At 46.6% G+C, this 135,344-nt stretch overlaps 2 protein-coding genes, 1 long non-coding RNA gene and 1 other non-coding gene across 18 annotated transcripts; 1 reads left to right on the top strand and 3 right to left on the bottom strand.

The window, feature by feature from the left end:
* Nucleotides 1-2,594: 2,594 nt before the first annotated feature.
* Nucleotides 2,595-43,331, bottom strand: RIC3 (RIC3 acetylcholine receptor chaperone). 9 transcript variants are annotated; one of them, XM_033119288.1, is made up of 7 exons: nt 43,185-43,323; nt 29,953-30,158; nt 27,351-27,580; nt 26,259-26,331; nt 23,577-23,670; nt 15,088-15,236; nt 2,595-3,731 (listed from the first exon to the last, which is right to left on the bottom strand). In XM_033119288.1, the coding sequence occupies exons 3-7, from the start codon at nt 27,555-27,557 to the stop codon at nt 3,298-3,300; spliced, it is 957 nt and encodes a 318-aa protein (XP_032975179.1). In that variant the 5' UTR covers nt 27,558-27,580; nt 29,953-30,158; nt 43,185-43,323; the 3' UTR covers nt 2,595-3,297. The 9 variants fall into 9 exon arrangements, with proteins under 9 accessions (XP_032975179.1, XP_032975175.1, XP_032975177.1 ...); XM_033119284.1 differs by lacking the exon at nt 29,953-30,158 and having other exon boundaries at nt 43,185-43,331; XM_033119286.1 differs by lacking the exon at nt 29,953-30,158 and having other exon boundaries at nt 2,595-3,692; nt 43,185-43,331.
* On the bottom strand, nt 31,724-31,797 carry TRNAT-GGU (transfer RNA threonine (anticodon GGU)). Its single transcript has one exon. It is a non-coding gene; the product is annotated as a tRNA-Thr (tRNA).
* Nucleotides 43,332-64,896: 21,565 nt separating the features above from the next.
* On the top strand, nt 64,897-75,396 carry LOC117030900 (uncharacterized). 3 transcript variants are annotated; one of them, XR_004424454.1, is made up of 4 exons: nt 64,897-65,020; nt 66,130-66,482; nt 70,732-70,771; nt 75,297-75,396. It is a non-coding gene; the product is annotated as an uncharacterized LOC117030900 (long non-coding RNA). The 3 variants fall into 3 exon arrangements; XR_004424452.1 differs by lacking the exon at nt 75,297-75,396 and having other exon boundaries at nt 70,732-70,791; XR_004424453.1 differs by lacking the exon at nt 75,297-75,396 and having other exon boundaries at nt 64,907-65,020; nt 66,213-66,482; nt 70,732-70,791.
* Nucleotides 75,397-82,825: 7,429 nt separating this feature from the next.
* On the bottom strand, nt 82,826-134,042 carry LMO1 (LIM domain only 1). 5 transcript variants are annotated; one of them, XM_033120632.1, is made up of 5 exons: nt 123,647-123,850; nt 118,914-119,172; nt 87,353-87,566; nt 84,631-84,756; nt 82,826-83,065 (listed from the first exon to the last, which is right to left on the bottom strand). In XM_033120632.1, the coding sequence occupies exons 2-5, from the start codon at nt 118,936-118,938 to the stop codon at nt 82,960-82,962; spliced, it is 471 nt and encodes a 156-aa protein (XP_032976523.1). In that variant the 5' UTR covers nt 118,939-119,172; nt 123,647-123,850; the 3' UTR covers nt 82,826-82,959. The 5 variants fall into 5 exon arrangements, with proteins under 5 accessions (XP_032976523.1, XP_032976525.1, XP_032976524.1 ...); XM_033120634.1 differs by lacking the exons at nt 118,914-119,172; nt 123,647-123,850 and adding an exon at nt 133,937-134,042; XM_033120633.1 differs by lacking the exon at nt 118,914-119,172 and having other exon boundaries at nt 123,647-123,852.
* Between the last annotated feature and the right edge of the window lie 1,302 nt (nt 134,043-135,344).

Genomic DNA, 135,344 nt, shown 5'->3' with positions numbered 1-135,344 from the left:
TCCTGCCTGAACCAGGCCTGTCTCCTTGAACCATGCCTGAACCCCAGCAGATGCAGGGTATGACTAAAAAGAGGTTTTTGTTGTTCAGTGAGGGGTCAGGTTAGGAAAAATCTTTTAAATAACCATATGTTCAGAATAGTTGTAGTCTATGCCCCTCATTATACTGGCACAATTATTACCAAAGCTCCCAAGTGTCCCAGTTTGGGCCATCAATTGTCTGATCGCCCACGCCATAGAAGTTGCGAGAGTAGGGGCCTCCTCGGCCACCTTTCCTAGAGGCGGAAGGCGCCCCCGACCGTCCCTGCTTCCCTGGGCCTCACTACTGGAGCCACACGTCACTAGTCCTGGAGTTACTGAGGTGCTTTCCTTGTGCCTCTTGTTATAACCAGGAAAGAGATCTGGCTAGGTCACCAGCCTGATTTACCGAGCCTGGTCCCAGGCAATGCAGCGCTTTCCTAGGCCAACTATCTGCCCCCAGAAGGATGACTGCTCTGCCACAGGGACCAAAGGCTGCTGCAGACCTAGTGCCGGGGGACCGATCAAGTTCCCAGCCCACACCAGTGCTGAGACATGAAGAGCATGAGGAAAGAGACATCAGGCATGATAATAAAAACCAATGCCATGATTTTGGTCATCCTGAGTTGTATATTCACATACAATTGTCATTTCTGGAGGATAAAATAATTCTAGACAATGCAAAAAGACTGTCTAATCTGAAATTATTGAAAAGTACAACAAAATGTCTGAAATATAAATATATTTCTGCCATATAAGTCAATGAAGAGCTCGGGCAGCAAGAGCCATGAGGTCTCAGTACTTCCGGAATGAACTATTTTCATAAGCCCCTTCCCCCCAAAGATTAACATTCAACATAGTTGCTTATGCAACACCTTACATAGCAACCTCATCAAAATATGTGAACACTCATGTACTGTCACACCCCACTGCTTTCTCCAACACCACTCTTTCTGCTAAGAATTTCTTTTCTTTCTTGCCCACATGAAGAATTTCTTATGCCTCAAGACCCAGTTCCTCTGGAAAGTTTCTTGGGAAGTACTCGGCAAAAATGATCTCTCTCTGCTCCTGTAGATTTGGGTCCATACCTCAATTACAACATAAAACTGTACAATAAAAGTAAATCAGCTACCACCTACTGAGTAGTTACCATGAGATGGGACCAATGCTGCTTTATAGGCACTGATGCTTTCATTTAATCCTCATAACCACCCTGTGAGACCTGTACTTTTACTCCCTGCTCCAGAGGTGAGAGAGCCAAGGCTCAGAAGAGCTAAGGAGTCGACGAGATTCTACTACTAGAATAGGGAGGGATGAAATCATGACCGACATTTCTCTGCCTGCAGAATTCACGATCTTGAGCCCTCTTAAAGTTTACACTTCATTAAAAAAATAAATTGGACAAGGCTCTCACATTAAACCTAGTTTTTTAAAGGTAGGAATGGAGCCTTCTGTTTCCATTGCCCAGCTCTGAGTAGTATCTGCTGAATGAATGAATGAGCTAAAAGGAAACATGTATCTCTAATAAGGGAATCTATCCTAAGGCAGAAAAGAAATTTAAAACAGGGATCCAGGACTCTCCTTGTAGAGCAGCCCCTAATGGTGAACGAAGGGAAATAACAGAAACCAATTCCTTGGAAGAGTGAAGAGCACCTATCGTAACTTTTTACCTTTACCATTACGTTACATCTAGGTTATTTTCAGTGCATTTTAAACCGCATTTGTTAAAAGTGAATCAAATGTTCTACACAAAATAGATGCAATCTCCTTTCTACAAACTCAGTCTTGGACTTTTCTCTGTAATTCATTAACTATCAAAAAATGCCTAGTAGCAGCTGACACATCTTACTACAATCCCACACTTCGGTAGCAGTCTGTAGGCTTATCTGTGTGATTTAAACTGCACTCCTGTCACCTTCCTCATGCCAGGAACAATGGAACTCTACAAGCCGTATCTAGCTACAAAATTTCTTAAATTGCAAGTCTTCCACGTTTCATGACCAGGAACGCCCTCAAGAATGTGTCCTCTTTAAACTCCAGTCTTACATGTAAACTGAATTCACGCATCCTTACTAGATAGAATGTATGGTGCCACCTTGTCCCAAGAAGACACATGACAGACACTACCTGAGAGACTAAGCCTGTAAGTTGGTCAAATTCCTCCCAGTCCTAAGCTACCTAAGACCCAGATATCTGAATATGGAAAAATAAATGTCTCTTCCCCTGGGCACTGCTGCTTTGGTTCTCTGCCACACAGTGCAACTTCCCTGTTAGGTTGGCACTTTGTCTGCAAGCTCAGGCCTCATTTCTGTTTCAATTCATGTGGTTGTGAAAACAAACTTCCCAGAGGGCACAGCATTCAGAAACAGCTTCTAGGCCAGGATTGTCCGTAAGAGCCCGTAAGAGTCCGTAAGAGCCCGTAAAAGTTCTCTCCCCGTCCTGGCTCCCTGGGCTTCTGATCACCTCATGGCAGGACCACCACTCTTGGGCAAGCTTTCCCGAGTCTCAGCAACCTCAAGCCTTGGTTCTGCGGGGCAAGGACTAAAGTCTCCGCTGAAGACCAAAGGCACACAGGTTTGGCAGTTCTGTGGAGCAGAACAGGGACAAAGGAAGCTAGAGATCCAGGCCAACATCAGAGCAGTCAGTTCCCCAACAGGTCTCCGAGCTGATTTTCAGGTCCGTGGGAATCTTCTCCTCCTCTGCAGAAAAGCGGATCTGAGGCACCAGCACTCCTAACACGGCCCTTGCTGAGAGGAAGGGCCTTAAGCTCAGACTGCAGAGTCCTACCCTGCTCTGGTGCCATCATCCCCACAAAAGTGTTCTCTTTGTGAACCTAGGGGACCACTGACCTGCTGAAGGCCCAGAGAATAAGGCAGCTTGGACTCTGAAATCTTCTCTTGCAACCTTAAGTCCTCATCATGTGTAAGCTGATGTTCGTTCACAGGTAAACCTTCTGTTACTCCTAGCAGAGTCGGACCTCTGCCCTGAGTGGTCCCACCTGGAGTTACGACAGATCAAACAACTACTAACTCATGGAGGAAAGTCAGGAAGAAAAAGAGGGAAGCTGTCTTGTATTCCTACTAATCTCTATGATGTTTTACAAGGTGACAGGTATGTGAGCACCAGGAAGAATATATGATACCCACGGTCGTGACCTGACTGGCTATGATACTTAAACACAGGGAATGAAGTGCAGGGTACAGGACCAAGGATAGAAATCTGACAGGAGACAAAGGTCACCTTGGGACCAGAGTAACGGATACGTCACCAAACTGGATGTTCTCACTCTAAGCCCTGCGGGTTCCGCCTCCTCAGTGTGTCATTTGTATCTGCTTTGTCGGCGCTGGTGCCCTGCCCCTCATCTCTGAAGTCCTGGGGCCACACTTTGGTGGTTTCCTCTTGCTCCCTGTAACTGTCGGCACTGAATCCAGCATTCTCTGCCAAGACAGCAGGATCCTCTTCTTCATGAAGACAGCAGGAACATGTTCCTGGCTCTGGGTCACGCGAGGTAACAGAATTATCTTCATGGGCTCTGGGGTCAGTAGGCGTTTCCCAACCCAAATGGTCAGATCCTTCTTCTTCTAGCACTCCCATTCTTTCAGCTATTTCTTCAGCAGAGGGCTCTTTTGGGTCCGGATAATCCACCAGGATTGTTTCTTGCCTACGCTTGATGCAATCTGAAAGGTCATAAATTGGATAAGTCTCTTCAGGGTAACCTAGAGAGAAAAGGAGCATAAAGTCTTACAAAGAATGTCTCTTCCAAATAAAGTGTCAGGCTCAAAGAAGCTTCTCAGGCAGCAGCCATCTCATCCCAACAAATCCATTCAAGAAATCTCTCAGATGACTAACAGTTCTAAAGTTTCACTTGAGTAAATTCGGAGAGGTCTGGCTAACTACCCCAGTGCTCTTTGAAATACAAACCAATTCAGTTGAAAATCCCTTAAGTGCAGGGTGCTTGGGGCAGAGTGTAAGTCTCACACTTCTGCAGTAGTGATGAAGATTAAACAGACAACATGAGCCTTCAGTTAAAAAAAGAAAAAGAAAAAAAAGTACCCAACACCAGATGGAGAGAGCATAGCTCAAGGCTAATGTTTATAATTTCTATGTGGAACCATTTCCAAATCTTCGGGGGTCGGGGATGGGCGTGGGGAGAAGAAAGCTAAGCTCTTTGAAAAATACACCACAAAGCTGTCTACTAATCAAAACAGTTGAAATGGCTTGTAAGTATGAGAAACAGCGCTTTAGCAAAACATGCCCAAGACCCCCAAGGACAAGCACTGCATTTTCAGAGACAGAATTTCCATTGTTGGCTTCTTCATCTTCATAAAATGGAACAAAAGAAAACAATACACTGGTAAACAAAGTGAGAAATACTGGTACTGAATCCCAGCTATGATAAGAGAAAACGCTGCCAAATTAAAGAATGAAATGAAATAAATCTGTGTCAGCCACGCCTCGCCTGCGCAGCAGATGGCCGCGTGGAGCTCATATGCCAGTGCTGGCAACCGTAGCCGTGCTCACTGCACAATGTGGAAAGCTGGAGAATTCCAAATCCATTTGCACATTATGATAATCGGCAAATTCAACTCTTAACGTAAACCACTTTTTGCCTACAAATTCTGAAAAGCCGTGGTCTTTTTTGGTGCAGTAGAGAATATGGAGACATATTTTTACATTTACTGTTTTTTTTCTAATTATAAAAGTCATACAGTCTCATTGTAGAAAATTTGAAAAATACAAGTTATAAAAAGAAAACAAATCATCTAAGATCCCACCACTGATAATAATTTGTTGTATTACTTCTGGCCTTTCTGTCACATATAAGTATGTATTTCTCTTTTTTTATTAAAGAAGGCTTATACTGCATATAAAATGTTGTGCCCTGACTTTTTTCACTCAACATTATATATCATGAGCATTTCTTAATGTCATCAGGCATTCTAAAGTTGGTTGTAAAATAAATATCCCATTACACAGCTACATAATTTATATGATTTACCATGCCTCTTCCATAAGATATTCTTTCCAATTTTCCCTTATTGTAAGTAACATAGCAGTTAAGATCTTTGACTATAAATCCATGTCTACTTTCCTATTTCTTTAAGATACACTTCTAGAAATATGAAAAACAGACCAAAGGAAATGAACATTTTGGAAGCCTTGTCACCCCAATAAACTTTAATTTAAAAAAAGCCCTTTTTTAAAAAAAAAATTCTACCAAATTACTTTCCAAAAGAATGGTGTAAATTTTTAGTCCTACTAGTGATGCAAAAAATTGTCCATCTTATCACATCGTCACCATCACTGACAGCAGTATGGTAAGAATCTTGGCCAAAGCAGTCTTGATTTCCGGCCTTACCTTACTGCGGACGGAATGCTAGGTAACACGGAGCTTAGCTACCTAACGTCCTCACCGCCTCCTTGGTCAACAGCAGGGGCTGCGGACGCCTACTTGCTACTTAGCTTCCAGCCACAGAACACTTCAGTCCATTTTCCGGCATGTTCCTGCCTGCTTCCCACACCAAGAACGAAGCTTACCTTTGGACTTCCATGCCTATCTGCTTTGGCTGGAGACGGGGAGGCTTGCTGAGGAAAACCACACAGTGCCTCTCACAACTGCTGAGGCAGTCCATGTCAGCTAATACTACGGGTAACTCAAGAGCGTCATGACAAATATGAGCAAGCAAAAATCCCCAGTGGTCCTATGAGGAAAACAGCAGCTTAAAACTGGGGAACCAATCTAAGCAAACTATGTAAAGAGACCCTGAAAAACAGTCAATGCAGGAAGCAAGCGCTAATGTCAGTCAACTTAAAATGGATATTACCAGTAATATTCAGAAGGCTATTGTACCAATAAAACCAGTCAGGCTTCAGTATAAAAAATGGAGCAAACAGCAAATAAGAAAGAGCTATTAGAAGTCATAATTACAAAATACATTTAAGCTTAATAGAGGAAGAAAACAGCAGATAGAAATGGACATGGCTAAAAAACAAATTACTGTATCAGAGTCCAAGTTGAGGAATTCTCCTAGGACAAAGATAAACATGACCAAGAAATATAATAGAAATTATGAGAAAAAAGATAAGCTGCGTAGAAGACTGATCCAGGATATCCAATCTTAGAATTACTGGAATTCTAGAATAAGAAGGCAGATTAAGTTAAATGGAAGCAACAACCAAAGAAATTATAAAAGAACATACCCTTGAGCTAAAGACTTCAGATGCAAAAGACTCACTAAATGCTAGGTAAAAACACTACGAAAAAATCCACGCAATCATACATACTCAGACATATGTCAATGAACCTGCCCAAATTCAAATTTTAAGTATTAAAAATAATACAAATTTCCAGACAGAAAACAAACTAGCTAACTAAAAACAAGTTGCCTATTAAGAAAAAGAATCAGACTAGGATAAAATTTCTCATTTTCAGCACCAAATGAAAGTAGAGAATGCAGTAATGTTTTCAGACTTAAAAATCATATGATCATATAATTTTATATCCAGCCAAACAATTATTTGCATAAAGATAAAAAAATGACACATATAGATATTCAAGTACTCTATATGGGGGGGAGGTAATTAAGGAAGTATTCTGACAAATACAAAAATTAATCAAATATTTAAAGTCACGAAAGATACTGTATACAAGAAAGTGGTGAACCATAAGAAGAATTATCAATGTAAAATAAGTAATTATTGATAATGTGGTTAGAAATTTAATGCCATTGTTAAACACTTATATCAGAAAAGGCTAATATCTTTAAAAGTTATTATCACTTGTAGCTAAAATTCCACAACACCTAAGAGGTAGGTAGAAAATAAATGTGATAAGGATTGTACTGTATTTGGGAACAAGGTTATATAATGAACATTTATAATTTAGAGGAAAAATGGAATTCTAATTTTCACCTTGATTACCAGTGAGATTGAAATACTTCATATATTTTGTAGCCAGCTGCATTTTTTTCTTTTGTGCACTGCTTAAACAAGAAGATAATCACTTTTCTAAATTAGTTATAGAATTTTTCATCATTAAAGATAACTTTTCAGTCATATTTGTTACAAATATTTTTCCAATATAGTGTTGGCTTTTAAACTTTGTGATAGTCTCTGATCTATACAAGGTAAAACTTTTGTGTATTCAAGCTATACTATCTTTTCCCTTATAGTTTTCTGAGTTGCTTTAAAAAAATTATTCTTATTTTGATATAATTGTCGTTGTACGAAATAATACAGAAATCCTCTGTAAACCTTTATCCAGTTTCTCCCAATGGTGACATCTTGCAAAACTCTACCACAATATCACGCCCAGGGTACGAGGTCTGACAATTAAGTTTGCGAACAATGTTGCTAATCTTTTTTAATGTCAAAGGGATTATTCATTATGAATTTGTACCAAGTGCACAGTTAACAAGTTTACTATTTGGAAGTGCTGACAAAGCTGTGTGAAAAAGTTAGACGACCTGAACTTTTCGCCAACAATTCGTGGCTCTTGCATCACCACAATGCACCAGCTCACACGGCACTGTCTGTGAGGGAGTTTTTAGCCGGGAAACAAGTAACTATGTTGGAACACCCTCCCTACTCACCTGATCTAGCCCCCAATGACTTCTTTACCTGAAGATAAAGGAAATACTGAAAGGCAGACATTTTGATGACATTCAGGACATCAAGGGTAATACGACAACAGCTCTGATGGACATTCCAGAAAAAGAGTTCCAAAATTGCTTTGAAAGGTGGACTAGGTGCTGGCGGCGGCGCGTAGCTTCCCAAGGGGAGTACTTTGAAGGTGACCATAGTGATATTCAGCAATGAGGTATGTAGCACTTTTTCTAGAATGAGTTCGCGAATGTAATTGTCAGACCTTCATTATATATTGATAAAGTCAATACACAGAATATTTCTATCACCACAAGGATCCCTTATGTAGCCCTTTTATAACTACACCTACTCCTTCCTGCCCCCATTCCCTCCTTAACCTCTGGCAACTATTCTGTTCACCATTTCTGTAATTTTACTATTTCAAGAATGTTATATAAATAGAATCATACAGTATGTAACCTTTTGGAATTAGTTTCTTTTTTCACTCAGCGTAATTATCTGTAAATCCATCCAGGTTACTGAATGTATCAACAGTCCATTGCTGTTTATTGCTAAGTAGCACACCACGATAGCTATCAATGCACCACAGTTTAACCATTCACCTGCTAAGGATGTCTGGGTTGTTTCCAGTTTTGGGCTACTACAAATAAAGCTGCTATAAACATTCAGGTACAACTTTTATGTGAACACATGTCTTCATTTTTCTGGGATAAATGCCCAGGAGTGCAACTGCTAGGTTGTATAGTAGTTGCATGTTGTTTTTCAGGAAACTACCAAAATGTTTCCCAGAGTGGGTGTACTAAATATTTTACATACAACAAGTAATGTATGAGTGAATCTAGCTTCTCCACATCCTCGGCAGCATTTGGTGTTATTATTCTTTATTTTAGCCATTCGATAGGTGTGTTGTGGTACCTCCTTGTGATTTTAATTTGCATTTCCTTAGTGGTTAATGATGTTGAACATCATTTCATGTGCTTATTTGCCTTCTCTATATCCTTTTTGGTGAAATGTATGTTCATATATTTTTCCCATTTCTTAACTGGAATGTTTAATTTTTACTGTTTTTGAGAGTTACTTACATATTCTAACATAAGTCTTTTGTTGGGTATATGGTTTGAAAATATTTTCTCCCACTGTGCAGCTTGTCTTTTCATTATCTTAACAGGATCTTTTGCAGAGTAAAAGTTTTTAATTTTGATAAGTCCAGTTTATCAATTTGTCTTTATATGAATTGAGCTTCTGATGCCAAGTTGAAGAAACTCTTTGCTTAATCCTAGATCCCAAAGATTTTCTATATTTTTCTAAAAGGTTTATAGCTTTATAATTTGCATTTATGTCTGTGATCCATTTTTAATTTTTGTGTAACATGTCGAACTTAGGTTGAGGTTTATTTATTTGCTATGGATATCCAATTGCTCCGGCACCATTTATTAAAAAGGCTATCTTCCCTCCAATGAATTGCTTTTGCACCTCTGTAAAAAATCAGTTGTGCATATTTGTGTGGGTCTACTTCTGGGTTCCCTGTTCTGTTCCTTTTATGTATGTGTCTATTCCTGTACCAATGTCAAATGGTCTTGAATACCTTAGCTATAGAATCAGGTAGATTGATTCCTCTCACTTTTTCATTTCTAAAATTATTTAGCTATTCTATTTTCTGTCTCGCCATATACATTTTAGCAATCTTGTCTGTATCTACAAAAAATCTTGCTGAGGTTATGACAGGGATTGTATTAAACCTGTTTGCCAATTTGGGAAGTGCTGACATTTGTACTAACTTGAGTCTTCCAATCTATGGACATAATATGTCTTCTCATTTAGTTAGGCCTTCTTTCATTTCTTTCATCAGTATTGTATAGTTTTCAGCCCAGAAGTCCAGCACGTGTTCTGTTAAATTTACACCTAAATCTTTTTTTTGAATGATAAAAAATTAATTTTGATGTCAAATTTTTAATTTGATGTCAATGTGTTCATTGCTAAGATACAGAAATACGATTGATTTTTGTATGTTTATCTTGTACCCTACAACCCTGCTGAACTCACTTGTTAGTTCTAGGAGTTTTTAAAATAGATTCCTCAGGGTTTTCTACGTACGCAATCATGGAATCTGTAAATAGGGGCAGTATTATTCCTTCCTTTTTAATCTGTATGCTTCCTCCCCTCCTTTATTTGCCTTACTGTACTACCTCGAACTATGCTGAATAAGAGAAGTCATCCTTGCCTGTTCTCAACCTTAGGGGAAAAGCATTCATCTTTCACCAGTAAGTGTAATGTTAGCTGTAGGTTTCTATAGATTCTTTTTTGTCAAGTTGAGGAAATTCCTATTTTTCTGAGAGTTTTTATTATGAATGGATTTTGCATTGCTTTTATGCTCAAAAAGTCCCATCCCGCTAAAGAGCCAGTACATATTTGCAACAATTTTTTCTAAATTTTTTAAGGTTCTTCTCCTCCATCCTTAACTATTTAGTGTATCTGGAATCATTATGCTGTTAAATGTGCAGGCTCATACTTCTGCTCTGGCAATTATGGAAACATGGAGACTCCTTCCATTAAACAACTAGAAAACCAAACAAAGAACATGAAGCACCAAGTTTTAAACATTACATAATAGGTAGTGTAGCCTGATCCCTGAGAAAAGGTAAACAGAGCCCAGTGGTCTCAGTTGGGAAGAGCCCAGTGAGTTGGGAAGACAGATGAGAATTGAGGGAGGCCAGGGCAGCTAGAATTTATGGGGAAGAATACTAGAAAGAAAGGAGCTTCATAGAGATAGAGATCCAGAGATCTTCAGAGGGAACTCTTCATGTTTTTAGCTGAGCTCTCATCTGTGCATATGTGGGAAAGAACTATCCAAGGCCAAGAAAATAACTACTGAAAGCATTAGACCTAAAAACTACTGGAGCTCACACATAGCTGAGAATAGCTCACGTCTGCAGGAGCCAGGTTGGAAAGACCTTGTGGAGAATTAGACAGACTCCTGAGAAGGGCACTGCCTTACTTGGGGAGCTAAATAAGCCACAGAGTAAAGGCTGCTCTGGACTCACCTTAACAAATTTTAGAAACAAGCCTTTAAGGGAACCAACTGATTTCTGGTAACTTAACTGTGTGACAGAAAGAAGTCCAATACTTGTTAAAGCACTAAAGCAAAAGCCAGCATCCAACAATTAAAATTTGCAACACCCATCATCCAATCAAAATTGACCAGGCATGCAAAAAGCACAGGAAATTAGGACTCATAACAAGGGAAAATAATGATCACCAGAAACACACCAAAAAATGACATAGATGATAAGAGCAGCAGCCAAGATTACTAAGAAGCTGTTATAAATATGCCTCATATGTTTAAGAATGTAGAAGAAAATACGAATATATGAGAGAAATAAGATATGAAAAAGATGTGGTGACGGAAGGAGACTAGGCTTTGGGTGGTGAGCACACAGTGAAATACACAAATACCATATTATAAAGCTGTATACTTGAAATTTACATAATGTTAATAGCCAATGTTACCCCAATAAACTAAACTATAAATGGCAAAAAAAATTGAAAATGAAAAAAATACAGAGCAGAAGATTAATAAATTTGGTTTCATTCAGTAACTGATAGATGTGAATAGAAAAAAATAACAGCCATAACTACTTTCCTGCAATCTATTTTATCTTATACATTTTCTCCAATGAGCATATATAATTTTTAATTAAATAATAGTTAAATTATTTATTTAATATATAGAAACTAGATCTAAATTAAGATCTTACGATAAAACATATTAAATAAAACTTATGCTGTAAGTAAGTAAATAAATAAATCTGAAAACAGAGCAAGAAAATAAATTCAAAGACAGAGCAAGAAAAATTACGCAAAATTAAGCATGGCATGAAAAAGACTGGAAAAAAGAATAGACTGTACATGACACGTGGGGCAATATCAAAGGTCTAACATATGCACAACTGGAGAAACAGGAGGACAGAAAGATATCATGGCCAAATATAATGAAATAATGGCCGAAAAAACCAGATTGAGAATCTAAGTGTCCATCTTGAGAAACTAAGGGGAAAAAAATGGCAAATTAAACCCAAAGTAAGCAAAAGGAAGAAAATAGTAAAGAACAGAAATCAATGAAATGGGAAACAAAAATAAACAATGAAACCAAAATATTGTTCTTTAAAAAGATCAACAAAGTCGATACACCTCTGGCCAGTCTGATTAGTGAAAAAATTTAGAGAAAGAACAAATTACCAGTCAGTATCAGGAATAGAACAGGGTTCATCCTTACAGATCTTATATACATTAAATAGATAAGAGAATATTATGAACTTTATATTAATAGTAAATTTGGATGAAATATGGAAATTCCTTGAAATATATAACTATCAAAGCTCAGTAAAAAAGAAACACATAACTTGAATAGCACTATATCTGCTAAAGAAATTCAATTCATAGTTATGTACGTCTTCCCACAAAGAAAACTCCAGGACCACATGGTGTCACTGAAGAATTCCATCTAACATTTAAGGAAGAAATAATAGCAATTTTATACAAATTTTTCCAGAAAACAGAAGAAGAAACACATCCCAATGCATTTTATGAGGCCAGCATTACCCTGAAATCAAAACCAAAGAGATTACAGGAAAGGAGAATCACAGACTAATACCCTTATAAACACAGAAATAAAAACTCCTTAGCAAGTTGAATCTAGCCATATATAACATCATGACAAAGTAGAATTTATCCCAGGAATGTAAAGCTGTCTAAACATTTAAAAATCAGTGTAATTCACTATATTAACAAAGTGAGACAGAAAAATTATACGATCTCAGTTGATCAACAAAAATTCGGGGCCGGCCTAGTGGCTCAGGTGGTTGAAGTGCCATGCTCCTAATGCCGAGGTTTCCCAGTTCGATTCCCACATGGGCCAGTGAGCTGCGCCCTCTACAGCTAAAATTGTGAACAACAGCTCTCCCTGGAGCTGGGCTGCCGTGAGCCGCTGCAGGCTGCTGAGTGTTGCCCTGGGCTACCAAGTGCTGCCATGAGCCCCAGTAGCTAGCATGAGTGGCTGACAGCCAGCAAGAGCTGCCGTGAGCTGCTGTGAGTGGCCGACTGACGACTGGGGACCGACAGCCTCAGCTGGGGGAGCGCAAGGCTCATAATACCAGCAAGGGCCAGGGAGCTGTGTCCTACACAACTAGACTGAGAAACAACGGCTTGAACTAGAGTGGGGTCGGGGGAAGGCGGAAGAAGGGGGAAAAAAAATCAATACCCCTTCATGTTTAAACACTCAGCAAAGCAAGACTAGAAGGAAGCTTCTTCAACCTGAAAAAGAACATCCATAAAAACCCAATAGCTCACATCACACTAATGGAGAATATGTGAGTGCTTTCCCCCTAATATCAGTAAAGTAAGGATGTCTGCTCTCACCACTTCTATTCAGCTTTGTGCTAGAATTTCTCACTGGTTCAATAAGGCAAGAAAAATAAATAAAAGATATATACATTGGAAAGGAAGACATAAAACTGTATTCATAATTTAATTGTCTATGTAGAAAATTCTATGAAATTTAATCCTAAGAAACATTTTTTTAAAAAGCTACCAGAACTAACTGTGTTTAGGAAAGTTGCAGGATGCAAGGTCAGAATACAAAAATAAGTTGTATTTCTATTTAGTAGCAATAAGCAATTAAAAATTTTGAAGTATCACGATATCAAAAGTATAAACTACTAAGGATAAATTTACAAAACAGATGCAAGACCTACACACTGAAAACTACGAAACACTGCTGAGAAATTAAAGATCTAAATAAATGGTGGGATATAAAAGGTTCATGGATTGGAAGATTCAATATTGTTATAATGCCAATTCTTCAAAATTGATTTAAAGATTCAATGTAAAGCCAATCAATCCTCTCTGGCTTTTTTGTAGAAACTGATACACTGATTCTAAATTTATATAAAAATATGAAGGGTCTATAATAAGCAAAATAATTTTGAAATAAAAGGGAAAAAAATCCAAAGTTGAAGAACTTGTGCTACCCTGATTTCAAGACTTAATATAAAGACACTGTGATATTGGCATAAGTATAGACACATAAATCAATGAAACAGAACAGAAAATCCAGAATACACCCATACATACGTGGTCAGTTGATTTAAAACCAACATGCCAAGGTAATTAAATGTGACAAAATAAGCTGGAACAATTAAATATCAATATGAAAAAAAGTTAATCTCTGCTCTGACACCTCACACCATACGTAAAAACTAATCAAAATGGATCATAAGCCTAAATGTAAGAGCTAAAACTATAACATTATCTGGAAGAAAACACAGGTGGTTAAACAAACCTTGGGTTAGGCAAAGATTTCCTAAACACACAAAAGTGTGAATCGTGAGAAAAAAAGAAACTGAACTTTATCAAAATAAAAAAACTTCTGTTCTTTGAAAGATGCTGCTAAGAAAATAAAAAGGCAAGCCACAGACTAGGAGAAAATATTTGCAAAATACATAACTTATAAAGAACTTATATCCAGAATATATAAATAACTCTTACAGCTCAATAAGAACACAACCCAATTAAAAATTTGGCAAAGAATGTGAACAGACACTTCACCAAAGATATACAGATGGCAAATAAACACATGAAAAAATGTTCAACATTATTAGTCATTGGGGAAACGCAAATTAGAGTAACAATTGAGATACTACTACTACTATACACTCACTAGATTGGCTAAAGTTAGAAAGACTGATACTACCTAATGTTACCAAGCATATGGAATAACTACAATTCCCATACATTGCTGGCAGGAAGGCAAAATGGCGGAGCCACTTTGGGAAGCCAGTTGACTGTTTCTAGTACAGTTGAACATACACTTACCGTAAAACCCAGAAATCTCATTCCTAGGTGTATAAGCCCCCCAAATACAAATATATGTCCAAAAACTTATATGCAAAAGTTCATAGTAGCTTGATTCATAACAGCTCAAAGCTGGAAACAACCCAAATGTTCCTAAATTGGCAAATGGAAAAACAAATCATGGTATATCCATACTAAAGAATATGACTCAGCAGTAAAAAAATAAAGTGCTGATATACTCAACACCTGAAACTCAAAAGCATTATGCTAACTCAAAGAAACCAGAAACAAAAAAGCATGTGCAGTATGATCTACTTATATAGAAAAGGTAAAATGACGGGGACAGACAACAGTTCAGTAGTCGCCATGGGCAGAAGGAGGGAATTAGCTGCAAAGGGGGAGGGAACGTTCTGAGATGATGGAAATCTTTTATATCACGATCGTGGTGTAATTATACAACTCTATACATCTGTCAAAACTCATCCATTTATACACTGAAAATTGGTGAATTTTACTGTATATACATTACACTTCAGTAATAAAGCTGATTTTTTAAAAGTCTGCAAGGTCCCTTTTCGGGACCGAGAGCTAACAAATGAATGAGAAGACGCTGTGTACCTTTCCAGCCCTCCATGTAAGGGGCCTGCTCAGCTTCTTTCTCTGGAGTGGAGCTGTCAATGAAGTTTCCTTCTTTCATGACTCTGGTGATTTCTCGGAGCTGATGCAGCAACTGTTTTTCTTGGTCAGAAGTCACAGTCTGTGCTCTGCTTAGAAATACCAGACAATCCATCCATTTAGTGGTAAATACTCCTAGGCAATGAACACAAACACCACTATGATCTGTCTGGATCCTGGAATAGGAAGTTCAACAGCAGCAGATTGCTCTAGGAATGGAACGTGGAACAGCACAGTTGGTAACCAGACATGTTAATTCAATGTTCTGATTTTATAAATGGGAAAACTAAGGCCCAGAATAGGTCACGTGATTGCCTAAAGGTCCCACAATGAGTTAATGTCAACACTCCGACCAATCCCACAGATCTCAGCTTTCATTCAGTTCAGTGTTCTTTCAGTATTACCTCACTGCTCTGATTCAGTAATCTCCAAGCGATTTCACTGTTACTTAATATTACTCCATTTACTACAAGCTGCTTTTCTTTGAAGCAAGGTCACCAAAAGAAAATATTCTGGGCCATTAGCTTCAACTAGCCAAAAATATACTACTAGGCTAACCCTAGAATCACAGGATGCATATACTTGTGCAGAAATAAAGATACAACCTAAAATTTCAGAGTTGGATAACGCTGACAAATTATTCAACTAGAACAGAGAAACTGTGGAAACTGAGGCCCACAGAGGAGAAATCACACATTTATTCCTATTGCTAGCTAATGTGAGCACTTTAGCTAAAACTAGAGTCCCTCCTGACTTCTGAAGGCATTCTGTGCAGTTCTTAAGGCCCAGTGCTCAAGTTCCACAATTCAGAAAACCTGGGTTTGAGTCCCAACTTAGCTAGGAGGCTCTGCGCAAATGTCTGCAAAAATAAGAGGAGACTCAGGGATAATGGTATGATTATTTCTTTTGAGAGGGGAGCACTGCATCACACTCACAGGCAGACGAGGCCCTATTTATTTCCCCCTTAAAACTCGAAAGCATTTGAAGTCAGTGTAACACTCAGAAGGAAAAATGATACATTCTGGATCAGCCTCCCAAGGAAGTGCCATCTATTTTTCTCATTAGCCAGTCCTTAGCCTGAGTTCCTTTTTATGCTTAGCCAAACAAACTTGAGCCTGAATGACCAACAGGGAAAACGAAAACAGTGTTTCTCCCTATAACATTAAGATGGGAAATGAGGAAAGTACAGGTGCACCATTTCCACAGTCCTCAGTGGGAAGAAAACACAAGCACCACGAGCTCCACTACTTCCACACTAAGCGGCCTCAAAGCCACGAACTGAAGAAGGCTGTCTGTTCCACATTTAGGTAAAATCTTACATTTCCTGGGCCTCTGATAGCTCTATTCTTCCCATTAGTACAAGAGTCCTGACTTGCTGTAACTGCTCATCTGCTCTACGTAACCCCTAATTCTTACAACCCACTTTGTGGGGGGCTCCTGGGGCAGCTAGGTCACCCCTAGCTAAAAGAGCCTATGTACTTATCACAAAGCTCTTGCCCTCGCACTGCCCACGTTATTTCTCCTGCCTACTCAGTGTTCTCTGATTTGTACTGAATGAAACAGTCTGGATTCTCTATTTCTTAACTTATAGAAAATCAGAACCTCAATTAAAAAGAAGGATGGCTAGGAGAAGCAGAAACAGACAAGAGAAACTTTCTCAGAGAATTCCACACCAAAGCATCCTCTTTTATCTCTGAACAAGTGTACTCATACTGTCCATATCATGCGTTAGGCAACCAATCACAGCCCAGCCTATGATATCTCCTGAATTTATCGCAATGAACATTTTCATAGATTCCGTATGGTCTCAACTCGGTTTGATACTCCTGGAGCGCAGTGATAAACATATCATGACTGTATCGGCAGAGTGCTATGAACATTGTAAGTGCTCAATAAATATGTGTTGGTTTGATTCGTCCCCATTTCCTCACCATCGATTTTCTCCCACCTCCCTGAAATCAGGCTTCCTTTCCATCATTTTACCAAAACTTGTGAAAATCATATATGACCACTTTACTCTCAAGTTCAAAAGTCTTTTCCTCACATTCTTCATGACTACTCTGGACTGTGGATCATCCTCTCCTTGAAACGTCCTCCTCCTTAGCTATTGAGACATTTGCATTCCTCCCTCTTCTTTAACCATTCCTCTCATCTCTGATCACGGCTCCCTTTCCTCCTCCCACCTCCTGAAACAAGGTCTTCCTGAAGGCTCAATCCTAGGACTCTTATTTCTCCATTCTTACAGTCACATCCTCAGGAAGTTGACGCAGTATCACAAAGCAAACCAATCACCTCTACAAAGATGATGCCCAAACTCTACCTCTGCTCTTTGGACTTTTCACACAAAGCCAGTCTCATTATTCCAGTTATCGCCTGCGCATTTCCACTTGGAGGCCTTGCCACTACACTGAAATTAACCTTAAATTCACCCTTCAAAACTAGATCCTAGCTGGGCCCAGAATCGTGAGCAGCTGCATGAGCAGGCAGGCTAGGACAGGTTGGGTATGGCACATTGCAAGAAGCTAGAAAAATAAAAGAAGTTGGGAGATAACCTCACCAGATTTTTGAATGCTACAAATCCAGACAAATCATCAAGTTCCGAATCCAAGAGTTAAGCACAGAGAGAATGAAACAGTGTCTAACCACACCATTCACGGTGAGAACAGAATTCAGATAAGCAGAAGACTGAAGGCTACTGCCACACAGTCCAACGTGCCTCAAGGGCTGGGTGATCTCGTCTTTCCCCGTGGCCCTTACCTCCTAAGCCCACCAAATGACCTCATTCTGACCTCGATACCCTATTTCTATTGCTATTTCTATTACCCATTTCCTATTGCTGCTGTACGTCAGACATGGATGCTCTGTGGGCACCTCAATCATATTCAAAGGTGAATTCATGATCCCTATTCCAAGCCTTATCATCTTTCTCTTCTTTTTTGTGTCTTTATCTTGGTTGATGACATAATTTTCTTTCCAGTTTGGCCTGTAAATCTCCAACTCATCTTTATCTCTTTTTTCCTCTTCATTGTTCTTATCTAGTTAGTTTTCTCCTTTAGGGAACCAACCCCTCTTCCACTCACAGTACGAAGGTTAGGGTGAAGCTATCCATCCCACCTCTCTTTCCAGGGTGGCCATGGGACCCGTGGCCAATCATCACAGTTCACCACCTTGGCTGGCTGATCGGTTCAGTGATATACACGTATATACAAGACCCAAGTTGGGCCGAGTGCACTGTTCTAAAACTGGATCCTGAATCCAGCAAAGCCTGATCTGAAAACTTTTCATATTAACTCTTCCTGGCGGCAGTCCCTGAAGAGACTGTCCATTTATTCCCATCCCGAAATCCCTAGAGCTGCTCTAGTTCCCACTCGTGCTGAAACCTGAATCTTTAGCTATTCCTTCGGTATTGTGAGCCATCCCGCACTCTTCCAATAAACTCTGCCATCCCTTCCAAATATTTGCTACCCAGATTGGCTGCTTGCAACCAAGGATAACAGGCTGGGTTTTCTTTCCTCCACGAAGTCCCCTAAATTTAGCACTTCTTTTCCACTCTCACTGGCATATTTGTTACCTTTTGCTAGAAGTTTTTCAATAAACTTCTAGCATGTAGCCACTCTACATATCACTGTAAGAGTTATTTTTCTAAAGCACAGCAGACCATGACACTTCTCAAAAGCCTTTGGTGGCACCCACTATACAGACAACGAATTCCAACCCTCTCAGCCTGCCATTCAGGGCTTTCCGGTCTGGCCCATTTATTTTTCTGTTTTTTTCCTCCCTTTACCTACCTCTATCATTTACCCTACCACTGGCCTACAACACTGTAGCTGCCTAGGACTACTTGCTGTTCCAAAAACACGCCTTGACCCGCTCACCTTGGTGCTGCTTGTGCTGCCTTTCCCTCTGAAACATTCTTTCCCCAAATTCTTCCTGAGGAAACCCTCTACCCTGTAAGATTTATTCAGGTTTCCCCTTTTCCATAAGACCTTCTGTGGTAGGCAGATTAATAGTCCCCACCCCCCAAAGATGTCCACATCCTAATCCCTGGAATTTATAATTATGTTACCCTATGTGACAGGAGATTTAAGGTTGCAGATAGAATTAAGGTTGTTAATCAGACAGACTTAAAATAGATTATCCTGGATTATCTGGGAGGGCACAATGTAATTACAAAAGTCCTTAAGGGGGAAGAGGTTAGAGTGATATGATGTGAGATGGTTTTAACTCACTATCGCTGGCTTTGAACATGGAGGAAAGGGTCCACGAGCCAAGGAATGTGGGCAGCTTCTAAAATCTGAAAAAGGGAAGGAAACAGATTCTCCACCAGAGCCTCCAGAAGGGCATGCAATCCTGCCAACACCTTGTTTTAGCCCAGCAGAGGACTTCTAACATACAGAACTGTAAGATAATAAATGGCTGTTTTAAGCCATTAAGTGTGTGGTAAATCATTACATCAGACATAGAAAACCAACACACATTCCTAGAGTATACACTTTCTCTGAGACGCAACTCCTTATAGAAAAATAACACCTCCATTGACAACCACATAGGACTGCACAGGGCAAATCAAAACAAGTACCAAGGAAGATATTATTATTGCTAAAAAATCCTGCTTTAAAGTACTTTCTTCAGAGCTACCTCATTCATTCTTTCAACATATACTGACACTGTCAATATGCCAGCACTAGGAATACAAGTTGAACAATGAAAAGTCCCTGTCTTCATGAAGGTTACAGGACGTTAAGGAAGACAGAAAAGTTAACAGAAGATGAGAAAGTAATATAATGCTTGTAATATCCAGCAAACCTAGGTAGCGTGGGAGCACAAGTTTTGGGCTGAGGGAAGGGCTCTCAGAGAAAATGTCTAAGTTCAGACCTATGAGAAAAGCAAAAGTTAAAATAAGTGTGTGAGAATTGGGGTGCGTGGGGACACCCAAACAAAGGAGAATAGTATATGTGAAGTCCTACGAGCAAAAGTGTGTAGGTATTTTAGAGGAACAACCAGTAGTAAGTGTGGCTGGACCACAGGGCGAGTGATGGAGAAACACAAAGCAATAGTAGGGCGCAGGGCCACGTCACCCAGGGCCATGTAAGCCATGCTGAAGATCCTGCACTTTATCAAGAGCAACAGGGACTTGCTGAAGGGTTAAAACAAAAAATATAATCCATCTGTTTGAAAAGCAGAAAGTGAATTGAAAGGAGGCAAAATTAGAGAAAAAGAAACCACGTGAGACAGTTCTGACCTCCATCAAAAGTAAAAGCATTCATTCACTCACTCACTCTTTCTTCTATTTCAATTAATACTCTTTTTAGAGCCTGCTACGGGCCTGTGCTAGACTCTGGGAATAATCCCTTCCTAGGAGAGCTGAGAGTCCTTTGCAGGGAGACAGACTTATTAATTAAGAAGAAATGACAAGACATGGTGACTGATGAGCTACAGGAAGTGAAGGAAAAGATAAACCTAATGATGTCTAATTTCTGCCTTGGGCAACAGTAGATGGTGGAGCCAACTGCTGAGATGAGGGACAATAAAGGCAGAGTAGGTTCAGCTGGGAGTAGATGATGAATTCCACTTTGGACATTCATTCATTCAAGAGACATTTTGTATTTGATGGGGCTAAGGATGAGGATCTATGAGACACGTGCAGTAGGACCCTGAATAGAGAGGTCAGAATGTGAAGAGAAGAATCTCAATAGTAACGGCCATGATTTACTCTTCCACCATGATGCTACATGGGCAAATGCTTGTATCAAAAGTGAATATCTATTCTTTTTCAACTGTAAGTGTTTATTTAGTACCTACTATGTGAACACAGTGAACAAAACTGTCTAAGCCTGTCCTCAAAGAGTTCACATCCCAGAAATGGATGTTAGACATCGACAGTCCCACACACACACTCAACATGCGACCAGGTCTGTCTGCTGCCAAAGGCTGCACTCTCTCTTCTCCCCTCAGGCCACGCCACGCCTCTAGGAGGAGAATAACTACAATGGACACGCTGCTCTAGGAATGAAATTTTGCTGATCATCAGGACATAAATGAGGACACTTCCATTCCGATTCCTAGATCCTTCCCTTAATCTTTGTGTCCTTGGGCTGGATTGTGCTTAATATCAGATATAACATGGCACATTATTAACCTTTCAAGAAGCTTCATAATTTAAACACATGTTCAGATATATATTGCCCACAGGTGAAAGCTATCTGAACAGTTTTATTGGGTAACATTAAAAATCATTTGCTATTTTTACTCTTACAAATGCATTAATATGAAATTTCAGAAACTGAGTATTTCTGAAATTTTAAGCAAAATCTTGCAGTTATAAAGTACATATTATATAAAAGGACTTAGATGGCTATACATGAACACATCTTCTTTGTCTTAAATGCTCTCCTTGATCCCAGAAGCATGGAGCCGTGATCAAAGTTTGATCTGACAGAAAAAATACTTGGGTATTTTGGGCTCTTCCAATAATCACAAAAGCACAGACTTGTAGAACAAATGCCACAAAAACCGAGGGTAAAGGATATAAGTATAAAAAGGAAACAATGTAAAAACATGGCACTACCTAGCCCTGGCAGCTTTCAGGGTTGAAGTCCCATAGGGCCCATCCGTCAGGATAAAAAGTGTTGCATTAAGGAGCGTCAGACAGAAAGTCACATCTTTATGTCTGGAAAATGAGAGGTATGGGAAAGAGAACCACAAGCTGTGCTCTCTTCAGGGGAAAAGGAACTGCTCCCCAGTTCTTGAGAGGGACTGTGGAAAATGTTTTACACAACCGTCGCCATGCAGCAAGCTGGAAAGAGTCCACACTGCAGCTTCCTATGAGGAAGAAACGTTTTGAGCTAGGACCTGTGGCCCCACAAACAATGAGATGGCACAACTCCAGCTACAGGTTGGGACAACTCCTCTGCCTTTGCACATAACACAAGGAGAAGTAACCCTGGCACAAAGAGGACAGACAGTAGTTAGAGGTCACAGTACTGTGTTCCTGGCGTGGGCAATGGACAGATGGTGTACGTGTGTTGGATGGTGGGGTTCTTTGATTTGAGCTAAAGGAGTCTGAATCGGAGTGAGTAATAGTGGGAAAATATCCTCATGTGCTTTCTTATTCCAAGGCCCAGGATTGGGTCTCCCAGGTGGAAGGCCCTGCCCACAGGTATTCATTCATCTATGGCTTTCACGACCCTCAAGTGTGGCCTGGGGCTTCAAAGAGATCAAGGCCAAATATTTTTTTGAGGCATGAGGGTCAATAAAAGTCTGGCAGTTCCTCACCCAGACTGTGAGTAGTACAGAGTAAGGGCAGAAAAGTATAGCTGCACAAACTGGTTTAGTCACACTTACACAAATTCTCACACATTAGATAACATATAAAAAGCATTTTCCGCAGTAAGTGCTCAATAAATATCAAATATTATTATACACTCACACAGATATACTCATGTATTGATAAGCACACATATCTATACCACTTTGGGGAACATTCCAGATAGTCACTCTGCTTTCTGGATCAAAAGAAGGTCAAGGCTCCTGGGCCCAAATAGACAAGGTTCATCCTCAAATGTCTTTTCAGCAGCACTGTAGACATTGTAGGGAAAGCCAAGACAAGAGGCCGCAATTTGACGATGTTCATTCTTCTCCTATCCAGGCAAAGATGGACAAGGCTGGGGCCAGAGAGCAGAGAAAGGGGCATGGGGCACAAGTACTACCAAGAAGAACCTCTCAACATATTCCCCTGCAGGAGATTTTTGCCCCTCGCCTCCGTTCTTCCTCCATTCTTGTCAGAAGGCCTTGCTTAACGGAATCCCTCTTTGTTTTTGATCTCACATTCTGATTTTTCCTTCCTGGCCTTCCTACATCCATGTTGTTTTAGTTGTTGCCCACTTCCATCAACCTCCTGAAGTTACCTTTTGAGATCCATGGCCAGCCCTGTACCAAGAGGCATGAGTCTTCCCTGTAGGGCATCCTAAGGGGCTAGGTTGGCTCTTGACACCAACTTCGCACGTCTAATTCTGTTCTGGCATAGTCAACACAAAAAACAAATGCCTAATCTGATCATACTTGCTCTATTCTCTCATTTTGTCTCAAATAGAAAGCACAATATTTAATAATCTGGTTTTACTTAAAATTATGTCTTTTTTAGAGAGCCAGGAAATTTAAAAAATATGTATTTTTAAAAGCTAGTTATTTTATTCTGAAGGATTTGCTCACAAATTTACTCACAATACTGTGCATAACACTGAGCATATGCTCTTGAAAACTGAGATTGCTTGATAGCATAAAAATGGAAATGTTACGTGAGAAACAACATGCAAATGACAAATAAGGTGACAGCTATATAAAAATGAAAGTAAGTGGCCCAGAAATCAAAGAAAAGCAAATTTTTGAATTGATTCTCTAAATGGGACATAGTCTGAGTCCTGAAAACCTACCTTTCACCATTAGGCCCCACTCTGTTGATTAATTTTTCCATGGCTTCCTCTGTCTCCTTCAGTTTTTCTTGCAATTGAATAAGCTCAAAATTGGCTGAAAAACAAGCATCAATCTAAGAACCATCATACACAACTCCCTAAGCTCTTCTCTGAAACATGGCTGGCTGTGACGCTCTACAGTAATCCAGCCTAGTCCCAAGACTCAGAGAAGAGCCTGCGTCTCTCTCACTAATCCAATGAGGATACAAAGGGGGACTGTGGTCTGGGCACCGAGATCTAAAGGATACACGTTTAGTGAGTGATGAACAAATCACTCTCTTATACACAGAAATATAGCAGGACCAGCTAAGAAAATACCTAGGAACGAAAGTGTACCTCTACACAGTCACCCAAGAAGAAATGAAGAAGATAAACATACCCAAATACAATTAATAATCAATGTTATATTCATTTCAGATATACAACATAGTTATTCAATATTAATACACCTAACGAAGTGATTACCACGTTTTGTTTAGTAACATTCTGTACAAGATTATGATATTGTTAACTATATTCCTTATGTTGTACATCACATCCCTGTGACTTATTTATTTTATAACTGGAAATCTGTACCTCTTATTTACCTTCATCTATTTTGCCCTTCCCCTCTGACAACCACCAGTTTGTTCTGTGTCTATGAAACTGTTTCTGCTTTGTTCTGTTTTGTTGGTTTACTTTTTAGATTCCACATAGAAGTGAAATCATACAGTATTTGTCTTTCTCTGTCTGACTTATTTCACTTAGTATACGAGTAATACCCTCTAGGTCCATCTATGCTGTCGCAAGTGGCAAGATTGCATTCTTTTTTATGGCTGAGTAATATTCCACTGTATATATGTACCACATCTTCTTTATTCATTCATCTTTGATGGACACTAAAGTTACTTTCAGACTTGGCTATTCTAATCCAAATGATGCTCGGGGGTAAAGTACCAAACCTGTAAGGTACTTTAGAAAAGGAGTTAAGACCCTGAAATGAGCAATATTTCACCTACACCTAAGGCTGAAAACATATCTGGAAGGTAATAGTTTAAATGTTATGTTTTTTCAATAGAGGAAGTTTTGAACTAGGGCTGACACCTCCCTGCCCAAGGTTTTCTGCCCAAGTCATGTGGAGTGATGTGATGTAACCTGCCTCCCAGAAGTAGTCTCCTCAACAAGGGTCAGTACAGAGCACATCTATCTACTGAAACTAACATTAAGACCTTAAAAGGAGAACAGAAAAAATAAATCCCTAAATCCGAACATGAAATGAACTTTAAAGCAGTAGGAAAATAAAATGTGGTTCATTATGTTGGTGATTTCGTTTTTCTGTTTCATGCCCAGCTACCATTCTACCCAGGTATATTTAAAGGATCCTTGTAAATGTGATATTTCAAAGGCCTTTTACTACTTCTGGAATAAATTCGTATTCACGCAGCTAACATCTGCAACGTGTCTAGGGGACTGTGCCACATAAATGTTTCAGTTATTTTTATTTTCTGCATGATTCAGAATTGAAGGAGAAGACGCGGATATAACTGCTACTACATGATAAAACAGCTGCTCTTAGGAATTCATTTTATTTACTGCTTTCTGTTTTAAATGCATTATGTGACAGGAGACAGAATTTGCTACTCTTTAGAGAGTCCACAAATCTTTTAAAAATTATTTTACTGATGCATTTACCATACTGTTAGGCACTATCTCCACTAAGAACACAGCAGCTTTCTCAAAGAATTCCCTGAATAGGATTTCCATAAAGGATGCAGAATGGGACTGGAATGCCTCTTTCCACAGAGAATCCGGAATAAACCAAAAAGCAATTAAGGCCAAGGGCAGATGCTCCTGTGGTCCAGCCTCACTTCATTTTGCTGCTTTTTTAAAGAAGCCTCTGATGAGGCTTCATTACCCACAGGATAAAGCAGTTTGGCCTCCAAGGCCTTCAGCAACATGGCTTAACCTACCTCCTCTTCAGGCCTTCTTTCCCACAGCTGCCCTATGTCAGGCTGTGTCTCACTCAGTCCATCCCATCTATCTGACCAGGCCACCTTCACAGACACCCAGCTAGAAGTGATTTCCCATAAGGCTTTTGTCAAGTCCCTTCTTTCTAGGTAGTACACTTTTCACAAGTTATTTTTCCTGACATCCATCTTAGACTATAAATTCTTAGAGGGAAGAGCCATGCCGTATACATTTCATTTCCCCAGAGAACACAGAATATTCTAGTTGGTTAGTAAATATTTGATGATCATGTTTCAAGAGCCAGAAGTGTTAAACTCTGTCCCTAGATCTGATAACTGATTTTGGCAATGACTCCATCTTTCTGCTTCACTTTTCCTCCCTATGAAATAAAGATATTAGCTACCAATATTCTGCAGTCGAAAATGAGAAGTAACCCATTCCAAATGTGAAATGTTAATTTGCTAACATATAAAAAAGTAAACCAGCGGTTTTGCACTTTTTTAAACTATTTTTCCCTTAAAAGCCCAACATCAATATAGACACTTTTCAGAACTCCCAGAGCTAAGGTTAAAATGCCATCAGATTAACTTGGGGCAAGTTTTGAGAAATGCTTTTAAGAACACAGATCGTCCCTCTGGCTGTGTTATAGCTGTCTGACACAATAAAACTTGTGACTAAACGGAAAAGGGCACTTACTAATTTTCCTGTGGGTGTTTCCAGGGGTAGTGGTAGAGCATTTCCGATCCTCTGCAGGTTTTCCCTTTGAAAGCTGAGAATTGAAGGAGGTACAGCACATCAACAGCAGCTCAGAACCTCAAAGTCACGGAATCCCTCATATTAAATGAAAAAAATAAATAAAAAGAAGAAAAAAAGGTTGGGAGACAAAAATTAAGTCAGAAATCCAATCAAATAGCAACATTAGAGAAACATCTCAAAAAAAAAAAAAAGCCAACAGAAGGTTTCTAGGTAAAAAATTATCAAGGCACAAGGAAAAAAAAATCTCTCTATAGGTCATCTGCCTTGCCCGCGCTCAGTCTGCCTTGCCCATGCTCATCGAAGACTCAGCTCGGGCTGCCCGCAGAATTCCTGGACGAGAAGAACTTGCCCACTCTAGTTAGAAGGGCAAAGTGAAGTTCCTGCCTCCACTGCACAGGCTGAGGCCCATGGCCTGGCAAAGCCTGCCTGAAGGTGGAACTTAATTAGGAGTCTGCTTGTAAAAGACCCAAATCACGTCTCCCTGGAGGTAGGAAATATTAGGCTTAGGACGTGGCAATTCTGTTTCAGGAGAATGACTGGACACGATGTTAAAAACGGCACCTCATACTCCTGCAGGGAAAGGAAGGGCAAAGTGATGTTGATTCCAGTCATTATCTGGCCTCACAGTGGCCACCTGGGAATCATGTGCCCATCCTAACAATACGGCTCTTCTTGGAACAGCCTTTTCAGTTTGCGAAGATGCCTAATCAGAAAAAAGGGGGGGGGGAAGGGCTTTGAACTTTATCGCTCACTGGATTAGGAACTAGAAGGTCCAGGGTCAAGTCCTGGCTCTGCAGTTTAAGTTGTGAAATTCTGGGGCAAATCATTTAAGCTCCAAGTGACGACTTTCTCTTCTGTAAAACTGAGGTAACAGCTATGCTATACACCTTATGAAGAAGAGGCAAGGTTTAAAGAGATGATAGATTTAAAAGAGGGTTACGGACTGTAAAGGGTTTAAATACTGAAAATGACTTGCATGACAATGCTAGCAGATTGTCGTTCATGTAACATGATCAAGATGATTCCACTTACCTTAAATAGAATGTACAGTATATACAAAAAAATCCCCAAACCATAGATTGGAATAATCTGCCCCATCAGGCCGCGCCCACTACTTCCTCCTCCTCCAGTGCCTCCGCCTGATCCTTTGGCCTTTGCAAAGGCCTCTGCAAGGTGAGACCTCTGGAAACGAGCCCCAGGGGTCTGTCCATCTGAGGGCGCCTGGTGATGATGCATCATAGGTGGAAATCGACCCAACTTGCCTGAGAAAATAAATTAATCCGAGTTTATTTCTTCTACTCTTTTAAACATGACTATTACGAAAACACCTCCTGCATTGATGTACAAAATAACAAAGTCAAGTCAAAGAAGTTTAAGAAAAAACAGGAACTTGATTATAAGAATACAGAGGTATCACACAGATAACATGATGTGGCAATTTCTAGCTGTTCACCAAACCCATTTTTTCTCTTCCTTTTGGGTCCACAGCTAGACCACATTTTCCAGCTTCCCATCCAGTTAAATGTGGCCATGTGACTGAGTTCCAACTAAAGGAATGTGGGGGCAATATGCTAGTTCAAGGCCTGGCCTATAAAACTTCCCATGTATTAAACTCCATGTTCATTTCCTGTCTGCAGGCTGGATGCTGACACCTAGGAAGACCCTGAATGTCAAGTGATAAAAATGGCAGAGCCTCCAGCAACCTGGGTTCCTGAATAACTGTATGGCACAGAGCCCTCTACTGCTGCCACCCCACCAACTCAGAACCATCTGGATGTGTTTATGTGAGGAGAAATAAACTTCTATTGTGTTAGGGCCATTATATACTTTGGAGTCTGTTATAGCAGGTAGCCACCCCTAACTAATACAGACAAGGAAATGCAATCGGGTCTCAGTGGAGAACAGAGCTGGAAACTGGAAAGCCATCAGAATCCAGGACAGCTACTCTCACATTCTACCTCATCTTTCTCCCTCTCTATGGAGCCATAAGGCTTTTTTCTGTTTCTCTGTGCGTATCTTCTTCATTCTCCTTTCTCTGCAGACCATTTCTTTAGTTTCTTTGCAAAATGGGAGAAGATGGTCATCCCCAAACTCCTCCTTTGCATGTCCTTCAAGAGGTCAGCAGAGACTGGTCATAATTTCAAATTCCTTGGAGGAAGATTTTACATACTCAGCTTGCGTAGGTATGCATCCCTTTCTACTCAGCTGTAGCTGAGCAGACAGGATTTACATAGTACAAACAGGGTCACAGGGGCCATCCCTGTGAGTGAAGGGCAGGACTTAGAGAAAGGAAAGTGCATGGGTTTTCTTGCATTTTTTCCCTCCATCAGAAGCAGCCAAACATTAACACCAACTGCCAAGCCTACTGAGAGCCAGAGGTGAGAAAGAAAGGGAAAACATCTCTTCAAAAGGCCATGTAAACAGGCTTGTGTGGAAAAACCACAGGGAGATAAACTTATAGAGCAGAAAACACTATCGAGAGAAAGGCTTCACAAATCAGATTTTACAAATACAAAATATACAGTGAAAACCTGTTGGATTTGACTTCATCAAAATTACAGATTTCTGTTCAATAAAGAATACCATGAACACAGTTAAGACAGATGACAGACAAGAAACAGCTTTGTAACATCTAAAATTGACAAGGGATTAAATACCTAGAACCGACAAAAAATTCCTACAATTGACATGAACATCACAGGAAACCCAATAGAAACATGGTCAAAAGATATGAGTAGGGAACTCCAAGAAAGAAAAGCGTAAAAGATTTTTGTAAAAAGTACATAAAGAGATGGATCAAATCCAAAGTAAAACCAATGAGTAAAATATAAATTAAAACAATGATATAGCACTTAAACCTCTCGGAAGGGGAAACATGAGAATGGTGGATAACAGCAAAGATTGCTTTCCGTAACTGGGAAGACGTGGGAGGCGAGAACCCGCATGCACTGCGGGTGAGTATGAACGGATACAGCCATTCTGCTAAGTTGTGTGTCTGCACTTAGCGACACTAAGTGCGTCTAGGCCTTGTGGTCCAGTGATCCGCTCAGGTGAATAAATTCCAAAGAAATTCTCAAATAAGGCTGTCTGTACCCAAATTGAATTATAGACTTTATAGACCAATGAGAGTGTCTGCTGCGATGACGAAATGTCAGGGGGCTTGAAGAAACTTTGCTTTCCATAACTGGATGAATGCAAAATCAGTCTGGAGTAGATACAAACAAGCAATTCTATAGAGCTTTTAGAAATCACAGTTTAGATGTACCTACAGCAACATGAGTACATCTTAAAAAGAACATTGAGCATTGAGTAAAAAATAAGCAAATACCATCATGCAAGCGGAAGACCCCCATAATTATGCTACATATATATTTTAAGCAAATATGTAGAGGTATAAGGTCATAAAACAAACACATTAGAGTGGGTGCGTGTGAATGAGGAAGGGAATGGGCATGTGGATTGAAGACAAAGGGTTAAAAAGTAAAGACCAACACAAAAAAGGAAGCTTGTACTGATGACTTTAACAAGAGGCTATGAATTAAGGACTGTCTTTAAGCCAAGACTGCTCCTGAGGTAAGAAGGAGGGCAGGGGACGAGCAGGTGACACAGCTTGCCACTGACCCGGGCCACTGACCCGGGAGCGCCTGCGGCCTTCGATCCTCTCAGTCAAGCACCACTCCCTTTGTTCCGGATGCTGACTTTGGGTGACATGGAAATTACGGGAAGAAACGCTTCTTTTTAAGAGAAGGTCATCAACGGAAGTCCTCATACAGCTTCAGACAGAAGAAGACCAGATCACCACTCTTTATTCTGGGCACCGGTGACCGTGCTGCTGTGGATCTTAACATAATCAATGGTGAGTACTGGTTTTAAAGTTGTAATGCACCTTCAAAAAAAACACCTAGCCAGCATCCAAGCAGCTAAACTTTCCCTCGAAAGAAAGCAGATATATTGGGTGGCCAGTGTTCAATAAACTAGATCTAACATTTGTAGTAATACGTTGAACTTCATTTTATTGTACTGAGAACGCTGTCTTCAAAACTTGGCATAAAACAAAAAAATTAAAACCTGGTAATGGCACAAAAAGCATTATTTTGCATTTCTAAAATTAAAAAATGATGATGATGCGAAACATTACACATCTCCCCCCAACACTTTTATAGATCTGTCAGCCAGGAAGATTTATTGGACAGTTATTGTGTTCAGGACCCTGCTATAAGTATGAAAGGAGGAAAGCCATAAATGAAATAGAAACAATAGTTCCCACATGGAATGGTGCTTTTACAAAGTAGCATATTCAAAACAAACAACAAAAAGGGCAGGGTATTCCTAAAAGATCATGTTCCAATCTATTTAATAGATCATTTTTTAAAAATAAGCTATTTTTTAAAAAAGGTAGGGTAGCATGGACCTTATTACTAGACAAACTAAGTATTTAAAGAATGCAAAAAGGAAAAAAAAGAGGAGAGGAGTCAAATGAGGTAATGAGACTCAGAATAGCAGAGAAGCAAAGGCACACCAGGAGGAAAGAAAAGTGTGTGCAATGAGGAAGAGAGGAGAACAAACAAAGAATAAATAAGGCTAATTACCAAATTAGTTTGGCTCCATTTAGGGAAGTAATAAGAGATAAGGGAGGGAAGTAGAGGTGGGATACTTCAATGCTAACTTGTGGTGTATAAATTTGATACTGTGGATCTAGGATCAGGGAAATGACTTAATGAGAAAAGGGTTTGAGGGGGTTAATCTAGTAGTTGAGCACAGGGCCTGCCTAAATGGAGAGAAATTAGGGTTTAGAAAATTAACAAGAAAGCAGCAATTCAGTTGAGATACAAGGACCGGAGGCTCTGGCTGTAGCTGTAAGGAGGAAAGCTGTAAGGAGGAAAGCTGTAAGGAGGTCCAAGGGCTCTTACACTCACACAATGATCAGCAGCATTTAATACTGACCAGAATACAGAGCTAATGGGAGAGGGCGTCAGAAAGGGGGACAGAAAACTCCAAGGTCAGGAGTTTAAGATACTAGCAGAGGACAATGAGGAAACTGGGAGGGCTCATGATGAGGGAAAGACGGAGTGCACATTTTTACATGTTAAATTCCAGGTGTTGGTGGCACATTCAGAAGAAATTGTTATTAGACTATAGCTTGGCTTAAGAAGAGACTCCAAGCTATGTACATGACAAAGCTAATTAAAATTAGGTGAGTGAATGGCTCCCATACCAAAAAGGCTGGAGGGATATGAATACTTATGTGCAAAAAAAGGAAGAAAACTGAGTTGGTCAAAGAGGACCAGAAACAAACCAGTATCATAAAAGTCAAAGGAAGACATACTTGAAAGCAACAGAGAAATCTGGAGGAAAAGACCAATGGCAATCCCTGTTTTTAGACACAAGGAGGGTGCAGCTCACAGTGGCCCAGGCGGGGATCGAACCAACAACCTTGGTGTCACCAGCACCATGCTCTAACCAACTGAGCTAACGGGCCACCCCTAGACACAATGTATTCTTGAGAAAAGGGTGGCCATCACATGAAACCCTGAATGCCTACCTGTTTAGACAATAACTGAAACAAGTGTACTACAAAGCATTATATGATAGAATCTCCAGAGTCAGAAGGAGCTTTAAAAGTCACTCAGTCTTTCAACAAATGGTATGGGAACAACTAGATATCCACATCAAAAGGATGAAGTACACCTCATATTAAATTTAAAAACTCAAACTGGATTAAAGACCTAAATGTAAGAGCTAAAACTATAAAACTCTTAGAGGAAAACACAGACATAAACCTTCATGACTTTAGATTAGGCAATGGTTTCCTAGATATGACACCAAAAGCATAAGCAACCAAAGAAAAAAAACAGGTGAATCGAACTTCAAATTTTAAAACTTTTGTGCCTGCAAAGGACACCATCAAGAAAGTGAAGACAACCCACTGAATGGGAGAAAATATTTGCAAATCATATATCTGATAAGTATCTAATATCCAAAAAATACAAAGAACTCTCACCACTCGACAACAAAACCACCCAATTAAAAATGGTCAGAGGCTCAACAGAGATTTCTCCCAAGTATATAAATGACCAATAAACACATGAAAAAATGTCCACCACCACCAGCCATCAAAGAAATGCAAATTAAATCCACAATGAGATACCAATTTACATCCACTAGGATGCCATAATCAAAAATACATAATAAAAAGTGTTGGTGAGGATGTGGAGAAAATGGAACTCTCATATTCTGAGGGTGGGAATGTAAAATAGTGCAGCCACTTTGAAAAACAGTTTGGGGGTTCCTCAAAAGAGTAAACAAAGTTTCCATATGACCCAGCAATTCTGCTCTTTAGGTATATTCCCAGGAAGATAACAAATAAGATAACACATACAAAGCACCCAGCATACACAGTAGGTCTTTAACAAATTCTGATTTCCCTCCCTACATAATTCCTAAGTAACTGAATTCCATAATCTAGTCCAAAAGTACCTCTTCACACTTCTTTCCCATTACATTCTCTTGATTCAGCCTAACTAGACTTCTCACCATGCTTTGAGCCTACCCTGTGACTTTTGTTTTTAAAGGAGGATGTAGCTCACAGAGGCCCATGCAGGGACAGAACAAACAACCTTGGTGTTATTAGCACCGCGCTCTAACCAGCTGAGCTAACTGGCCATCCCCGCCCTGTGATTTCTTGCCTCTAAGCCTTCGTACTCCAGGGGTTTTGCTTTTCTCTCCAACTCCACATATCTAAATCCAGCCTATCTTTCAAGGCCAAGGCCAAATATTGCCCTCACCCCAAAGCATTTTCTCATGTCACCCCATGTACTTAGAACACACTCCTCGAACCTCTTTAATTGCACTTATATCCGGTTTTATTCAAGAGTTACATTTGTGTCGCACAGCCTCTATGGGAACGGACTGGGAAACAGAAATAGGTAACAGGCCAGACCCAGGGCGCGCTCTGGCTCTCGCACGCCACACACTTGGCTGAACTGACTGCATGACTAACACTGTGCCTGTTGGCCTTTAATGGAATCTCAAGATTCAGCTCCGTCACTGTTAAGGCTAAAAATCGTTTTGTACTTCACTGTCCTGAGTGTTTTCAATTTCACAGTTTTGAGAATAGAAAATGGCAGTCCAGGTAACTGATCAAGGTACTACCCACATATCACACTCCCTCACCTCTAAGTTTCTGAACTTGAAAAAGCGCCTGATTTCCATGCATTCACAGGCTCTCAAATTGTCCCTTCTCTTCTTTGGACACTTTCAGGGCAAATATCTCATGTTTTATTAGGAGAGCAGAAAAAGTTAAGGGACCAATTCAACACATTTGTCCTTGGCACTTACATACCAACATATAAAGAGCTAATTTAAGATAAAGAATTACATATGTGTGTGTTATACTCGTATACGTGTATTTATATATATATATATGTATATATATATATATATACATATATATATATATGTGCGTGTGTATATACACAGATGTGTGTGTTTGTATTTTATCTCAGAGAGCTCAAGACTCAGCGGGCATGACTCCCTTGAGGAGAACATGGTGACAAAAGAGTCTGAGCTATTTCAGAGGAACAGGGCTACCGGGAAGGGACTGGGAAGGAACCCTATTTATAGGCATTCAAAGGGAGACACTCACTGGAAAACACAGGCCAGCAGGCTCAGCAGGAGATGCCAGAAATGACATTACTGTGGGAGCCTCACTGGCCTAGCCAAGTGGAGGTGGTGCGTTGAACCCCACTCCTCACCCCTTCCCCCGAAGCCAGTTCTAGCCCAGAAGAAGCGTACTGTCATCTGGGAGGGCTTCAGCTACCCCGGCACCTATCCCAGGTCTCAGTCAGCTAACACTAGAACGACTGACAAGCTCCTGACCTGGTGTGCTGACACTTTCAGGTTCCACATAAGATAAAAGTAGGGGAACTGCTACTCTGGCCAAGAATACATTGGTTGGTGGAATGAAAGGAGAACTACAGGAGAAAGAGTCCATGTCAACTTAGTATTTGTGAGAATAAAGAAGGTACTTTGTGTGGCACAGGCTCTAAGGAGACAGAATTAAGAAGTTTTGAAAACATAGTTCCAAGGCATGAGTTCATGTCTAAGAGGAAAACTCTTAAAATGCATTTGTTTGGGTATTTCAAAAATTCTCAAGCAGGTAGGAAAGGCAGAGGGGAAAAAGTAGATGTATAGGGAACTCTTCTAAAAGAACAGAGAAAAAGATGAACAGAAAGACATAAGCAATCAGCACGAAAGAGTGGCAAGACTTGGAAGAACCATACAAAGAGGCCAAGGTCCAAAATAAATTAGGATTTACAAAAAGGGTAGCAAAAGAAGCAATTTGCCTGATGACAAAATGTTATGCTAGCAGAACTTTTCAACCTCGATTTTGCTTCCACATTCTCTATCAAAGGGAATGCATTTTGGGTTAAATGTAAGATAATTAACAATCCTAAGGAAAAAAATAAAATAAAAGTCCCAGAAGGGTGAAGAGGACAAAAATTCAAGTCTATTCACTAGTAACTTCTACCAAGAAGATTGGGAACATTTGCAAAAAAATTGTGTCTTAAAAGACAATTTTAAGAAACTATGTTGATAAAAAGAGAAATCTTGAAAGAATGGAGGTAGTAGATAACTATTGCTCCAGTATGCAAAAAGTAGAAGGTGGATGGTGGACTTCTCAACTACAGGAAAGTGAGTAAGTTGTAGCAATTAGGCTAGATTCTAAACAGGATGCCCCCGCCGCCTTTTTTTTTTGATGGAGTGAATGTGGGAAGGAACATTATTTTTTTCCTTATTATAAAAGAAATACATACCTATGGAAAATTGAGAAAATACAGAAAAGTGTAAAGAATAACAACCACCCATACTCTATCCAGATAAACCACTGTTAAAATGTTGGCCTATTTTTTTCCAAATATATAGTGAGTACATCTTTATTTTTCACGCATAGCATATAATTCTCCCATACCATTTAAAACTCTTTATGAATATAATTCACTGGATTCATAACAGTCCATCACATCTATGCACAATAATTTATGTAACAATAAAGAACACAATAAGGTAATAGCTTACAAATGCTACTAGAGGAAGCCATAGTCCCGGGAGCCAGCATTCATTAAATCACTCAATTTACTCATTCTTTCATTCATTAATATTTGTTGTCTATTATGTGCAGGCTTACTCTAAAACTGGAGATAGAGCAGTAAACGACAAAAATCCCTGCCTTTGTGGAACCTCATTTATAAGTGTGAAAAGAGACAATAAGCAAGATAATGATCAATACTAAGGAGAAAAAAATAAAGCAAGCAAAGGGGATCAACCATGTTGGGGGCAAGTTAAGCTTTTAGCTGAGTGGCCAGAGAAAGCTCAGGAGATATCATTCGAGTGAAGACCTTAAGATGAAGGAAAGGCACGTGGATATTCAAAAAGAGCATTTCAGGCAGAGAGAACAGCAAATGCGAAGGCCCTGCGATGGGAGTTATCCCTGGAATGCTCCAGGGACAGCCAGGAGAGGCCAGTATGGCCAAAGCAAAGTAAGGAGGCAGGAAAAGTACAAGGAAACGGGGAAGAGCATTAAGTGGGGCCTTTTAGGTCAGTACAGACTTGTCTTTTCATCTGAGTGAGCCAGGAAAGCACTGAAGGGTTTTGTGGAGAGGAGAAACTTAGGTCTGTCAGGATCAACACGGCTGCTGTGTTGAGAACAGACTGAAGAGAAAAGGGAGGAAGCAGGCAGACCACATTCTAAGACAGAATAAGATGGAGTAAAGTAATCAAATGGCCGACTGGTTGAATGACTTTACAGAAAACGTTTTAGTGAATTGACTGGTACAATCCTAAGAGCAGTTTCAAATGACTGATACATTTTAAAAAATAATTTGAATGATCTATCAAGAAGACATGCTGATCATAAGGGTGAAATTGTGGGGAAAAAAATCATGAGGCAGTGAGAGAAATTTGAACACCGACTGGATATAAATGACAATAAGGATTTTTTTACATGTGATAATGGTATTGTGGCTATGTTTTAAGAAGAATTCTTATTTTTTAGAGATGCATACTAAAGTATTTAAGGATAAAATGATCCAATGTCTGGGATTTGCTTCAAAATAATCAAGTGTGTGTGTGGTGGGAGGGGGAGTAAGTGGAGGTACCCACGACGAAAGATGATGGCTGTTGAAGCAGGGTGATAATGGATTCATTTTACTACTTTCTCCACTTTTGCTTAAGTTTGAAAACGCCCTTAACAAAAGTTTGTGTGTCTGTGTTTTGTTTTGTTTTTTAAATCAAAGATGGCATATAGCTGAGAGAGATGGTAAATAAACGCGCTGAATGCAAAAATTTCAAATGGCTAGAATTCTAGACCACATTTAAACAGATAAAATGCAGTAAGAGAGACTATAAAGTGCTATGTTTGGTTCCAAAATATCAAGTAAACAGTATAAGACAGACAAAACCTATTTTTTTAAAGAAAAGCTTAGGATTCTAATATACAATGAGGTCAGCAAGTAAAATGCCAAAACCCCAAAGCTATCCCCAGGCTGCATTAAGTAGAGAATTTTAAGGAGGAGTGTGGGGACAGTCAACAGGCTACTCTTCCATGAGTGAAGTAGCTTATGCTTGCTGTTATTTGACTTCCAAGAGGGGTGCATTGAGATACTCCCCACTACGTCAGATACGTCAGATGGGGAATGCATGAGAGAGCTAGAGATGGCAACGCAGGAAAAAAGACTGAAGAATGGGACATGATACTAGTCTTCAAATTCCTCAACTCACCGTTTTCCCCTTAAATATACTTTTCCTCCATCCTGTTTTGAAGAGCATCACCATATATGTGTTCATCTAAACCAATGACCTGAGAATAATCCAAGACGCCTCCCTCTCCCTTATCTTCCACTTCTATTTTAAAATGTCTCTTAAAATTGTTCTCCTACCCAATGTCGACAATCTCCCCTGCTCCATTTACTCCTCTTCCTCCGGTATCCCTATCTCCCTTTGGGAATCACTCTCAACTTCAGGGCAATCAGCATATTCTTTCTACCAACAGCACTGCAAGTAACTTAATTCAAGCCATTAATATGGGTGGATATTAGCTGGGAACTATTGGGAAAGAATGGGGGGCGGTAAGAGTGAGGTGGGAGTAAGGGAAGAGTTTAACAGAAAAGACACTCTTTCTCCGGACAATGGAATGTTGAGAAGGTGATGTCTGGATCTTTGCACCCATTGCTGCTCTCCTGAGAGAGCAGAGGATAGAGCCAACTTGAGAAGGAGCTCAGGAGAGAAAAGGACAAATATCAGAGCTGCAGCTTTGATGAGATTGTGAATCTCTGGATCAAGCAACACTAGAGGCCAGTTTCCTTTATACAAGACAATAAATTCTCTTTCTATATTAAGACACTTCAAGTTGAATTTTCTGTCACTTGTCATGAGTGTCCTAACTGATGAGACACTGGCTTAATGATGCTCATGATGGCTCGGCTGGGTCACTGTACCAGTCTTCTCCCTGAAGAAATCCTCACCATGCAGCCTCTATACTGCTGTCAGGGTGTCTTTTCTAAAACCAGAGTGAATGTCCCTCTTCTATTTACAAACTTACAATGGCCTCCTCTACCTTTAAAATAAAATCCAAATTCCTTAAGTATGGCAGAAACAAATCTTCAGTTTGGCCCCTGCCAATTTCTTTGGTCTCACCTCTTACAACTCTAAAGCTATTTTAAGGCTCTGATTTGTTTTTGTTTGTTTGTTTGTTTGTTTGTTTTCCCCCTCTGTGTTCCCTTTGCTTGGGATGACCTCCTTAATCTGGCTGAAAAAGGTGCTTTAAGTTACTGCCTCAATTTAGCCAAGGAATGCAAGGTTAGTTTAATATCCAAAAATCAATTACATTATAAACTATATCAGTAGGATGAAGGACAAAAACCCCATGAACATCTCAATAGACACAGAAAAAACACTTGACGTAATTCAACATCCCTTCTTACTAAAAACACTCAACAAACTAGGAATAGAAGGGAACTTCCTCAACCTGATAAAGGGCATCTACAAAAAACCCGCAGCTAACGTCATACTTAATGGTACGAAAGCTTTCTTTTTTAGATCAGGAGAAAGACAAGAATGTTCACTCTCACTGCTTTTATATTCAACATTGTCCTAGAGGTTCTAGCCCAGACAGGCAAGAAAAACAAAAGGCACGCAGACTGGAAAGAAAGAAGCAAAACTGTCTCTATTTGCAGATGACATGATCATGTGTTAGAGTTAATAAACAATTCAGCAAGGATGCAGGATACAATAGTAATACACCAAAATTAACTGCATTTCTATACACTAGTAATAAGCAACATGAAAATAAAATTAATAATTCAAATTATAACATCAAAAATAATAAAATACTTGGAGATATATTTAACAAAAGAAGACTTGTACACTGAAAACTACAAACTTCTTTGAAAACAATTAAAGACCTAAATTAAAAGAAGTCCTATGTTCATAGATTGAAAGACCTAATAGGGTTAAGATTGCAATATTCCCCAAATTGATCTACAGATTCAACACAATCTATCTTCAACACAATATTAAAATCCCAGATGGCCTTTTTTTCTTTCAGAAATTAGCAAGCTAATTCTAAAATTTATATGGAAATGTTAGGTCATAGGACTCAGAAATCAATCTTGAAAAAGAACAAAGTAGGAGGATTCACACTTCATGACCTCAAAACTTACTATAGTAATCAAGACTGTGGTACTGGCATGCATATATATAATATATATGCACATATATCAATGGAACAGATTTGAGAGTCCAGAAATAAACTCTCACATTTATGGTCAACTGAATTTCAACAAGGTTATCAAAACAATTCAATGTAAAAAGAACAGTCTTTTCAACAAATGGCGTTGGGACAACTACATATCCAACTGAAACTGGACATAACACTATATATAAAAATTTACTCAAAGTAGATTAATGACTTAACTGTAAGAGCAAATACTATAAAACTTGAAAACATAGGCATAAATCTTTATGACCTTGGATTTGGCAATGATTTTTTAGATATAACAAAAGCAGAAGCAACAAAAGAAAAAAACAGATAAACTGGACTTCATCAAAATAAAAGTTTCTAATTAAAAGGACACCATCAAGAAAGTGAAGACAACCACTGAATGGGAGAAAATATTTGCAAATCATATACCTGATTTGTATCTATAATGGATTGTATCTAAAATATATAAAGAACTCTTAAAACTCAACAATAAAAAGTAAGCCAATTTAAAAATGGGCAAAAGATCTGTGTAGACATTTCTCCAAAGATATACAAATAGCCAATAATAAACACATATAAAGATGCTCAATGTTATTAGTCATCAAGGAAACGCAAATAAAACCACAATGAGATAATACTTCACACCCACTAGGATGACTATACTCAAAAAGGCAAACAATAACAAATATAGGCAAGATGCAGAGAAACCGGAACCCTCATACACTGCTGGTGGGAATGTAAAATGGTGCAGCTGCTTTGGAAAATAGTCTAGCAGTTCCTTGAAAGGTTAAACATCGAGCAATCAATCGTATGACCCTGAAATTCCACTATTAGTTCTAGCCACACTTAAAATGCTCACATTTTCCAAATGTATATACCCAAGAGAAATGAAAACATGTCTACACAAAGGTTAATAGCAGCATAATTCATAATAATCAAAATATGAACAACCCAAATAGCCATTAACTGATGAGCAGATAAATAAAATGTGGTATGTCCACACAATGGAATATTATTTGGCCATAAAAAGTAATGAAGTACTTCTTATACGTCACCTAAAGAATATTAAAATGCTTCAATCCTGGGTGAAGAGAGGAAGTAATGAAGTACTGATACATGCTACAACATGGATAAATCATGAAAACACTGCTAAGTGAAAGAAGACAGTCACAAAAGATCACATGTTGTATTATTCCATTTATATGAAATGTCCAAAATAGAAATAACAATAGAGAAAGTAGATTAGGGGTTGCCTAGGGCTGAAGGGGTGGGAAGGATGTTGGAGGGTGATGGCTAAAGAGTATGGGTTTTTTGTGGGGGATGATGAAATGTCTAAAATTGATTCTGAATATATTTTGAATATATTAAACAATTCTGAATATATTAAAAACTACTGAATTGTATGCTTTAAATGGGTGAATTGTATGGTATGTGAATTAACTCTCAGGGAAAAAAGCACATACTCTCCTCCTCTGACACCTTTTTTGCCCCCAATAAAATTGACAGTTTTAACCACGTGTCTCCACCATTCCCAGAAAGGACTTGAGTGCCTGCAACTGACAGTTTTTTGCACTTACTTGTTTGTTTTCCTCTACTAATCTCTTCCTCAGCAGAGATTTGGCTCATTTTTTCTTAGAATCCACAATATCTGTCACTGTGAGCATTCTATTTGAAAGGGTACATCATAAATAGTTATGAAAAGACAATCTTAATGGTTGTCATGTGGAAAAAGGACTGTGCTTGTTTCACATACTCCAAAGGGCAGAAATAAGAAGCTACAATGAAACAAATTTTAAGAATTTTCAAATAATTGGGGCTGTCCCATTTCTTCAAAGCAGGGGTTTCTGGGTTCTGTGAATTCTCTGAATTGATACTTAAATTCTGAATGTATATATATATATATGTATATATATATATGTAAAGTATGTGCATTTTTCTAAGGAGAAAATCCATAACTTTCATCATATTCTCAAAGGGGTATATAACCCAAAAATGACTAGGAGTCACTGTTTTTAAAATGTTATTGTACCAAAGGCAGGGATTTTAGTTAGCAAATTTCTGTTACCAGAATATATCATTCAAGATAACTTTTTGTTTTTATTATACTACTTCAATAACTAATGCAAAAAGAAAATTCATAATATAGTATCTTCATAATCTTAAATTATTCATTGAAAAGTATTTAATGGCTGCTATTTCAGCCAGGTGGTAAAACAAGACAAAGTCCCTGCCCCCGTGGAACTTACATTCTATTCTAGAAGATAGAAACCAAAAAAATGACTACACAAAGAAAATTTCATATCATATAGCCATCCATGTAATAAAGAAAGTAAAACAACAAGATGGAATAGGAAGTGGAAAGAGAGTTATTTCAGTTAAGGTCCTTAAGGAAAGTCTCTCTGAGGTTACACTTGAGCTAAAACTTGAATGACAAGGAAATTGAAGGGAGAACACTTCAGGAATAAAGAGAACAGAACATGCAAAGATTCTAAGATGAGAACACTGAATACCAGCACTTGAGTTCTTAAGGAAAAGAGCCATGTCTGACTTCTACTCTCACGAAAATACAACATTCAGAAGGGTGTCTCACAATCAATAGAACTTATTCAAGATAATTCAGCATAATGGGAATACAATTCAGTAAAACATTGTTTGAGAACAATCTTTACTGCTCAAGATCATCATGAATTTATTTTTCTTCAAGACAGACAATATGATTAGACAAGTGAGTAAAACCATTGGGTTTTGTAATAAGAAAAAAAATAAGAACAAACATATGAAGATATTTTTAGAAGTCTCTTCCAGGTAGACTATTTTACAAGCATAAAGATTATCAAGCAAATTCTATCAACAGAATTCTGGATTCAACCGGGCCTCCAGCCCTAAAGTTTAGTTCTCTGCATCTAGAGTGTTTATAATCTATTATGTGCAAGAGGGTGGAGCTACAGCCGGTGTGCACAAACCAAAGTGGATTTCAGTTTAAAAGGAGCTGTCCAATAATCAACAGGCTGAACATTAGGGAAGTGTTTGGAGACTATAAAACCATGTCTCAAGGATGTTAGAGATAATTTATAGGAGATAATTGGAGTAGAACTTCATGACCTACATATAGATAATTGTTCTAGTTCCCTCTCCCAACCTTTGGCATCCACCTCTACACTCATTCATGACGGGCAGGCCCCAGAATCCAACCAACGGGGTAGATTTTTAAACACTATATATATACACACACACACACACACACACACACACACATATATGTATATATATGTGTGTGTGTGTGTATATATATATATGTATATGTCATGCCACTAACAAAGGATTAACAAATAAGTTCTTAAATAAGATTACTGTAGTGATCTGTTCATCTCAATATATGATACTTGGATTATTAAAATCTTCAAGATACAGGCATACCTCGTTTGATTGTGCTTTGCTTTACTGTGCTTTCACTAGTGTTGCTTTTTTGTTTTTTAAACAAACTGAAGGCAAGATCCTCCACCAACAAAAGATTACAACTCGCTATATTGCCATACTCGCTTTTTTAGGGTGATCTGGAACCAAACCCACAATATCTCCAAGGTCTGCTTGGATATTACACAGGGCACAAAAAGAGCCTGAAGCAATGAGCACCCAACAACATCAAATTGAAACTACACGAATTAAGGTTAACAATACCACTGGCTTCATTTCATACAAAAGCACGACAGAAAGCACACGGAAACCGTAAAGAGGGAACCCAAGTGGGAGCCCTCCTGACTGGAAGCACCTGAACGAACTGAGTTCAGCCAGTGAGTGGAGGAGGCTGCGACGAACGGGTGTGTGTAAGCCCCCCAGAGAGTGCCCAGGCCTGTGTGCACGTATGCCGGGCCCCTGACCGTCAGTCAGCGGGGGGCTGCGGGAGCTGGGGGGGCTGGGCTGATGCCCGTGGATGCTAAGGGAACAGCGGGGCGTGGCGCTTACCAAATGCCGTCCCGCCCTTCTCCAGATTTGCGGATATCTAACTGGGGACCGGAGAATCCCGGAGTCACCCCTCCCGCGAGCAGCGTTCCCCCTCCTCTTAGCGGGGATGCCAGGCGGCTCAGGGGGAGCTGGCCTGCGCTTACCTTCGGGCGCCGGGGGCGGCTCCTGTCGCTTCCCACGGGACAGGAAGGCCTTGGGCAGCAGCAGTGACACAGCCAGGACAAGGCCCGAGGCCAGGGCCAACCTCTGCACGGTAGAGTACGCCATGGCCGCAGGCCCTCGCCCTCGCCTCCGCCCTCGCCGCAGGTGCAGACGCGAACCGGAACCGGAACCGGAACCGCAGCGCGAGGCGATGCGGGGCTGACCCGCTCCTCCCGCGAGGTTTCACTGTCAGTGGTCCCCGCGCCCTCCCATTACTACAAACTGGAGCCTCCTTCCTCCCCTTCACTCCCCACCTGCTGCCCTGCTGCTGTGCATCGTAGCCTCAGTAACCGGCAGCGTGCCCTCCGCTCCATCCCCGCTGACCACCATTGCTCACTACCCACCCCACCCCATCAATTGCCTCCTTATCTCTACGACCTCATAGTCTTCCAGTTTCCACCCATGCCGCTCGCATCTATTCTCCATCTGCAGCCAAGCCAAAGGGGATAGTGCTAAAATGCAGGACTGCTCTCCCCAGCTTAAAACCTTTCAATAACTCCTCTTTATCCTCAGAACCACTGTCAAACTCCTGACCTCAAGGCTGGGCATGGTCTGGTCTTACCAATTCTCCATCCAAACTAGGTCATTTGCTATTTCCCCAGCATATTCCTTGCTTTCAGGGTAGCTTTGCTTGTCCTCTTCCCTCCACATGGAAAATTCCTAAAGCCATCTTCACCTGTTAAAAACTTTCTGAAGAACAACTGAAAAATACTGCCCTTGTGAAACTTTTCAGTCAGCCTCTCCTTCCTCTGTTATGCCCACAGTTCTTCCTTACTGTCTTTATTCATTCATTTAATAAACATCCTTTTAGTTCTTTCTTCCTATGTATCAAACCCTAAAATGGCACTATAGGATCTGATGAGTAAGAAGGTTTCCCTTTTGAAGCAGATAGGTATCTCAAGAAAATGTAGGAAATATTCTGGACTCTTGAGCAGTCAGTTCAACTGGAAGGAGGAGGAGTCAGGAAAAGCGCCTGAGAATAGGTGAAATTTGAGATTTTTGAAGATTAAATTACTAGGCAGACAGGTGGGACAACATTATGAAGTAAGCAACATTATTATATACCCATTTTACAGATGAGAAAACCAAGGAACAGAAAACTTAAGTGCCTCGCCAACAATTATGCAATATTAATTGAAAGCTATTATTTGAATTCGGGTGTGCTTACTCCAGGGCTTGTCCTCTACGTACCAGTTTTACTCTCTGGAACCAGAGAAGCTCTGGACTCATGAACAATAGATGCAGCTTAGGGAGGTGGTGACTGATGGTATATGACTTCTAAGAGGTGCAGAGAAATCTGGGGTGACTCCCTAAATTCCGGCTTGGGTTACTGGTTAGACATTGATTCCATATAATAAGATTTTGAGAACAGAAGAATCAGGTTTTTGAGAAAGATAATGAGTTCAGTGCTTGACTAGTTGAGTTTGAAGTTCCATGAAATATCCATGTAGGGCTATCCAGTTGGATGTCTGGATATGCAGCTCAGAAGAGATGTTTGGGCTGGAAACAAATATGGAAGCGATCTGCCATCAATAGTAATAAAGTCTATGAGAAGATAATATTAACAAGATTACTCAAGAAAAGTGATAAGGGGCCACGGTGGAAACCTAGGTTACACCATTATAGTGAAGTTTCCAACAGAACTTGGGGCAGAAGAACTATGAAGACAGAAATGGGCAGAAAAGGTAGTGACGAGGTGTTAAACTATTGAATGAATGAGGAGTTACTGGAAGATTGGAAGGTGACAGGAACGGGGTGGAATGAGCATCCAGGTGACATGCTCTTCTAAGGAGTTGTCGTTTGTTTTAAGAGCAATCGGAGCAGCGGCTCATAAGCACACTTTTAGGTACTTTACATACAAAAATGCATTGATGATGATACAAAACTTCCCAAATAAATGCCACCTCTTATTAGTAACCACTTGATTTAATACTGTTTTTTTCTTGTTCTACACTCAGAACAAACCTCTTTTCCTCTCACCTGTAATTTCACTGTCATGGAACTTGTAAATTGCTCCCTAGTAGCTCTTGCCTATGCTTCTAGTGTTTTTATCCTCATGCCGAACACCTTCCCAACATTCCTGATTTACCTCCTTTCCGCTTTCTTGACATCCAACTTCAAGACAGACACAAACTGCTCATGGGTTGCGAGACGCAGGGAGGAGAACCTTTTTTTCTCTGGTGTGCAGTAGAAGGCAGAGAGGGGACCTCCCAGCCTTACGCCCCCTGTTTGCCTCCTTCTCCTTGGAATCTATTTCTACCCTGCCTTGTAATGACGAGCAGGGCTCCCTGATATAAGGCCCTTGACGCCCTACAGCTAGTCCCGCTTAACTGCAGCTGCTGCCAACTATGCTTGGCTGGGGGCCCTGAACTGTTCTTCCTTGAGGGTCATCAAAAGTCACTCATTGTGAAGTTGGCATATACATAGTCATTGATCATAGTCTGACCTTTAGCCTGCTCTCAAATAGGCTATTGACTTACTTCTGTGACTTACATTAGTGATTCTCAAACTTGATTTTTTCTGATAACAGATCTTGAGTCCAGAAAGCACAATAAGCAGAAGGTTTGGGAAGTCAGAGAATGGTAGGAGTTGGAGTCAGAGTAAAATATTACTGAGCAGTATGGGCGTTGGAAGATGGATGGTCTGGGAGGCTTGGACTTTGGATGGTGGCCAAGGTGGATGGGCAGGGATCATGATCACATTAGTCCTGAAAGTGGCCTGGAGCAAGGTGGAAAGAAGATACAGTCCAGAGTATTTAGCTGAAGCAATGTTCATTGTTGCCAAGTGGGGTGGGGGCCTGGAGGAGACAGGGGCCTCCTCTGGGGGACAGAGCTGTTAGGCAGCTCATGGGGCTGGGGAAGCTGGGGGTGCAGCCTGAGACGGCTGCCCTCTGGTGGCTGGTGGTACTGTGGAGCAGGAATGCATTGTGTATGATTCAAGACTTCTTGAAAAACTCACGTCTTACCCCCGAAGTGAGGGCTCAGTTTTTCCAATAAAATATCGGTGGGGAACTGAGATCAGAAGGCTGGTGGCTACATGCTAAAGAAGGAATACATGACAAGGAAGTAGAGGTGGCAAGTACAGCCCACACTGTATGGAGCGTGCAAGGAAAGAAAAGCTAAAAAGTACAGTGATAACTGGGGGGTGTCTGACGTTTGAGGGAAGGTTGTTATTTTCAAAACAAAGAAGAGGCTTGAATATGTTTATATAATTTGGGGGAATATATTAGAAAAGGAGAGATGGAGAATATAGGAGCGGGGACACCAGGGATGCAAGCGCACAGAGGAAAGGGCATGTGAGGACATGGTGAAAAGAGAGCCATCCTCAAGAGAGAAGCCTCATGAGAAACCAAACCTACCAACACCTGGATCTTGTACTTTTAGCCTCCAGAATGTGAGAAAATGCATTTCTGTTGTTTAAGCCCAAAGAAGAAGAAGAAGAGGAGGAGGAGGAGGAGGAGGAGGAGGAGGAGGAAGAAGGAAGGAAGGAGGGAAAGAAAGAAAGAAAGAAAGAAAGAAAGAAAGAAAGAAAGAAAGAAAGAAAGAAAGAAAGAAAGAAAGAAAGAAAATAAAGGAGCAAGGGGACCAGTATTGGAGCAAAGCCCAGATCCTGGAGCAGACGTGAAAAACAGACATTAAGAACCCAGCAGTAGGGACCAGCTTAGTGGAAAGGAAGTGGGAATGAGCTGAGGCATGCATAAAAGGAGTGGCGCAGGGACAGCAAACCAAGGGGTTGCATTTCTCGTTGCCTCAGGTCTTCCTGGTAAAAGATATGGTCGGACCATTATCTGAGCACGAGCAGGGTGGGAAAGGATTGAATGTGGTGAAGGTTTGGCAATCGGGTAAGAGGTGCTCGAAGCCACTCCAGCTTAGCAAAGCGGTTCCCACTGAAGCTTTAAAACAGCTAGGGAGTTCCTGTTCTCTCTCTCTGGGGATGAAGAGCATCTCCCAAGCAGCACATTCTGGGCAGGACCTGGCATCTCAAAGTGTCTCCTGAGACTGGCAGCCTCCAAGGGATCCACGCTAGAAGAACGAAGGCTGTGGGGAGGGGAGGCTGGAGAGGCCCTCAGAAATCAGTCAGCTAAGCTGTCTTGTTATTGGACCAGAGGAAGAACTGAGATCTGCCAAGCGGAAGGGATTTGCTGTGGGTCACCCTAAGGACCAGTGGCTGCACCAGGACATAAACCCAGGTCCCCCAATTCCCAGACGAGACCTCTCTCGGCACGTCACATGATTCCTGCAAGTCTGCCAGTTCTTTGGTGCAACAATGACGAAAACGTCTTCAAAAGTAAACAGGTAAACCCTTCATTTGCTGAATTTAAGAAATCCGTTGCCTAAATATATATGAGTCTCAAACAAATTTGAGCCTCTCCCAGGAAGCTCTCCTGGACACTCCAGCCCATGCTGACTCTTCTTTTTATTGAATTCCTGTGCATACTGTTTCTCATGGATTTTGGGGCCGTTTCACCTAGGCAGGAACCCCACGAAGACAGGGTTGCTTTTCCCCATGGCACAGTTGAGCACAGAACCCTTCAAAGTAGGTGCTTACTAAAGTAGGAGGCTGCTGGTCTCACAAACACGCACAGATTCTGCCACTGCTCCAAGCAACTAGACATTTTCCTAGGAATCGACAGTCAGAATTTCCTTGAAGAGTCATCCCCCAAGGTACAAATTTCCAGTTATAAAATAAATAAGGCCTGGAGATGTAATGTACAGAGTGGTGACTGCAGTTAACAATACTATACTGTATAATTAAAAGTTGCTAAGAAAGTAGGTCTTAGAAGTTCTCAAAAAAAATGTGTAAGTATGTGTGGTGATGGGTGTTAACTAAAGTTATTGTGGTGATCATTTCACAATATACATTAATATTGAATCATTATGTTGTATACCTGAAACTCATGTAATATTACATGTCAGTTATATCTCAATAAAAACAGACATGGTTAAAAAAAGAAGTCACCCCAAAGAGTCTCATTTCAAAAAGTCCCTGATTTTGCCCACTCTACCTTATCCACCAAATTTTCCCCTTAGTGACTGTGATGCTTAATTTTATGTGTCAACTTGGCTGGGCCACAGTGCAAAAATATGTGGTCATGCATTATTCTGAATGTTGCTGTGAATGTGTTCTGAATGAGATTAACATTTAAATTGGTGGACTTTGAGTAAAGACGATTACCTTCCATAATGTGGGAGGGCCTCACCCAACCAGTTAAAGATCCGAATAGAACAAAAGACTGATCTCTCTTGAGGGAGAGAGAATTTTTCAGTGGAAGATGGTGCTTCCTGGGTCTCTAGCCTGTCAGCCCAACTTGAAGATTTTGGACTTGTCCCGTGTCTACCAATTTCTTAAAATCTCTCTCTCTCTCTCTCTTTCTCTCTCTCTCTCTCTCTACACACACACACACACACACACACACACACACACACACCACACAAACACATACACAATTGGTTCTGTTCTCTGAAGAACTCTAATACAGTGATTTTGGCTATTTCCAAAAATGTAATTACGCCTGTAATGGAAGTTTTTCTATCCCAAAGAAGATATCAGGATGTACCTTTGTCTCTGAAAACAATTTAAAGACGAGCCCGTAAGGAAGCACAGCAGCCTCATTGTAGAGCGTCATGGACCCTTACTATAGTCAGGAAATTGGGGTGGTCAGCATGGAAATGAGACCCAAGTACCCAGCACACTGAGCAGAAGGGAGCGAGGCCTGTACCACCAAAGCCCAGAATGAATAGGCTAAAGAAGGAAGGCAGGAGAGGGACAGGACAGGCAAGAGGGTACAGGCCCAAGACCTGGGCCTTGAAAGATAGAATTCCCATCAGGGATAAGGGGACTGTGATAAACACCTGTCAATTGTGGACGTCCAAAATCTTTGAATACCCTTTCATTATCTGATGTTCTTCACACTGACACCCTCACGTTTTCCATGTAGAATCCAACAAACTAGTGTCATGGAGCCTGGAAGGCAGTCATGTGTGAGACTAAAACAGCAGCAGTAGCAGCAGCTTAAAGGCAGGTGGGGAGGAAGACAATTCAAATCAGAAAAGGGAAGACAATGTCAGAGGAAAACCTGTAGGGAGGAAGCCTCTAGGAGACCCATATTCCTTATGTTTTCCATAACACGGTGCTGATTTCCCCTTGCTCTTAGGGTGCAGATACAGACGCTGTTTTTCCATCAGACATACCCATGCCTGACTTGGGTTTGGAGGTTGTCTCTGAGCGGACACAGCAATGCCTGGACTGCCTATTTTGACAGGTGTAGGTGGCAGCAGAGGAGGGATATATCCCTGCGATTGTTGGTGGCCACAATCAGCTTCCTGACAGGCAGAGTGGAGGCCACATAGGTCTGGGGTCAGAGACAGGAGAGCTTCCTTACGAGGCCAGTTCTGTGGAGTGGTTCTTGGAGTTGTTCCGAGCTGTGGAGCCCCAGTGGACTCATCTGTGAAATGGAGACTGTGCTGCTTCTCTCCCCTGAGGTAGCGAGTGTGATGGAGCCTGGGAGGCAGTCGTGTGTGAGACCGAAACAGCGGCAGTAGCTGCAGCTCAAAGGCAAGTGGGAAAGAAGCAAATTGGAATCAGAAAATGGAAGACAATTTCAGAGGAAAACCTACAGGGAGCAAGCCTCTAGGAGGCCCATTTCCTCACCCTAAATAAAGCTTTATCCACCTGGAACTGGGTAGGTAAAGTCAAGGTCTGAGGACCCAGGCTTCCTGGGCGTGAGTGGTCAAGGTGAGAAGGTCCTCACTGCTTTCCTGTCAACAGCCCTCAGTGGCCCCTGACCCTGGTGGAGGCAGAGCAGAGAGAAGTCACAGTTGGATACCTTGGCCCTTTCTGCCTTGAATGAGAAGAAATAGTCTTTGGCTTCAATTAATTAAGCAAACTGATAGAAATTTCCCTCTTAAGTCACACTTTGCATATCCATAATCTCTGCACTACATTTTCTGTATACTTTACCCCTGGGTAAAAATTGGTGAGCATTTAAATGCTTCCTCACATAATCTTGCTAAAGCACACTCTTGCCTATAAATATTCATGTCACTGCCAAAACATTTGCAAGCTTTCCCCAAAGGTGAAATGTGTGTAATGTACTTTGTCTTCTGGGTATAAATATTATCCAATACATTTTGGTTAATATGAATACACTAATTATTCCTGTAACCCTTTTAAAAGGGTCATCTTCATGATGTGAATTTTTAAAAAATGTAATTACAGTAATTGGATACTTAATCTAATTAAAATTTGCTTTATCTTTAATGGGAATTTTTCTAAAGAGGGAGAATGACAATCGGCTTTTTGATAATGACTGTTTTCTTTCTGCAGGAGGATCAAGTTGGTGCAAACTGGAGAGCCAGACAGTTTTGTGTCTTGTCAGTGCCTTTCTCCTTACAACTCAGTACTTCCGGAGTGAATATGGGTTTTAGTTGCTGAAGAGAGTGGAGGAAAGGACTAGGGGAACCTTTTCTATTCTAACAGATGAAACTGCCCCCTTCCTAGGAAGCAGCCTTCTAATCCCCTGGACCTGTGATTGGTCAGGCTTGCTGGAGCTGGAAGAGAAGCTGCTCCATGCTGCTTTGGGGGGCCTGGTGCTGGAAGGAGCTGTAGTGGATGCTATAGGTGTGCCAGCCATATCTCATTGGTCCACCCTTCAGGTCACCTGCAGGCAGTTCCCGTACACCAGTTGGGTTCCATGTCTCTCTGCATAATAAGGCCATTCTCTGGCTTGGGGAGCAAGGTAGGCCTGCTGGAGAGCTATCACCCCCAGAAAAACTCTCAAATGATGAGGGACGGGAGCTGGTAGGTAAATACCTCAACTTCCTTGTTCTTCAGGCATGCAAACTGGGGGGTTCTCTGCACATTCTTTCTGAGGCATCCCACGGGATTAAGCTCTAGTTGCTCCAGCCATAACCTGCTTACTTCAGATACCCATTTGGGGCTTCCTCTCCTTTCTTTCTCACTTCCCCACTCCTTCATCGTGTTTCTTGAGATCGTCCCTCAAATAGAGTAGTGCACCCAAACTCTTACCTCAGAGTCTGTTTTGGGGGAGCCCAAACAAAGACAGATGCAAAGTTGGGGTGTCCAGGCAACTATTTTCTCCTCCATGTGGAATAGGTGTATGTGAAGGAGGAGAAGATGAAGCCAGCAGAAACAAGAAGAAGCGAAGTGTGTGGAGAGCAAGCCTGGTGGTTTTGAATCGTGGCTCCACCCCCAAGACTCTCCTGCTCTTCCTTTGATTTTGTGAGCCGCTCTCAACACCTTCCCAGCCATGTGAGCCAGTTACATTCCTTCCCCCCTCCCATTTTTTTGTATGTGTTAAGCTTGCTTGAGTTGGATTTCTATCTCTTGCCACTGAAAGTATTATGACTCTTGCAAAGAATAAGTGAGTTTGCATGCAAAGCACTTAGACTAGAGCTTGCCTCAGATTAAATGCTGCTACCAGCACTACCACTATTATTATTAAGTGCAGATTGTTATGATTCAATGTCTGACCTGCTTCCAGAAGGGAATATGGCTCAAGGACCGAGAGCGTAGAAAAGAGTCACAAAAGAAGTCAGTTTAATTATAATTTCCTCTCTTTTGTCTTTTTTCATAACTTAATTGGGTTGCCGCCCACTTTCTTTCTCACTGGGAGACATTTCTGCAATCAATAACTATAGCTTTATTGACTTCTTATTGATCACTCACGATGAGCAATTATAATAAATATTATTCTATTTGGCGTAAGGGTCACATGATTTTGCTATAATTTTGTGACCAAATCTGAGTGGCATAGATGAATTGTTCAGTGCGAACGCCCCAGTCAGGTTAAAGTCATGGCAAGCCCTGCCTGGCTTCAGGACCACACACGGACTGTCGCCGGCCCTGGCTTCTCCTTGGATGGCCCATCCTCCAGAAAACATATTTAAACATATCTTATGACTATAGTAGTATAAAAACAAATATGTTAATATTACCTGTTAAGACATTTTATACCTCAGAATTCATTTTGTCTTTCTGATTTTAAGAGAAATGAAAACAGTTTAGTCATGTAGCTCCTGCTTTACATTTTCCATAACACATAATAGTTTTTAATTGTATCAAGCATCACAAAAGTAAACAGTTGCCATTTTTAGAAAAGTTGCAGACAGATGTTTCTGCATTCGAGGGGAGGTGGAAGTCTTGATCTAGGCCTAGGGGAAGTGCTTCCATGAATCTGGTTGGGCAAATGTGAGGCCCAGAGCGTCATCTGGCCTGAGTAGGAGGTGAGCCAATGAGGACTAAGGGGCTTTCCAGAATAAATTCGTGTTTTCCTTCAATGAGAGGTTGTCACGTTGTAAACTTTAGGACTTCTTCTGGTGGCCCAGAGAGAGGAATTTGACAGCCTAAGGACTGAGGAAGAGAGGGCAGGGTTTCACGGCCTGTGGTTTATGGAGGAACTGAGCCTAACAAAGAGTCAGCCAGGAAAGAGCTGCCTGTGATGGGCAATGCCCGGCGGGCTGTGGTTGTAGTAAGGTCATACCCAGGTTTTCCTCCTGCACTATGTTCCTCTTACGGTTTCTGCAAGCCTTTAGGAAAGTCTATGACAAACAGTGGGCCGTGTCATTGGTGCTCAGGAAGAAGGGAGGGGACTGGTCCCTGCTTGTGGCAAGAGACTCTCATCTTGTAAAGCCAGGGTGTACGTAGCAGCATTGACTCAACAAAGAATGCTGATCCCGAAAGCCAAGGTGACTAGAAGCACTGTGAGGAGAGGGCTGTGGGGCAGCCAGTTTAAACCAGAGAAGCAGCTGTGGCGTGTCTGGCCAAGAACGCATTTGAGACAAAGGCTGCTTCTCCCAAATGCACTGGAAGAGGGTGATCCTTGAAGGAAAAGGGGCAGAGAAAGGATTGGATCCAGCTGTTATGTAGTTAGGGTCTGCAAGCAGCCAGAGTTTGCGCACACCCTCGCCTCTCTGAGCACATCTCCTTGATGTCTCTTGGCTTCCAGTTCCAGCCACAGAGACCTCCTTGCTCTTACACAGGCCTGGGCAGCACCTGCCTGAGCCCTAGCAATTGTGCTCACAGCCTGGCATGCTCTTGCCCCAAACATCTGCTGGCTTGACCCCTCACCTCCTTCAAGTCTTTCCTCAAATACCATCTTTCTCGGTGAGACCTTCCTTGGCCAACCTATTTAAGGTAAAACGCTCCTTACCCTCCTGTTCTGTTTCATTTTCCTCCACAGCACTTGTCTTAGCCAATTCAGGTTGCTCTAACAAAGTGCCATAGACTGGGGGGCTTATAAACAACAGAACTTTCTTTCTCACCGAGCTGGAGGCTGTCAGTCTGAGATCAGGGTGCTGGAAGATCTGATGTCTGGTGATGGAGCCTGCTTCCTGGACCATGGTGGCTGTCTTCTCCCTGTGTCCTCACATGGTGGAAGAGGCAATGGTGCCCTCCGGGTCTCTCTTAGGAGCTCATCCTACACACAAGGCTCATCACCTCATGACTTAATCACCTCCCAAAGGCTCCACCTCCAAATATCATCACATCGGGGATTAGGCTTCAACATACAAATTTTGGGGGGACCCACACACTTGCAGTCTATAGCAGTAGTTATCACCTTTTACAGCTTGTTACTTTTGTTTCTCTCCTGTCTCTCTCCTGTAGAGTATAAGCTGCATGAGAGAGAGTTTGGTGATTTTGCTCACTTCGGCGTCCCCAGTGTCTAGAACAGTGCCTGCCTGGCCCATGGTGAAATTCAATAAATATTCTTTGGATGGTCAATGAAGATGACAGCTTCAAGATTCTACAGATAAAGTGCTCTGAAACAGTTCCTAAATAGCGCCTAAGTTTCCATGCATATTACATAGCAGCTGGAAAACAGTCAGGTAACTGAAGTGGGCACAGGTTTACACTAATCACTGATTGCCTCCATTCTCAGTTTGGCTTAGATCAGGGGTGTCCAAACTGCAGCCCGCGGGCCAACTGCGGTCTGCCATCCATTTTTAATTGGCCTGCAGCAAATTCCAAAAATATATTTAGTTTACTTAAATAAACCAGGTGAGGCAATACGTACTTCACCTCGAGTGAGTGGCCCGGCTGTTTGTGTATTTTACCGCATATGGCCCTTGGTGAAAAACGTTGAAAAAAGTTTGGACACCCCTGGCTTAGATGGTGTTTATCATGTGGGAGCTGGGCAGTCTTTAAATGGTGCTCTGTAGAGACTCAGGGGCTGCAGGACTTCCTTCATTGTTTGTTCTTAATTTTATTTTCAAATATAGTTTTAACTATTTTGAGAATAAAACAAATACTTGACTGCGTTAAGTCATTTGTTTTAATGGCTTCTTGTCTAATGTTTAATGTGTGGCTGAGACAGTACTCATTGGATACATATGTGCTATTCCCCTACATGTCACAGCATCCCTTGAAGTTTGGTTTTAGCCACGTAACAAGTTCTAGCCACTGGACTGAGAGAAGTGATGTAAGTTTTGTGTGGGCTAAGACAGTTAAGAATGTGTAAGTGTTCTCCGTCCTCTTCCTTCTGCTTTTACCAGTCTTGCAGTCCATGTGTTTTAGATGGCCCAGCTCCAAGGCAGAAAATCCTCTATCAATCTACACCCCTAAGTGACTGTTTGAAACAGGCATGTAGCATGAACAAGAAATAACCTTTATTGTGTTAAGCCCCTACAATTTGGGGGTTTGTCTGTTGTGCTAACTATTAGTTACTTATCTTGTCTAACAATATATTTGAGGCTATGACTCTTCCTCTGAGTATAGCTTTGGACATATCCAAAGGTTTTGATATGCAATTAAAACAATAATTCATTTTTTCCTGCTCAGAGATATTTTTAGCATTTCCCCTTTGGTCAGTCTCACAGCTGCAGGATACATCTACTCAGCCCAGTTCTTCAAATTCCAGTCTGACTAGAACTCCAGGTTTTTCCACTCTATTTAAGTCAATCTATAAATGCAAACTGTGATTGCCTTCCAGGCCCCTCCTGGTCTGCTGCATCTGCTCCTGACTCACTTCAGTTCAAATGCCAAACCCCACTGGGTTACCAGTTCTTGGCTCCTTCTCTCCTTCCCAAAGCTGCTTCTCCTCCTTTGGTCTTGGCATTTACAATCCATCTGTCTGGTGGCTGGAGGCTTTCCTATAGACTAGCTTGGATTTGGCTCACTCCCTTCAGATGGCTTCAGGCAGCTAGTGCCCCAACCGCCTGGCCAGCTCAAGAAGGAGGTGTGGGGAAAATGCCATCCTCATGTTTCTCTACAGACCCCACCATCTCTCATTTCTCCTCCTTCTCATGCTCACTCTCTTGAGGGTGAGATGCACATGCTGCACTGAGTGGGTGCTTGGGGAGGTGTAGGTAGCCTCAGCCCTCAGCTTGGCATAAGGAGGGCTTTCTGCAGCTCTACTGGGAGGTCCAAGGGGGATGGAGACATAGTGCCACCGCCACCATTGTCAGAGCTTTGCAACAGTCTGTATTCTTGGGCCTTTTGCTTAAGAGGGAGTGTGGGAATACATATGATTTATAATGTAAACAATATACACTGACAGGATGTGCATGAATAAAAGATGAAAAAATAAAAGTGCAGGAATAAATAAGCCTCCTACTTTGGCCTTGCTCTGAGCAGTGAGGGAAATGGTAGAAACATCACACAGCAGAGCAGGGCAATTGGTGCCTTCTGCCTCAGCGTCCTTCCTCATCAGAAGGCTGGTCAGCCTCCCTGCCTGCTCCATCCCCTGGAGCCCCCCTTTTTTCAAGCAGATCCTAAATTAGGAGCTGACCTCTTCAAAGTGGGGCAGTTTGGTGCACAGAAAAATCTGCTAACTAGCATCGTAACCTCAAGCAAGTCAGCATCCCTTCCTCCTGTGACCCTCCAGGCCTTGCTTTCTCCATCTCTATAAGTGAAAGGATTAGACTAGATGTCTTCTGAGTCCTTCAGGAATGAGTTTTCATAGTCTCTCTTATCAGGAGGGTTGGTATGATGCACGTTATTTCTAGGCCTCAGTTTTCTCATCCATAAAATGGGCATTCTGATGGGAGGTCTCAGAGGGTCCGTCCCTCTCTGGTACTCTGCTAGGTGGCTCTGTCTGGGATGGGCGTGGTTGTCTGGGCTGGCAGTCCTTAGGCAGACTGAAGCAGCACAGCCATGTAGCCTCCCCTCCACACCTATAACAGGCCCCATGGCTACCTATCCCCTCCCTGGTCTTATTCAGCATGACAGAGGGGACAGACATCATCTCCTGCCTGAGGGGCCACATGCCCCAAGGCCCCTGCTCTGTGTCTATACCTCTGTGCTTCAAAATCCATCCTCAGGAAGCAAGTACCTAAGGTGAGGAGTTGGGGACAGAAACCCAAGACAGAGAGGGTGCCAGAGGAAGCAGGCAGGGAGTCAGTGAGGGAGGTGGGAGACCTTCCAGCTGGAGAGAGGGGCTTCCCTAGGAAAGAATTTCTGGCTTGGGCCCAAATGCAAAGCAGCCTCTGGGTCACTCCTTCGTCCTTCCAGCAGATGGCAGTGTGTGTATGGCAACCAAAGTGACAGCTCCTGTGATCACCAGCAAATGACTGCAGGCTAGAGAGCAGGAAGAGGACCACTGACCCTCTTGTCAAAGAGCTGGATGACCAGATAAGGGCATAAGGCACCCTCTGGCCTGATGAAGAGTCACCAACTGCCCTAGAGAGCTGTGAAGGGGGTGCTTATCCAGGAGTGCCGGACTCAATAGTGGTGGGTCCCTTCTCTCTCTCAAGGGTCAGATCCACCCTGCCCTTCCCAGTGCTTAGGCTCCTGTGGGCCTGGGTGGGGTCAGGATTGGTCACAGGAGCTCAGGGCATCCCTGTGTAACCAGCTCTGTGGCTGCAGCTTGTCCCCAGCTCTCAGGTTAAAGCTGCTTCTGGGTAGCTTCCCTCCGTCCATGTGTTCCATCCTGTCTCCTGGGCCCTGCAGCATGGCTGGGTCATGTGGGCCTGAGCCTGTTCTCAGTGGCCCCTACAGCTCAGCCTCAACTGACCTGGCCCCTTCCCCAGATACAACTCTATATGTCCCCTACAGGGCCCGGAGAAGCAGACCGCTGGCTCTTCTCGCCCCCAGATCCCCAAGCTGGCTGCTCAGCCCAGACCGTAGAGAAGGAGGTTAACAGATGGGCAGTGATGGGGTTCGCCTGACTTTGGATCTGTGAAGCCTCTTTTGTTTTAGTTGGGGGGCTGGGGGAGGTGGTGTACAAGGAGCCCCAAGTCAGGGAGGCAAATAAACAAGGAATCTGAGTCTTCCAGCAACCAAGGACAGGACCGTAATGGTGCGGGGTGTCAAGAGTCTGTACTGGCAGCTGGTCCCAGATCCCTGACAGCTGGAAGACCTCGGTGGCAGCTCTTCACATTGCTCACTGTTGTGCCCTGTCACTAACCCAACTGAGCCATTCCCTGTGTGCCCGCTTCTCCTCTTCCACATACCATCCGTGGGTCTTCTGAACTTCAGCTCCTTTTTACTCCTAACTTCTCCATTTTAGCTCCCCATAACCTCCCATGGCGCTTCAGGACACATGGCCCCATCCATACTTGACTGCAAGGCCTTCCCGGATGTGTCCTTTTTACCTTCTACTCCTATTACTAACTGGGTTTCTCTACATTTTATGATCCAGATTCCAAAAGCAAGAATCTGACTTGCCATCTCCAGATCAGATACCAAATTCTTGTCCAATGGGTTCTGTTGGGGGATTGCACAGTACAACACTTGCTGCTTAGAGAGGGCAATTTCACACACTGTGATGTCATGTATGGAGGCCACTTACAATTGGACAAGTGGTACCCTGCACGAGGGTGCCTGGCTGAGAGGGAAGTGGAAGCTGTTGTTCCATCCGCACTCTATGGCAAGCCGTGCAGCTTTGTGTGGGACCGCATCAGCACAGAGGACAGGAGAAGGGGCGTGTTTGTCAGAAGAGAAGTGGCCCTGTGGTGTGTCAGATACTATGATCAGCACATAATCTTTTTTATTACTTAGGAAAATGTATCTCTTATTTCTTCTTTATTCTGCCCTGTATCAGCTAGCATTTGCTACATAACAAACCAACCCTCCCTGCTATGGACTGAATGTTTGCATCCCCTCCAAATTCATGTGTCAAAGCCCAGCATGCCCAATGTAATAGTATTTGGAGGTGGGACCTTTGGGAGACAATTAGGTCATGATAGTGGAGTCCTCTTGAATGAAATTAGTGCCCTAATAAGAAGAGTCACAAGAGAGACATGTGATTCTTTCTCTCCTGCGTGTGAGGTTACAATGAGAAGGCAGCCATCTACAAACCAGAAAGAGAATTCTCGTCAGGATCCAAATCAGCCAGCACCTTGATCATGGACTTCCCACTTTCCAGAACACTGTGGGAAATAAGTGTTTGCTGTTTAAGCCACCCAGCCTATGGTACTTTGTTAAAGAAACTCAAACCGACTAAGGTACCCCTCCAAATTAGTGACTTAAAAAAACAACCACTTATTATTTCTCATGAGTCCACGGGCTGGATGGGTGGTTCTGCTGACTTGACCCTGGTTTCATTGGTCTAGGCTAAGCTTCTTCATGTGTCTGCCCTTGGCTGGAGGCTCAGCTAGGGGTTGGATGACCCAGGATGGCATCACTCACATGACTGACAGTTCTGCTTTTGGAAGCTGGCTGGCTGTCAATTGGGGAAACAAGGGCAGTGGGGCTACATGTCTCTCATCAACTAGCAAGGTAGTCTAGACTTGTTCACATGGCAGTTCAAGGTTCAAAGAAAGCAAGCGGAAGCATGCATGGTCTCTTTTGGCGCAGGCTCAGAATTTTCTTCCACCATATTCTTTTGACCAACAAATCATAAAACCATCCCAGATTCAAGGGGTAGGAAAAAGTCTCTTGTTTCAAGATGCTACAAGTCACATTTCAAAAGGGTGAAAAGAGGAAGAAGAATAATTTGCAGCCATTTCTGCAACCTACCACATACCACCACCTCTGACCATGAGGTTCCATTGCAAGCAAGGAAATGGTGACTAGAGAGGTGACCTGAGCGTAGCCCAAAGAAGCTCTTGTGAGCAGAAACACACAGGACTGCTCCTAAGCCTTGTATACAGATCTATAGATCTCATGTTCTTAGATACAGGCTTAACTGGGAGTTGGCGGGGGAAGAAAACCATGGATATTCTTTTTCACTAAGTGCCCTGTCTTTGATCTCACAATTCATATAACATGAAATTCTCCTAGTTGTCAATGGCTCCCTGAACCTTATGCCCTCTAGAACACACTCTTAGCCATCACTGGTCATCGGGTGAGAGCCTCTGATATCTATGGGCAGGTTCACTCATACCCTGAGCGCTCAGCGTCTCAGCCTTTCTCCATCCGCACGTGGCTCCATCCTCCTCTTCACACCACTTTAGCAACCCTTGCCCAGAGACACGCTCTTGTCCCTGCCCTTCCACAAACGGCTTTACAGTTGAAGCTGTATACTCTAGAATTCCCCTGTGACTACAGCCTCATATTTTTTGGGTGTTCACACTTCCTTGCCCCTCCTTCTACCATTCTGGTCCTTATTGTGCCCGGCAGCTCTTCAGGTCCTTATTTTCCTAGAAATATTTTAGTCATCTCCTGGCTTTAGCTCCTCCTGATTCTTCCATTGATCCATCACTTTTACCACTGTCTTGTCAACACACTCAATTTAATTGACCTTTGTTTTCCCACTGCCGTTGTTAGTAAACTCCTAATCCTGGGTTAATCCAAGCCTTCCTCTTTCCTTCTCTGCACCCATGGAGCTGAGTGCTACTGTGGACAATCACCCAAACACAAGGACCAGAATCCTACAGACTATGGGCTCTTTTCTGCCAGGTTCTCTACACGCCCTATCATTCCCTCTGCTGGTCACGAGTCTCTCTATCTCCTGCTTTCCACAGAAACTATTTCAGAATTGACTCCCTTTCCTTTAATTTCCCTCTGCTTCACTTATAGCAGAAAACCCTAGGGATAGAAACCTTCATATGGCACCTTCTTTGATGGCCTTCTCTACCAATAACAAATTGCAACCTCTCCCAGTCTATTGGGTCTGGTTTAACTAGTTCACAAATTCCAGATTTTCCTTCCTCTCCTAATGAGCCACTTTGAAGATATGCCCATACTGATCTTCTGCTTAGGTTTAGCCTACAGGGGACACAGCCATGTGGCTGACGTGAGGGTCTGGGTGCCATGTGGGGGCTCCCATCCAACACAAGACCTCAATAAGACTTCATTTTAGGAAAAATCAAATTTTATGCACTAGAAACACCCAGAACAAACTCAAAGTCCAAAAGAATCGTGGCAGGAACAGAGTTTGGGTTATAGAGCAAGAGTTCAGAGTCGCATGAGATGGTGTCACAAGGAAAAGCAGATGAGGAAAGAACAAGGAAGAATAGATCTGAATGATTTCTCTGAGCAGCCTTGGAACATCCAGATAATCTTTCTTGGTCTTTGGGTGCCACATGCCAAAGGGATGCAGGTATAGATTGACTTAAATGTGCGGGAGAAATAGAATGAGACCAGGTTTCCCTGGTCTCAAAGAAAAGGAGGATGTTCCCAAGAAGAGAGGAGGTGGCTGGGGCCTTCTGCCTTCCTTCCTGGTCTGTCCCTCATTGACAAGTGCACTGAGTTGACAAGTGCACAGAAGTGACATGGTACCGTCACTTCTGGGTTGTAGTAGTCAGACTGAGGGCAGAAGAAGGGAGACGGCAGTTTGGGGATTGTGACAGGATGTCTTCCACATCCAGGATGTCCTGTAGGAGAGTGTATGGCACACAGTAGGATCTTAGCTAATATTTATTGAATGACCCAGTACACTCATACAGGAGTGGGCATGTCTGGAAGATGATTTGTCCATTTGTTGCCTTCTTTCATCCAGATGAGGCTGTTTGCACCCTGGCTTCATGAAGACTCATGCTCTCTGTGTGGGTCCCAAAGGCCGGGTAAGTTCTACCCTGTTCATACCACACCAGCTCAATCCTAGCAGAGCACCACCCGTTCCCAGGAAGTAGTGTGCTCTTGTGGGAGGAGTTATGGACTCAGAATTAAACATTAGTGTCATGGTTCTTTCATCATCACTGACTTATTGAGTGAGCTTGGAAAGGTCACCTACTCTTGGGGCCTCAGTTTCCCCTCGGAATAATGCTTTCTGCCCTTATAGAGTCATTGCAAAATTAAATGATCTAATGAATTGAAAGAGCTTTACAGATCATAAAACATGGTGCCTGGGGGTAGGACTATGATGGTAATGATACTGAATGTGGCACCCAAGACAAAATAAGGTCTTAGCCAGGCAAAATATGCAAGCTCTTTGAGTGCAGAATATTGGGTGATTCTTCTGTGTATCCCCCCAGGACACAGTAAGAGCAGTATATAGATGCCGAGTAAGTCTTTGAAGGGAACTGAATTTCTTTCTTCAGAAGACCCTTGGTAGAGATCCAGATCTGGAGGTGTTAGGCCCAACGAAGGCAAGACTCTTCAACACCTGCTATTCCCCAGGGATTATCTGTTCTTCCTTTGGCTCCTATCCACCCACCCCTCTGGGCCTCAAGGAAATAGCCTGGAGTCTGAAGCCTCCATCTTCACCAAGTGCCTCCTCTGAACCCTGTAACTATGAACTGCTATTGTCATTACCGTATGCAGTGTGGTTCGCTACCCAAAGGGAAGCCAACCACATTGGCTTAGCATCAGCATCTGCTAATCAATCACCCTCTTGTGGAAACACTACTCAATGCAAAACCGAAAGCAACAATTACACTATATTCATCTCTTGTTATTGGAAGCGATTCAATAGCGTAGCTATAATTATTGTACAGCTATGTGTCATTTTACAGCTTTTGATTTCTTAGTTATGTTTGACCGGAATGGATAAATACATAATTATAGTCCAACTCATTGATTCATACTATGCATGGGACCCTGGAGCGCCCTCTGGAGCTGCCATACCAGTGCCCCCATGCCTTTCCCTTCCTCTCCAGTTGGTCACTGAGGGTGCCCAACCTCAGCCCCTGGCCATTGTCATGGGACAACATTAAGAGAAGAGAAGAAGCTGAGGTTTGGGTGGCTGTGCAAGGGCAGATTTGACCTGAGCCCAGAGATAGACCTAGGACTCAGAGAGCAAGGAGTCCAAGTGCTCCGGAAGTAGATGTGGTCCAAGGACTGTCTGATATTAGTGGACATTTTATAGCCTGTCTGCAGCTGGTCCGGATGGGGGAATCCAGATCCAGGGAGAATTTAGTCACGGTGGCTCATGGCATGATGGTTCTTCTCACTCTCTTCTCCATTCCCCTGTTCTTCCAAATAATCCCCTGTCCTAGGGCTCTGCCTTGACAGCCATGTACCTCTGGGTCTACCTCCTCCCCCTATCCTGCTCCAGCCATGTCTGGCCTCATATTTGAGAATGAACTTGGTAGTGGCAGGGGGATGAGATTGGGAGAAGGGAACGTGAGGATCTCAGCCGAGTGTTCAATGGCTCAGCAGTATCTGGCCAACCATTCCTGTACACCATTCTGATATTAGAGCCTCAGGCACCTGTGTAATCAGTTCTTTACTCTTACGTTTACTTAATAAACATACATCGAGCACACAGTGTGTACCAGGTTCAGTTTAGCAACATTTGTTGATTGAAACATATGAAATGCTACGGGAACATTTTGGTAATGAGTAAAATGTGAGGGCTAGATGCCTACGGAGTCAGAGCTCTTGGTTTTCCAAAGATAGTACCTGGCCCTACTTACTTGCTCTGTATTTAAGTAAATTATTTCATTTCTCTGTGCCTTGACTTCCTAATGCGTAATATGGAAAGAGTAGTATCAATGGTAAGGGTCTGATAAGAATTAAATGAGATATTAGGTTGAACCATATAAAATTGCCACCAGTTGGCTACTTTTGAACTACAAAAATACTAATTTCCTGTGGTTTAACCTAACAAAGTGCTTAGCACAGGGCTTGGTACAGAACAGCTGTGCAGTATGTGGTACCTTTGCTTGTTATTATCCAGATGGTACAGGCTTAACAGTGAGTTCTCTCACCTCCACTGTTTGTCTAGGGCTAACATTTGGAGATGGAGCTCTTTCTAGAACCACCAGGAAGGTTTTGACTCAAGGTTTATATACTCAGTGGATTCATTTTACTCAAAGCTGGGGACAATCTTGTTAGAGCAGACAGTGATTGATGGCAAAGACTAGCCAGGGAACCACCTAATGGCATCTCGGAGTATCTCTGGGTATTATTTAAAGTGGTACACATCAGTTAAACATAAAGTTAACTATTAATGCTAATTAATACTCTCTCACTTATTTTAACAGAATTTTATTTCTAGGAAATCATAATGGAATGGGAATTGTCTCGCTACTTAATCACAGATAATGTGTCCATTAATCACAAATACATTATTTTAAGTGCCAGGAAGAGGGAGAAGCAGGAGCATGTTGACCACAAGCTGGGAAGAGTGCAGTCCTCAGTCCTACAGGGGCAAGAAAGGGAGTGGGAGGGGAGATGAAAGACTATTTTCCAGAAAGTTTGAATCCAGGAAGAACACAGAAACTGGAAACCAGGCCCCTGGACAGTGCTCTCCTTTCTCTGCATCTTTTTCTCTTGAATGACCTACTCAGGCAGCCCTGTCACTGGAAACATTAAAGACGCTACCCTGTCAGAAACCAGGCCACCTAACCTTGTGTCCAGAGCTTCTCCCATGGCAGCGCTGGTCTCTGCTCTGAGGTGCAGAGCTAGCTAGCATCTGTCAGCTTTTCCATGAGCACCTGTGTGCAAGGCAGCCTTCTCAGGCCTTCAGAGAATTTCTTAATGCCCCCAGGGCTCTCCTTGCATTCCCTCCAGCCAGGACCCAATTCCTACTTTTCAAGGAAGTGAGGCAAGGCTGCTAGCTCTGCAGTCTCCTGGGGCTTTCTGGCTTGGCAGAGTAAAACCGTACCAATGCTGGCTGCAGCTGCAAGCCCCTTCCTCCTTTTCCTCATCTCCCTCCTCCAGCATGTTTCCAGTCCTGAGCAAGAGTATGATGGGGACCTTGAATTTCCTTTGGCTTTTTAGAAAGAGGCTGTACTTTCATTTACAGAGTCAACAAGCTGAGTGGCAAAGAGACAGCAGAGATACACTGGGGTTTGCCAGTGACTGCCTTAGAGCAGGAAAGTCTCACCCTACGTGTTGCACATGAGGCAACAGAGGCTCAGAGAAGGGGAGGGGCCCAGCCAAGGTCACACAGAGAATATCTTTTCCTCGCTCTAATAAGCTTTTCTTTCCACAATTTTGTGTTAAGTGCCAAACTGTAGGCCACCCCCAGAGAAGAAGAAGAACAAGAGAACCAATCTCAAAGTCTGCATCTCAGCCATAGAACCCTCTGTGTTACGAGGCCCTAGGGAAATGCAACCCCACAAGTTTGAAATGAGGAGGCCCCCTCTTGAAAAATCAGTTAAAATGCCCTCCTTTATGCATATGCCAACTTTGACTTCAAAAAGACTTTATTCCCAAGGATAAACAACCCCATGTTTGTGTAATATAATTAAGTGAAGGCATCTTTAAATGTCATAGTAGCTTGTGCCCATTTCAAATTGTTATGCATCAACAGAACTTAACGAGATAGCCAAGCCTTCTCCGTGCTGTGAGACTGAGATAAGCCACAGCACTGTGGGCCCTTTAATAGATTGCCAAAATAAAGCATTTTCTATGCAAATTATTCATGCAGTGGGACAGTTAATCGCTTGCCAAGAGCCCGCCCACTGCCTCTCTGCAATTAGTCGTGAAGTTGAAGGAGCTCCAAACTCCACAGGCACACTCAGGGCCTCCTACTCCTGCTTTTCAGGTGAGCGGAGACTTCGTTTCCCTGGTAGTGGGCCCTGGACTCCCCCGCAATGGAGACAGGTGAGAGGAGTGCGGGGGTTGGCAGCAGGTAGATAGCGAAAGGTGAAAGTGGAGGGCGGTTCCTGGAGTGTCGCCCTGACTCGATATGCATGCTGTGTGCTTGGGCAGCCTCAGTTTCCTTTTCTAGTTGGAGTGGATACTGGTCTGAGACTCCCAATAGTCGGGTAATTCAGGGACAGATGGCAAAGGGAATTGGGAGCAAGCTCAGCTCTTCCCCTGCTCACCCACTTTGGCTCACAGGAAACCAGAGATTCAAGACCAGAACAGGGATTTGGATTCAGGAAAACCTGCAGGGTCCCTGCCTGTCACCACTTCTGTCCTGGAAACTGTCATCATAGACACAGGAAGTCTCTGCGGCAGCCAAAGGAAAGTCCCAGATAATTTAACCAGTGACTAGAACTCCCCGTCACTTCACATAAAATCACCCATTCCCTCGAGGTCCCCTCTCCCAAGTCTGTCTCTGAGTCTCTCTGTCCATGTCTCTGTTCTGTCACTGCCTCTCACTCTCTTTCTCTTTGTCCCACCATCAATTGGCGTAGGAGCCTCTCCTGGGGGTGGGGGATGGGCAGCATCCAGTCACCTTCTGAAACATAACCGGAACAGATTTAATCTGGGAAAAGAAGATTGAGGTGTCTTGCTCTTGGATTGACTTGTGCAGTCCTGGTAATTCAGGGACAGGTGGCAAAGGACATTGGGAGCAAGCTCAGCTCTTGGACTGACTTGCACCCTGGACCTGGAATCACATGTTCACTCCCCAAAGAGGACGGAGCCAAGACTCTAGCCGACCTTTGGCCTCCAATCCCAAGATTTGGTGACATGGGCCAAACTCAGGTTGTCCAAAGGAGCAGACTTGCTCAGTGAGGGACCAAGAAGCCCCATAAGGGTAAAAGTCATGGGTGCGCACACAGGTGGGAGAAGGAAGGCACTGTTTTGGGATTCTGGGCAGCTTTAGAGGCTCATGACTCAGTTGGTGGGTTAGGACCTAGGCAAATCCCTGGGTTCTCAAGTCGATGCTTTGCTTACTCAACACAAGGTGATTTTTCTCATTAGGGTTTGTTAATACATCAAAAAGGCAGTCATGTAACTGAGCAGAGTGAAGGATGATGGATACTAGCTTTGATATTCTCCGACAGCCTTTTGATGCACCGAGAGCCCCAGGGAGGACACCGATGAAAGATCATTTGATTGGGACCCTGAGCATTGGCTATGCTCCTTCCCACGCTGAGTGCTGGTGACTCTGACAGGCGAGCCGAGCAGAGCAGGTGGCTGAGCTCCCGCACGCGGCCAGGCCAGCTCCAGAAACACCTAACACTTGTCTACACCTCAAAACCAAAACGACTTGAGAGGACCAGCTCATTGAGCCCTAGCTGCTGAGTCACATTAGAGACAAAGAAACTGCTCAGGTTAGCCAGTTGCTGCTTCCTTGGGCTTCCTTCCTTTCTCTCTCATCGGCCACTAAACCCCACCTGTGGCCTCAGTGTGGCCCAGGAGGTGTCACTCTGGTTTCACTCAGTAATCACATCTGGTCCTTGCCTTGGACTCCCGGGCTAATCACTTCATCCTAAGTTGTTATGGGGCTCAAGGCCCCACTGGGTCACCTGCCCAGGATGCCAGGTTCCTAAGCTTAGAGCTGCTCTTTGCTCAGACCAGCTTTGCCCCACCAGCCCCACTCCTAGCTCCTGTGGCTGGGGCCCTACCACCTGCTGCTGCTCAGCCCTCCTTGCACCTGGCCTTGCTTCTCAGAGGAGCACAGCCCTGAATTCCTATTGCTAAGCCCAGTGACAGATTCCTCCCCCATTGCATGGGATCAGGGGCACTGAGCCCATACTGGGGTATGCCTGGTGTTTGCCCCTACCTATGGCCTCCAGTTCCTACTGCGTGACTCTAGGCAGCATCTGAGAGCAGGTGGAGTGTGATCAAGGTGGGGATTCTCCCTATTTCCTCACCCTGGGCTGGCTCCAAATCCAGGCCCTCTAAAGTCCTTCTCCCTCAGTGACTCAAGCTTGCTTTTCACATGTAGAGACACCACCAAGCTGCCCCTTGCATGCTTGTGACTCTGAACATGTAGGTCTGGACTGGGGGAAGGCAGGGAGAAGGCAGAGCTATGGGACTCTGAGCCCAATATGGAAGGGCAGGCCTGAGAGACTGCAATGATAGAGGGTAGTCCAGAGGGTGTAGAGAGAAGACGAGGCAGGATGGAATGCAGGACACTGAGGAAACTTTGCCCACTCAGAAAGTAGCCAAGGCATGACGCTGTGTTGTCAGCTTTGGAAAGAGAATAGATAAGTTCCCCTTCCACCCTCCTCTTCCCTTCCCCATCCTATGGCCCTTCCTACAAAGGAGTTGTACTGAGATAGCTCTGTTATGGGTCTCACAGCATCCAGGGGCTAGCCTCGGGACCCATCCTCCCACACGGACATCGTTTCTGTAGAAATGCATTCTGAACACCTAATGGCTCCCAAGTGGGTTTCTGGAGCCTAAAACCTGTATAGCCAGAGCTTGTCTACACTGCTGGACGTGTGCAGGCTTGTTCCACTCTGGATAAGACCCCTGATGGACCATGACCATGGCAGCCTATTTCCTGCCTCTTTGCTGGCAAGTCCTAGTGTTCCCAGGGTGCCCACCAGAGCTCAGGGCACCTACCTCAACGAGTAAGAGAAAAGTGACTTTATATTCCCCCCACGACCCAGCAATCTGTGTATTTAATTCCATCCCTCCCAGGTGATTCTAAAACACTGCCAGGTGTGCGAACTCTGATCTTGTGAACTGCTTCTTAAAATTTAGTGTGCATCAGAATCACCTAGAGAGCTTGATGAAGCATAGATTCCTGGGCCCCACTTCTCGAGATTCAGATTCAGGAGAACGAAGGCCGCACCCAAGTAGTTGCGTTTCTAACAAGCTCCAAGGTGATGGATGCTGCAGGTCCATGGACCACTCTTACAGTAGCCAGAGGCTGATCCAGCAAAGCAAGAGAGGAATGCTGGCCACCCATGTAAATGCCCAAGTTGATGAGGGCTTGGGTTCCCACTTGAGGAGGGCAACAAAACTCAAGTTAAACCCAAGCAGCCCATGTTACCACGTGCCATGCCTCCAGCCTGGCCCAGACGGCCAGGGCATCCATTAAGACTGTGAGCTGCTGCCATTGGCTGGTCCCTCATTGACAGATTGTCACTGTCGGCAGAAGCTTGGCCAATGGCAATCAATCAGCAGGCCAGTACTGCCTTAAATACCAGCAGAGCAAACAGCCTCAGACAAAGCTGCGCCATATATCAATTACCAAGAGGCTGCGTGCTCTTCTGGGCGGAGGGAACCAGAGCAAGCGGCCAGGGCTGCTGCCCCAGCTGATAAGGGCCCGCATTGTTCAGGGACAGCTGGCGCCCCGATAAGGGCCTGTTTGCTGGAGATAATGGCAGTGGGCAGGCGCCTTGCGGCAGTTTAGAATTTCTTGGGTCTCCAAGAAAGGTTCTATTAAGCCCACTGACCCCAATTGAATATTAATTAGCTAATTAACGGATTTATTGTTCCACGCCATTTCTGGAGAGGCCATTTTTTTCGAGTGCCATTATTTTTGTAATGATTTTTCGCATTGTGCATAATTGAATCTTTGCAGCTGCCAGCATCTTCTGCATGATTTGGCAAAAAAAGGAAGCAGAAGCACTTAGGGTTTTTTCCCCCCCTCTCTCTCTCTGACCAAATGTTTCAGCCCCTCCTGCTAATGCTGAAGCGAGAGGAAGAAGGGGGGCTGGCCCTGTTCACAGGGTTTATTTTTTAAGCTGAACTGCAAGTCCGCACTCCTTTTCCTTTCCTTTGTAGCAGCTGAGGGCTGAGGCACTCCGGGCCGGGTCCCCACATTAGGCTTTTGTCTGGCTGTCTCAACTGGCATACTTAGCTTTCTCAGCCAAACTCCGGTAAAGCACTGTGCTTTATATAGGGGGTAGGTAGAGGGAATAAAGCCTGAGGCTTGTCCCACAGAAGCTCCGGATGGAGGGCGGCCAGCTCTGATCAGCAGGGCAGCACGGTTCTGTGGGCCCTGCCTCCATCCTGCTTTACCTACTCTAGCCGAGCCTCCCCTCGCAGGAGCCTCCCTGGGTTTGGTTGCTCTGGGGGAACAGAACCTCATCCCACACCTCTCTGCTGCTCTTTAATAGTCTTTGCTCCAAATTCCACGCCAGAGCTGCTTGATTCCCTGGAGCTGGCAACTGCCCATAATAAGTTGACCCGGACAATCCCACAGGCAAATGGCTGATTGAATCAAACCCATTCCTTAGCAGAGGGTTTGGAATGGGGGTGGGGGGTCCATGTGCTGGGATGGGGCTGGTGTGGGCAGCTCAGCAATATTGTCAGGCAGCATTGGGGAGCCCCCTCGGACCTCTCAGCCCCTTCAGCATCATTAATGAAGCCGGGGGCAGGTGCGGGCTCCAGGAATATTAGTCAGGGCCCCCCAGTGGGTGGGTCTAAGGAAGGCTTGTGCCCAGGACCTACCTACCCCTGACTGCCAGGAGCTGCAGAGCTTTATTGGGATTTTTTTTATTAAGCCACCTCTTCCTGCCCTCATCCCTGTCTCCATCCTGCTGCTTGTGCTTAGAAAGAGGAATTCTGAGGGCTTGTTTGAGCAGTGAGATGAAACAAGAAGGAGTTCTTGCAACCTCCTCTGCAGACACTGGCCAGGACCACTCCATCTGCCCATTTCCTTTGCTCTGGACTGAAATAAATGCCCATTGGACAGCCCGACTGACGGTCATGGGCAAAAGTAGAAGGGACCCCAAAAGTCTGGCTAAGAACTGGAGGTGGCCCTTAGAGTTGGGGAGGGGTCTTTCAGCCTGTTTGAATACCTCTGGGCTGGGAAGCTCGCAAGCACTGAAGCAGTTTAATAATGAGAAGGGTTGTCCTTCTATGGAGTCTCTGGCTCTTTCCTAGAACCACCCCAGAGTCTCGTTCTCCCCATGACAGCCATTCAGCTAATAACTAATAATCATAATAGTACCTGATACTAATTGAGGAACTACTATATGCCACACACAGTAGTAGGCGCCTGTCATGCATCACCTCATTTAGCCTAATATCCCTGTGAAGTGGTGGGATTCTGAGGCACAGACATGTGACACAACTTAGGCAAGATCATAGATGAAAGCAACAGCACCTGACACCAAACCTCACTTTGCCAGACCCAAACCCCTACTTCTGACCACTCTCCTCCACAGCCAGGAAAACCATGGCTCCGAGCTGCTCTCTGCAGGGTAAATAAGCCCGGTTGCTGCAGATGCTCCTCATTACCAAAGTCTCCCTTCTCTCTGCTGTCCTGGACCTTCTCCCTGAAGTTCAAAGCCCACAGGTGGTCTGGCCAGGAGAGCGCAGAGTAAGTCCTTCCACATTTTATACACTGTACTCTGGTAATGCAGCCTGGTTGGCCAGAAGGTTCGTAGCAAGGGGTCACGCCCCTCTACAACAACTCCTACCCTCCAAGGTTCAGACTCATTGTTTTGAAATGGAGCCAAAAAGATTAGACTTGAAGAACAAAGACATCAGAAGTAGGGCAGGCCCCGAGTGCCTACTACCAGCAGCTTAATGAAGCCATAGTTTCTGTTCCTTCATTCTGCTTTCCTGGGTATCAGCTTCACTCTAAGGTTTCTTTCCTTTGTGTTTGTCATGCAGGTCCTCTGGTCCCTCTCCCCACGTAAGAACGCAGGATATGGTGAGGCCAAAAAGGAACACCCATGGAGCCATGGAAGGGGGTTCATACCATTATATTCTCGCTGGCGGCTGGGTTGAAGACACAGGAGGCAGGAGCCACACGATCTGCAGCTTGCCATGCGCTTCTCTGCCAACCAACCAACCCCTTGCTAACTGCAATCCTAGAGCTTGCTAGCTCAGCCACTGCAGTTTATATTAGTGGCCAATGGGCTAACTGGTTACAGCTGATGGCCATCTACTACTCAAGCCAGCACCTTTCCACATGAGGCTGAGGGCCTGGAACCTGCTTTCTGGGGCTCTGTCCCCACAGTATTCATAAGGTGATTCCAGTGGTAAATAGGGCTACCTGTTTCCTTATTTACACACAAAAAGAAATACAGAAAACCTCTCTTCCAGTCATAGAATACACTCACAAGTCCTTCGTCTGATCAGGACGACGTGAATACCTGGGCCAATAATAGATGCCAGCCACACACGTTTGATTTAGACTGACCACCTGTGGAATGGAGGTTGGGAGTCAAGCAAATGTCCACCAGAGAGGGGTCTCGGGTAGATGGTCCCTGGTGAGAGGAAGACGTTCATGCTTTGGCTCTAGTTCAGTCTCTCAACCAGACGTGCATTGCTTCCTCCTCAATTTACCAAAGAGAAACCCACCACTGCAGCTAAGCTGATTCCCACCAGAGGACTGCATATTCCTCCTCGTATACCAGTTTTTATTTCTCTCCAATAAATAGAATTATTGTGCTAAGGAAGTGTTTGACTCACTTCTGATCCTGGTTTCACAGGGTCCTCCATTCGCAGAAAATGCCCCCACCTGAGTCATTTGGGATATTGGCACCATTCTCTATTCATTTCTCCACAAGCCCCAAATGTCTGCCTTGGTAATGGGGGCAGAGGAGGTGGCCACAGTTTATCTCAACGCATAGAAATTGTTTGCCCGATGTGAAAACCTTTCCTTCGGCCATTTTATTCTCTAATGGAGATGCTCTAAGAGCAGGGCATAGGTAAAAGTCTTTGGGAGGAGATGTGAGAGGCTGGGTTTTCTGAAAAGAGCTTATAAGCTGTGGCAGGGGGGAGCATTTCACTGCTGCATCCCCAGGAGGGTTTTAGTATACTTTTTTTTCTTGAATGGATATAAAAATAAAATTGCCCAGCAGGGGCTCATGAAGAGCAAGCCATGCAAAACTCATTTCTCACCTGGGCAATTGAAACCGCAGGTGTCCCCACCCCTGGTGTTGGCTCCCTGGGATTCACACTGTATATCACTCCAGAATGAGCTTTCAGAGTGCAGATCTGATCATGTCCTTATTCCTCTTACAAAGCTCTGACATTTCCTTGTTGCCTCAAGGATAAAGGCCCATCTCCCCAGTCCAGCATGAGAACCCCTGCCAGCAGCCGGGCCACTTCTCCTCCAGCGCCTCTGCGTTCTGTGTTGCAAGCACGCCGAGCTGTGGGCCGCCCTCACCCAAAGCCCCACTCTGTCCCACTTCTGCGACTTGACCCACTGTCTGCCATGCTCATTCTCCCTTTTTAGGATAGTTCAACGGCCCTTTTCCTCAGAAAACTTTTCCTGTCTCCCAGGCTGAGTTAGTCACCTTTTCTCCTTTCTGATGCTCTGTCATGACACTGATACACTGAGCTATGACTCCTGACACCCCACCTTTCTGTGAGAGGTTTGGAGGGCAGGGACTGTGTGTAGTTTCATTTGTATTGCCCTTGCTTTAAATACTCAACACACATTAGGTGAATAGAAAGGTAGATAAAAATGGAAGGAAGATGTGGGGATGAATGAAAGCAGTCTCACTTGTTTTCTGCCTAGGCCAAGAGACATCCATCAGGGATGCTTAGTGATGTCTGAACTTTTCACCAAATAACGGTAGCCTGATAGCCAGTGACTAGCGACCAGCCACAGGGCTTTTGCCCTAGGCCATGTCATGCTCAACTTGTAGCCAAGAGTGTGGCTACTTTTAATTAGCATTATTATTCCTTGGCAGAGATGGCATTTAAAAACGTCTCTCATTGTGCTGAACTCTGCACCTGCTGAAACCGTCTGGTCTATCAGGCCTTGGAGTTCTCCCCAGTGAAGGGCGCCCCCTGACCGCAATCATGTGTCTTGTGCCCACAAGACAGAGACCATCTAGTATCTCCATGAATGGCACCCGTTTACTTGTAGCCTCCTTCCCTACTTCTGGCAGGTCCCTCCCCACCAGCAACACCTGGCCACCTGCTCTTCCAGGAGCTCCCCAAGCACAGTCCCACCGTTAGGCCTTTGCGCTGCTTTTGTCTCAGCCTGAAGTATCTTCTCTCATGTCTCCACCTAGATAAATCCTGGACCAGCTCAGATAACCCCATTCTGCTTCCTGGGCTCCAACCTGACCCACCAAAAGCCTTCTTCATTGGTACTCTTGCTCCACTGCACGCTGTCGCTCTGCTTGCATAGGTAGAGCTCTGACTAGAGATGCCCAGTGAGCTTCTCTGTGTGCCTGCCGGAAAGCGAATATCGAAAGTGTCCGTGAGATTCATGGCTTGGAAAACACGGGACTTGTGCACTTTGTCTTGCTGTGAACCTATGATAACTCTCTTATTGCCTTGTACATAGAGGCTTAAACTCTTCTGCTCAGCTTCCAATTTCCTGTTCCCCACCTCAACACCAATCCCATTCCACATCCCAATGTCCCCTCTTCTGTTTCAACCAGTCAAGTTCCAGACATCCCCCCTGTACCGGTAAGGCTGCCCCTCATATCTCTAGCTTTCCTCTGCAAGAAGCAACTCATATCTGCTCTTCTCTCATATTTTTTTGTCATATGGGCCACCTCCTCTTCAGAGTCCTCACAACATGACATTCATCCACTCATTCTGACCACGACTGGCTTATACTGATGATGTACACCTGAGATCCCACAGAGCGCTAGCCTGTCCCAAAATGCGGAACAGCTGACTTCTATCTTCTCCTATGTATCGCCTAGCTACATTACAATGGGTTGTATTTCCTCGCCTGTAAAGTGGGGATATTAGCCTGTACATTCCCAGGGAGGTTGTGAGACACAATATAACAATGAAGGTGTAGCTTTAGTAAGCAGAAACATTTCTATTAAGGGAGTTGTCATTGGCCCTGTTGCAGGTAAGTTCCCAGAGGGTACGTACCTGTGACCTCAGGCTACTGTATTTGGTGAAAAGTTCAAGACATCACAAAACATCCCTGATGGACGTCTACTGGCCTAGGCAGAAAACAAGTGAGACTGGTTTTCATCCATTCCCGCACGTTTCTTCCATTTCTCTTTTCATCTACCTTTCTATCCACCTAACGTGTGCTGAATATCTAAAGCAAGGACAATACAAATGAAACTACACACAGTCCCTGCCCTCCAAACCTCTCACAGAGAGGTGGGGAGTCAGGAACCATAACTCAGTGTGATCAGTGTCACGACAGAGCATCAGAAAGAAAGGAGAAAAGCAAAGCCTGGGAGACAGGAAAAGCTTCTGAGGAAAGGACCGTTGAACTATCCTAAAAGGGAGGATGAGCATGGCAGACAGTGGGTCAAATCGCAGAAGTGGGACAGAGTGGGGCTTGGGTGAGGGCAGCCCACAGCTTGGCATGCTTGCAACACAGAACGCAGAGGCGCTGGACTGCCCAGAGGGAACAAGGGGCCCCTGATATACTTGCGCCCTCTAAAGTCTCTTCAGGCCTCAGGGCATTATTTTGCTGGACATTGGGGCTATGATGAGCAGTGAGGGTAAGTGGAAATGTGAGCATTTCCCTAGAAAATGAAGGTAACCAGAAGTTTAATGGGGATCACCACCCAGATGGGGTCAGAAGCCTGGAACCGACATATACTGTGGGACTCTGGAATCTGTGCCCCTTCCTCTGTACGGTATTTTTATTCTTGCTTGTTTCCCTGTAAAAATCAGAAGACAGAACTTGAAGGTATACAGAACTTGGAGAATGCAGGAAGGGGACATAGGAATATGCTGTCTCACTCTGCAAAGCACTGCTAGTGGTGAGGGTCACCAGAAACAAAGCCAGTAGTGGAAGGTAGAGTCTGACCTGTGGTTGGCTGGATGAGGGTCCAGGGCTTACACTCTGGAGGCCTTGGGGTCACAAACAGGACAGATCACGTCACTTCCCCCCTCCCTTATGTTCTCACTTTAATGGGGCGTGGTTATGAGTTAAATGTTGGTACCATCCACTGCTGGTGGGGCTGGGAAGAGAGTATGCAATTACAGCCAACCATCCCATGTCCCTTGGGAGGGGACTCAAGGGCTCCCAGAATGTAGGAGGGGGAGGGACTTCACGGGTTATGTAGTAAAACCTCTCAATGAATACAGGGAAGCAGAGCCAGATGGAGTCAGGAGCCCTAAGTTAAAGAAAAATATTTTACAGCATCTCTTCTGTGATTTAAAATAAATATCTTAAGTGCAAAATAAAATTGTATTTTTGAAATGAAACAAACTTACATACATGCTGAAATTAAGATTGCCCCTTTTCAGATAGTCTGATTTTTCAGTTTGGTTTTTCCACCTTGCAGGTCCCAGACGAGCAGACGGGAAGGATCACAGTGAAGAGCAGGGTTGACATTATTTCCTGGAGTCCGAGGGCCTGAGCAGGGTCCTCCCTTCGTAGGATCAAGCTGCTTCTGGAGGTAGTGAGCTCTTGTTTCTCAGGCAAAAGCCACCTCATAATACTTGGAGGTGCTTTCCACTACCGTTTCTACTCTGCGCACCTGCTCATGAGCCAAGGGGCTGGGGCTAGAAAACTCCAGGACCATGGAGAGCTCCAAAGCGTTCCGCAGCCCTGATCTGGTTCCCCTTCCTTCAAGGTGTGTTGAAACCTTGGATTTGGGCAGGGATGTTTTGCAGCACTGAGGCCCCAGAGGGGCTGGCAGACACCAGTCAGGACTGGTTTTCCCTTTCTCCCTCTTCCTCAACACCTATTCTTCGTCTTACCCTGCCAGCCTTCCTGAACTCACTGGGACATCTGACTGGAGGGAGAAGAGCCTGTGATGCTTCTATGGCCTCCCTTCCCAGCAGCCTGGAAAGGCTTCTATGAGGAGCCTCTGCCTGAAGTAGGGCGGGTAGGAGGGCAAGGAGCAGGGTCTCTCTTTAGATGGGAAGTTGTAGTAATTAGCCTTAACGGATAGGGAAGGGTAGCCCATTCCATTGCAGGGAAACGGGATTTTTAAATCATTTTAAGGGCTGTGTCAGCTCTCAAATGGCCTGTAGTGGGCCTTCGGGCTTGCAATTAGCTCTCTTGTCTCTAATGAAAGCAGAGGGGCAGGAGGAGCGCTCACTTAATGAACATAGGGATTACTTTCCAGTAGGCCCTAAGTAAGTGCACAGGTGCAGGGGAGGGGTGAGGACAGGGCCTGGCCTCCTGGGCCGCAGGCTGAGGGGCAGCCAGCCTGTGAACTTGGAGAAGGGGGCCCAGGGTCCACCTAGAACCAGTGCCCACCTCAACCCTACTTTGTGCAAAGTCCCCTTCACTCCTTCACTGTGAGAGGCCAGGGGTGAATGGTGGCCTCCCCAGTCTAGGAGTGAGGGGCTCGACTGTTGGCCAGATCCTGGAAATCCATAGCCCTGCGTGAAAGCCCAGGATGAAACATGGAGTGGTGTCACAGAAGCCAGACAAAACAGCCCTTCCTCCAACGGGCGCCTACAGGGCATGTTGTTGGCAGCAGACGGGAGCCCCCACACTTTAGCCCAGTGAGGCACAGCCAACAGCCCCCCGCTGGACCCTGGGAGCCAGGAAGGTCTGTTAGAAGCCCTGAGGCTGAGCCTCCACCCAGAGCTCCTCCCCGCTTAGAACAGACCAGCCGGGCTGAAGGCAGTGAAGTCCAGAAAGGAAGAAAAGGAGGGCTGGTCGTGCCAGCCCCATCGCCCATGGCCCTCTGGGCATTGCCAATTTCTGCTTTTACAGCAAATCCTCTTTTTACCTGGAAAACTGGTCATGCGGAGTCTGCAGAGAAACCTACTTTCCTGATGCATCCTCTGTGAAGAGCAGTAATTCCAAGTGTTCAGGACAATCAAGCTAGAATCCCCAGAAGCTGTGGATCCAGCCAATGTGTACCAAATTAGTGGCATTATGGGGCAGGGAGACTGGTGATGGCAGCCAAGAACCCAAGCCTGATTTTATGGTATTTTAAGAAATAATATTTATTAACCTGGAAAACAAAGAAGATAAGCACTGAGCAGGCATCAGTGCTGAGCAACGCTTCCTCTCTTCCATGCACTGCGTGCTTGAGCAGGATCCTTGCCTGGAATGAAGTTTTAGGATGCAGGAGACAGAGCCCTGGGCCAGGCTGAGGGCCAGGAGGCCAGGCTCCCAACCCAGGCTGGCTCCAGTGTGCCCTCACTTCTCTCTGGGTCTCGGTTTCCCCAAAGTGAGCCTATTGGATAAGATGATTTCTAAAAGTGGGCAAGAAAAGGTCATTCCTTTCCACTGTCCAGAGTAGGCCTCCCTCCAGCCACTCACCACCACTCAGCACTATCTGTAGCTTGTTATTGCTCTATTTGTTTGTTTTTCGTCAGTCTCCCCCTTTAGGCTATAAACTCCACATGGAGAAGGACCTTGTCTGCCTTCTCCACTGGCTCTCCATTCCTCAGCACCCAGCATCAGCTTGGCATGTAGCAGGCATTGATTCATATTGTCTTGACTGACTGACAGGCTGGCTTCCTGATTGAATGAATGATAATGTGTTGGCGCCTGTTTACTGAGAAACCTCTAGCCCAGGGTTTGGATGAGCTGCCTGAGGTTGGACCACTGCTCCACTGGCACGGCCTGTCACTACGTCATCTGTAATAGCATATTCAATTCAGCACCCAGCATAGGCCAGGTCCAGGAACAGGCTCAGTTTGGATGTGCAATGAGGGACAGAAGTGCCCAGGGGTCCTCCTTACCCCAGGACCAAGCCCTCATTGGGGGATGGCTTAGACATAGGTAAAATCTACCTTGCACTCCCAGATCCTTCCACTGTGGAATTGCCTTTATGAGTCAGTTTCACTTGGGAATTACCTGCATGGAATCTGGAGTCGGACTAGGCCAGAGTTCAAATTCAGATTCTATTACTTACTAGAACAGCTCTTTGAACCTGTTTCTTCACCTGCAAAATGGGGATGATGACAGTAGCCCCCATAGTGACAGGGATGATAAAAACAGTACCTCCCCAGAAGAGTTTTGGAGAAGCTTAAACAGCTGAGCCATATTTTTATGAAAGCCCGCTTAGTTTGTCACCCACTAGTCCCAAGGCGCAGTGCCCTTCCTGGAGAGCGTACACCGACGCCCAGGGACAGCCGGTGGGTGAGGCAAGAGGGTGCTGTGGGGAGCCCAGGCCTCCTGTGGGAGGGGCCCAGGCCTCAGAACCAGCAGACCTTGTGCTGGTTGTATAAAGCGAATGTTCCAGCAGAAACTACATGTTCTGTGTTTACCATGAGCTAGAGCATTTGTGAATAAGTGCTGTCCATGTGATGAGTCAGCTGAGGCGCAGGGCAGCCCTGAGAAGTGGGTACTATCAGTATTCCCCCTGTAAAGATGAGGACACTCTTCATCTGTAAGATGAGAGCTAAGTAAGCCGCCCATGGCTGTGCAGCTGCCAAATGGAGGAGCCATGGTCTGAACCCATGTAACCTAGCTCCTGGGCCACATACCAGCACCGTGCCACATTGCTGCCCTTTGCTACCCTGGCTGCCCTACCCTTCACCTTCCCTACAGTTAGAAGAATCTTCCCAGACCCTTTTCCCATTCTCTTCTCTCTTCTCTCCTCTCTTCTTCCTCTTCCTCTCCTTCTCCTTCTCCACCTTCTTCTCCTCATCCTCCTTCTTTTCTCTCTCTCTCTCTCTCTCTCTCTCTCTCTCTCTCCTGCCCTCTGTCTCATCTCTTTCCACCTGTCTCTCTTTCTCTCCCTATCCCCACCCACCCCTTCTCTCCCATTTCCTCTCCCTCTCCTTTCTTCCCCTCCTTCCCCCTCTCTTCCTCTCATCTCTCCCTCTCTCTCTGTCTCAGGTAAGTGTGCTGTCTCTGGTCCCTGATCTGTGCTGGCAGATGGGGAAGGAGGCAGAATGGGAGCCTGGGTCATTCTGAGGATCCTACGGAACCCTGTGGGGCGAGTCCCTACACTCCTCGGGTGCAGCAGGGAGACCCGTTAGCAGGTGTGGCCCGAGATCTGCCTCAATCCCTTACCACCCTCAGACTCTGGAGGACAAGACTGTTCTTGCCAGAACTGTAGGAAACCCCGGCCCCAGCAAGGCTCACAGAGCAGACCCAGGAGGTGAGGGTCTATAAATCTGGCCCCAGGTGGAGCCCCTGCACCAGCTCCTCTCTGGAATCTGGTTGTGCCTCCAGAGAAGGCAAGGGATCGAGGGAGTACAGATCCCAACCCAGGTGCCACAGGCAGCCAAAGGGCTTCTGAGCCCCTGAGGGCTCACACTTTCCCTGCAAAGGCCACAAGCTCTGAAAAACCCAGTGCCAGTGGGACAATATGGGGACCAGGCTATTTATTTTGGGCTCAGAGCATGTGAGCTCAGAGAATCGGGGCCTACACAGCACCCACAACAGTTTCATACTAAAGTACCCCTTGCCTCTGCCCTGCTTTGTAGCACACGACCGTGTGTGTGTGTGTGTGTGTGTGTGTTTGACTGAGTGATCTGATTATTTTCTCATGATAAACCAGACTTAACCAAGTATTTGTCTTTTTCTGGACCAACTCATCTTTATATCATTTTTAGGCAATTATAGTTTTAGAAGTAATATATAGCTAAATATCAACTTGCAGACTGACAGCATTGTCTCACTGGAATTTCCACCACAGCTACAAAGCAGCTTTCCTCAGCCTACCCTCACTTGGTGGCGGTATTCCCACATGGGTGGTGCTAGGAATTATTCAGCATCAGATTTAGTCAGTCTGGCCATTAACTATCTCGGACAGTTTTAAGGGAGAGAACAATGACCTCCACGTAGAGATGAGTTTCCCAGGCTGGAGCGTCCCGTGGATTCTGCCCATGGCCCCTCCCTGTCTTAAGTGGAGCAGTGTCTGGGACCCGTCCCAGGAGAAGAGCAGACCATGTGGGAGTTCATGCTGGGCCCTGCAGCAGTGTCAAGATCAGAACCAAACTTCGTTCCAAACACAGACTATGTGGTCCAGCTTCAGACCAAGTGGTGGGGGTATAAGCAGCTGCCATATTCCCTGGGTCTCAGGCCTCTTGTTAGGGTATCGCTAATACCAGGCCACCAAGGAAGAAGGGGAGATGGGATCCCCAGGCTGGTTGAGGAAAAGGGGACTGGTACATACTTACAGTATAAATCCTCACCACCCACACTCTCCAGGATGAGGATCGAGCTGTGGCAGCCGCTGTCGGTTCATGTTCAGCCCTGGCTCCCGTGTACCCCAACCCTCTGTGGTACTGCAGCCCTAAGGAGGGCCAGGCGAGGATCATTCATGCTCTGTACTTAACCAGGTTTCTCACGGGGGTGGGGGACAGTCCGGCTTTTCCTCGGTTCCCCTGGGGGCTGCAAATCCTCTCCAGGTGCACAGTTCCTGACCTCCAGGAGCTATGGAGCCCTTTCAGCCCCACCACAGCTGCTCTGCTACAGAGAGAACTTGGTTCCCTCTCTGCTCTCTCCCCTCCCTGCTACTGGTTCCACACCTGCCAAGGCAAGGTCTGTGTGGGCCCTTCTTGGGGGCAGTTCTGGACTGCTCAGAGACTTCCTGGGTGAAGGGTCTCCTACGCAGAACCTCATGATGTCCAGAATGGCGACCCCAACTCACGGAAGCACAGCACTTCAGTGTAGATCTCGGCCTCATGGCTGCCCTGGGAAATAGACCATTCCCATTTCCTGGATGAGAATGGTGAGACAGTAATAAGTGGGGGCACGATGCTGGACCTGGCGTGCCCCATGGCATGTTGAGCTGAGGAAGACCCCTGGCAAGGTCTGGGGTGGGCTGAGTGGGGCTGGGGTCCTCTTCGAAGGTCAGTGCTGCTCTTGGGGGCTTTCAAAGTCTGGCTGCCTGACTTTGAGTCTATCTCATTGTGAGTGAATTAATTGTTGTGCAACCTAGAGTGGTGAGACAAGTTAATTACATAATTACTGCAAAATGACATGTTATTTCATGGCTGCAATATGGTAACTCTGTTGGAAACAATTGTAATTGCCCAGAAACTGCATTCGAGTGGCTCCGTTATCTCTCGATAAGCATGTAATTAACTTGGGTTACAACTTTTTCTGCAGCAAACTCTGAAGTCAGGAGTTGGGGACCTTGGGGTAGACACAGCCCTCTGAGACCTAAGGGCCCAGGCAGGGTCTGGCATTGGGCAGCTCTGCTATAATCCAGGAAAATAATTTGCTTTTCCATGTTAAGCAAGGAAAATTCCTCATTACAGACTGCAGGCCTCAAATTCACGCGCTCAAACTCATTCAGAATCTCACATAGTCACGTACCGACAGCTCCCCAAGTTGATGTCACACACAAGTACCCACAGCAGCTGGGCCAACTGGCTCTCTGCCTCTCTTTTCTCTCACACACATGGGTGCAGTTCCTTCACAGGAGGCGGTCCCAAAGTTGAGAACTCTGACCCCAAGATCTTTCGCCCTAGCAATCCTCCCCACAGACAGGGCCACTGGCCCCAGAACCACAATGTGGAGATGTGGCCTTCTCCAAGTGCCCACAAAAGTGCAGCCATCCTCCTACTTCACTCAAAGTGGAGGAGCAGGCCTGGGGGCAGGGTGACGTGAGGTCTCAGCCCTGTCTCGCCCTGGCAGCCAATCCCCTGCTCAGGAGCAGGCAGAAGTTGGCTCTGGTCCGTGGCCAGGATGAAAACAGTCCTGGGTGAAGGAGAAGCAAGGGGCCTGATTTGGGAAGAGCCTGTCCATACAGCCTTCCCTGTCTAGGCTTTGGACTCAAGGAGCCCTTTTAAAATACTGTTCAGTGATATCTTTTCAGTTCCAGTCTCTGTTTTTGGCACTGTGACGGTAGCCAACACAAGACAGAATGCCTGCTACCCTGCCTCAGCCAGTAGACAGAAAAGGCTCTGGGTATCTGCCTGTCTGGCTATCTTCTGGTCTGAGTTGAGTGCCTGCCAGCTTGCCTGTCTGTCCCTGCCTATCTCTGCCTACACATCCGTCTATTTATTTATCCACCTCCCCTGCCAGCCAGCACATGTACCTGACAGTGTATACACTGGCTTGTCTGTCTCTGCCTCTCCAGAGTCAGCATAAGTGGTCCTGTGTCTGTTGGAGGGAACTGGCCCGTCCCAGGTCTCCCTACAGTGTTTGCCCTCCCGGTGGTTGCTCTGTTTGTTTTCCTGGCTTTCTCCCTCCTCCTCAAGGGCACGGACTGTGTCTGAGTCATGATTCATCGTCAGGTCTGGGGCTTGCAGCACAGGCCTGAGACAGAGTGGATGAAGGTTTACCAATTGAATGAACGAAAGCATCCAGCCTGTGTGGGCTGTTACAGGGGAACAGGATTGTTCTCACTCACCCAGAAGAGGAGAAAGCCAGGCCCCAGCTTGGGCCCAAACTGCTGGGAGGAGACAGCAATCGCTGCCCATCACCCTGAAAGTAAAGATAGATTTCAGGATGGTACTCATGGGAGGGGGCTCAGGATTTGGGGTCCTGTCAAGGTCAGAACTGGGTCACTGGGCAGGCGGGGTGGGGGTCTCAGTGGGGGGATATAACACAGGACCTTAGGGAAGGGAGGGTTTCATCTTGCCTCTCTTCATCTTGGGGGCCTGCTCTGCTGGGGAAGGGAAGGACACCCCAGTTCCCACCTCTGGCTGTGGGGTACTTGGGGTTGTCCCCTTCGTCCAGCTTCTTCTCTCGAAAGCCCACTTGGACACCCCCGTCCCAAGGGCCAAGGGGAGGGCCCTGCCCACTCCCAAGCAGAGGGGAGGGGCCCCAGGTCTATGTCAGTGATCAATGCAGAGTAACCTCCCGGAAACATTCATAAGTTTAATCCACGCCAGTAATAAAATCGCATTACATTTCTCATAAAATAAATGTTCCCATTTATATACAGAAGACAGACTGTACAGGCCCCGCCCGGCCCCAGGAGGGGTCACACACAGACGGGCAGCGCGGAGGAGGGCCATCCCTCCCATCGAGGATGGAGGCGTTCTAATCGGCAGGAGAGCGGCTGGCCGGCCAGGTGGGTGGGCGGGCGGGCAGACGGACAGACGGGCCTGGAGGCCAGGCGCCGGGCATTACTGAACCTGCGAGTCAAAGGTGCCATTGAGCTGCCCCTCCTCATAGTCCATCTGACACAAGATCATGTTGTTCTTCAGGAAGAATTTGTCTCCCACACAAAATCTGGAAAATCCAAGCAGGAGAAAGAGGCCATGGAGGGGTCCCAGCGGGTGGTAGGGGCTCCAGACAGGACCCAACCCAGCAGGGAGGTGGACATGTGGGAAGTGAGGTCCTGAGGAGCTTGCTCCTTGATCTTTCCAGAGGGGTTCCCCAAAAGTCCCTGGGTCAGCCCAGATCTTGGCCAGGCCCTGCAGCCCAGGATATAGGGCAGACAGACAAGCCTGGGCCACAGGACTTCCACAGTCAGGCCCCTCCTGGAGGGGCGGGGTTGACGGGAAGGGGCTGATAACCTACCCCAGTCCCAGAGAGGGAAAGGGAGAGAGAAGGAAAAACAAACAGGGAAAGACGCAGAGGGGAGACAGGCAGAGATGGGATGGAGGAAAGGATAAAATGGTTCATTTTTCCATCCCTCTGTTTCCCTCCCCAACTTAAGAGAGTGGCTCAGCGAAGGGTACTCTTTCTCTAAACAGAATCTGTGGATTTCCTGGAGCATCCTTCCAGAAGGAAACGACCTTGTCCCATCATCTTCCCCCGCCCAAAGAAGGCTCTGCTTTGACCCCCCCTTGAGTCCCCCAGTCCTCCTCAAGTATTGGAAGCCCTTCCCTAAAAACTGTCCCCAGGGTGGCAGAGACCTTTAGTGGTACCCCAGGGTCACAGGCCTGGTCCCAGCAGATCCCAGGAAAACCACCAGGTGGCGATGCAACTTCACCGAGCCCTCCTAGCAGTGGGTTTTGCCAGAGCCCAGCCAGACTCTGCACGTTCCTCTATACCTCGCCCTGGGAATACTTGTATGAGCTCCTTCCTGAACTGGGGGCTCCTGAGAAAAGGGTCTGCCTTCTGGTGCTAGGCCCCCAGCCAGGAGGGCTCTGGCTCCACAGGTCCCTGGGGCCTCCCACAGGGCTGGGGCACTGAGCAGGGGCCAGAAGACCAGAAAGGAGGCTGGGCTGGAAACAGAATCACAAGACAGGGGTCAGCAGTGAGGGGCTGTTCCCTGAAGGGAATTCACCTTCCAGGTCTGTGAACCCTGCTCACTAGAACATACATGCATGCACATGCACATGGCACACACACAAGGGCACAGGGCACGTGTACAGAACCCGTGTACATGCACGTTTAAAACGTGTGCACATGCATACTCATCATGCATACCAAGCACACACATACCTCCATTTCTACATGGAAATTTAGAAACTCATGTGCACCTTCATATTAATTTCATCATGTACACATGCCCATGTGGACATGGACATTTAAAAATACAAACATGCACATGACACTCAGTGTTGTGCATACACAGTAAGTTCACGCAAGCCCCTGTCCATTACATTCACACAGAACCATGTCCCACAAACATGCACACACAGCACTGGAGCATGCACACTGAACTACAGGGCTTAGGCATGCATAGAATGCACATGCGTGCTCAGGACAGCATACACGTGCAGCCATGCGCACACAGAACCCACACTGGCATGCAGACCTCCACGGTGACTCTGGCCTGTCCCAGCAGGAGTCAGCTGGGATCTGGTGGGTATGTTGGGTCTGCGACCGGTCCAGCACTCACTCACCTCTGGTTGCAGAGCTGGCAGGCAAAGCAGTCAAGGTGATACACATTATCCCGGGCCCGCATCACCATCTCAAAGGCTGGGATCAGCTTGCTGCAGGCGGCACAGTTTCCAGTAGTGCCAAAAAGCCTGCCGAAGGAAGGGTGCAGAGGGCTCAGGAGCCTGCTAGGGAGCTTGGGGTGGGGGGGGGCAGGGGATTTGCCTCCACCCATGACCGCACCTGTCTCCCATTCCTGTGGGCCTAGAATGTGGGCCCGGACAAGGGGATAGTAGCACAGATAGCAGCATCTGAATTCTACTATGAAATCAGGCTTTAGAGAAAGGGGCATATCCACCCAGGGAGGGGATGTAGGGGCTCCGGGGTCAGCTGACACTGCCTACCCAGGGCTGGGCTGACTAGGCCCCCTGCTATGTTCCTACTGGGGTTCCTCAAGCAGCTGCGATCACCAGGAGAATACTCGGCTGGGTTGTGAGCAGGAGTCCAGATTCACACAAGCCAGATTTTAGAGACAGTCTGCCATTCACGGGCTGTGTGTCCTCAGGCAAGACATCAAGTCTCTCTGAGCCTCACTTATTTTAACTATAAAACTGGACTGAAATACAACCTTCACAGGCTTGTTGTGAAACCTTTGGTAAACTCTCAGTCAGAACTCATGTAGTCAACACCTATACAGCGTTTACTATGTACCAGGCACTGTTCTAAGGGCTTTACAAAGATCAACTCCTTTAATCCTGACAACCCTATGAGGAGGTCTTTTTCAGTTACTAACCCACCGTGTGACTTACCCTAAGGCCCTTTTTCCTTTCCCTGGACCTCAGTTTATCCTTCTTTGCAATGCGGATGCTGGACTAGAGGATCCTATTCAAAGATACTTCAAAATCAGGATTGATGTCAAACGAAAGTTCTAAGGACTTCTGGCACAATGCCTCTTGGAGGCAGACAACCCTTCTCTTAACTGCTGGTTGCAAAGCTCTAGGAACAGGGAGCTTGCTCCCCCCCATGCAAGCCAATCTTGGCTGGCTATTCCAGTGGTCTGAGCCAGCAAGCGTGTGCATCCCTCACAGTCCTAGCTTCTTTTCTACTCACTGGCCGAGCAAGCCCCGAGTGAGGCAAGGGGGCTGCGAGGCAAGTGGGAAGCCCTTCTCATCCCTGATTTGTCCAGCTCAGGCTCAGGCGCCTGCAGACGAGCTTGACTCCAGTATTCATCAGTCCGAGCTGCCTGGTGGCTCAGATTAAGGCAGACAAAGGCTGGGCCATAGCATCTGCCTGCCAAGAGGGGCCTTTCTTGCCACCAGTCCAATGAGCAGGCTGCTGAGGGGACAAGCTCTGGACAGAAATTCTCTGGGGCTGAGCTGCTCAAGGAAGTCCCTCCCCGACCCTGGCCCACGGGCCTACCTGGCCCCACAGTCATTCTTTGACCTCTGCCAGAGCCCAGGACAATACCTTCAGGCTGCAGTAGCCAGCAGGGCCCAGAATGGCTATGGGAGCTTCAGCTCTGCTGACCAGCCCCTCCCGCACTATGGCCCTCCCTCTCCACATCCTGTGGACTCATCAGATGGTCTGCCACTTCCCCCAACCTGGTAGGTTCAGCCTCCAGGTGATGTCCTAAACCTCCAGACTGGGAGGCCCTTTCCAGCTCATGGAGGGCCGAGTCCGCAGGAGCACCCCTGCCTTAACCCCTCCTCCAGCCCCAGCCAGGAGCACTGAGTCACAGAGCCTGGTGAATTGCACCACTTGAAAAACAGAAACAACTCCTGTCAAGGCAGAAATTAAAAGAGAAGGTGCAGGCAGGTAAATCTTAGGCTCTTCAGAGAAGCAGGGGAGCCTCTGCTAATAACCCCACCCCCCAACATGCCCACACCTGGGCAGAGGGTGCCCCAAGAAGCCCTTGCCTGACCTATTAATTAATGCGATGGGCCTTTCTTCTCCACAAGGCCCAGCCACCACCCGGCAGCCAGCGTGAAAGCCAAATGCAGGTGCTGGGTCTCAGCCAAGGCCCCTGCTCTGTGGCCTCCTTCCAGCCTTGCTGATGTCATAGGTGGCCTGAGGGAGGGTTAATTGGAGGAGGCAGCCCCAGGGAACAGGATCCAGGCTGTGGGGAGGGTGGGTTAGAGCTCTGAGGAATGCAAGGTAGGAAGCCTTATTCTTTTCACAACTTCACAGAGGAGTAAACTGAGGCTCGGAGAAAGGTAGAAGCCAAAAGGCTCAGAGCTAGTCCAAATCCAGGTCTTTCAGCTCCAACATCAGTGGTCCTTCTCCCAGGGTTGGGCTTCCCAGGCATTGCGGTATCTAATCCCAGGACCCTCCTGGAAAGGTGGGGGAGCTGGGTACTGGGGAGAGGTAGGATGGAGGGCCCAGGGCAATCAAAGCTTCCCCACCTGCTCCTGGAAGCCCCTCTGAGGCATCCCCTCCCAGATTCCAGGGACAGAGTGGCTCAGGAGCACCTGACAAAGGCAGGGGCAGGGCCACGCTGGTGCCCCAGGGAAACTCATCTCAGGTGCTTGCGGTTATAAATGCCTGCCCAGGACCTGTGCTGGCCACTGAGGCCCAGGAGTTAAAGGCGTGGCTGGGGCAGACGGAGGGCCAGGGGAAGGACAGTCTGGGATGAGTGCACACACAGGCCATACACTTGGGGTAGTGGGTCTAGGGTGGGGTGGGCCATGCTGGGCGCTGGAGGATGGGGCTTCTGAGAAGAAGGGCCGAGTGGCGCGGCGGGAGGCCCACCTCAGGTAGTCGCGGCGGCAAAGGATGAGGTTGGCCTTGGTGTAGAGGGTGGAGCCCACCTCGCCCAGGCGGCAGTCGCAGCAGGCACACTTGAGGCAGTCCTCATGCCAGTACTTGTCCAGCGCCTTCAGCAGGTAGCGGTCCTTGATCTTGCGGTTGCAACCCGCGCAGCCCTTCTGCTTCCCTTTGGGCTGGACGGACAGCATCGGCACGCCTTCAGATGGACAGACAAGAGACAGATGGACACAGGTAGGCCTTGCAGTTCTGGGCCCTCTGGGTATGGGAACCCACTGCTTCTCCTTACAGTCCCCACCAGGGTTGGGGTTCCTAGGAGTCCTCGCTCTCTCCCCAGCTACCTACCTCCTCCCTGGGCTTAGGTCCTGTCCTTTGGGCTGCATGGCACAGCTTGTTCCCCCGCCCCGTGAAGGTCTCTCTAAAAGCTGCAGGCAGCACCGGGGAACACTGCATCTGCTCTGCTGCAGGGCACACACACAGCGCCAAGGCCTACCCCCCGAGTTGTTTCTCCTCATGCAGCCGTGACCCCCTCTGTGGTCTGATCTACCGGAGGCCTGAAGCCCTCCTCGTGCAGCCACCATCCTACTGGCTCTTTCTGCAAACCTGAGAATGAAATCTCATTAATGGGCTTGGGGCCCACTAGAACTCCTAGATCGTTTTGGCACCTCAAGACTTCCTCACACTGCTTGTGCATTTATGCATTTTAATTCTGAAAGTCACGATACAGCCTCTTATTCTATTCATGTAGAACCGTGGAGATGTCAAGAAGAAAGTAAGATGCCCCTGTGACACTCCCAGGAGGGAGCGGGAACTCGAGCTCCTGGCAGGTGCCTGTAGGAGGAAGCTGGGCCTAGCTTAGTTGGGGCTCTCCTCATAAATGCTTCCAGCTAGATTTAAACTTGCTACCTGCCCTGGCCTGAGGGAGCGGGTGTTCCCAGTCTCTGGATCATTGCTCCTCCCTCCAGGATAAGAATGTCTGAGCCACTGGCCTCCTCCCAGGGCCCATGTGAGCTTCTCAACATACAAGAAAGTGCCAAGTACAAGGGGCTGAAATATCAGCCTGGCATTCACCTGAGAGAGGGGCAGACCTCCCAGCAGGCAAACATGTGCATCGCTCAAACCCATGCGTGCAGGCACAGAGTGCAGGCACAGAGTGTAGGCATAGGCACTGCAACATAGGCTCCTAGCGCCTGACCCTGGGGCCACAAGCAGTGACCGCTGGGAGGGTCAGTTGAGGAGATGTGGACAGATGTCAGGTGTCATCTGGGAGCCTGGACATCCGTGTGGAGCCCTGAGGCACGAGTGTAGGCTTGGAGAAGAGTGCAGGGAGACTCAGAGCCCCAAGCGGGACGGGTGATGGGGAGAGGAGGGACCTGTGAGCCTCTCATGAAGGCGGCTGGGATGGAGGTGCTCCTTCCCTCACCAAGGCTCCAGTGGACGGACGGGCTGACTCTGGAGGGAACCTCCCACCCCTTCCTGCTTCCCAGCTTTCCAACAAGCCCCTGAAGTCTGCCCTCCTCCTGGCCCCATCCTTTCCAAAGGATCCCTGTACTCTCCAGGGCTCTGGGTTCAGCTCCCAACCCCCCCTCCCCCCCCCTACTGCTCCAGCTCAGAATTTCAGCTGCTTCCTTTCCCTTCCTAATTCCAGGTATGACCCTTCCTCAGGCTTCAGAGGAGAACCACAGCCTCCAGGAGGCCTCAGTTTCAAAATCTCACAGGTCAGTTCAAATGGGCCCTCAGAGTTCTTCCAGGCAAATGGTCTCCTTCTACAGAGGGGGAAACTGAGGCTCAGACAGTCCAAGGGGCTAGTGTAGGCCACTACAGAAGCTGGTTCCAAGGGGCCCTTCCCCGTCCTGTGCTCTTTCTCAGCCTCATTGCCTCCTCAGACTTCTCTTGGAGAGGGGGTGGCCCCTGGACTCAGGGGGGCCGCCCAAGCCCAGGAGCATGAGGACAGGTGAGGGCAGGGAGGACACACTGCAGGCTGCTGTGGCCTCTCTTCTCCCTCCTCCAGGCCCCGCAGGGCTGTCTGCTAGCTGGGCAGTTTGCTGCCTGATTTCCTTAATGCAGCTCTGAAGGTTAATTGGTCTAAGAGAGTGATGGGGCTCAGGATGAGTCTGTGCTCAGGCCTACCTGTCTCCTCTGGCGGGGTCCAGCCTGGTCACAGCTCTAAGGAGCCTGTGGCGGCCAGCTGGGGACCAGGCACCCCCGAGAGCTAAAGGGAGCCTGAGGGGCTCCTTCCAAGGCCTAGCCTACAGGGAGGAACTAGGTGTGGGCAAATGGGGAAGGGGTTAAGAGAGCTGGATGTGGGAAGGTCTGGGAGTCCCAGGGTGGGGCTATTGTCTCTGGGGCCTGTGGAGGGATCACCCTGCCAGCATATCTACCAACTTGGAGAATCTCAGGCCAGCCCTCTAGTACAGCGCCCCATGCTGCTTTCCCTTTGCTCACCTGAACTGGCAGCAGGGCTGGCTCCCTCCCTAGCAGCCAGGTCTCTATATTTGTGCTCTAACTGGGGAGGGGGTGGTGGTGGTGAATGGCTGGAACATCCATACTCAGGGGGTACACTAGGCCAACTATGTTTTACCCCCAAATGATGGGGGATCTCAGCACTAGGAGCATCTACCCTGCTCCATCTTCCTCTGACTTGGATCCTGGACAGACTGGCCTTCTAAGCTCGGGCCCCGGAATGCCTGGCTGCTGAGCCTGCAGGGCTATGAGCCACAGCACTAGCCGGCAATTCCATTATTGGTGGGACCTGGCCCCTAGAGGACCCAAGGAAGTCATGAGGAGCAAAGCCACAAGCCAGCGGCCCCCGGCCCCGGCCCCCACGTGTGCCCAGGCTGGGTGTTTGTAAGGCCTGGGCACCCTGCTTCAGGGCGCTGAACTCTGCTTCCTGGGCCCTGGAGAACTCGTAAGAAGCCACGTGGCGTCTGCCAGCGTCTGATGTCCACCGAGACACAGAATACTGGGGCCAGCCTGGCTTAGGTCTCAGAGCATCTGGGGACCTTGAGCTTTCTCTGCCTGGAAAAGGTTGAGGTCCTGGGAGAAGTCTCACTCCTCCCCACACTGTGTTTGCTCTCCCTGGGCTAGTCCAGGAAACTTGAAAACACTCCTGGAAAGGTAAGGGGGCTCTCTGGGTGCATGTACGGCTCCTGCTCCCCAGAGGGTCTGGGCTCTCCCTCCCGCCCTCCCTCTCCAGCCCCCACCAGCCCGCCAGTCGGCCCTGCAGACACCTCTTCCCTGCCTCCCTCCCCTGCCTGGCTCTGGGAGCTGAGCCTCCGGCCATGCACTTTCCATTAAGGAGATAGCATCCCTTCGCTGAAGTCCATTTGGGATCCATTTTAGTGTTATCTAAAAATCAAATCTACATGGTAATCCTTTTAATGTACTCCTGACTTTAGAAAAAAACAGCTTTGCGCTCCTTCAGGAAAGGTTTTAAAGCATTACCCAGTAATTACTACTCACCCATGAAAACACTGATATTTTACAATGGATGATGTTTGTGACTGCCCGCACGCACTGACGCACACTCAGACATACACAGGGGACCCGGCAAAATAAACCATTTCACTCAGTTCATGTGTTCCCATCAAATCTCAGGGTGTGGAGGGGACATCTGAGGGGAGACAGGCCAAATCCCTACCCTGCCTCTACCCAGGGCAGGCTGACAGTGGAAGGAGGCAGCTTCCCCGTCTGACTCATCTGGCCGCCAGACACTTACCTTCAGCTCTTTAATCTGGGGAAAAGCCAGACAGTCCGGGTGACTGGGAGGGACTGCCAGAGGTCATTCAGCTCTTCCTGCATCCAGGAGAGAAGCCCTCCTCTTCACACGGACCCCCCAGGAGGTCTGCCAGCCATACCCAAGTCCACAGCAATTCCTATCCCACCTATCTCAAGCCAGGTGGCCTTTCAGAGCCGGCAGGTGGACTTTTCCAAACTGCCAAGCCTCCAGTTCCTGGTCCCACTGATGCCTCCAGCTCGGCCAGCAGGCTGCGTCTGGCTCTGGAGCACTCCCGCTGTCTCCCAGAGAGCTCCTTCTCTAAGGCCAGTCCTCTGCCCCCTAATGCCCACCGTACCCAGCCCCAGGTCACTCCAGGCATCCAAGCCTGTGGCTCCCCTGCTGGCAGCCATTGTGGCTACCATTGCAACTCTACCTACCTTTGGAGGCCCCCTCCCTCCTGCCAGTATGTCCTGCTTGGCACTGCAGGCTCTGCTCCCTGCAGAAACCTGGAATAATACCCCTTTCCATCCAGCAATGGATCTTGTCTGTTTCTGTCCCAGGGCCCTCACTCCACCGCTGCTCCAGGAAGTAGTCTTGTCCTGTCCATCCCACTATTCCCTGAAGTTCAGAGTCAACAGTGGGGTTGAGACAAAGAGCACAGACCTTGAACTCAGAGAATCTACTTTCTAGTCTGGGAACTGTCCTAAGTAGCTGGAGAGCCTAGAGCAAACCCCATCACCTTTCTGACTTGCATCTGTGAAGTAGGGGTCATAAGAATCTCTTTCCACACAGACTGCAGGGAGGATAGAATAGGTTATCCATATGAAGCCACAGCACAGTCTGGCCACCAGAGGGGACCGACAAACGGGAACTGGCAGTTTCACATGCACTCCAGGTCACCTGCCTTCCCTGCTATGACACCTGTTTTCTTTCTCCTTTAACTTTTTATCTTGACATAATCTCAACTGTTGAGAAAAGTTGCAAGAATAAAAAGAATTCTTGTATATCCTTCACCTAGATTCCCTAACTATGAACGTTTTATCATTTTTACTTTATATCTATCTATCTATCTACCTACCTACCTATCTAGCTATCTACCTACCTATAATATTTTTCCTGACTCATTTGAGAGTTGGTTTTAGAGATGAAGCCCTTATATCCTTAAATACTTTGGTATGTATTTCCCAAAAGCAAGGACACTGACGCACACAAGCATAGTACAATTATCAAAACCAGGAAATTATCATTCATATAATACTATTTTCTAATTTACAAACCTCATTCAGATTTCACCAGTGCCCCCAAATAATATCTTTTACAGCAAGATAAAATTCTGGATCATGCATTGCATTCAGTTGTCATTTAGTCTACTTAAATCTGGAAGAATCCCTAAGCCTTTCTTTGTGCTTCACGACACGGGCATTTTTTTAAAGAACAGGCCAGTTATTTTATGAAATATCTTTCAATTTGGGCTTGTCTGACACCTTTGACTGTATGACTTTAACTCCTCTGTGCCTCCGTTTTCTTTGTTATAAAATAAGTGTGAAAGAGTACTCATCTCGTAGGGTTACCATGAGGAATAAAGGAGTTAATGTATGTGAAGTGTTTAGAACTAACTTGACCTGGCAGTCAAATGCTGGCTCTGGGGGCGGCCAGATGGCTCAGTTGGTTAGAGCCCGAGCTCTCAGCAAGAAGGTTGCCAGTTCAATTCCCACATGGGATCGTGGGCTGCGCCCCCTGCAACTGAAGACTGAAAACCACAACTGGACTTGGAGCTGAGCTGCGCCCTCCACAATTAGATTGAAGGACAACGACTTGGAGCTGATGGGCCCTGGAGGAACACACTGTCCCCCAATATTCCCCAATAAAATTAAAACAAAAAAAGCTAGCTCTGATTAGTGTCATCCCGTTCAGCACAAGGGAAAGGAAGACCTCTGTCATAGCTCCATCTCAGGTCCCTAAAGTAGTGATGGGCACTTATTTTGAGGAGAATAAACTGCTATGAATGTGCCACCGTAGTTCAAGTCCCACAGGCACTGGCTAGAGCCCAGCACCACCCAGAGGACAGTCTAGTGGTCACTGAAGAAGGAAATCAGTCCCATCTATCTGATAGGCTGCCTCAGTGTCCAGTCAAGTGGGAAAGGGTTGCTGTGGCACCCCAGGGCGTGACAGCTCAGGGCAGGACCCTCCGGCTGCTCTGAAGCAAACCTGAGGGCACAGGCAGGTCTGGCCTTAGTACTTCCCATAATCTCTCCTTGTGCCTCAGTACTGGTTCCAAACCTGTACCCACAGAGCTCAGCACAGTCGCCCAGTACAGTTCTGGGGCTTCCCTTTCTCACCATGGGTGCCCTCCCCTCCTCTGGGGCAGGCAAGGAGCCTGGCTGGGCTTTCCCAGGGCTAAGGGTAATCTGTAGGGAGATGACACTGATGGAAGAATTAGCAATGCTCAACTTGCAAGTGCTTGGCTCACAACTGCCGTATGAAATAGGTTATTATTCCCATTTTAACAATGGGGAAACTGAGGCACGAGAAAAATTATGATTTGTCATGGGTGACATGGTTAGTATGGGACTGAGCTGGGATGTGAACCCTGGCAGTCTGTGTTCAGGGCCCAAGCACTGGACTCATCTGCTATGCTGCCAGCCTGTGTGCTGCTAACTTCTGAGGTGCCACAGACCCAGGCGGGAAGCATTACAGAGATTAGGAAACATGGAAGGTACACAGATGCAGGACACATGTGCAAATACATGCAGCAGTACACAAATACATGCACACATAATCACACACGTGTACACTGGGTCCACAAGAGGCGGGACTGTGTCTGTGTATTCTCCTCACAACAATTTTATTCCAGTACCCAGCACAGTGCTAGATATAGTAGCTGCTCAGTAAGTTGCATGAAAATACATACACGTGCATCCAAGCACACACATACGTGGATGAGCTGTGCAATATACACACATGGGCATGAGCAGTCACATGCACCTTTACTGCCTTTTGAAAAACTTCATTTCCAAAATTGTGGATCGTAGCTCAAAATCATGCTCTAATTTAAACAAAACCCACCAATAAGAGGCCTGGTGCTCTGTTCTCAATACCACTTTCCCAAGAAAATTGAAGAGTGGGAGCTCCCTAGGCTTCACCCACATGGACCCATGTGGCGGGGCAAAAGTTATCCAGAACGTTCCACAATCATCACACGCAGTTCAGCTGCTGGAAAGGTGAGCTCTGCGGCCTTCAGGAAGCTGGGTCCCTACCACTTGCATGGTGCTTGCACCCACCTGGGCCCCATGCCCGGGCCTGGAAATGCAGAGTAGAATCCTGAACGGAGCCAGCCAGGGGCCCCTCCTTGGCATCAATCCCATTTAATAAGGAAATTTGAAAGTGTAATCTAATTCTGCAGAATCTCTTTAAATCTCTTTTTCTCAGAAGTAACTTCATTTCGCACGGACACATCCAGCCTTGTGAGAAGGCCTCCATTTCACACCAGTTTTATCTCCACAATTTCTCGTCTCACTGCACTCCTATCCCAGGGCCTTGCCATGCGGCGGGTGAGGCCTGAACTAATAGCATTTCCTACTCATTTGGAATCAAAAGCCAACGAGAACAACTGTTGAAACGTGTGGCTACAGCCACCCAGAGCATGCTCATTGCCGCCCCTTTGCGTACCCACTCGCAGGTGGCATGCTTATTGGGCTAGATGAGGGACAGAAGAAGGGTCTGTGGTCTCTAACTCCCCGCTGGGGCCACTGAGGGAGGCTGGGAGGCTCAGCTCATGGAGAACTGGTCAGCTCAGTGGAGGGACTGGCCCCTTTCCCTCTGGGACTGCCCCTGGAGGGAGTCTGAGAAGAGGGGCAGGCAGTGTATCTGCCAGGATCGTGGGGCCTGCAGACAGATGGCATCCGCTTGAATTCTGGCTGCACTACTTCCTAGCTCTGCCTCAGTCTACTCACCTGCTAAATGAGGACAGTCTACTTTAAGGAATTATTGTGAGGATGAGATAATTTACATGAAGTACTGACAACAATGTTTGACACAGTAGCGTTAAAAAATCAGCTAAGAAAACTTATGCACATCTCATGAACCAACCATTCTATTCCTAGTTATACGCCCACTAGAAAAGAGAGCTTATGTCTGTCAAAGGAAATATGCAAGGATGTTCATAGCAATTTTCTTCATCATAACCCCAAATGAAAACAACACAAATGTCCATCAACAGTAAAATGGCTAATAAATTATGGTATATTCATACAATAAATAAAATAGTCCCCAGCAATGAAAAAGAATGAATCACTGATACAACAATATGGATGAATCAGACAGCATAATGTTGAATGAAAGAAGCCAGACACAAAAAGGCACATATTATATAATTCCATTTATATATAATTCCCAAACAGGCAAAACCGATCTATGGTGACAGATGTCAGAATAAAAGGGTTATTATTACCTGACAGGAGGCGTGAGGAACCCTGCTGAGGTGCTGGAAATGTCCTCTATCTTGATCTGGGCAGTGTTTAAACGAGTGCATACATATGTAAAAATTCACTGGATTGAACATTTGAGACCTGTGCAATTTACTGCATATATGTTATACCTCAACTAAAATGAAAAGAACTGAGATGGAGACCCCTTAGTCAGGACCAGGTGTGCCTCTTCAGAAAGCCCACCATTTCCTCAGCTCTTGCTACCTCTGTCATCTCAGTGAATCCTCATATTGACTCTGAGGTACTAAATGATCACCCCCATTCAACAGATGAGGAAACAGAAGCCCAGGGAGGTTCAGGCCCTTACCCAAGGTCACACAGCCGGAAGAGTGCAGGACAGGGTCTGGAGCCCCAGCCTGCCAGACTCCAGAGCTCAGGTTCTCCCCTCCAGCACATGCCCCACGGCCTCTCGCACAGCCTGGGTGAGGAAGGCTCCCTGGGGCAGCATCCAGGTGCTCCTGTGCAGCCTGGATGCCAGGTGATGCTGGGGCAGGGGGTTGTGGGGGAGGGGGGGCATGCTTAGAGCTGGGCCTAGGCTAAGACCAGGAAGAACGAGGCCCAGGCAAGGCACTCTCTCCATGCTCTGGTGGGTCACAGGCTGTTTCTGCTCCCTGTTGGTCCTTTAGCAGCTGTGGCTGCTGTGGGATCTTAGAGGGCATCTGGGTGGGGCCAGAAACTAAGGACAAAGAGGGGATAGGAGCTAGAAAGGGAGCAGGATAGGGGCTGGGAAGGGAAGCAAACCTGAGATGTTTGCATTGTAGCCTTGAGTGGGACAAAGAAATCTCGAGACGGCACATGTCCTCAGGAGAGCAGTCTGAGGGTCCCAGCTGTGTGGGGAGAGATGGGAGCTCCAGACCTTGAGCCACAATAATGGGGGGAGCCTCAACCAGGGGCTTGTGTGTGAATGAGGAGGTGGGGGAGGGAGGGGTCCCGGAGAGGGGCTGGCTCAGGGTAAGACATTTCAGGAGGCCCAGTAATGCCAGCTTGCTCTGCAGTGCCCAGTTCCTTCTGGTCTCCACAGTCCACCGCAGTAGAGAAAGCCAAAGGAAAGCACTGCCCAGTCATATCCCCAAACACCTGCAGCCACTACAGTCATGGTCAACCACATGATAATACCCCTTACTGAATGCCTACTATGTGCCAAGTGCTTTACACTCATTAACTCTTATCCTCATCGCGACCCTGAGGTCAGTGACATCACACAACCTGTCCAAGGGCAAGCCTGCGAGAGGCTAAGCGGGGCTTCAGACCCAGGCCGCTGGGCCCAGCCCCTCCCTGCTCTATCTCAGGGCCAGAGGCAGCATCTGCATCATTTTTTTTCCTAAGCAATGGGGACAATAAACTTCTGCTTGGACCCAATCTGGACACTGCCAGAAGAAGGCGGCTCTAAAGCCCCCTTGCAGTGACACATCAGCTAGGCCGGGCTTCTGATCCCCAGTGTTCCCAGAGGAGCCATTCCTGTGCAGGAGTGCGAAGCGCCAGGCATTTTTCAGTGCGTTTTGTTGGAGGCAAATCTTTTTAGGAAAGTGGTGTCCAGTGTCTGGGGATGAAGGGGCCGAGGAGCTTCCACACACACCTCATTGCTGAGGGAAGCCAAACGCAACACAGCACTGTGTCAGGCAACAGCTTTAGGGGACCCAGTCGAGAACTTGCACGGGGCCTGGGCCACGCACTGAAAGATCCTGGGATAGGTGCAAATCAAATATGGTCTCACACCGCACACAGGGTTCTGCGTTCTTTAGTGAGGGGAACTTACAGACATCAGAAGCTGCACGTGCTCTTTGGAGTTTGTCATGGGGAATGATGCTTTCGTTAATTGCATCAGGCATTGTCTTCCAACTTTCTAGTGGTCTCTGTAAAGTTTCAAATGTATCTTGAAAGCAATAGGTCCAAAATAGGACTCGAGCGCTCCTCCCCAAAACCTGGCCCCTCACCCCAGGCTTCCCTTCACCATAAACACCATCACCCACTGAGATGCTCAGTCATCTTCAGATCTTCTGTCATCCTCATCCATCCTCCCCTGCTGACTCCTGCTCCCCAGCCTACTTGCTTCTTTCCACTTCCGGAGTCACCACCATCGTTCACCACACCATCAGCATAGCGCCCCACCACACTCTTGTGTCTAGTATCTGCCGTCCATTCTTCACACAGCAACGGGGGAAATCTTTCAAAACAAAGGTCACGTCACTGCTCAGCTTGAAACCCTTCCATAACTTCCAGTGGCCTGGAATAAAATCTACACTCCTCGTCAACCCGATGATAACCTTATGTGGTCTGGCCCCTGCCTCCCCTTCCCATACTACGCTCCAGCCACATTCTCTTCTGCCTCAGGGCCTTTGAACATGCTATTTCCCCCTTCCCAGAACACCCTTCTGCCTCTTTATGTGGCTGGCTCCTTCTCATCTTTGGGCTTCAGCTTAAATGCTATATCCTCAGAAAGGCCTTCCTTGACCTCATTTCCTTATTTAAATGAATCCCTGGTCATTTCCTTCTGAGTTTCTATCACAATTTGTAATTGTTTTACTTTTCTGTGATTTTACTTAAGAAGAACTATTGGTTTTTCTCATAAGAATGTAAGGCCCATGAAGGCCTATTTTGGGGGCCCTGTCTAGTTTGTTCACCATTGTGTGCCTGGAGTTGAGCCCCGCAGCAGTCACTTTTTAACCATCAGTTCAGTTAATGAATGAAGAGACTGAGTGTAATCTATCCAGATGTTACTGGCAAGAGTCTGCTGGCCAGAGTGGGCCGATGCAGACAGGCAGGCTCCCCAGAAACGGGAGTCCTGATCAGGCTGTCGCTGCCCCATGCCACACACCTCTAGGCACCTGTAGCTTTGTGGCCCTAACAAACGAAGCAGATCCAGCTGTGGCAGTACATGGGTCCTGCCTGCCACAATCTGGATTTTTGAGAGGTCCACCCAGGGACCCAGCTGAGAAATGACAGCTCTTATGCAAATATAAACCTTGTAGCCCTTAGATCAAGGGGCAGTAATCCTGTCCTTTAGCCCCTGCAGACCCATGAAGCATGAAGCCCCCTTCATACATCCCCCTTGCCTATAATTACTCCATCCCGACCCCCTGGGGAGTGGGGATGGAGCCCCAGAGCTCAGGCATCTGTGTAACCTCAGCAGCTCAGTCTTTCCCTTAGCATCTGTGGCCTGGGCCCCCTTCTCCCCTGGCATAGACCTATCCTCCCCAACTCCCCACCTGAGGCTCCTTGGCTTACAGATGTGACCACTCTTCCACTCTAGTCTGAACCTTTGGGGGCCAGTGGGAGTAAAAAATCCTGAAGTTTGCTACAGAAAAACTCCAGGCCCCTTGACAGGAGGCTCCTTGGAGCCGCACAGCTCTGGGGACCAGCGGGGAAGCATCTGTAAGCTGCATTCCCCAGACAGCAACTCAGCTGCTCCCTGGGCACCCGAAAAGCTCGTGTCACCCATCGAATGAAATAGGGCTCCCAAGGGGCCTGCAATCTCCGCAGAGGAGGAGGAGGGCACAGACTCTCAAACGAGTCTCAATTTCACAGCATCAGGGACGTGAGCACTAAGGCGCTGAACCAGAAAACGAGAGTCTGGCAGGAGCAGCAGACACACCGTGAGCGCCAGGGGATCGGAGATTAGGGCCCTTCAAAATCAATTTTGAATTCAAACTTTTAAATGTGTTCTCCAGACGCAAAGAGGGGACCCTCCAGGCAGACTTGGCCCAGCCAGCTGCTGGGTCCTGCTTCCTCCTTGAAGCAGTCAAAGCCCATCTGCTAGCCACTGGGCTGGACGAGGAGAGGAAAGCAAGCAGGCTAGGGGGAGACTCCGGACCCTGTCACCAGGAGATGCAGGGACAGGAGCCCCTTAGATTCTCGCTGACACAGCACTGCCTCTGGGGTACGCACCTGAGGTGCAGTTCCAGGGTTTTCTCCACCCTCCTTTGCAGACCTGGATGAGAGGAGCTTGAGGGCAAGGCCCATGTGGACCAGCTCCCCTTCACCCCGCAACCTGGCTGAGGAAGCTCATGGGGCACCAGTGGCTGAAGTCATTTAGAATGCAAGCTTTGGAGTCAGACAGGCAGAGATTTGTATCCTCCACCAGCCTGGGCTCCCAGGGAGAAGATTCTGGTTCAGAAGTGACTTTCCCTTCTGGAAACCCGGCGGGAGAAAGCCTGCTGTGAGCATCTTAGAGCGCAGGCCCTGTGCAGTGAGAGCAATCTGGGTCCCCACTGCAAAAGGAGAGAAAGTGTCATCTGGGAGCCAGGCAGCCTGGTTGCTGGGACGGTGGTGTGGCCGCAGGCTGCCTTCCCCAAGGCATGGTGACTGCAGACAGGGAGCTGACAAGCATGCTGTCGTCTTTCACCTGTTAGACCACGTGTGGGGTACTGAGCACTGTTCCAGGATCAGCATTTTGAGGTGGACAGGGAGACACAGGGCAGCAGGCCTCATGAAGAAGCTGAGCAGAACAGGCTGCTCCAGCCAAATCTTGGAGGAAGCTGCAGGGCCCGGAGTAGAGGGCCTTGGGAGGCTTGGGCTGGAGGAGGATGGTCCTGGCATCGCCAGCTGTGGCCCCCTGCTCCTGTCTACACACCCGCTCAGCCATATTTCTTCCAAGAGTACAATCAGCCCACCACTGAGGCCTTCCCCATCTCAGGGGAGGGGAGGGGAGAGGGGTGTGGTCCATGATAAACCTCTTTGATCCCAATGACCTCAAAGCCCCTACCTGCCAGTTCTCCAAATCTGAGACTAAACCCCAACTTTAAGCCACACTCCTGAGACATAAACATGAACCACCGTGAACCACTCTTCTGTTGAGAAGCAACAGAAGGGGTAGCCAAGCCCTTGGGCCTTCAGAGACCTCACAGGAAGCCTCTTCTGGAATGAGGAGCACTGGGAAGGGGCTGGAGTCACCAGACCACATAAGGGAGAGGAGGCAGGGACTCCCTAACCCCTCCCGCCCCTGGCTTGGGAGTGGGCTGCAGACTCTGCAAGGAAATTACAACACAGGCCTGGGTAATGCTCCTTTTAGTTACAGCATAAACTGCAGCAATAAAGCGTACCTGGGGAATGTTTAGAGAAAGCACTAATGATTTCTTCCCCAGTGGTTAATAAATTCACTTCCAGATCAATTTGTTCGCGATAGAGCCTGGCGAGCGGAACCTGCGCGGCGGGCACAGCCGAGTGTGTCTCTTTCAGTATAAATGATTTATTACGATGATTAGCGGCACATAAACAATTTAAAATACAACGCTAATTAGTTTGGGGAAGAAAGGAGGGGAAAAGCCACCCTGCCTCTCTCCCCATTATGTTCTACTTCCCTAAGTGTGTACTTTTTAATTAAATCCAAATGTCACAATAAATTTAAAGTGTTTTATTACCACTCAGGCTAAGTAAGGCAGTCATGCAAGCCCCCTTCTCAGGCATCTGGGCTGGGCCCGGAGTGAGGATTGGGGGTACCAGCAGGGTCTGTCCACAAACTCTTGAGACAGGAGGTTTTTGTGAGACCCCTGAAAACTCTCCTGGTTTCTGGCAGCCCCAGACTGAAGAATGCTGGGACTTTCTCTCACCTTCCTGGCCAGGCCAAGTTCCTCCTTAACGTCAGCCTTGACCAGCCCAAAAGCCAGCCACATCTCAATGGTCCCATAGTACTCTGCATCCTCTTCAATTCCTTTTTGGGTGCTCCATAACTGTATCCCTAACACCTTCTATGTGTCTGGCATCAGGCTTGGCATTTCCTATGTGACATCTTACCATGTTCTTGTTCAGTGCTATGAGTAGCAATTATTGTTTCAATTTTATGGATGGGGAAATTGAGGCTCAGAGAGGTGGAGCAACTTATCCAAAGTCACACAGCAACTTATCCAAAGTTCACAGCTAAAAAGCGGACTTTTGCAAAGTCCTTATTCCCACAGCACCGTTTTGCTTCAGAACCCACATCTGACCATGTCTGGGCACTGGTTTCTCAGTACCCAGGATGGAGAACAGAATATGGTGACTGCTCAGGCAGGGCTTTCCTGAGTACAGAGTCCTGCCTTTCCCAGAGACACACTTGAAGCAGGCGTTCAGGCCAGGGATCTGGTGTCTGATGAGTCCGGGTTCAAGTTCAGGCTCTGCCATTGGCCCCAAATGTAAACCCAATCAAGGCCGTCAGCCTCTCTGAGCTTCAGCTTCCCCATCAGCAGAGTAATAACACCTAACTCATGAGGCAAAAAACAAACAAAAAAACCCACCCAGAGCAGCTAAAACAAGCAGAGTGCTTTGCAGTCCTTGACATGCTATATAAGTGGCAATTACTACCCAAAATCCTTGAGGTGAGCAGGGATCTGTAAGCACCCCATTTCACTGATCAGAAAACTGAAGCCAGCAAAGGAAAGGACTTACCCAAGGATCCACTAAACCTTAGGAGCCCAGGGGATCAGACTGCAGGCAACCTCCCTTCCCAAAGCTCAGCCAGCCAAGGATGGTTTCTCTCCTCCACATTCTTGCATGGTTTATTTGAAATTAAAAACAAATAACCCTAAACACAGAGTTACCATATGACCTAGCAATTCTACTCCAAAATATGAGGTGTGATCAAACAATATGGTGAATGTTTAAATTAAAAAAAAAAATTATTACAGTAAAAGACACATTGCCAGGCCAGTCCAGTGGCTCAAGTGGTTGGAGTGCCATGCTCCTAGTGCTGAGGTCGCTGGTTCAATTCCTGCATGGGCCAGTGAGCTGCGCCCTCTACAGCTAAGATTGTGAACAACAACTCTCCCTGGAGCTGGGCTGCCGTGAGCAGCCGGAGGTCGGTGTGAGCTGCCATGGGCTGCTGTGTGTTGCCAGAAGTGGTCAGTGTGAGTGGCTGGCAGCCAGCATGAGTGGCCAGCAGACATCGTGAGTGGGCGCGGGCTGCTGTGTGCTGCTGTGGGCTGCCGTGAGCTGCTGTGAGCGGCCGACCGACAACCGGCGACAGATTGCCTCAGCCAGGGGAGCGCAAGGCTCTAATACCAGCATGGGCCAGGGAGCTGTGTCCTACACAACTAGACTGAGAAAAAACAGCTTGAACTGGAGTGTGTGGCGGGGAGCAGGCAAAAGAAGAGGGGGAAGACACATTGCCATAATCCCCCTCAAAATACTCCCTCACTTCAAACACACTTATCCCATCATTCTTGCCACTTTCTGAAGCCGTTCTGAAAGTCCTCTTTCATGAATATCTTTAGTTGTGCTGTCGTGGCTGCCTTGATGTCCTGAATTGATTCAAAATGTTTACCTTTCACGGTCATTTTGACTTTGGGGAAGAGCCAGAAGTCGCACGGTGCCAGATCCAGTGAATAGGTGGATGAGGACACACCGTGATGTTTTCATTTGACAGAAATTGCCATACCAGAAGCAGTGTGTGACATGAAGCCTTTCCATTGTGATCACAAAATATGGTGAATGCTGCTACCGAGAGCCATCCAATGGAAAGACAGGGATCTTCAATACAGGAAGTGGGCATCGAACCTTAGTAAGAGTCTGTGACAAGTTTCAACTCGTTTGGTGCAGTCAGTTGGGTGTGAGCTACAGTTGAGAGAAGGTATGTTTTAAAGTGTGCCGTAAATCATGTATCACAAACAACACATTAACATGGAATGGGCAAATAGTTTCATCCTCCATCATGACAACACTCCGTGTCACACATCACTTCTGGTATGGCAATTTTTGTCAAATAAAAACATTACAGGGGCGGCAGGGTGGCTCACTTGTTTAGAGCACGAGCTCTGAGCAGCAGGGATGCCGGTTCGATTCCCACATGGGCCGGTGGGCTGCGCCCTCCACAACTAGATTGAAGACAACGAGCTGCTGCTGAGCTTCCAGAGGGGCAGCCCGATGGCTCAGTTGGTTAGAGCGCGAGCTCTCAACAAGGTTGCCAGTTCAATTCCTGCATGGGATGGTGGGCTGCGCCCCCTGCAACTAAAGATTGAAAACGGCGACTGGACTTGGAGCTGAGCTGCGCCCTCCACAACTAGACTGAAGGACAATCACTTAGCGCTGGTGGGCCCAGAAGAGGCACACTGTTCCCCAATAAAAACACACAAAACAAAAACACCACATTACGGTGTGTCCTCATCTACCTTATTCACCGGATCTGGCACCGTGTGACTTCTGGCTCTTCCCCAGAGTCAAAATGACCATGAAATGGAAGGTAAACGTTTTGAATTGGTTCAGGACATCAAGGAAGCCATGACAGGGCAACTAAAGACACTCCTGAAAGAGGACTTTCGGAACTGCTTCAGAAAGTGGCAGGAACGATAAGTGTGCTTGAAGTGAGGGGGAGTATTTTGAGGAGGACTAATGGCAATGTGTCTTTTACTATAATTTTTTTTTAATTTAAACATTCAGCATATTTTTTGATCATACCTCATACATACCCAAGAAAAATGAAAACAGATGTCTGCACAAAAACTTGTATATGAATGTTCATAGCAGCATTATTCATAATAGCTAAAAAGCAGAAACAACCCAAATGTCCATCAACTGATGAAGAGATAAATAAAATGTGATGTATACATATAATGAAATATTATTTGCCCATAAAAAGGAAGTACATGCTACAACGTTGAAATGAACCTTGAAAACATTATGCTAGGAAAGAAGTCAGCCATAAAGACCACACCTTGCATGATTCCATTTATATGAAATGTCCAGAACAGGCAAATCCATACAGACAGAAAGTAAATTAGTGGTCACCAGAAAGGAGGAGAATGGGGAGTGACTGCAATGGGTAGGAGTTTCTTTTTAGGGTGATGAAAATATTCTTGAATTAGATGATGGTGATAGTTGCACAACTCTACGTATACTAAAAAACACTGAACTGTACATTTTAAAAAGATTGATATTGCAGCATGCAAATTATATCTCAATAAAGTTGTTATAAATAAAAACAGAACAAAATTCCTTTGAGAACAGGATAAATCAGTTCATAAAATATTAATTCCTAGGGTCAAGAGAGGGGATCCTAGGAGCTCCAGCAGCCAGCCCTCACAGACAGGCCAGGCCCTGGTCAGCCCATCGCCCATCAGCTGGGAGGAAAGGGCTCCAGAGCACCCCCGAGCCTCCCTCCCCAGTCTCCTCCATCCAGAAATTTGACCGTACCCACTTTTTCAGCTCTGCTTTCCAGGAAACTCAGACCTTACTGGATCCATCACTCTTCTCTGACCCATTTGCTTCTGCCACTGTATTTGTTTTGTTTTCCCAGGTCTCTCTTTGTTGAAATTTCTGTATCCTCTGAGGCCTGTGCCCTAGCTGCAATGCCCTAACTGCAAACCAGGCATGCCCATGGGAAAGGTCCCGCTTTCAGACCTTAAACTTGTCCGCCAATTATGGCATGTGCCTAATGAATAGGATCGTAGGGAGGCTCTCCAGGGCCAGCGGAGGTACAGTAAAGAGGCTGCCCTCTCCCAGGGCCTGTGAGCCCCACCCCAGACAGAGGTGTACAAGTTCAGATCCAGGCCAGGGAGGCCAGGGAGGAAGGCATCATTCTTCCTTCTGCCTTTGGGTCCAATGAAAACTGCTGGAGGGAGGGCAGTGTCCAGGCCACAGAGAGAGTACGTACCCTTTGTGGCTTATCTGAGGGTGATTCAAGATGAAGTATCCTGGCCAGCAGGGTAGCCAGGCCCACTCTGTGGCAGGGTACACAAGGCTGCCCCGAGTCTGGGAGAGAGGACCAAGGTTAGGATAAGGGGTATGGTACCTCAGGCCTCATCTCAGCAGGGAGACCAACCTCCAACTCTTTCACATGTGGGAAGAAACCCCAAGTAGGATACAGGACACCTCTGGTCACTTGAGAGGGACATCTGGGCCTTGGGCCAAATGTCCATTTTCTAGGCATGAGGCTGGCTCCATGAATCTTCCTTGTTTCATCAAAGGACGCTGTCTCAGGAAACCGCCTCTGGGGAAACTATTCCCAGGGCTCCCAACTTCTCTTCCAAAGTCCTATGGGGCCTGGGGATGAGATAACCTCTCGGGGGTAAAGGGTGGCAGGAGGAGGGGTTGCAGGCACCCTTCACTTTATGTAGCCACTGCATTGTCACCAGATGGGCACAAGCGCTGTCCCGCTGGCCAACACATGAAGACATTTTCTTCCATTTGAGTTCTCTGCAAGAGACAGGGAGGTTGCTTTGGGCTCTAATTTACGTCTGAGGAAACTGAAGTTCAGAGAGGCGATGGTTTACTCGGGGTCACACAACAGTGGGTGGTAGAGCAATACTTGCCTGAGATCTCACTGTCAGAAGATGGCAGAGCAGGCCTGGAATCCAAAGCCCAGGCTTATTCCTTCTCCCAAAAGTCAAAAGAAAGCTAGCTCTGCAGTAAGTTGTCACACCCTAATGCAGCTGAGGTTTCTTTTGAAGAATTTTAAAGATTTCAAATCCGCTGAGCTGGTGCTACAGGGGTTTCTCTCTTCTTGGGGTACGGAATCCAAAACCTTTACCCTGGAAGGAAAGGCAGAGCTCCTGGGAGTGTGGGCCCCGGGGGACAGTGTATAGCCCTGAGACAGGATGGAGTGGGCCAGCTAGGTGTCCAGGCCTGCACAGCCAGGCAGGCGTGGTCATACACGGATGTCACTGAGTGTCAGCTCACGGCAGAGGCCAGGCCTCTGAAGTGGGGGCAGTCTGGTGGGACTGAGCCCTTAACCTGCGGAATCTGATGTTAACTCCAGGTAGATAGTGTCAGAATTGGGTTAAACTGTAGGACGCTCAGTCGGTGACCTCTGAGTCAGCTTGGTGGTGTTGGAAAATGCTCCAGACTAGCCCAGTGATCTTAATAAAATGTACATCTGTCCTCTCTCTGGGATGAAAGGAATCCTTATGATTCTCTCTGCTCCTCTCCTGGACTCCTTCACCTGGTAATTCATTCATTCATTCACTGTTCACTCAACAAGTATTTACTAAGCATCTACTACGAGGGGCTAGCCCCTGACACCTATATTTTGATAAGAATTATACCAACACTGATGATTTTTCATCGAGAAAGTGGTTCTTAATAGCTACATTAAATCAGTTTGATTCCTTGATCAATTTCCTATTCACTAGTGTTAAACCATTTCTTTCTTCCCTATTTTTATTTTATTGCAATCATTTTCATCGGGATCAATTATTTTTAAATTCTAACTGATGATTTGGTTCATGATCAGCTTTTGGCTCACAATAAATCTTACAAATCAGAGCTTTTGCCACTGTTGAGATTTCTTTTGTGGCAATTATTTCTACCAGAAAATATTTCCTGAGCCAATTTCTGCAGATCTAAATTTTATCGGGAAGATTGGATTCTTCTGTCAATTTTTAGTCAATAACATATTTTACCAGGTGCAGCCTTAGCTGTTGCCAGTTTTGCTTTGTGTTAATTATGTCAACCAATTTTAATTTTTTCCTGGATCTTTTTTTTTTTTGGCATTTTAAATAATACTAATGAGATGTTAGTCTCATGTATAAAGCATATTTTAGCACTGATCTGATAAAGCATTCTGAGGATCAAAGAGTAGTGTGAAAACATCACTGGAGCAAAAGGGCAGGTCAAAACATCACACTCTGCACTTGGGCTGAGTACCAGGTCAGAACCGGGTACCTAAGGGAGCCCTGCCCACTGCTCCCCCAGGGGCCTAGCCCCTGCCAAGATGCCTTCGCAGATGGGGAACAGCTTCTGGCTGAGGTGGGAGCAGCTGCCTATAAGAGACAGCCTCTGAGAGACTGGGATGCAGCCCTGACATTCCACACATGCAGCCTCTGTTGGGTCCCAGACTTTTCTACTCGAAGTATCTCAGACACTTAGCTGAGAGGAGACGTGTTTCTTGGTGCCTTAGTTTCCCCACCATCAAAGGAGGTAATTGACCAGGATCCTCTCAGGCATGAGGCTGTGACTCCTGCTCACTGGAGTCCAGGCTTTGGGCCTGCTCCAGGGGTCCCCTCTGCCTGGACACAGCCAGGGATGGGACCATCCACCTAGATTCAAATGTGGCAAGACCAAATACGGAGGGCCAGTGCCCACAAATGCTCTCAGCTGGGATCTGTCCTTCTGTTGACCCCAGGAAATCAAGGAAAGACAAAAAACCTCATCAGGTGGTTTCTTTTTTCTGGCCTTGGCCTCACCACACCCATTTCCCCAGCAACTGTCCTGCCTCCATACACAGTACCATGTATGAGGCATCAGCAACCAGCAGCCCTTGAAATGTAAGGCTAAACCTAGATCCAAGAGGGGAAGGGGCCTGCCCAGGGACATACTGTGAGCTGGTGGCAGAGCCAGGTGGTGGCTTAAGGAGTTCTGGCTCCCAGCCCTGTGTTTCAGCCCACTGGAGAGCCTCCTTAAGCCCTGCGCCTGTGCAAGCAACTGCTGAAGTGGCCTCTGCTCAGGCTCCACCATACCTGGCAACTGTCAGTGAGGGGTTGAGGCCCTCAGCCCAATAGCTGCAGGGAGGCTGGCTCAGGAAGGGGCCACCTTCACCTCCTCTAAGGGTATGGCCACCGAGTGAGAAGAGAGCCTGGGGTAACAGACAGCTGCTTTGCAAGCTCCTAATGTCCTCAGCAAACTTATTATCTGTGAAAAAAAAGGAATCCAGCATCGTCCACCCCAGCCCTGGTCCCTGTATGTATGTGTTTACAATCAGTGACATCCCCTCTCACCTCCAGAGCCAGGGAGGACCTGGGAGTGTTTTTATGACCACCTCCCCAAGTTTGTGGGAGGCAGAGGCCTCGTTCTCATCTGAACTCTGCCACATACCAACCTGCTGGGCTATTTCAGGCAAGTGTCTTTCCCTCTCTGGGCACAACCTACTCCTCTGCAAAATGGGGCTAGTATTTGATCTCCCAGCATATCATGAGTGCTATGAAGATTAAATGACAGGCTCTGGCATCCCTGGCATGAGGTGACATAGGAAGCAGAGGCACTCGTCCTCCCAGGGATGGGGCTGGTGATTCAGGCTCTCTGGGAACAGCTAAACTGTTGGACACCTGGTTTCTGAGATGCTATTCCAGAAGCTGACCTCTCAATTTTTAAGATGGTCCCCAACAATCCTCTGTTTCCTGGTATTCATGCCCCGTGTAATCTCCCTCCTCCATTTACTTGAATGTGAGCTGGACCTAGTGACTTGCTCCCAAGAAAGAAAATACAACAAAAGTGATGGAATGTCATATCTGTGATTAGATGTGTCACAGATTATAAAAGACTGTGACTTCCTGCTTGCTAGCAGACACTCTCTTAATGGCTTTAAGGAAGCAAGCTGCCATGTTGGAGATGTCCACGTGGCATGGAACTGAGGCAGCTTCCTACCCACAGTCAGCGAGAAACGGAGGCCTTCGTCCATCAGCGCACGAGGCACTGAATCCTGCCAACAACCAAATGAGTAAGCTTGAAAGCTCAATTCCCAGATGAATCTTAAGATGAGACCGCAGCCCAGGCCAGCACCTTAATTGTGGTCTGAGAGACCCTGAGCAGGACGGAGCTAAGCCGTTCCCAGACTCCTGACCCACGGAAACTCTGAGAGAATAAATGGGTGTTGTTTTAAGCTGTTAAGTTGTGATTTGTTATAGAGCAACTGATGACTAATACACCGCCTCACAGGCGTATATCCACAGGACGAGAGGGACTTTCCTCAGGCCACAGAGAAGGGGCCCGGCCGGCAGATCTCTGCCCTGCCATCCGTGTGGTTGTGAGCTTCCCTCTGGAGCCCAGTCTTTGCTAAACTGTTGGACAGCTGGGGGCTGAGATGCTGTTCCTACTGTGGAGTGTTGTGAGGAGAGGAGCCCAGGGGACAGAGCCTGCTCTCCAGCCTGCCCTAGCTAGGCCCCCTGCTCTCCACTGGGCAGACTAGGAAAGTGGGCAGAGCTGACCTACCTCTTCTTGACACCACAGCCCTGGAGCCTTTTCAAAGAGCAACTCTCCCAGGGCTCTGAACCCCAGGCACATCTGGAGCAGAGCAAGCATTCCACAGCACACCCACTTCCATTTTCTCCCCTGTTCCTCACCAAAAGCCTAGGAAGATTAGGGAAACTGCACCAATCACCTACGAGAACATCAAGGGCTTTGCTTATTGAAGGATCAACAGACCTAAAAGGTGGTCCCGATCACAGCCATTCGATCACACACATTCGACTAGTTAGAATTACCATTACAATTTACTATTAAGAATTATTATGCGGCTGAGGTGGGATTTGAACCGAGTCTGTCTGACTCAAGGCCCATGCTAGTTCCACTTGTTTTACACATAGGAAAACTGAGAAACGGAGAGTTCAAGCATTCTGATGGTACCCATAGGTAGCCCCCTTCCTGGACAATCTGTGACCAGGGATCAGGAATTAGAGTTTTCAAAGATTGGGAGGGGGAGGAAAGACAGGATGGAGTCAGTGCTGGCTATGGGCCCTAGCCACACAAGCCAGAGCTGCTCCCACTTCTCTGGGAAGAGCGGGTCTCCCTCCCCCTATCAAGTCATTTGTGCCAACCGGCAAAGTTGAATTATTAAAACTCCCTTCTGGGGTACCACTCGGATTTTTCTCCACTGAGAATCAGAGCGGAGGGGCGGCTGCTCCCGCCACACAATATTAAAATGTCAGGAGTTTAAGGCCTGTGTTGGTTGAGTCATAAGTTATCAGCACCCAGTGAGGGCCGACAGAACGCTTCCCTTAAATTATTAAGCAGAAAGCGTCAGACTGTAATATTTTGCTAAACCAAAGTACAGACACAGACAAAGATGTCATTTCAATATTTGAAACCACCAAGTTTAATTTAAAATAAGAGCAAACCAATAAGCTCAGAACATAGCAGCGTATGAGAGGAAAATTATACTGTGAGAGGAAAAAAAGTGGAAGGACTTAAGAAATTTATAAAAGTAATCTCCAAGTGGAAATTAGAAATCAAGGCCTAGAAACAGAATAACACAAAAGAAATATTACTGTCCACTTTCTAAATCAATATAACACTGCTCCATGCCGGAATTACCATGGTAACTCAAGTAAAAAGAATCAAGCAATTCTTATTATTTCAAAATAAAATCACAGCCTGAAGCCTGGGTTTTATTACAACCACTGATAGATCGCTGGCTTGTATTTATCTGAAATATTGCTTTTCAATCAGCTGGTTTATGAATGTACACAGGCCTCTCACCAGCCCACTTACCACCCCATTTTGAGGCGAGGGGCTACCCAATGAATTGAGTCCTGCCTGCCTGCATCTGCATACACGGCCAGGTGTAAGACAGCTCTGGTAACCACAGAGTTCCACACCCCTGCCAACGGCCCAGTGGCCTTACCAGGACAGAGAGGAAAAGCCAGAGAAGGCAGTGGGGCTGACCTTCTTGTGGCCCCTCTCCGCTTCCCCATGGAGGAAAGGGCCAGGTCTCTGATGGCAGCCCCTGACAAACCCAACAGCAAGCGTCCGCCACCATCCACCCATCATCCTTTTGCGGACTCTACCCTCTGTCCTGTGAACTCTTCCTGAGTGTCCTTCTCCCCCATCCCCAAGTCTGAACAAGGAGCCAGCAGGGTGCAGAGGAGAGCACACTCTATAGTCAGATGGCATAGGTTCACAGCCCAACTCTGGATTTGCGAGCTGTGGGACCTGCGACCACAGCCCTTTAGACAGCAGTTTTCTCATTTGTAAAATGAAGATCATAATAGTAGCTTTTTCCTAAGGTGGTTAAGGGTATTAAGTGAGATCACACATGAAAGATGCTTTGGTAAATTGAGTGCAGAAATGGCCCCAATTCTCTACCCCTCCTGGTATCCACACCCTTTGCAATGCGACTTTTCACCTCCCCCCTTGAAGGGTAGAATCTGTTTCTCCACCCATTAAACTGACGTTGGCCTTGTGATTTTTTTTCTTTCTTTTTTTGCCAATAGAATGTGGCAAAAGCGACATCCCAGAGCCAAACCTAGGCCTCAAGAAGCCTCGTGTGTGTTCACTCTCTCTCCCTAGACCTGTCTCTACCATGTGAATAAACTAGAAGGGACTGACTGCTGGATGATTAGGGACATACAATCTTGTCACCCCCTGTATCCAGCTGATCAGCCATCTGCCAGGCATGAGACCCAAAACACTACTTGGCCAAGTTCACCCTAAATCACTGACCCACAGATTCAAGAGCTAAATAGATGCTTGTTGTTTGAGTCTCTGAGTTTTGGGGTGGCTGGTTATGCATCAATAACTAACTGATAAACATGCATAGCACAATACCTCACTTTTAAGTAAGGGCTCAATAAAACGAGAGCTATTGTTTTTTATGATCCCTGAAGACTGAGAGCCAAAGAGATCAAACCGTAACTGTGCAGAGAGCAATGTCACTTCACACAGGCATGAGGCTTCCTGGTTTATCAAGTGTGTACATGGACACTGGGTGCCAGTTAGGGGTAGCTCCCATGGTGGAGATGTGAAAACCGAGGCCCAGTACGTTGTCTGATGTCACACAGCAGTCAGCTGGGACTACAATCCAGGCCTCCTGAATCATGCCAGCAGGCTACACCTGAAGACAGTAGGCCACTCAAGAAAGCCCAGTTAGGAAGCGGCAAGAAGTAGGAGCTGGAGACCTAATCTGCCCCTGGCTGCCTGGACCAGCCTGCTTCCTCCCCTCACACCATCTGCTTTTAATTTGCCCCAGGGTGCCAGCTACTATGGGCTCTCACTTTGGACAGCACGCAAATAGACACACTCCAACCAATGAGAGATGAGCTTGTTGCTCATTTGGGGGGATATGACTCGGAGTATGGGCTAGACTGGTCTGTATGAGACTTTGGCCACCTGTAGACTCCTGCAAAGCCAAAAGAGGAAAGGGCACCAGGCAAGGTGTGTGTGTGTGTGTGGGGGGGGGAAGTGGACAAAAGCGAGGCTACAGAGGCAAAGGCTGGATCTGCATGGATCACAAAACCAGAGTGGACATATTAGACCTGCACAGCTCAGCATGGCAGCAGGTTTCAGGCAGAATGCCAGGGTAGCAGAAGTTGGGTCATCTGGTTGCAATGAGCACCACGAGAAAGACGGTAGGTGTGAGAGGAGAATGGTGGTGACAGAACAGAAAGAGGTGGGTCCAGAGTCCCAGATGAATGCAATCCAGTGGTGTGCTGATAAATACCTAACAACTTGCTCTCCGGGGAAAAAAGCCTTAATTTGTAGTATTTGCCAGTTTCCATGGTGTTAATACTCCCACCACGGCTGATTTTAAGCTACCAACATGATGTCACTGAACTCAGAGTTGGGAAGAAACTGCAAATTCAGCTCTTTTGAGCCAGTACAAGTTGACTCCCCTGGTGTCCTATCTTGAGTATAGGCCTGCCAGGAAAACTCACTGTAGCAACACCACAGAGGAAAGCCTGAGGGTAGAAGAATGTCCTGTATGCCTCAATGCCCTTCAACTCCAGGCAGGGTGGGCAGGCCGGATACACTACCTGCCATATGCACCTCTGGGGCTTCTCCAGCCCCTGAAGGCCGAAGCCAGGTTAGCATTCATCAGCACGCGCCGTGAGGAGCTACATCGGAGGACAAAACCACAACCACTGGGCTGCAAGTAGGCTGGGTGGGACCACGACTGGGACGCCCAGGCACCTGCCACCCAGCCAGCTGATGTTCCTCCTCATCAGAACTTTGTATCACCCATCATGCCTCAGAGCCAGGGGAGAGGGCCTGGAAGCTGGGCAGAGAACCCAGAAAGATGCCGAAGCTCTTACTCCCTATATAACTCTGGGCAACCCTCTTGCCTCCTTTGTGCCTCAATTGTTCTCCTATAAACCGTGGGGCTTGCAAAGAGTAATGTTGGAGGCTTCTTCCCACAATGCTAACCACCTTGGAAATCTGGACAGTGGTGAGTAGTGAAACCAGCCTGCCTCCTGGATAGCAGTGATCGGATAAACTGTGATAGATAAACTAACTGCACGGTGCAGGGTGCTGGTCCAGTGCCCAGAAGTGAACAAGGCACCAAACTGGACACAGGACTACTTCAGATCATACTGTAGCTGTGCGGAGAGCAATGTCCCCTCACACAGGCACGAGACTTCCTGGTTTATCAAGTGTGTACATGGACATTATCTCATTTAATCCTGATAACAATCCAGCTAGTTAGATGTGGTGGTTCTCATTGTAGAGATGAGGAAGTATAGAGGCAAAGCAACCTCAACAGTGGGTGGGCATGGAACACAAATTTTTGGACATACTGGACCTGCATAGTTTAGCAGGATGGTAGAGGTGACAGCTAGTCTAATGGTACCTGGCACATTGGGGTACCCATGTCCCTTTCTCTACTTTCTCCCCTAACTCCTTCCAATCTTAACACCCCCGAACAGGAGTTCCTGGGAGGCCCGCTGGCCCCTAGAGATGGATCTGAGAAACATCCTTGGTCTTCTGGCTACTTGGGGGCAGCTCTGCCCTGGATGGGACACAGCTCTAAAGGGGTCCACATCTGCTAAGCACCCCAGCATGGCGTGGGTCACTCCCCCATCAGCCTCCCCTAGCTGCACCCCCACAGCTCTGCCTTCTGCTCAAAGAAGGCCCAGCCCGTCTACCCACGGCCACTTCCCAACCCCACAGCCTTGAGCCAGCAGCTCAGCTGCGCCGAGCCTGAACCTCATGTCTCTTTCACCCATGACCACAGAGGGTCGACCGCCAATGCTGGCTGGAAATCATCCATCTGTTCCAAAGGAGAGAGACCAAAATAGACCTTCTCTTGGTCCTGCTCACACATCAGGCCTGTTGAGAGGCTCCTTAAATGGAAGCAGGTGGGGCAGCCGCCTGGTGTGACTCTGGGACATACGGTGGAGTGGGGAATCCATTCTCTGGAGGAATGAGAAGCAGGCTCTGGCTCCAGGAAAATGCACATTTCCACGTGCTAAAAGCATCTTTGTGGGACATGTGCAGAGGGAAAGACAACAAAAGAGAAAGGCAGCTCTCGCAGCCACAGAGGCCAAGTGAGTGGCCAAGCCAGCACCGAGCCCAACCGGCATGCAAAGGGTGAAGCTTTTAGGCAAACGGAGGCCAGTGATCTCAGCTTCCCCCAGTCCTAATGCTCCTGAAAGGCTCTCTCCCACTCCCTGTAATTGGGCATCAGTAGTTAATGCAGTATTGACTGCATTACACGCTCCCGTGCCTCCCCTCGCTAATGCCAATTGCATCACCTTGTACAGTCACTGGCTTGCTTAGCCAATAGCCGTTAAAAGCAATCCAAATCATGAATCATATGGGAAACTTTTAGCAAGACACCGCCATCCAAGGAGACAATTTACAGTTGAGTTAATCTGGGTACATTAGTGAGACATGGATTCCGGACGACAGACCAATTTATGTTGTTTCCCTGTCCCCCTTAGTGCTGCATGTGGGCAAATGAATGGCAGGACAGGGAACAGAGAGAAGCACCTGCTTCTTAACCCAAGGCTCCATGAGGGGCTCGGGGAGACCCATATTTACAGACTCTCTGCCTAGCTGACTTTGGGCAGGAAGGGGAAGCAGCGGTATATGCTGCTCAAGATGTGACGCCCTGTCCCCAGCAGTGAAGAGGTGGCTGCCGCTGGCGCTGGCATTGTCAATGCAGATGGAGACCCTCCTCTTCTAGGCACAGGATGAGTGCCAGGCCTGGTCCCCACTCTGCCAGACTCACAAGGCCTTTCCCAGACCTCAGCAGGCAGTAGTGCCCTCTAGGCTCTACCTTCCTGTCGACAGGCTGGGGTCTCTGCCATAGAACAGCGTCAGGGTCCACTCCTTGCCTCCACTCTGAGTCTAGCAAGGTCCTGACCACTCTGCCAGGCGAGGCCCCCTGGACCCGCTGTGGTCCAGAGCATGATGGGATATCCCAGGAGGTCCTGCTGCTCAGCACCCAAGCGTTGCCAAGAGCCTGCCCTGGAGGATCAACCGAGTCAGCTGGGGAGGCTGTGCGCGTAGAGGTCATTAACAATTGAAGACTCTCTGTCTGGTCCTCCTCAGGCCAGCGCCACTCTCCTTAGGCATTTGGACTTATTAAAAATGCTCTAGGAATCATGTCTGGTGTTTAGTTCCACAACCAGCCTGCTGCTCCCTGTGGCCACCTCAGTCTTCCTGCTGGGCCTTTGCAGAGACAGCTTATACCCAGAACCACCCTTCTCCAGCATGCACCTGGGGACACCCCAGCACTCCAAGGGGGTATACTTAGCATCCTCTCCTGCTCAGTCCCCACAATCCAAGGCTCTCACTGTTCTTGGGGTCACTTGGACCCTCTGCTTTCTGCCCCTACTCAAAGACCTCTTATCCAATAGCTTGAGGGCTAACTTGGCTCCCTTTGCTCCCCTGGGACTGCAAGCCTCCCCAGAAAGGCCAGCTTGGTGCCAGTCCAAGTGCAGGTGCCAGAGGAAGAAGGGCTGTTTCTCCGGGAAAGTTGGAGCTGGGCTCCCTTTGCTGACAGGCAGGCCCGATGGCATTTAGAAAGCCCAAACCCTGAGTTCCAGTAAAGTAGAAATGGCTAGGCCAAGAGTAAGCGTCCAAATGAAAGCAATTAATCTTAAAACCCGAAGTTTAACCATTTGCAAAACAGATCTTTCCTCTCTGTGGTGGCCCTTCACTGCTCGACCTAATGGATTACTTTATTAATAATGCACTGTGCTTAAAAGCAAAAAAAAAAAAAATTTTTTTCTGACGATTCAATACTTCAGAAAGTCTCTTAAACCCGTTGCTACGGCAAAGCGATTGATATTTTATTATCTTTCAGAAGTGCAACATGAAAGCCCAGCAGCCCAGCAGAGCAAGAGCTTTGGTCCGTGGCAGCTGGCAGACCCAACTTCAACCAGAGGAGCCCCGGCCTTTTCCGACAAGATGCTGTCAGGTGGGGAAAAGGCATTGAGGGTGGTTAATAAGAGCCCTAAGTCCCTGCTGCAGCCAGACAAAGGGTCCAAGGCTGCAGGCCCTTGGAACACACTCCTTGGGGGCCCTAAGGGCCAAAGCTGCCACCCAGCCCAGATGGCCACCTGCTGAGAGGGTTTATGTGCTGGGAAGAAATTTGGCAGCGGGTTTAGAGGGGCAGGTGAGTGGATCCAGAGCCTTTCTCCTCCCTCCCCCAATTAAAGGTGCCAACTTCAAGGTTTCCTGGAACCAGGAGAAGCCAGACTCTAACAGGGAGTGGAGGATGGATTTATGAGCAGAAAGGTTACTTTTGGAGGACAGCTCTAGGCTGGGCAGGACAAGAATCCAGTGGCTCCCAGGGCTCCAGTTGTCTGCCTTCCTTGTGCTGTAATGGGCACCAGAGCCCAGAAGTATCAACCAGAGTGGGCACCATACTGTTTAGATTGCACAAGGTGGGTGACTGAGTGGTATCATGCACTCTCCGCCACAAGTCTGGTGGAGATTAGGGGAAACATGCATGCCTGGGCTGGCTGACGTGCACTGGGGGCTGGAGGCAGGAGACTGGCTAAAATGACCTCCAGAGAGCCATTCCCACTCAGGACTCATCTGAAAACCTTTAGTATCTCAGAGCTGAAGGCACTCTGGGGTGCCGGGACAGAGCTCCAAGACCTAGGGTTGAGGTGGTGGGGTCATCTTGTTGGCATAAGACCAGTCTCCCTGCCTGAGGCCTCCTATGTATGGCCCTGGGTCTTTTGGATTTCTGACTTGGGCCACATAACTGCGGCTAAAGACATACCCTAATTTCCACAGGCTTCCCATAGTAAGAGTGCCCCCACATACCAAGGCAGGACCCTCTGCACTGGATTCTCCAAGCCCCTCATTTTACCAAGAGGGAAAGTGAAGTCTAGAGATGTACACGACTAGTCTGAGATAACACAGGGTGTTAGTGATGAAAGAAGCTAAATCAAGACCTCCTTCCTCCCTATCTGGCCTGAGCCAAGACCCCTTCTTTTCCTTTTCATTCTATACACAACTGCACTAGCCCAGACCTCTGATGGCCCACACAGGGCTCCAGGGGAAGGGTCCCTGAAAAGAGAAGGGTATATTGAAGATGGATGTCATACCCCAGCTAGACCCTGGCAAATGGATTCTTTTGGCCAGAAGCATTTAGTTTCGCTTCCTCTATTACTATACACATATGGAGAAACTGCCTTCATGGGTTTACCAGCCACAGGGCTGCCCCACACGCTACCCCCAGGCCAGACACTTTAAATGCCCTTCCCGGCTGGAGGTCTCAGAAGGTCATGGGGAGACCAGGGACATCAGCACATGGTACCAGCAAAGTGAACATCCTGTGTGACCTTGAGCAAGTCACTTAATCTCAAATTTTCACCAAATGACCATGTAAATAGCACGGCTACCCTGGTGGGCACAGGGCCCAAGCCCAGCAGAGACTCACTAGAAGGGCAGAGGATGGCCACCACAATCACTGTAAGAGGATTACCACTGACACAGAAAGCCCACCTTCTCAGTTCCTTACCAGTAGAAGGCAGGTGGCAGCATGGGCACCAACAATTACATACACATCTCCCTCCAGTAACAAACCGAACAACTCTCACCTACAGGGCAGGAGAGCCAGGGAACCACCATTCTCCTGACCCTGGGGGTGTGCTTGGGTCACTGGGCACCACTTGGTTTTACTTTCAAGGGGGCTGGGTTCCCCCACCTCTCCTGTGCACACCAGGGCACTTATTGCAGGGCATTCCCAATCAGGAAGGCTTTGGGTACGTGGCACCACCTGCTAGTGGCCTCCAGCAAATGGGCCCCTCGGTTCTGACCTTTAAGGTGCCCTGAGGCTCTTGACCACGGCAGATCCATGCTACTCTCCTGGGCCGCTCCTGCATGAGTGCTACTGGCCCGTAGCGGGACACTTTTTCCTCTGGGCCAAACTCCCGCCTCCGCTCTCAGGAGACAGAAAGATATTGGGCCAGCGCAGAAGGCATCTCTCGTTCTCACCGAGTCATATTCGCGGGCAGCTGTCTCCCCGAGGGTCCAGCCGGCCTCTCCTTTGCCGGCCTGGCACCGTAGGGCGGGCGCCCGTCTTCCCGCGCGCAGCTCGCCGCAAAGCCCTGGAGTCCGATTCTCCCGAAGCCACCGATTTGCCCCGGCGCTCAGCGCCTCTCGGGTTACGCGGCGGCGCGAGGGTGATGGCTGCGGTGAGAGGAGCAGCCGCAAAGACGAAACGCTCTGCGCGAACGGCCGTTGCGCGGAGATCGGAGGGGAGTTGGAGCCTCCCTGCGGCCCGCAGAGCACCACCCGGACAGCGGGTGGCTCGCCTGCCCGCCTCCCGGGCTCGGGGTGCACGCAGCCCGGGACTCACTCACCTCCCTCCTCCAAGCTCCCCGGACCCAGTCCCTCGGCCCCAGCCCCCCAGCCTGCCTCCCTCCTGGCAATCCCATCCCAGCCCAGCAGGTGCGCGCCCGTGTCCCGGCGTGTGTGTTTCCGCTCGCCGTGGCGCGGGGCCAGGGGGTGCGGGGCGTCGGGACCCCCGCCCGCCACCTACCGTCCTCCTTGTCCAGCACCATCATCTCGGGCGCTCCGTGTCCAGCGGAGCTCGGCTCGGCCGGGAGAAGGGAGCCGAATCCGGGCGCGCTTCGGTGGGGCTGCCGGTCCTCCGGCAGCAAGCGGGCTCTAATTACCCGCTTGTCCAGCTCTTAACCTAGATTGCACTCAGCTAGAATTACATTCAGGAGTGAAGCACTTCGCAGATACAAAAGCAGTCTCACCTACTTTTGTGCTTCAGAATTGCAAGGAACTATGAACTGCAATTTAGAGAGAGAGGAAGAGAGGGAGAGAAGGGGAAAGAGAGGATCAGAGCCGTTTCTTTGATTCTCACCTTCTAAATGGCTCAATTTGCCCAGTATAATCTGTCTTAATGTAATTGCATTTGATAGCTCATAACCCTGGCTCTGGCAACGACACAGCTTTCAGCCTCATAAAGTGTTTTCACCTCGGATTTAATCTGAATCTCAATCTAAAATTATATTCAAAGAGATGGGGGAATCTCGGCGGCCGTCTCCCGCTGCCTTTCTCCCTCAACGTATGAGGTTTGCACTCCTGCTACTGAATAAATGCACACATTTCCCGAGGCCCCCCTCCTTCCCGGGTTAATGGGGAGTGGAGACGCGCGGTGGCCCGACTCCGCAGCGCCACCTGGAGGCCGCTCGGCCCCAGCTTGACGCAGGGCTCCGCTCAGGACCCAGGGTCTTCATCTCTGAGATTTGTATGGGGCACTACCAGTGTTGTCACTCCCAGCCTCTCAGCCTTGATTTCTGCTCCCCTCCCACCCAAGCATTCTTTCTCTGACCTCCTACCCTTCCTTCCTACCTGCTGTGCCCCTGGGGTTTCTGGTTGTTTCCTGGATTGTTAGGCAAAGTTAACCCTCTGCAGGAAACAAACTCTCTCAACGTCTGAGTCTCACAGGACCACCTTTACCCTAGCAGTCCCCACAAAGCATCCTGATTCCATAGAAAGCAAGATCCTGTCTCAACTTCTCTCTGGGTAAACACAGCATGGCCTTCTCATTCCTCATCCGACAAGTATTTATTGAGCATGTATTATGCTCCAAGCACTTATTCTAAGGCACTGGGGATACAGCAGTGAACAAAGCAAAAGTTCTTGCTATTACGGAATTGACAATTCTTGGTCTGTAACTCAGGAGGCAGGAAGGGAGACAGTGTCCAGCTCCTCTCCTCCTGAACCCTACTTCTCCCCAGAGCCCTGGAGCTGTTGCCCAGGGTGCCTACTCCAGGAAGGCCTAATCAAGAGCTTTTTGTTCTCTTTCTTGGAAGTACAGAGCTCCAGGATGGCATGGAAATTTTAATGGCTTTTCTCCAGCCCAAGGAGGGTTCCAGACAGATGTGTCGGAGGCTCAATTCCAGAAGTCACTTCTGAGGACTAGATCCAGGCAAGAAGGACACGAGTCCCTGGAGGGCGAAGGGCTGCCAGTTTGGGATTTCACTGTCTCTGCCTATTGCTAAGGTGGACACTTTCTCTCTCTGGGCCTCAGCTTCCCTGTTGGTAAAGTGGGACACCTGCTCTTTTATCTCCAAGTTTGCTATGGGGATGAGATAATGTACATGAATGTGCTTTGTAAACTGTGGCATCCTGGAAAATAAGGGGGTTTATTGGGTACAAAGGAGATCTGGAGGCCAGGCCATGCCCTTTAAGCCCTGAGAGGCCCAATGCAGAGTACTTGACAGTGCTGGGGAGCTGGAGCAGTGCTGCAGCCCATCTTCCTCTATTCTAGGCAGGGAAGTCTGGCTTTGAGAAAACAGGAGAGAGGCTGCTTCTAATGAGACGCCTCAACCGCAGCTCAGAGGGTTTCGCTTTCCCCTTCATCTTGAATACTTAATCCTAATAGTCCTTGAGTATATTTGATGTTAAATATATCATTTTGCTCAGCCTGACCGTCCCTTAGGACTGTGAGCTTGATCTCTCCCCTGCCACTGCAACTGGAGCTGTACCTTGAGGGTGTAACGGAGGCTTTGGCACTGCTGCCACTGGCCCATTTAGTGTCAGCCCCTCACCCCAGCCTGAGCTAGGGGCCACTGTAACAAGCAATGGACCTGACAGCCTGGCAAAGGGCAGCTTCTTGCCGTAGACAACTCTGCAACCAGGACACATTCACTCCACAAGAGCTGCAGCTTTACTCCTGACCTCCCGGGCTGCTTCTCCTCACTGTCAGGGTCTGGCCCTGACCCACAAACCAGGGCCACTAGCTGGGGCCACTTTCCCACTCTCTTGTACATGTGCTGTGCTTGGGACTCTGTCCCAACACCAGCTCTCCCAGCCGCCAAGGTACCCAATTGGAAGCCACACAGCCAGCATCCCTCTGGGAAGTCAAGAGCCCTGTGTCCCAACCCAGGGACTGGAGCAGGCCTGGGGCGCTGAGCAATGGGCTATGGCAGCAGGCTGGGTATGTCAGCAGGGGATTGGTACTGAGTGTGAAGGACTGCTTGCGCCCACAGGTGGCTCTCTCTGCACTCCCAGTTGTGAGCATTGAGCTCCCACGCTGATCTAAAGAGCCTCCACAGAGGTCTTCTGGTTTACAGAGCTAGCTACCTAGCAAGTCTTAGAGGGCTTGGGTGACTGGAACTCCCAGCCAGGAAGGGTCCTGCTGGGTTGGCAGAGCCAGATGTGAACCTCACTCATCCAGTGGCCTCCCTCTCAGTTCATGGGTAACTGCTGAGCAGGCAGGTAACTCCCATGCTCATGCTCACCCCCACCCAAGCGCATCCAGGTCCAGGGCCACGCCCACAACCCCAGGCTGGAATGCTCAGATCCCCGGGACTTGGGGGAGATAGCTTGCACCTGACACATTCCACAGGTGACGAGCACGTACTCTCACTTCACACTGCCAAAAGTGCTCCAAAATGCCCTTGAAATGCCTCTAGGGACAGCAGAGGGAGGCCACTTGATCAGCCCCCAAGGTTATGGTGAGGAGAAAGAGGGAGCTACTGGCTGCCTTACAAAGTTTGGGGCAGGTCCTAGCAGTCTGTCACTGCACCTGGAAGTAAAGTCCTGAGGAAGGGTTCCTGCATTGGGTTTGGGAAGGGGGCGGGGGAGACTTGGTGCCTGAGGGCCTGGGCAGACCAGATATTCCAGAACTCTTCAGTGGAGGCTGTCAGAAGTGCCTCTGCCTGAGGGCCCTGCTCCCAACACTGTGCAGCTGTCTCCAAGATGGGGTTACAAGCTGGTCTCACAGGTCCTGCTCGCAGAGGTATTCAAAGTGACAAGGGCCCCTTCCCTGTGGCCTCCAGAGTTGACAAGACAGAGTGAACCTACAGACTTTGCACTACCATCAGAATGCTTGCTGCCCACATTCAGATGCCCTGCCCTGCCCCCTACTCACACAAAAGCAGCCCATGCACAGGAATTTGCAACCAGCTAGAGTGGAGAAATGTAGTCGGCACACTTTTCCTCCTTTGGTTTCTGGAAGCCCTGGACAGGCCTCCTAGGAATTGCAGTTATAGTTCATTAGGCCTTGTGGAGGCCTAGGCCAAATCCACACCCCAGAAAACCAATCTCTCCCACCCTCCTTGTTGAAGGCCAACCCACCCCTAAACAACAGGTCTGAGAAGGTTGTAGATGTAAACTGGACCGACTGTCTCAGTTTGCCCGGAAATGAACAGTTTCCCAGGATGCAAGGCTTTCAGTGCTAAAACCAGGACCATCCTGAGCAAATCAGGACAGTAGATCACCACAGAGGGAGATGGTAGCGTAGGACAAGGGACTAGTGGAGCCAGAGAGAAAGACCAGGCAGTTAGATCTTGCCCTGCAGCCTGGCAGCTATCTCTCAACCCCAAATTTCCCAGCCTCCTGCCTCAGGGCTTCCTCTCCCAGGCAGTAAGGAACTGCTCTAGCCCCTGGGGATGGTCTATGGACCAGCAGGGCTGTGAGGTCGCCGGAGAGACTGGTAGTTAGAATGGGAAGGGTGTGAGTTGGGCCCAGGGCTGGATCCAACCTACTTATTCAATTTGGGGTGGGGGCTCTTTAAGAAAAGTAACACAGGGTTACCACAGAAGGACCGAAGATTAAACTTCATTAGCTTCAAGGTAAATCCGCTCCCAATTTGAATATACGGCCCACTTATCTACCCTAGCCAGCCGGGCACTTCCAGACACGCCAGGCTGGGGGGAACTGATGGTGAGCGCCCTCCCCAGCCCTGCCAGGGTGAAGCAGTGTCACCCATCCCGCAGCTAGTAAGTTCTAGACCTGAGGGACCCCAGGACTGTGCTGGTTTGACTGCACTCTCACCGCCAGGTTCTCTGGGCATCCCCCTGGGGGAGCCGTTTCCCAGTCGGGTGCAGAAGGGGGGCGGGCGTGCAGATACCCAGGAGCACGGTGCGGGGGGGCGGATAAGAGGGGGAGGGTAGTCAGCACTGCGGTGAAGCCCGCGGCGCGGGTCGGAGAGGCACTCCCTATGCCTGCAAGGCAGCAAGAGCCAGTGAGAAAGTTCCTGGCTGGAGCGTCCGGGGCTAGCAGGCTCTAGGTGGCCCGTGGGACTTCCTAATCCCCCTGAGGAACCTCGGGGGCTGACCTGGCACCCCCGCCGCATACACTCGCGCGCACATCCAGCCGCCGCTTCCGGGAAGCAGCTCAGCGGCTCACCCGCCGGAGGCGCCGGGGCCCGCGCGGGGGGCGCTGCTGCCGCGAGCGGGGTGGCCTCGGCAGGGCCCACGCCGCCGCTGCCCCTCCCTGCGCCCTACGCCCCGCACGTTCCCGGGCACCTACCGTCCTCCTGGTCCAACACCATGGTCCCCCGGCGGCTCCAGCCCGGCACCCGCCGAGGACAAGGAGGACGCGCGGGTCGGACTCCGCCACCGCCCGCTTGCGCTGCTTCTGCCGGCCCCGCGCGGGCTTCGCGCCCCGCGAGCGGCGGATGGGGGCGGGCGGACAGGCGCCGGGAGCTCAGCCCCGCGGGCAGGGAGTGCAGGAGGGCGGGGGCGCGTCTGCCGGGCGGGTAACGCGGGAGCGGCGCGAGAGCCGCTGCCCAACGGGCCGGAGACGGAGCCGCACGCCCGTCCTCTCCACGCCCGCCGCGCTCTCCGCAGCCGCGTGAAGCCAGCGTTTCCCAGGGCCCCTCAGATTCCCCTGTTAATTAAATCAATTCATTATGCTCAGATCTGATTAGCGGCCCTTCCCCCCTTTGAATCAATTATTCAATACACAAACATAATTGCTTGGGCCAGAGGTGCCCGCCATTAGCTTATTTAACTCCAAGGACACTAATTACCCGCAGGGCACGGGAACTTTTCTCATTAATTCTGACAAAACACAAAAGCACAGCCAGAGTGTGTGCGTGTGTGAACGACTCTGTGTGTGTGTGTGTGTGTGTGTGTGTGTGTGTGTCCGCATGCCAGAGTTAGGGCTGTGTATGTGAGCTGAAGAAGAGACGGGGGTGGCGGAATGTGTGCGATTGCGGGTGGGAGTTTCGGGGTGTAGTTCTGAACCTGTGACCCTGTCGTTGTGAGTGTGGTACTCCGTGCGTGTGACTGTGAGGGGGAGACTATGTGTGCATCGGGTTGGGTGTGGCTCTGGGTCTGGGGACTGTGGGCCAGAGTTTGAGACCCAGCACAGGAATGTATGAGATTGTGTGAGGGCTTCTGTGTGTGACTTTGTGAATGTGACTTCTGGGCTACTCTGGCAGGCGCCCCCACCCTCTTTCTTTCTTCATGATTGCCCTGCCATTGCCGGCTGAACGCTCAAACCACGGGGGAAAGTGCAGACTATAGAAGAGAAACCCCGGAGGACCAAGAGGCGGTGGGTGGGTGATGCTGGAACCAGGTACAGAGTTCTCCTTCCGCCCTCACTTATGAGGGCGCTGGCTGGGTTATGCTCCTTCTCCCCCAGTTATAAACCCCAGGGTCCCATTAGCCTCTTCCTTGGCCCTCTCACTGCCCATCCCAATATTTTTTCTACTCCACTTTTATCCCAAATCCTTGCATCCCACCCCCCCACCCCCATTTCCACAAGTGCCGGACACTCGGGCACACCCCAGCCCAATTCCATTCATCCTGTACCTAGTTCTGCGCTTCCTTGTCTGCAAGGCTGAACAGAGGGTGTGCCTATGGTTGACCAACTTCTCCACATTTTACCGCCCAGGAAATCTCTATTGAGAGAGAGGAGTGAGAGAGCCCACAGAAGCAGGGACACAGAGGGTAATTGATTCCCCCAAATTAGGTTTCTGCTTTCTAAAGACCGGCATTGTTCCTGTTCTCAATGTGCACAGAGGTATTGAAGATTTCCTTTTTGTTTCCTCAGGCAATGAATGAGCTTAATCCATTTGGCTTTATAAATCAGGAAACTAATATTCACTCCTTCCATAGCAGCTTTTTAAAAAATTTAATTGCTGGGGGAGGCACAGTTTGTCACCCTTATGCTGCCCCCAAGCCCCCACTTATAAAAACACATTCTGATTGAGGGGTGGAGAGAAGGCTGGTGGGGGAGAGCTCATCCTGATTCCCCCTGCCCTCCTCCATCCTTGTACATGTACAGTAAGTATCTGGAAAAGTTTGTGAAATGATTGATTGAAATATATTCAATTCAGTGAAGAAAAGGGGTGGGGGCTGTTCAGAGGTGCTCTTCAGAATGATCATCCAGATCTGCGGCTTTCAATCTCCTACTAGCACTGAATGCAGCCATGCCATGCCCAGGTTTGGCAAATCCTCCACCTCACCATCCTGCACAAGCTTCTACAGTCATCTTCCTGGTGCCAAGATCTGACCCTGCTACTCTCCTGCTCAAAATCTTCCAAGGCTCCCCACTGTCCATAAGACAAAGCCCCAACCACTTATCCTATCATTTCAGGCCCTTCGTGAGATCTGGAGAAGGCTTTGCGAGCACCATTACCCTTCATTTCAATTCAACTGAGACATACCGATCAACAAAAACCTTATACTTCTGTCCCCCCTTGACCACATTACTGCAATTGCACACACCCTGTAGGTTCCTGCTCCAATGACTCTTCTCATGGCATCCTTCTATATAGAAAGCCCAAGCCCACCCCTCCAAGTCCTCTGAGGAAACAGCTCCCCTATGTTTCTCTAGGGGGGTGTCTCTGTATGAAGGCTTGGTTGCTGAGTGGAGTGTGGATTATTTCATTGAATTCTGGGGGATAAGATCAGCCCCTAAGATCGTGATTTTAGTTCTCCTTTGGAGTGGAGGGACAGGTATGGTATCAAGAGACTATACTGGGTCACTAGAGAAAATGGAAACTGCAGAGGCAGGAGAGGATTTAGATACAAGAATAGGGACTCAGAAGGAGAGACCTTGGGCACCATCTTTTTTCCCAGGATCTCAGATGGCATTGGACCAGAACCCAGGCACGTGCTTCCTCTGGAGGCCCACTAGTTGGATCTCCATGGTGTTTAGTTCTCTGTGTAGCTGGGCATGGCCTCTCCCTCAATTGGTGTCAATTGTTCCCTGCACTAGGGCAAGGGGGCATAAGGGTGCCGGAATTCTGCCCTCTCTCTACTTTCCAAGCCATATGCCTGGCATGGGCTGCACCCACCCAGACAGGGCACCTTTTGCTAATTTGCACAAAGGCACCACATGGACTAGTATGGCCCTGCAATTGGGTATCTCTGCTTGGCCAGAGTTCACACTCAGGCCAGCCTGAGTGGAGAGCACCTGGCCTCACCTATGCTAGCCTCACTCACACCAAGGGTACGTGTGAGCTCTTCGAAGACCAACCTCCCAGTTTTCAGAGAGAAAGAGAACATTCAGAGAGCTTAGCCATCATGGAGTGGTCAGAGGTACTGAAACAGATGCCAAGGCCCATCTCTGAATTTATATGGGGCCCCAAGCCCTGGTGAAAGACACTGAACTTCATTTACAGCTGAGGTTCAGACATGGACATACCTACTGTAACAACCACGGTCCCCAACAGGGGTCATGCTGGACGAGAGACAGTGAGGTTCCTGAGAGGGGGGCGACTAGACTGAGCAGCAAAGTCTGGAGTTTGGAGGGGCAGAGCTGGGCCTGACTTACTCCTAACCAGCACTCTGAGAAGAAGAAGGCAGTGGTGCAAATGAAGAACTAGGTCACTAAGGGCCCTACAGCTTTGCTATGGGATCCCCCTCTGAAAGAGCTGGTCACTAGAAGCAAAAAGTATGTTCCTGCTGGGATGAGAAGGACAAGAGCATCTAGGGTCAGCAGCTTGGTGGCACTGGTGGCAGCACATGCATGGAATGGACACAAAGATGCAAGAGCATCGGACAGCAGCTCTAATTATATGGGACGCATCTATCCCCTAACCTATCAGCCCCACCTCCCAACTCTGGGACTGTTAGAGTGAAAATGACTTTATCCAGAAATCTAGTGGTGTCCAGAGGGTACTTGGGTTATACGTGTAAGCTTTCCTAGAAGGTCTCACAACTTTTTGGAGAGGACGATCCTGAAGAGGAGAATCAGAGCATCAGAATTTGGGGGTAAGTATTGTAAATGTGTGAAATCTGTTGTAGTTACATGATGGGCATGAAGAGAAAGGCTGTGTGAGCAAGAATGGACCAGAACAATAATAGAGGAGCAGCCCCAACTGTCAGCTTTGACTGGTGGCAGTGGAGCTCAGCAGCAGCTCAAAGAGCACTACTACATCACTGCCAGGAAGACCAAAGGCTTTGCTCCCGCTGCCCCTCCCAGCCTGGAGGGCCTCCTGAATCCACACTTGCCCACCCCCACCCCATGCTACCGAGCTTCTCTTTCATTTCTCTTCTCTTCTCCCTAAGCGTCTGGTCCACCTCTTCCATTGTAGTCTCAGCAAATGACATCACCTCCTTCCTTACTGAGATGAGAGAAGGCCCTCCTCCTCCTACCTCAAAGTCTAGGCTCCTACCTTCACCTTCAGCATCTGCAGCAGGCACCTTGTCACAAACACCTTCCTTCCTGAAGCACTGGAGAGCGTGGCCTTCCACTACCCGGGATTCTATCCCTCAGCATGTGCTCTGGCCCATCTGCTACTACCTGCAGTATGTTCCATTAGCTCTTCCCCTTCCCTTCACTCTCCCCATTCTGCTGGACCTTTCACTATAGAAAGCAAACAAACTCTGGTGTCTCACCCAGAACAAGCAAACAAATGAATTCCTGGGACCGCACATCTGCCTTGAGATACTTCGCTATCTATTTCACCTTGTTGTTGTGCTTCCTCGCCTCCACTTTCTCTTCACCTGCTCCTATCTGACTTTAGCCTCCACAGGCTTGCCAAAGTCACCAGTGACTTTTACGTCACTAAAGGACTATTTTCAGCCTCACCTTACCTGACCTTTCTGCTTTTAATGCATTTAATTCCTTTCTTCTTGAACATGTTTCTTCCCTGGACTAACACATTCTCTGGGTTTTCTTCCTACCCCCATGGATGTTCCCTTTAGTCTTTATTGCCAGTTTCACCTCTTTCACCCAGCCTTTAGCTGTTGGCGTTCCCTACAACTGGGTGCTAGGCCTTCCTGGAGCACCTTCACCCTGGGGTGCCATCCACTGTGCCAGCGTGTGTGACATTTACTCAGGATCACCCCTTTGAGTTCTACTCCAGTATTTCCAAATGGCCCCTTGACATGTCCACTTAGATGTCTCAAAGGTATCTTAATTTTGAAATCCAGATTGAACCCTTGATTTTCTTTCCAAATCTTCTTCATCTTGTTTCAGTAAATCATTTAGTTTTTAATACCAGAAATCTGGAAGTAAAGCAGGATTTCAACCAAGCCAGCAAGAGTAAAAAAAAAAAAGAAAGGAAGGAAGGAAGGAAGGAAGGAAGGAAGGAAGGAAGGAAGGAAGGAAAGAAGAAAGAAAGAAAGAAAGAGGTGGAGAAGAAGAAACAGCAAATTCATAAAATAAGTTGGAATAAGCTAAGTATATCATATATTACACTAAACACAAAGAGACTGAATTTCCCTATCAAAAAACAGATTGTCTGAGTAAGTTAAAAAATAAAATACAGCCAAATGCTGTTTACAAGAAATAGTCCCAAAACAAGGTGACAAAGACTGAAAATAAAGCAATGGACAAAGCTATACCAAGCAAATACAAGCAGAAGGAATAAGAACAGCAATGTTAATGTCAAACAAAGCTAACTTCCATGCCAAATGCATAAACTGCTTGGGAATTAAGAAACACTCCCTTAAATTACTACTGGGTCAAAAATAAAATCAAAATTGAAATTGCAAATCATTTAGTAATGAGAAAGAGAACACAGCATACCATACAGAGCTTAATGGTACATAGCTGTACTCAGAGGAAAAAAATATAGCCTTAAATGTTTGGGTTTTTTTCTATTTATTTATTACAGGTATAACAGAGGTGTTCAAATAGTTGCATCTTAAATGCTTTTAATATTTTTTTTAAATACTGAAAGCAAATTAACTAGGTATTTAATCTAAGAAATTAGAAAGAGAACAAACTAAGCCAAAAGAAAGTAGAAGGAAATTAATAAAGTTAAAATCATAAATTAAGTAAATAAAAAATAAACACATAATAGAGAAAATAATTAAAAGGAAAAGTCAAAATGTCTGAAATCTTTGAAAAGATCAACAAAATAGATAAACCCTTCCAGGCAAATCTGGTTAACACACACACACACACACACACACACATACGCAAATATAAATATAAGTATAAATATAAATATTAGGTATACAAGAAGAGTTATGTCACAGGTACAGAAAAGGTTAAAGACCTATAACAATAATGTGTATAAGCCTATAAAAATAAATGTGAAAACCTAGAGGAAACAGATGATTTCCAAGCAAAGTAGAAAGTGATCAAAATTGAGCATAAAAGTTGAAATCCTGAATAGGCCAATAAACGGAAGAGATTTAAAAAGAAATGATAGGGGCAGCTGGATGGTTCAGTTGGTTAGAGTGCGAGCTCTGAACAACAGTGTTGCTGGTTCAATTCCCGCATGCGATGGTAGGCTGTGCCCCCTGCAACTAAAGATTGAAAACGACTTGGAGCTGAGCTATGCCCTCCACAACTAGATTAAAGTACATGGAGCTGATGGGCCCTGAAGAAACACATTGTCCCCCAATAAAATTTATAGAAAGGAAGGAAGGAAGGAAGGAAGGAAGGAAGGAAGGAAGGAAGGAAGGAAGGAAGGAAGGATGGAAGAGAAGGAAAACTCTGCCATTAAAGCATAAGATACCATATGATCCAGCAAGTCCACTCTGGGCATATACTGCAAAGTCTTGAAGAGATCATTTGTACACCCCTGTTCATAGCAGCATTATTCACAGTAACTAAAAGGTGTTAGCAACTTAAGTGCCTGTCCATAGATAAATGGGTAAACAAAATGCATATCCATACAATGGAATATTATCTAGCCTGAAAAAGGCAAGAAATTTTTACACATGCTGCAATGTGCATGGACCTTGAGAATATTATGCTAAGTGAAATAAGCCACCCATAAAAAGACACATACGATATGATTCCACTTATACGAGGTAATGGAAATGGAAGTGAAGAAACAGATAATTTACAATAGTGACAAAACTATAAATCACTCAGGAATGATTTTAAACCAACAACCATCACCAAAGTGAAGGTCTTCGTTGAAGAAAGTCGTGAGATCATATTGAAGGACATATAAAAAGATCTGAACATACAGAAAGACAACAATGTTTTAAAGAAAAGACTTATTCTCACAAAAAGTAAATCCTTTAAAATGAATATAGAGATTTAATGCAATTTCTATTAGGATCCCAAATAAAAATGTTTTTTAAAAACTGTAAAAAATACATTAATTTGAAGTACATTTGAAAAATAAATATCTGGGTCTAGTAAAGAAAACATGAAAAGAAAGACTAGTTCAACATTGGCATTATTAGATAATAAAACATACTACAAAGCCACCATGATCTGAAAAGTATGGGGTAAGTCAGGGAGAGATAAATAGATCAGAGGACCAAAGAGCCAATAAATAGATCTAAATATAAAAAGGAAGTTAATATATGACAAAAGTTGCATTTCAATTCTTCAGAGAAAAATACTTAACATATGAACAGACACTTCTCCAAGAAAGATATTCAAATAAGCCAATAAGCACCTGAAAAAGATGCTCAACATCACTGGAAATGCATCACAAACCACAAGAAGATACTACTTCACACTCACTAGGAAGCTAAAATTAGTAAGTCAGATAAAAACAAATGTTGGTGAAGATGTGGAGAAATTGGAACTCATACACTGCTGGTGGAAATGTGAAAGGGTGCAGCCACTTTGGAAAATAGTGGGAGTTTTTCAAAAGTTCAACACAGAATCACCACATGACCCAACAATTCCACTCCTAGGTATAGAGCCAAGAGAATTGAAAACATGTCCACACAAAAACGTGTACGTGTTTATAGCAGCATTATTCATAAAGTCAAAAGAGGGGAGGAAAAAACCCCAAATGTCCATCAACTGATGAACGGATATTATTTGGCCATAAAAAGGAGTGAACTACTGCTACCCGCCACAAAATGGATGAGCCTTGAAAACGTTAAGCTGAGTGAAAGAAGGCCAACACAAAAGTTCACATGTTATATGATTCCATTTATACGAAATGTCAAGAATAGGCTAGTCTAGAGACAAAGAGCAGATGATGTGTGCCGGGCAGGGGCTCATAGCGGGATGACAGCTAAACGGTATGGGGTTTCTTTCCGAGGTGATGAAAATGTTCTAAAATTGGCTGTGGTGATTCACCTATCTGTGAATATACTAGAATGCGTTGAATTGCACAATTTAAATGGGTGAATTGTATGGTATGTGAATTATATCTCCATAAAATTGCTTTTCAAAATGATGCCACCAGAGATGGTTATCCATCTGGAAGAAACAAATGGGATTCCTAACCTCCCAAATATAAAGATTATGTTCCAAATGGGTTAGAAATTTTAAAATAAAAATGAAACAATGAAAATATTAGAAGAAACTTAAAGAGAAAAATGGTATAGATTTGGATAATAATATGAATAAATTTGGTTGGAGATATCTGCAAGAATAGCAAAGGAAAAGATAGATATACTAGATTTAATTTTTAAAACTTCGATGGCAAAAGTTACCATAAACAAAAGAAAAAAAGATAAATAATTTACCAGAAAAAATATTTGCAAAATATACAACAATAAAAGGGAAAACATGCTATATATATAAAAAGTTTCTATAAATTGTAATGAAAAAGACAAACGACCAAGGGAAAAATGGAAAAGGGGCATGAACAGGCCATTCGAAGAAGAGGAAATCCAAATAGCCAACAAAATGCTTACCCTCATGATTAGTTGGGAAAATGCCAATTAAAGAAAAATAAGTTTTCATTACTTCAATTTATCAGATTGGCAGAAAAATTTTAAGAGTAAAATGTTCCGGTCTGCTAAAAATTTGAGAAAATGGGTACTCTCATTTGTTGCTGAGCAAGTAATCTGGCCCTATCTATTAAAATTAAAAATGCACATGTCTTTGACCCAGAAATCCTCTCCCGGGAACATATTCTATGAGGGAAACTCACGTGTATATAAGGGGAACCCTATAATTTCAGCTTCGTTTGTGGTGGCAAAAAACTCGAAACTATTTGACTATCAATGTCATTCAACGATCAAATAAATTGCCATACAGCCAAGCTATAGAATACCAGGCAGCAGTTAAAACGTGAGTTAGAGCTATAGCTACTGACTTGCAAAGGATGTCTGTGCTGTACTATTATGTGAGGAAAGTAGGTTGCAGAGTAGCAAGTATATTACCCCATTCAAAAGAAAACCTCTCTGTTTAGATGCACGTGAAGAAAACATGTGCAAGGCTGGCCCTGTTTGGGCTGGCGGCCTAGTGACCTTAGCAGGTGAGACTGGAAGGTGGGAGTTAAGGGGAAAATATTACTTTTCTTTATTAGACACTTTTAGAATCTTTTCATTACTTATAATGAATAAGTAATTTGTCATTTAAAAAATTTTAGAGATAAATCAGTCATTTTTGATACTCCCTCCAATCACATCCTCACTGCTACTGCAAGAGTCCGAGTGACCATTATCTCCTGCACACTTTTGCAAGAGCTTCCTACTGGCCTCCCTGCATCCACCAAACCCTTATTCCAGCCTCCATACTCCATACGCAGCAAGGAGACACTTTTAAAATGCAAATCGGATTTTGTCAACCAACCCTCAAATCTGAAATGGCTGCCCATTGCGCTCCACAGAAAGCCCCCGTCCTCTGCCTGCCCCTTGGCTGAGGCATCTGCCATCACTGACACCCACCGCTTGCTCCCAAGCTGCCCTGCGTGGTCTTCGTCATTGTCTGAACCACCACATGCCTCAGGGCTTACAGATGTGGTGATTCTTCCGCATGGAAAGTTCTTCCTCTCCTCTCCTCTCCATTTGGACCACTTCTTGTCCACCCCATGGCTCTGGGACTTAATGTCACTTCCTTCCTCAGGGTGGCCTCTCCCCTCAAGACTAGGTTAGACCTCCTTGTTATAGTTTGGCATGGCCCTCTGTCCTTTTCCTACATAGCTCTTATCATAACGATCTAGTTAATTACATAGTTATTTGTATAATTATTTGTGTGACAGGGATGAAAGAAAAACTATTAAACTGTAAGTGTTTGCGTCTTCTATTCTTGTCCCGTTTGGGAGAGAAATGGGTCAGACAAGGCCTCAGGGGTCTAACCCAACCCTGAGATTCTGAACTTGCCCTTTTCTTCCTCATGCCCACCACCCAGTTGGGAGAATTCACCTGGCTCAGAAATTTCCCTCCACTCTCTTACTTACCTAGCCAACCAGCTTGCTCTGAGAATTGGTTATGACAAAGCCCTCTGGGGTGCTGCTGAGTTAGCAGACTTCTCCAGCCAGCGAGAATGACGCACAGCTGCAGTATGGGACTCCCCCAATCTCCAGATGACTTTCTTCTGCATCTCCCACCCTTCAGAGAACCTCAGCAAGGGGGCTCCCAGAGGCTACAAACACTGCAGCAACAAACCCAGGCTGACCTGCAGCTTCAGAATCTCAGTCTGAATTCCCACTCTGCATGATTAGGGGTCATCTGTTCCCTCTTCCGCCCTCCTAATCACCTGTCCACTGAGCACTGGAGACCTGGACAGATCCTGGGCTGAGTCTTGGAGGCCCGGAGTGTTCCCACGTGCTCCTGAGGCAGGTGCTGGTTCGAGAGCTCGGTGGACGCCGACAGACTGGCCCGTGGAGCTGAGCACTGTGACTCACTGCTCCCAGAGAACAGACTGTTTCCCGATAAGCTCCCCAGAGTGAACACACCCACATGCAGGTGGTCCCCTTGGAGCTACAACCGCATGTCCCAACAGCACACGCATCTCAGAAGCAGTCCTGGATGCTGCAGGCAGGGGCCTCGGTATGTGGCGCTGGTGGGGGAGCACTCTTGGTCTGCTTCCTTCAGTCTCTAGTAGGGTCCTCCTGTCCCTCCCCTTCCCCAAGATGGAAGAGGCCAAAGGGGTTCCTCCTCACCCAGGACCCAACCTGTCTGAGAGGCCTCACCAGTTCCCACATAATACAAATTTGGAGAACAAACTGTCTCCCTGGAAGCAGTCCTCCATGGCCGCTGCTACCCTGGGCCTGCCTGGACTGCTCCAAGCTGGGTGCTGAGCCCCTGTACCCAGGCCACTCCTTGTGGTGAGTCATACAAATATTTGAGTCCTGTCAGGGCTCAAGGTCACAGTGGCCACTACTCAGGACCTGCATCAGACGTGCCCAAATCCAGCAGATTGAGTCACCCACAGCCTGCGGGACCACAGCCTGGGAGCAGGCTGCGAATTCAAACCCTCAGAGCCTGCAGTGCTGCCCTGGGAACTCTCAGGTGGTGACTGCTCAGGCCTGGATCCTGATTCTGGTTCTGACTCCACTTCTTGCAGATCTCAGGCAACTTCCCCTTCCTGAGTGTGGCAGACAGCGTTGGCGTCCCCCAGCCACTGTTCTCCCCTCCTTTTGAGCACATGGCTGCCCAACTGGAGACTATCTTTCCCAGCTTCCCTTGCAAATAGGTATAGACAAGTTACTATTCTTATCTGTAGGCAGGACAGATATAGGCTACTTTTGCCTTTCTTGCTTCCAAGGAAGTTCCTTGTCCAGGGCTTGCTGTCTTCCCACAAGCTAGAATATGGATATGACTATGCAGATAAGAATAACACCTTAAGGGATGCAGGGAAAAAGGTGGAAGGAAGCTGGGTCCCTGAGTGACCTGTGGAGTATCCCTGCCAACATGGGCGTTTTAGCTCCTGTTATGAGAGAAATATCAGTCCATCTCATTCAAGCAATTATAGTTTGGAATTTCTTTGTTACAGTAGCTCAGGCTTTTCTAACAAATACACTGAGTCTGATTCCCCATCAATAAAATTGTCTCTATGGTTTCTGCAAGTCCTGAGTTTCCAATTCCAGGCTCTGCTTTGTCAGGCCCCTGGTTTCTGAGAAGACGCCCAGGATGGAACCCCTGTGCCTTGATGTGGAGCCAAG

The sequence above is a fragment of the Rhinolophus ferrumequinum genome, chromosome 11 (assembly GCF_004115265.2).
Source record: "Rhinolophus ferrumequinum isolate MPI-CBG mRhiFer1 chromosome 11, mRhiFer1_v1.p, whole genome shotgun sequence".
Taxonomy (NCBI): domain Eukaryota; kingdom Metazoa; phylum Chordata; class Mammalia; order Chiroptera; family Rhinolophidae; genus Rhinolophus; species Rhinolophus ferrumequinum.
Note: the sequence above shows the minus strand (reverse complement) of the source record. Positions and strands in the feature narration are given on the sequence as shown.

Coding starts and splice junctions, on each gene's coding strand:
- RIC3 (XM_033119284.1), bottom strand. CDS start 43,308: ATGGCGTACTCTACCGTGCAGAGGTTGGCCCTGGCCTCGGGCCTTGTC. Junction 26,332..27,350: donor TACTGTACATTCTATTTAAG/GTAAGTGGAATC, acceptor TTCAATTCTCAG/CTTTCAAAGGGAAAACCTGC. Junction 15,237..23,576: donor GTGGGGCCTAATGGTGAAAG/GTAGGTTTTCAG, acceptor GGTATTTCTAAG/CAGAGCACAGACTGTGACTT.
- LMO1 (XM_033120631.1), bottom strand. CDS start 118,228: ATGGATCTGCCGTGGTCAAGAGCCTCAGGGCACCTTAAAG. Junction 87,567..118,188: donor AGCCTCAGGGCACCTTAAAG/GTCAGAACCGAG, acceptor GTCCATCTGAAG/GCGTGCCGATGCTGTCCGTC. Junction 83,066..84,630: donor TGCCAGCTCTGCAACCAGAG/GTGAGTGAGTGC, acceptor TGGATTTTCCAG/ATTTTGTGTGGGAGACAAAT.